The sequence below is a fragment of the Ursus americanus genome, chromosome 22 (assembly GCF_024610735.1).
Source record: "Ursus americanus isolate L20-20 chromosome 22, mUrsAme1.1.p, whole genome shotgun sequence".
In the NCBI taxonomy this organism is placed as follows: domain Eukaryota; kingdom Metazoa; phylum Chordata; class Mammalia; order Carnivora; family Ursidae; genus Ursus; species Ursus americanus.
Window position 1 is genome coordinate 8,146,483 of NC_142148.1, and position 144,179 is coordinate 8,290,661.

Consider the following 144,179-nt stretch of genomic DNA (forward strand, 5'->3'; position numbering starts at 1 on the left):
GCTGAGAAAGAATAAAAACAAATGTCCAGTAAGCACATGACGACGTTTTCAACCTCGTGTTACCAGGGGGAAAGCTTACAAGACGGAATACTGATGAGAGACCATCGTTTTCTACTAAGCAAATACAAAATATTTTTTTTTTCTGCTAATGCCCGATTTTAACCTGTACACAAAGAAACAGTCCTTCTCACACATCGACGTATTCATTCATTCATCCATCCATCTGTGAAAATACAGATTTAAGTAATAGAGACCCAGCCCCTGGCTCACAGGAGGTCATTGAGTTGGAGAGGAATTTGGCCATATGTATATATCTCAGATGCCTTTAAAACATGACTACCCTTTGATCCAACACTTTAACATCTGGGAAATGCTTCTAAGAGAAAAATCCAGAACATGGCTGAATTAATATTGCTGCAAAGATGTTCATCTCTCTGCCGTGTCATGTCATGTGTCAAACACTTCAATGTCCAACACGGCCAGGTGGTTGATTCATCCGGGACGCAGCCACTCAAAGGGACACCTGACCCTATTTTAAATGACGTATTTGGCATTATACAGAATGGTAAACAAACAAGAAGTTGGCTTTAAAACAGTCTTTCAGAATCACTAATATACGTGTGATATTGATATGGAAGAAGAGAAATACTAAAAGAGAAAGTATTTCTCAGTAATAGGATTATAGATCATTATTTCTTTTGGATGTTGCTCCCTGTATACTTAACAGGGAACGTATATTCCTTCTGTAAATGAGGGGGGGAAGGAGCAGTTTTTTAAAGTTTCGATCTTTTTTTCATTTTTTAATTTAAATTCAATTAATTAACATATAACATATTATTAGTTTCAGAGGTAGAGTTCAATGATTCGTCAGTCTTATATAACACCCAGTGCTCATTCCATCAAGTGCCCTCCTTAATGCCCATCACCCAGTTTCCCCATCCCCCCACCTCCCTCCCCTCCAGCAACCCTCAGTTTTTCCCCATGGTGAAGAGTCTCTTATGGTTTGTCTCCCTTTCTGGTTTCGTCTTGTTTTATTTTTTCCTCTCTTCCCCTAGAACTCTTCACACTGTTAAAAATTTTTGAGGACCCCATCATGCTTTTATTCATTCCGGTTAGAGCTATCAATGTTAACCATATTAGAAATTAAAACTAAGAATTTTAAACTATTATTTCATTTTAAAATCATAATAATAAAAAACCCATTCGTGTTAACAAAAATAACATACTGGTGAAAAATAACTATTTTTTCCAATAGTTTCCAACGAAAATATTTGGTTTTCCAATAGTTTCCAACGAAACTATTTGGTTTGTTCCAAAACAACAACAAAAAAGCAAAAGCATGGTATGGTTTTACATTTTTGCAAATCTCTAATTTCTGTCCTCACGGAAGACAGCTGGAGTCTCGTATCTGCTTCTGCATTCAGTCTGTTTCCGTCAGTTGTTTGATTCAAGCACATGAGGAAAATCCAGCCCCGTACAGTTCTGTGTTTGGAAGAGGAGGAAGCATTTTAATAGCCTTTTCAAATAGCCAAGTGTGCCACGATCCTACACTTGACAAGTGATCGCTGATGAAAGTCAGTTGCAGTGTGAAATCTGAAACCTTATCCATGAACTTTTTGTTCTCTCTACACCTGGGAGATGAGAGTGGAAAAGACAGCCTGTCAGTATTATAATGAAGATTGTATGACTTCACGCCCCACCCCGAGGGTCAAGGATGTCCATGGATTCCTAGACCACACTTTGAGAATCACCGTCTAAATCAGACACAAGCAAGTGGGTGGCTCTAGGGAGGTGTCCTAGGACCGCTGGCTTCATTTTGTTGTTGTTTGCATTTTTTAGATGACCTTTTGAATTATTCTATTTTTCCCATGTGCATTTCAATGTAAAAAATCAACTTTCCTAAGGCCGTCAGCATAGACTGATCCCCGGGCAGCAGATTCTGAGATGGGGATTTGCTTGCAGGGAATTCATGCAGGTATGCTGTTGTGAATCACCCCCATAGGGAGAGGAGGAAGCAGGGTGGGCAGCAGGAGGAGGGGGACACTGCGGTATGGTCTCACCGTGCCCTCAATCAGATGGGGAGCTGCAGGCTAAGGCGACCCTTGACAGCTGCCCTGCTGAAGCAGGGTAACCAGGACTTTATATCACCATACCAACAAGTCATTGGAGGCTGACTGCCAGGGGAAGGAGCAAGGTCAGGGGAGAGGGCATGTTCCAGAGAGAGAAAGAACCACCTACAGCCAACCCTTTCAGAAGCTGGGGAATGAGCAGTTGGTCCTGGAGGGGTGGTCGGGGCAGGGCACCTCGGCCACCCAGTTGTCAATGCCAGAGTTGGGATTAGAACACCGTCCCTCTGTTTGCCTCCTGAGCCTCTATAAAGAGACCCTCCGAACACTTGCTTCCTCTAGCGTAGGCTCTATGCATCCACACATTGCCGATGACCATGACACCAGGCTGATCTTAAGTGAACGACTGCAGGAAGAAAGGACGGGGTCTGCCCACCACTCAGTCCCGTGCGAATACAGCTGGCATTGAGGGCTCTGCTCCCCTCGCTGTGAGAATCTCGTCCACCTGCCATATGCAAATGAAAATCAGGCCCCTGTGCAATTTGCTCTGGGCTCTCACGGGGTGTATTCTGGGAAAGTGGAGGACTTTTCCCGAAGATGTGCTCACGTTCACTATGGTTATAAGAATAAGCTAATGCATCAGGAAGGGGGGAGGAAAATGTAGAAACTATGCCTTGAGAAGATCATCTTGAATCTGAAGTGTTAATATTAATCAAGTGAAATATTTGACATAGAAATCCACACCCATCGCTTAAGACCGGGATGGAGGGGGTCACAGCTCCTGGGGTTACAAAGGCCCCTGACACCCACAGAGCCCTGGCAGACACAGTAGCTGCCTGTGTCTCTCTGGCACAGTAACCTTCTCTCTATTCTCGAAGCCTCACATAAAGAAATCTCCAGTCGGCTTCCGTCTTGTAGCTCATGTTTGCTCTAACGTGGAGGAAAAACCAAGGATGTTTACCGACAGGGCTGCTCAGGAATTCCCACCCCCCTTCCTGAAAGCAGGAAGAGAAAACGAAACAGACCCTGCCTGCCCTCGCGTCTGTATCTACCGCCTCTTATTTCATTCACTACAAGAAGGAAAACCTCCCGAGAGTCCACATGATGAGAGAAAATTATTAGCACCTCATCATCCCATATTTCCAGCTCTCTTTGCAGGAGCATTTACAGACGCTTCTGATTTAAAACAGCTTTCGGACCAAAGTCTCTCTGCAGAAGAGCGCATCAGCAAACTTGCGGGATCTGCAATTTTGTTTTATCCTAGGTTCACCGTAAGGAAGACTTGGAACAAGCTCGAAAAACGGCAGAAAAGAAATCGCCCTCCTCTTGCCACCCCCAAGAACACAATTTAACACGGAAACCATTCATTCTCATGATGAAAGGAAAGAACCCAATGCCTGAAAGCGTGGGGGTCTAACAGGGTTTGATTTCCTTGCCAGTTCGTGAAGATTCATGCACTTTCTCGGTGGCGCCTCTGGGCTGTGCTGTCCCTCCCAGGGCTTTGATCTCCCTGTAGGCTCTGAGACATTATTCTTCTCCGAGCCTCTGTTTCCTCCTTACCCAAGTAGATACCCATTGTGTGAGGATTTTAAGGAGCACATTGGATAACGTAGAAGAAAGTGATCTGAAAAATACCCAATGATGGGTGGAGGCAAAAACCCAAAGATGCGTGTTAGATTTTCTGCCTCAGCCAAAGCAGGGTGAGTGTGCAGGACCCTTGGCTCAGTGATCGAAACCATGGCTGAAGCTGGCTCTGCGTGACAGAGAGGCTACACAGAGGAGGAGGGTGTGTTGGCAAGGCTGGCCGGGAGAGGCCCCGGAAAGGCGCTAGAGAGCTTCACATTCAAATTTCCAGGGGACCCTTGGTGACACAGCGACCGACTCCAATCCAGATTCTGGGAAAGCAGTTGATTTCTGACAACTTGGTGAGTTTGTCAATATTTGAAGAGGGGTGGAGATTGTAAAGCAAAAAGATTAAGAGGCAAACCGAGTCAGGAGCTGTTGATGGCGAACACCACCTAACACATGTATGGCTGAGAAAAACTCCTTTCTTAGTGAGTTCCTGCGGTGTGAACACTAGGAATTCAATTCTTCCACCAAAACGTTCGTTCTTCTGAGGACTCACTGCTACCTCCCTCCAGTCAGGGCCCTGAGCTTGGTTGAATGCTCTGTGGTCACCAATTTAAAATTCTGAATAATTTTATCTTTGAACTTGTGTTGGGGAAGTGAAATCTGATGGGACAACCTAGTAGAACAGCCAGACCCGGCACCCTGACGATACCCCATGCTGGCGAGGACATGGAGCCACAGGAACGCTCGCTCGGTGCTGGCGGGAAAGCAAAATGGCGCAGACGCTCTGTAAGCAATTTGGTGACTTCCTACAGAACGAAACACGTTCTGACCACAGGGTCCAGCATTTGTGCTCCTTGGTGTTTGCCCGAAGGAGTTGAAAGTGTATGTCCACACAAACACCTGCACATGGATGTTTAGAGCCTCTTTGTTCACAATTGCCAAAACTGGAGACTAATCAAGAGGTCCTTAGCAGGTGAATACTATTATTATTATATTATTCAGCACTAAGAAGAAACAAGCTATTAAGCCATGAAAAGGCACGGAGGAAACTTAAATGTAGATTACTAAGTGAGAGAAGCCAGTCTGATAAGCCTACATCTTGTATGAGCCCAACTATATGATACTGAAACAGGCAAAAGGATGGGACATTAAAAAGACGTTAACGGGGGGCGCCTGGGTGGCTCAGTCGTTAAGCGTCTGCCTTCGGCTCAGGGCGTGATCCCGGCGTTATGCGATCGAGCCCGCATCAGGCTCCTCTGCTGGGAGCCTGCTTCTTCCTCTCCCACTCCCCCTGCTTGTGTTCCCTCTCTCGCTGGCTGTCTCTATCTCTGTCGAATAAATAAATAAAAAATCTTTAAAAAAAAAAAAGACATTAACGGTTTCCAGGGGTTGGGGGGGGTGCATAGGCAGAGTACAGAGGGTCTTTCGGGCGGTGGCATTATTTTGTAGGATCCAAGAGCAGATCCGTGTCATTGTGTATTTGCCCAATCCCATAAAATGCATAACACCCAGGGTGAACTCTAATATAAACTGCGGACTCCAGGTGACTATGATGTGTCCACGTAGGTTCACCCGTTGTAACAGATGTCCCACTCTGGTGGGGAAAGGTGATAACGGCAGAGGCTGTGCATGGGAGGGGTATGAGTGCTCTGAAAAAAGGGAAAGTCTTTTTAAAGAGCTGACGGTCCCTGCGGCATATCTGTGAGCAGAGAAGACAACATGATACATGCGCCCACTGTCCATTGCCTTCCATTCACACCTAAGCAGAGAATCCTAGAGGACCCACGGAGGGTGGGTGACCAGCCAGCCGCAACGTGAGTACAAGATAAGTATGTTACATCTACAGCTGAGTGTGTAAGGAAGCTGAGAGCCCTGCGAAGTCATGCTCTCTATCCAAATCGGAAATCATTTCCAATGTGCAAAGGAGGCAACACATTCTTGAAAACATGAACAACAAAAGAGCTCTGTCCTATCCTCTCTTCGTCATGTCACCTCCCTGTAACAGCCAATGTGCTGAAAATGTTGTCACAGAAAGGGAGAGATGGGGCCATCCACAGCTTCTTTTCCTTTTAACCCTTCCTTATTCATCAACAGACTGAAGGTGGAGAGTGTTGGTCGAATGTGCGAGTATCCGGAAGTGAACATCCCTGAATATGTTCGCGTGGCATTTACTTTGAGTAAGAATGAAATACATATGTTCGTACAAGCTACGAAATACAAGTTGTGTGACCCCCGAGATTCTGCCTGTGAACGCATAGCATTTAAAACCCGCATTGCATCGTATATGGATGAATGGTAAAATTCACATGAATAATTTAACATTTTAGTTTTCCCTTACTTAGAACAACTTTGAATAGCAAATGAAATACCTAAGAAGTCAAGAGAAAGAGAGAGACTAGGGAAAAAAGGAAAATGCTTTATATATATTTTTTAAAGATTTTATTTATATATCTGAGAGCACAAGCAGGGGGAGCTGCAAGCAGAGGGAGAAGCAGACTCCCCGAGGAGCCGGGATTCCGATGCGGGACTCGATCCCAGGACCCTGAGATCATGACTGGAGCCGAAGGCAGATGTTTCACCGACTGCGCCACCCAGGGGCCCCGGAAAATGCTTTACATTTTAGCACCTCGAACAGTACTTCCCCCCACTCTTAGAACAAGGGACTCCGTGTTTTCCTCTTGTACTGGCTCTGGTTTTTCACAGAGCCAGCCCAGCCTCCACTGCTGCTAAGTTAACATTGATGAGAGGCCACAATATGCCAGACACGCAGCTAAGTGTCCCACCTGGATGATGGTCCTTAATGGCCTGGGTTGCTCATACCCCCAAAGAGTAAAATGCCACCCACATGGGAGATATTGTCACAGCTACTAAGAATGAGCCAGTCCAGACAGGAAGCACTTGTCAAGCACCTGCTCTGAGGCAGGAAGGAGGCCATCTTGTTTGGCAGAATGCCAGGAGTCGGGAGTACAAAGATAAGCACAAAATAACCCAAAGGTGCTCACAGCCGGGGTAGGGGGGCAACAGAGACAGGGGAGCAGAGTGGCTGTCCACCATCACACAGCCTGTCAGTCAGAGTCGCGATCTGAACCCAGGCCTGGAGCCCAAGCCCTTGGGCCTCCGGGCCAGACGGCCTCTGTGCTTATGTTGGCACAAGTGTGTGTGTGTGGCAGATGCTTAATAATCGGTATTACATTCCGGATTTAAAGATATAGCGTGGAGCTAGAATTGAGTTTATTGCCTTCATTGTGGGGGGTCCGATTGTGAATTCACTATCTGTTTAAATAGGATGTTTGTCCCTGAAATGTTGCTTCTGAAAGGGGCTTTCTCTGGCTCTCCCTGTTTCTCTCTCTTAGCAGCCTTGGCTTTGTTTCATGATGAGGACCACACTCTGTAATTCTATGTTTATTTGTAGGACTCTGTGTTCAATTCCAGTGAGCCCAGAGGGGGTGGGGACAGGACCTCTGTTCCTCCCCATTCTAAGCCCAGGGCTATATATGGCCTGATGCTCAGCAAGGATTCATGATGGGCACTTGGGAGAGCACCGTCATGAATAAAGCCACAATAATTAGTAGTTCGCATTTCTCCTGCATGTTTTCTCAGTAACACTGAACAGTATTTGCCATGTTTCTCTTTTTGCATTGGCTGTTAGGAAGCTCAAAGCCACATCTGTGAAGCCATCACAGCAAGCCTGTAAATCCACATGCATATTTATTTCTGATCCTGGATCCATTGATGCACCCCCTCTTATTTTTCTATCTTCTTTTGCTATTTTTAATTGATGCTCCCATCTTGTTATACATATGTCCTTGTAAGACACTTTATTTATTTATTTTAAGATTTTTTAAATTTATTTGACAGAGAGTACAAGCATGGGGAACAACAAGCAGGGGGAGAGGGAGAAGCAGGCTCTGCTGACCAAGGAGCCTGATGTGGGGCTCGATCCCAGGACCCTGGGGTGATAACCTGAGCCAAAGTCAGTCGCTTAACAGACTGAGCCACCAGGTGCCCCTGTGAGACACTTTAATAAATATCCCTGCTGAAATTAAGTAAATTCAGCAGGCTGTCTTGAATTTCTAGCCTGCAGAGAAGAAGAATGCTCTTTCCAATGCCATCTCCGTCTTCAGAGCAATAAACCACCCTTCAATTACTGCTTTCCGGTGTCCAGAGCCCTTTGGGAGCGATGTTTCTGTGGCTGGGGGTGGTGCGGTGGGTGAAATGCTAGTTCCTTCCAATTAGGTGGCTCGGCGGTGGTGGAGGTGGTGTTCTAGAATAAATGGAGGTGAAAGGCAGACGGAACTGCAAAACCTTACAGAACGTGTTTTCCCTGCTCTGCCTATGGTCCCTGGTTACTGGGGAAGGGAATCAGCGACCCAGGTCAACCTGAGCAGATGCAGTGGGTGAGGGGCCCGGCCAGGATGCTTGGAGTGCCAGGGAGGCATTAGTGCGAGAGAAATCAGGTGCTCGGCGTTGATTGGAGAGGTGAGAACAGCCCCAGCATCCAGGAAGAGAACCTGCTTCCACAGGACGATCATTGGAGAGGAGGGCCCCACCCAGACTCATGTTTGCCCTGCTCTGTGTATTCAGCCCGCGGCTCCGGACGAGGAAGCAAAGGGCAGGGAGCCGGGCTCAGTTGACTGCCTAGCACGGGGCAGCACCAGCTGGAGACAAGGCACCCTGAGCAGGAGCAGCTCCAGGCGACTGCAGGGGACCGAAGACACTCCCCGCAGGGGCTCAACAGGTAACGGAGTCCAGATGAGGCTTGTTGATTGCGGCGGGCAGTGAAACATGGAAGCTGGGCATCAGAGGATTGAGTTCCACCCCAGCTCTGCTGCTAATTCACTGTGTGGCCTTGGGTGTGTGTGAGCCTCAGTTTCACCGTCTGTGAAATGGATCCAAAGATAGCTTTACCTAAATGGGTTATAGAAGGATTACGTGACCATGCAGGCCGTGTCAGGTACGAAGCCACAGAAATGGCTCCAATTTGCTTGGAACCATTGAGAGCCGCTTCAAGCCTAAGACTTGGGAATAAAAATCAGCAAATGGAGGGGTATGCTATGTGATTTGGGGACCACTGTCAGGACAAGCGTCCCCCAAAGTGAAGCTGACTTTGAGTCTGTGCCAAGGGGCATGGTCTAAGGCAGTGGACAAGAGGGAGAAGGACTCCTTGTGGGAATCTGGCTCTTTACATTGTCTTATTTAACATTCAGAGCCATCCTTCGAGGTAGGTGCTGGATTCCAATCCCAGCTGTGGGACTCCAGAAGTTGGCATTGCCCTCTGAAACTCCTTCAAGCCTTGGAGCGCCAAGGTGCTTAGAGGGTGGCTGCCCCGGGGCGGGTTGCGTCACCTCCCTGGGCTTCATTTCCTCTTCTGTAAAAGGAGCACAATGGTAGCGTTGAGAGCCAAGCAAACTCTGTGAGGGCTGAGACTAACGCATAGGGACCCCTGTGCACTTACTCAGTGCTAGCTCTTATTTCTATTGTCATCATCATCATCTCTGTTTGACAATTCGGGAAATGGGGCAGGGACAGTGGGGGAACTCCTTCCAGATCTCACAGAGGGGAGCTGAGATCTAATCCAATCGGTATTTGAGTGAAATAAGCAAGACAGACAGGTGTGCAGAATTTAAGAGACACCAAGAAACTCAGTCATCAAGATAAATTATATATATATATATATATATATATATATATATATATATATATATATATATATATTTTTTTTTTTTTTTTAAAGAGAGAGAGTGGGAAGGGTGGGTAGGGGCAGGAGAGAGAGAGAGAGAGCAAATCTTTAACAGGCTGCCCACCCACTGTGGAGCCCAACGCAGGGCTCGATCTCACAACCCCGAGATCATGACCTGAACCGAAATCAAGAGTTGAACTCTTAACCGAATGAGCCACCCAGGTGCCACAAGAAAAATCACATTTTAAAGCAATATTTAAAAATGTAAAATTAATGCCAAAACATCCGCAATGAACAAAATAACAGGTTAAGTAAAGATAGGATCAGTAACAGCATCATTGTGTTTTTTTTAAACTGTTGTGTTAAAATATATTCTTCGTCTCGATGGCTTGAGTTTTCTGGCGCCCCCTTTAAATTTTGCACGGCGGGGGGGGGGGGGGCGAGTGCCTGATTCACCCACGGTCTGTGGCCGCCTGCTGGGACCCCACGGGCTTCAGGCCCAGGGTGTATATGTCCTGCTTTGCCCCCAAATAAGCCAAGAGAGGGGCGTGCTGAAGTCATTTTCTATTTAAGGGGGAGTGAGGGAAACAGCCCGGGTCCCAAGTGATGGAGGATTCTCCCCAAGGTTTCTGAACCCCAGGAACGGTTGGTTGTCATTTTAACCAAGAAGGCACGGGCTTCCGGAGAGCAAGCGGCCCGTCAGGACCCAGGCTGGCTGGTTTCCCACGGTAGCAGACGCTCTCACGGAGGGACTGAGGGACGGAGCAGGCCCGGGGGCGGGGCGGGGGGGAGGGCATCACGTCTCCGCTCCACGCGGGCTCATCTGTCCTGCTGGAGTGACGCATTTGCTGATTGTCGCGCTGTGGGCAGCTCCTCTCACCGCTGCCCAGCACCGGGAATAGTGAAGGATGTGACAGCCTGAGTCAGCGGAGCCGGGTTCGACCCCAGCACTGCCTCTTCAGAGCTTTCTGATCTGGGGGGGACGGGAGTTACTCTTCTTTATGCATTTAATCACCAACGTCCGTTAACAAGAGCAGGACGAGCACGGCACCTGTCTTCATGGAGTTTGCATTCTAGAGGTGAGGGGACTGCGTCACTGAGCCTCAGTTTCTTCATCTGTGTAGTGGGGGACTCATGGGGTGCTGTAAGGAAAAACAGAGACAATGCAAGTAAAGTTCCTGGCCCCAGGGCCAGGACTAGGGTGAAGCAAGCAAGGCACCGAGGGCAAAATCCAGGGGTGGGGGAGGGGACGCTCATTCCCAAGTGCAGATTCTGCCCCCGCCCTAACCTGAGAGGAATGCCTCCTGCATTCTGCACCTGGGGGCCTCTCCCGGCCCTGCCTGGCTCAGAGGAAGCCTTCAGATAATGCTACCTGCTAGACTATTAGCGGAAAGATGCTTGGCACAACACTGAGTAAGTAGCAAGCCCTAAGCCCTCTAGGCACACAACCGTTTATACACACATAACTGAGTGTTCCCACCGCAAGACACCAACTACTGAGCGTTCCTGAAACTCTGGGTGCGATTTGATAAAGGTAGCTCTTTCCCTGGGCCCATACGGTCCATTCTAGGACACAGGGCTTGGGGAGCACGGTGAAGGATGGATTTCAGTCCTCACATGCCCCCTTGTGCAGGAGGCAGCCTGTCCCACCGTACAGGGAGGCCCTCAGAGTGTCCACCGCTCCCAGCACTGCGCTGGGGAACGCAGGGAAACGCCGGGTCATGGGACCAGGCAGAGCAGGTCCGGTCTCTTTACTCATTTTGATCTTGACTTTGGAGTTGGGGGGCAGAGAGCTTGCTCTGCCGGGTGTGCCAGATGGCTATGTTGGCATGGCCCTCAACTGGGTGGTGAGGAGAACCTGCAGTTTGCCTGCATTCCATGGCATTGATCAAAGGTGTTTCTGCTTACTTGGTGACGAATACTGTCACCATCGCACCATTCGGGAACCTCCCCCTTTCCATTTGACCGTCATTCAGCTCCTGGCTGACAAGGCAGCTTCAAAAATGCTTTCTCCAGGGCAGCTTGTCCTGCATTCAGGGTTGAATCCGTTCCCTGGAGGAAGGCTTGTTGTTAACCTCTAACTACAAGGTGCCAACATGAACACCAATCACTGGTGTAAAAGAGGAGGCAGGAGTTCAAGGACAACTTCCAGGGTGGCTGATTCACCCGTGGAGCAGACCACAGAGCTAATGGGATGATAGCATTCATAAGAGAAATAAATCGTATTAGCAACGACTACCGTTTTCTCACCTGAGTATGGACAAGCCCTTGCGCTAAATCTCTGCGCAAAGATCGTTGATGACCCTTCAGTTGCGCATTCCTCAAGTGTGCACTGACTTTAGATCAGACCACATTCCTTGACTGGTTATGATTTTAATGTCTTAGTGCACACACAGATATGCCATATTTTATGTTCTATGATATATCACATTACATAGAAATACTTAATAAAATAAAGGCATAACTAAAATACCCAGAACAGTGGCCCTGGTTGTCACAGAGATCACCTGGAGATCCTGAAAATGTACTGGTGCTCTGGGCCCCACCCTGGAAAATCTGAGGGATCCGGTCCAGCTGGGGCCTGGGCATGGGGATTTAAATCCACCCCCACCCCCGTTTCTCCTGCACCCACTGATTGTGGCCTCAAGGACACAGCTGGAGGTAGAGAAGTAAAAGCACTTCCTATCCGAACGACCCCTTGCAAAGACTGACCCCATGTTCTCAAAATGCTAAGGCCTCAAACATGAGTCCAATTTCAAAAACAAAACGCCCCACCATATGGCGTGGCTGGTGTTTAATGTCAGAATAGGTCATTAAAAACAAAACAACGAACACCATTGGTTCATGAAAGAAAGGGCATCACCTTCAAATTTGTTTTTCTGTTTTTGTTTTCAAAATAAAAGCAGGCTCTTTCAAATGAATACGGCTTTCTTGATGAAAAACTTCTGATCTGATTAATTTTTCTCATTTGTTGGACACTGGAGAAAACCCCATCATGGACAGGAATTATTGTCTGAACCATCTTGAGCCTCAGTTTTGCCATCTGTTAACTGGGGATAAAAGAGGCCTTGCCTCTCAGAGTCCTCGAGCTGGGTTATAGGGAGATCAGCTCATCCTACATCGCCCCGGGGACTTTCCTAGTTTTAGCATGAAAGTCCTGCCGCCCCAAACACCTTCTCTCCCAGGACAGCCCAGACTGACACTCACCGTCATGGGATTCTTCGTATGGGCCTGAATATGAGACTCCCCTGTGCATTTACTAAAAATACAGATCCAGGGCTCCAACCTGACTTTTTGGTGAGAGAATGTTGGAAATCAGAGGTGGTGCAGGATTCCTCAGCTGATTCTCACTATCAGGGAGCTTTGGGGGAAACTGCCTGCAAATCTGCAGGAGAATAATGATAACCGTAATCGTGGCTACTACGGGCATGGCGACCACGTATGCCAGGCTCTCTTCCCTGCACCTTGCATATAGTAACTCATTTAATTCTTGCAACCACAGCTTAAGGTGGGTGCTATTGTCATCCCCATTTTTAAAATTTTTTTAAAAGATTTTATTTATTTACTTATTTGAGAGAGAGAGAGAACATAAGGGGGGCAGAGAGGGAGAAGCAGACTCCTCCCCAACACTAAGCAGGGAGCCTGATGCAACGCGGGGCTCATTCCAGGACCCTGGGATCATGACCTGAGCGAAGGCAGACGCTTGACTGACTGAGCCACCCAGTCACCCCTGTTATTCCCATTTTACAGAAGAGGAAACTGAGGCCCATCAAAGCTTGGTAACTTGTCCAGGATCTCTCACATCCTTATCCTACGTGCTACGTGGCTCTCTACCTAGAATGTTCAGCACTGGGCTGACACATGGCCCGCTCTCCCTACACTTCAGATGTGATTATCATGATTGTTTTATTAGCTGTACTATCTTTAGGGCAGGGGAGGACTTGCCATGCTCGTGGCAACTTTCAACAGAAGGTGTAATTGCTAAATGTGAAACTGTTCCCTTTGACCTCCCCCAAACACTCTGACCTCGCCCTGGAGGCTGACTGTTCATTTCTGCTGATACTGACAACGGCCAATAGGTGGCAGGAACCTTTTGTTTTTGTCCCATGTAAATCCTGCTCTTTACCAAATCTAAGGAAGAGCAGGAACAATGTCACAGCACCTGTGTTATAACTGCTGGTGGGAAGCCATATTATCGGAATCCAGGTTGTCCCTGCAAAAGACAGGCGAATGCAGCGTCCTTCTTTCCGTCCACTTGGCCCTCAATTTGCCAAGAGGCTACTTCCAATGCGCAATTATCAGGAAACCAGAGCCCCAGCTCCATGGGATGAAAAGTTCTCCTGCCTGCTCACATCACACTGCTTGCAGCCCAAAGATTCTTCATGACCTCAAACATTTTTTGAAAGTAGCCCCCTAAATTGGACTGAATCCGAACTACATAAGAACAGCTTGAAAAGTTTGCAAACCCATTGGCAACTCATTTTTAATTTTGTAAAAAGCTGGACTCAGGTAGTGACGTCATCTTCTGCATGCCTATCCTTGTGTGTGGCGTTGGTCAAGGCATTGCGCCTACTAACCTCAGTTTCCTTGTCTGTAAAATTGGAATAACGATACCACTGCATTGCCGATTTGCTGCAAGGAGTCAAAGAGTTTACTCTAAGTAAAGCCCTTTGAATAGTTTCTCAACATGTGGTAATCACTCACCAAATTGTTGTTGTTGTTACTATTTTATCCTCACTGTGGTTGTTAGAGCTGTCATCATTATTTTTATACACAGTGGGTTCAAATCCTGGTCAGTCTAACTACCGCCAACACTTGGTCTCTCAGCTCCCTCAATCCCCTTATTTGCAAACTCGGAATATTAACACTCAGGGTGATCTCCAGCAGCAGTTGATGAACATTCTGGAAAAGGCCAGATAGTAAATATCTTAGGCTTTTTAGACCATCTAGTCTCTGTTTCAACTCTGCAGCTCTGCCTTTGTAGCGTGAAAACAGCCCCATGTTGACAAAACATGAATGAATGGGCGTGGCTGTCTCCCCGTGTAATTTTACTTATCGATACCAAAATTTGGAGTGCATATCATCTTCATGTGTCACAATCTATGATTCTTCTTCTGATTTTTTCCCAACCATTTATAAATGTAAAGCCCGTTCTTAGCACACTGGCCACACTGAAATAGGCAGCGGGCAGATTTGTCCCACAGCTGTTGCTTGCCCACCCAGTCTTGAGGATTCAGTATTACATTCATGATGCCGCGTTTATAGATGGAAGTGATGGTCTATTGTAAGTACGCATGTCATGGATTTTATAAATAGGAAGTCTTGCAAAATAACTAGTGTCCTGTATGTGTCCGCAAGTGCTCAGCTTTATTACCTGGTATGATTAGAAAACATATAAAATCCCCGGATCCTGTTATCTATCAAATTCCCCCAAGAGAGCAGGTGGTGCGATCTATGACCCTTTTTTGGCCTCTGAAATCTCTGATGACTCAGCGTGTCTATTACCAGGGCATGAAACCTCATACCATGGGTCAGAGGCCCGTGGGAATCCTTGGAGATGCATGGGCTGCTTTCTACCAAAAATCAAACTTCCTGGCTTGTATTCTGAAAGCTACCAGAGTTGATGAGCCCGCGGCTCCCCAAACATACATTATTTGTGTGTGTGAAAAAGAAACTTTTAGGTCTCAAGGCTGCCAGTCTCTGGAAGTTCTGAAAGAGCCTTACTTCTGAGACCAGGCATCCTCTGGGTCAAAGCCTCCCTCTGCATTTCCTGGATGTCTCTCCTGGGTGAGTTTTGGGGTCCTAATGCCCTCCTTTTGAAGGGGAGGTAGTAATATGCAGAACATTCCAGTGGTTAGGAGCGCAGGCAGCCTGTTTGAATCTTGCCTCCGCCATCATTACCTGGGTGACCTTTGGAAAGTAATTCAGCCTCAGCGTCCTCATATCTAGAACGGGATGATGACAACATCCGTTTCACAGGGGTGCTGCAGGGTTCGATAAACCGACACAGGGAGTGTGCTTGGGAAACAGCGCAGGCAAGTGCTAAATAATTGTTAACTTTTAGCATTATTATTAAAGCAAGGCTCTCGAGAGGCTTAGTAATGATGTGGGCACACGCCTAGCTCAGCGCCTGCCAGGGGAGGGGGAGTTATCAATGATTATTCCCTCCCTCCCACCAATAACGAATAATTGGCACCTGGTAAATGCAAACACCTTGGTGAGAACAGAAGATACAATGGCAGGTAAAGACAGTCCCTGGCCTCATGATGCTTACAGTGTATTGGGGAAGGCACACAGAAGCTAAGTTCTGTTTTTTTTTTTTTAAAGATTTTATTTATTTATTCGACAGAGATAGAGACAGCCAGCGAGAGAGGGAACACAAGCAGGGGGAGTGGGAGAGGAAGAAGCAGGCTCATAGCAGAGGAGCCTGATGTGGGGCTCGATCCCATAACGCCGGGATCACGCCCTGAGCCGAAGGCAGATGCTTAACCGCTGTGCCACCCAGGCGCCCTGAAGCTAGGTTCTGTTTTGCCCTCCCGGTCTGGATCCATTGTTACTTCCTTCCAGAACCACCCTATCTGACACTGCTGCCTCTTGCCCCCCTCGACTGGCTCCTGTTATATTACCAATTTACTTTTGTTCATTGGGTTAAACCCTAGGTGTTTGGGTTTAACAAGCACTTAGATATCCCTTATACCGAGCCCCACGTTGTTCTTACCACGTAACAAGCATTAATCATTGAGTCCTCGTAGCAGGCCTGTGAGGTACAGAGAGCGTAATTAACTCACACAAGGACACACAGCAAAGAGAAGCAGAGAGAAAGTTCAAGGCCAGGTGGTCTTGCTTGGGCTCTGTGCTCTTAACCACTGTACCATGCTGTCTTGAACTATCAGAAATGGCCTGGCTGACGGACTTACTGTCTTGTTTATTATCTACCCACCAGACTTTAGCTCTGTGAGAACGCACAGCCACAACCCTCGTGCCTCGAACAGCGTAAGGTACAGACTTGGTACTCAGTATGTATTTGTTGAATCAGTGAATGAATGAAAACACAGCCAAATAAATATATAATTACAAGTAGCACTAAGTGCTATGAAAAACAAAAACAACCAAAAAAGAAAAAGAAAAAAGCCAGTGCTATGAGGGTTTTTAACAAGGGATCTCTAATTTTGACAATCAAAGAATACTTAAAATTATAAGTACTATTTTAATTATCCTCATTCTAAAATCTCCTTGATACCATAGCTGTGTTTGGCTAAAAGGGAAGAAAATGTTATCTATACTGAATATGCTTTTCACGATGATAACTATTTCCTCCCAGCAGTTGAAAATTGGGATTGCATTTGACTCAAATTCTGCTGAATATGAGTCCCGAATCTTTTCTCATCCTCCAAAATAAATATTAGCAATTGACCTAACTTGGGCTCATGGTAATACACCCACAGTAACTTAGTTCCCTGCCCTTCACTTCATAGGTGGGAATAAGACTTTTGTTTGTCTTGGGTTTTAATTTCTCTTTCTCTTTTTTTCTCCATTGCAGGAACGATGGGTAACGAAATGAGTGTCCCAGAAAGAGTTGAAGACCAAGAGAATGAATCGGAGACAGACGCTAAGAAGGTAGTAGAGTTAGGGTCACTGGGTCATTAATGACTAGTAGCTAGATTTGGGGGTGACAGCAGAGGCCTCTTCGGTGCCCATCACGCAGACAGTATTGATGATGTGCTGCTGTTCCCGTGGGTTCTTCAGTTGTAGTCAAACTTCCAGAACCCATCCAGGAGTTTGTTAAAGATGCAGGCTCTAAGGCCCCACGGAAGACTTACTGAATCCAAAATTATAAGGCTGGGAGTCTGTGCAACCTGTGTCTTTAAGGACCTCCAAGGTGCATGTTAGGGGGCCAGTTTGGTACCTATCACCAGGTGGTTCTCAGCTGGGTGATTTTGCCTGCCCCCCCATTAGGGGACAGGTGGCAGTGTTTGGAGACATTTTTGACTGTCACAGCTCAGGGCTACTGCTCTAGTGGGTAGACCAGAGACGCTGCTAAGCAGTGCATAGGACAGCCCCCACAACAGAGAACGACCTGGCCCCAAACGTCAGTGGCGCTGAGGATGGGAAACCCAGAATCAGGTCAGTAACTCACAGCCTCGGCTACACATTGGGATCACCTGGCCGGAGTCGCACCCTAGACCAAATAAATCCGAACCCTTGCCTCGGAGTGAGGGCAGGCATCCGCATTTTCAGTGCAGCCAAGGTGGGGAAGTTACTAGTATAGGGACGCCTCCTCTAGGAGACTGAGGCCAGGGGCACCCCACCACTGCTCCTTAGATCTTTCACGACCAAGCGGCAGAAAGCCTACATGGCTACCTTCCAGGGCTTCTGAAATCGAGTCCATTTAAGACTTGGAGCCCAGTGGACATGAAAAGCCCTGTAGGAGGTTTACAACCCCCTATGAACTAATATTGGTCATATCATTAGAGAAGTCCTGCTCAGGATGGAAGGCTGGATTTGAAGAAATGGGCTGAAAAACTCCAGGGCCTGCGGAGTGGGTATCAAGCCTGACTGTTGAGTACACCTTCTGGGAAGCTTTGCAGACAGACTCCCGCTGCCTGGCCCCACCTGACAGCAACCGAAACGCAACATCTGGGTGGGGGTTCAGGCATCAGGAGTCCCTCAAGCCCCCAAGTGACTCCTAGGCTGGGAGCCTCTGGCTCCCAGGGGCTCGGCAGTGACAAAAGGGAAGGAAGAACGTGGGCGGGGACCCTCGTGGGGCAGGAGACCAAAGATCCATTTGCAGATGGCGGGCTCTGGCCGACAGGAACCATCCAGATGTTCCCAGTCTGGTTTGTCATCAGGAGTTGGAAAACACTGTTAATGTTATCTCCTGCTTTTTAAATATTGGCAACTGATTCCCAAAGACTTTAAAACAAAAACTCTGTGAGCCAAAGATATCAAATTGGCATACCCAGGATGGCCCCAAGGGATGCCGGTCGTGAGCTCAGGGCCAAATGGTCACACAGGTTAGATGTTTCCTTGTTGTGATTTCTTGGGAGGGTTAATGATAGATTCAAGAACGCAGGCTTATTTTAAACACTTTAGACATTATAAAAACCTAAAGAAAGGAAAAGCCTTCTGTGTTCCCCCAGAAGGTTCCCATCTTTAGGAACTGCCATTCAGACTGGAGTTTTCTCTCTGGGCCCTTCCTTATTCACACATATTACACTACCGATGGTATTTGCAAAATATAATACCATGTGCAGAGTACTTAGCACATAATCAATACCCAATTAGTGTCAACTATTTGTGGCATAACTTAGACGGTCTCATTACTAACAATAGCATTATGTAACATACATTCTCTCTTGGAACATTTTTCCTGCTGTGTGAGAAACAAGTTTTTTAAATTTCTGCAGCAAATGACAAGAATAAAAACAATCAGGGCAGTGGCCTAAAATTGGAGAAAAGGTTCCAACAGTGAGGATGGAGGGAGAGGGTGTGGAGCAGAAGGAGAGCAACAGCGAACTTCCTGTGTTTGACAAGTGTGTTGACGAAGGGCCGGGCTGGGGACGTTGCTGTGTGTGCAGGATGGTGGCATGAGGTGAACCTCACGGGGTTCAGGGATCAGCGTGTCAGAGCCTCGTTTCCCACTGATGAGACGAGTGGCCCTGTTGGTTCGGTGTCTCCTGTGTATGATGGGGTCCATCCCGCCTGTGTTTGTGGGGCTCACTGAGATGAAGGGGTTACTTGGTTTCCTGAGGCACGATGGGAAGCTGGGTAGTTTCCAGAAACACAGACTTTAAGTTTAATTTGGTGATGCACCTTGTGGCCCTGAGGTTCTTCCTTGAGTTCTGATTTTCCCCAAGCACCTGACTACCAATGCCCCGTGTTCTGTTGCAGGTGGCATCTGAGAGTGAGTGTGGTCAAAACGGGATGCCGGTGATCATATCGACCCGTGACATCACATACTATGATGAAGGTCAGTGTCACACCGAGGAGGTGGGCTGCTCCTCGGTGGGGGTGGGGAAGGTCCGCGAATCTTGCATCTTGCTTATGGTGAAAAGAAAATGCAAGGCTTGAAGCCACAGGCTCACTTTGAAAACGTTAGTGTTAGTGTCCTGGGGCGACCTGGACAGTGTCACAAACAGGGTGGCTTACACAACAGAAACGTGTTGTCTCACAGTGCCTGAGGCCACAAGTCTTTTCTTTTGATTGTGTTCGGTTGTATTAAAAAGTAAAACCACAGACACAAAAATGAAGGTACAGATCATGAGGCATTGCGGAAGTGGGTAGGTAGGAGAGAAGAGGAACCCAGTGATGGTGACGGGTAGTCCCTGCTAGGGGATGGTCCTCGTCACCACGGATAATCCTCCGTACCACGGCATGACCACATTAGCAGCATTGGCGCCTTCTGGGCACTGCGAGGGGAGTCTGTTCTCTGCCTCTGTCTGCGCTCCTAGGAGCCTCCGGCGTTCCGTGGCTTCCAGATGCTGTCCTCTCTACGCACGTCTGTCTGTGTGCCCACATGTCCCCTTTTATAAGGACACAGTCACATTGGATTGGTGTCCACCCTAATTGACCTCATCTTAACGTGGTCACTTGCAAAGACTCTGTTTCCAAATGAAGTCACAGGCACCGGGGGATACAGTTCAGCTCTGAGCAGCACCCATTCCTTCCGAGTACGTGTCACCGCTGGAAGAGGCCGAGGACCTCCAGCAGATGAGACAAAAGCAAAGGGTGAGAACACTGAGAGGTTGGCATTTGGAGTCGGACAGACTGAGGCTAAGTCCCAGCTCTGCGGGGCGCCTGCATGGCTCAGTCGGTTCAGCTCAGTCTGCTTCAGCTTCGGTCATGATCCCAGGGTCCTAGGATCGAGCCCCGCATGGGGCTCCCTGCTCAGAGGGAGCCTGCTTCTCCCTCTCCTTCTGCCTGCCACTCCCCCTGCTTGTGCTCGCTCTCTGTCAAATAAATAAATAAATAGAATCTTAAAAAAAAGAAAAAGGAAAAAAGTCCGTGTTCTGCAACGGACCAGCTGTGTGATCTGGACAAGGCATTTCACTTTCTAAACGTCAGCTTTCTCATCTGTCCTGTGAGGGTAAGACACCTCCATCACACAATTCCCGAGAGGAGGAAAGGAGCCTGTCCATGAAGCATTTACATATTACCCAGCACTTAGGAACGCCACAGAAACTGGTACAGTAGACAAGGCAACAGAATATTCCCTACACATAGGCCAGTTTTAAAATGGGACGATATACTTATCTATTTTATTTTGTCCTGCAGTAGAAGACTATAAATTAAGTGCATAAAAGTGGCTGGGTCGTACTTTGCAGAGAATATGTATCAACTTAAGAAGACAAAGTGCTTAAGGGTAAGAACTCTGGAATCAAACTGCTGGCTTGGCCACGCATCAGCTGTGTGACCTTAAGCAAGTTACTTATGCTCTCTGAACCTCAGTCTCATTGTCTGTAAAGTGGAATAACAGTAGTACCTACAACATAAGCGTCGGATTTCATAAAGCACCTATTCCAGTGCCTGCCACACAGCAAGTGCTCTATGTATTAGCTGTCGTTATTATTTTATGGTCATGGTTGCTGTAAGTTTCTGGGCTTCCATTCCTTCTTCTGAGCAATGAGGAAATAAGTCCTATTATTGGTTCCAGAGGTTTTAGAATGTCCTCGTGTTAGGGGAAAACTCTTCTCTTTATAGTCTAGTACTCACACCACGTCTGACACCAAATGTGTGGGGTTTCCATACCAAACAATTCTGTGATGTTTCTGGGTGTCTTCCATCTCAATGCAGTTCCTACTCTGTCGACCTAAAGTTCACATCAGCCCTTGCAGGCTGAAGCCTCAGTCCCTCAAGACTGCCTCCCACTTTCAGTTTCAGGGTGCTCAGATTACCCGCACAAATCAGAGATTCCCATGAGCCCCTGCTCAGGTTCAGCCCTTTGCTAGAATGGCTCCCAGACCTCAGGAGAACCCTTGACTTACTAGATGGCCAGTTTATTATAAAAGGATACAACTGGGCAACAGCTGGTTGGAAGGGAGGCGTCGGGCAAGGTAGGAGGGCTCCTGGGGGTGATGGAGCTTCGGTGCCCTGGCTGGGCACACCACCCTCCCCGCACCCCCATGTCCTCACAGTCCAGCTCTCTGAACCCTGGACTTCAGGGATTTTTGTGCGTGCCCTATTACACAGGCACGATTGATGAAGTCATTGGCCGTTGGTGATGGAACTCAATATCCAGCCACGTTCCCTTCCCCAGAGGTGGGGGATGGGGCTGAAAGTTCCAACCCTCTAATCACAAGGCTGGTTCCCCTGGCAACCAGGGCCCCCATCCTTAGGGGCTTTCCAAAGTCACCTCATTAACATAAACTCAGAGGTAGTTAAAAGGGGCTGGCTTGTTATGAATAACAAAAGACGTCTTCATGCCTCTTATCATTTATATGATAAGTTTTAGGCAGTCTGTGCCAGGAATGGGGATGAAGACCAAATAGGTATTTCTTATTCTATACCACAATATCAGTCCTGAGGAGTTCATTAAAAGCTTAGATGGCAGATCCCCTCCTATGGCCTCTATCTACAACAAGCTAAGGTTGGGAGCTTTCTAGAGGATTCTGATGCACAGTCAGGATTGGCAATCACTGGAGGAGAAAAGGCCCCAAGTTTCTTCCTCCCTTTAAACCCTGTGCGTCAAACTTATACTTCGATGTACACAAAATGGATTGTATTTACAGCAGCAGACTTTGATGAGAATGGGGGAAAAGCTGGCCATTGAGATGCACAGGCTTTGAAATGAGAATCATACCACTTATGTAATTTATAAACTGTAGATATTTGTTCTCAAGAAATTGAGAGGCATTGAGAATATAATACGCCCTACAGAAATCACTTTGTCTATCATAATTACATGATCCTTCCCCTATTTGTAGGGCAAGGAGTATGTAGGAAGAACAGAAGAACATAGTATTGGGAATTGAGAAAGACCCCCCCATTCTCCCTCCCACGGTCCTTTCTCCCTCCCTTTCTACTTCTTTCCCTCCTTTCCTCCCCAACATTTATTTTATATATATATATGGCATTCCTAAAAAGAGGAAAACAGGTTACAGAAACACAGAACAACAATCTGGAATAGCGTGTTGCTGTGTGAATACCTACACATGACAAGGGAAACAGAATCGCATTTTGGTGAGTCATGGGTTGGTTGCATTTATCTCTCGTTCCCCGCAGCCTTGCTTTCAAATTATCCGGCACCCGCTGGAGAATCTGTAAAGAGTTTAGATTAATCCTCTGAGGTCAGAATTCTGCCCATCATTCATTGACAACTTGAGCCCCGTGCAACTCGCTTTGGAGTGATTATCCCATTTAATGAGGAAGGCAGCCTATTATCACCCTCTTGCTGTTTTCCCCAGGTTATTAACGAAGTTATAATTTTCAATGCAGTTTTTAAGGGGGTATGAAAGTAGGATTCTGGGGGCCTTGTTTGATCCTTTTGATAGAATTCTCTGACCATATCTTTTGAGGCACATCTGTATTCATCTCTGGTGGGGGGTATACATACACATATGCACATAGGGAAAAGTCACCCGAGAAATAGATAAATGGGATTCTGGGTGACTGTGTTCCTTCTTTTTATCTATATTTTCCCCACTACGATCCAACAGTTCATCACCCTGCAGGAACATTTCATTTCCTGGGAGGGCTTATTAAAAAGCAGGGGTGGCAGGGACTGGTCAGACAGGGTAGGAAGCCAGGATGCTGGATTTGAACCGTGGCTTTGCGGTGTGAGCTTGGACAAGTTTCTGGACCTCTGTCCTTTCATTTGTGAAATGGGAACGATATTCCTGGTAGAACCAAGCTTCTAAGATCACCGTGAGGCTGAAAGGCGTTGATACATGTGAAGTACTTAGAAGAGTGCCTGGCAGGTTTGGTAAGCACATGGGGAAAGTAACTTGTGCTGGGTTGGATTTAATTTGACGCTCGTAAAGGCTGTCGTTGTAGTTTGACATTCACTGGATTATCTCTAGCATCACTTTTATATCTGGCTGGGCCCAATGTACTCTCAAGGGTCCTTCTAAGGGGGAAGCAGGGGGAGATGAGAGGGATAGAAGCCGATGTCACAGAGAGAGAGAGATTAGAAGATTCTGCAGTGTTGGCCCTGACAGGAAGGAGGGACCATGAGCCAAGGAATGTGGGGGCCTTTCGAAGCTCTAAAGATCAAGGGAGCAGATGTTCCCCTAGGGCTTCCAGAAGCTGACCGTTTTTGACTTCTGACCTTCAGAACTGTAAGATAATATGTCTGTGTTATTGGAAGGCACCAAAATTGGAGCGGTTTGTTACAGCAGCAATAGAACACTAATGGGAGCTCACTCACACTTTGGATTGGCACACGCACGAGCCCTGGGCTTAGGTCCCGGCTCTGCCACCCCCTAGCTGTGGAACCGTGGCAAGGAATTTGTATTCTCAGAGAGTCATCTGTAAAATGGGAACAATAATAGTAATATTAACTTTGTAGGGAGGTATAAGAATAGTGGCTGGCACAGGGTAAGTGGGTTGAAACACAGGAGACAAGAAAAACTAGAAGCAGACTCCATTGTCATGCGTGTCCTTTAGTCCTGGCTTTCCCTGTCGTGTCATCTGACGAGCTGAGATTTTCCCACCTGTGTATGTATGCCTAGAACCTCACTGATCTTTGGAGAAATAAAAATGCCTCATTTTTCTCCTTCTTCGACTCCTTCCTATTACATTTATTACATTAGTTCCCGCTCTAAAAACAAAAACAAAAACAAAAACCTGTTCAGTCCTCAGTGCTACTGGATAGCAGAGACTAATGCACGATTTATCTGGCAGAACACATCATTTTTCAGAAACAGGAGACTGTCTCTGTTTTACCTGGATATGAAGTTTCTAAAATATTACACCTTCCCTTTCTATTCCTGGTCAATTGTCCCCAAAAAGAAGAATTGCCTCACTTTGCTTAAAAAAATAAATAAGTGAAATCATTTTATGGGACTGGAAAGTCATACTTCAGCCAAGTGTCGCTGCCCATGGGATAACATAGTGAGACTAGAAGCATTTGCCAATAGTGATGCTTGGACTAAGTGTAACGGGAGCCCTAAGGCCAAAAATCAGAGCTACCCGAGATGTGAAACCGTGGGACCAACATCACCACGTGCTCACGTGATGGTCCTCTTGGCGATCCACGAGCAGGAAGAAAAGGCCAAGATCGCGCACCATTCCCCAGCCCCCTTCTATTAGGACAGAAAGGGAGCTCTTTCCCAGAAGACACTGCGTGCAAGTAGGCATCCTCTTAATCTCATTGGCCAGAACTAGGTCACGTGGCCACGCCAGTGCCTGCTAGGATGTCAACCACCTCCGGGCAGCAAGCGGAGAACACGAGGCTGGCGTGGATGGGCTGCTGGATGGGCCGTCAGCGGTGCCTGCCAGCGTTGATCTCGCAGAATTACAGCTTGGCGACCAGAAGTAGCACACAGGCCTTTACTCAGGCCTTTCAAAAGACGTTAAGGGCATCGAGCTCATTTCCCAAACATTCCTTTCCTCTCTCCTCCCGTAACCTTGCTGTGTATCATCTCCCTCAATAAGCTCTTTATCCTCAGCTCTGCCCGTGAAACCCTGCCCTGCACCCCATCCCTTCCTCCTTCCCCTGCGCTGCAAGGCCTCGCCTCTCAGTATACAGCAGCGACTTCGGAAAACTGGTTCTCCCAGGTGGCCGAGCGCCCCTTGCCCTTCTGCCCCCTTGGAAGTATGCCTTGAGAAGTCTAAGCCTTAGTGCTTTTTCTCACCGAAAACTCTAGGGGGGGATTTCTGTTGGGTAAAATTATCCTATTACACTATTATGGTGGACAGTCTCCAGATACACACACCCCTCCTTCCTCTCCCCAAACCCTCCAAAATAATCCACGTTTTCCTCTTGCGGTCTTCTCCCGTTGAATCTGGGCTGGCCCGCATAACCAATAACCCAGAGTGGAAGGGATGACACAGGAATTCCAAGGCTAAGCTTTAAGAAGCTCTGTAGCCTCTGCCTTTGTCTCTTGCAGGACCAGCTTTGGGGTAAACTAGCCACCCGGTCAGTCCAAGTGCCCTCTGGGACTGCGCTGCTGGGAGGGAGCCCACGCTGGTCCCACCAAGAGCCCAGGTGGCAAGAAAGAGAGAAATGCCCAGCTAGTCCCCACATGTCCAGCCAGCCCAGCCCAGGACAAATCCCTGGACTACACACACATTCAGCGGGTACAGGCTTTAATTCATTGTTTTTCGACAGCTACAATATATTTTAAGGTGTAGATATGCTATTCATTCAGCCATTACCCCAATGGTGGGCATTCATTTTTTTGTTTTTCTCTCTCTCCACTCCAAACAATGTTGCAGTGACTACCCTTGCACAAATTTTTGATCCTTTGCGTTTTAGATCGTTTCTTCCAGAGGGAGGCTGTACAAAGTATGGCCGCAGGGAGTGCTTTTGGACAAACCCCTTGAATCTGCGGCCTCGCTTCACCTGTTTGCAGCTGTGTGAGCTTAAACAAGAGACTTCACTTCTCCACCTCATGGTGTTAGGAACAGAAAATAAGATAATGCTTGCATATCCCTTCACTTGGTGCCTGAGACAGTGGAGGATGGCCATTACAACGATCTCGATTCCGGAAAATAGTGGTGCCTGATTTTTAATCCACATTAAAATCACTGGGAGGATTTTTTTTAAATCCCATTACCAGGCCCCACCAAGAATCAGTAAATCAGAAGTTCTGGAGGATAGGGCCCAGGTGTCAATCGTTTTTCAAGTTTCCCTGGGCATTAGTATTTTGAAAGCTGCTCATATTCAGCCACGGTTGGAAACCATTTGGAATGCACTCGCAGAGAAAATTCCTTATTCCCATTTTTTTTCAAAAATAAAACATTGGCATTTCTGTTTTAAATTTGTCCAAGACTTTTTTGTCCCTACCGTGGCTGACACCCTGGACACAGCATTCTGTTCCAGGGTTATTACAGTCGGATTTCATTAACTTCCACGCGGCTGCGGCCGAGTCACACGCAACGTGTTCTTTGCCTCTCTGGACCAACAGGAAGCCCGGATGGCATATTCTGCTGTGAACATGGAGACCTCGACAGGGTTTCAGTAGCATGAGCAACATTAACCTGTCCCTCTCTTGAAGGGTAGGCCAAGAGAGCCAGAAAGGGACCGAAAGGAAGCATGACAAACAGCAAAAAGAGAAGCAGGATCGTCATGGGGCAGCTGCACGTTATTTCATTTCTCTCCCCTCGGGTGCCTTTTAACCAGATTGTGAAACGCCATCAATGCTTCCACCACAGTTCTAATCCTAGAGTGGACTTTTCTAAATACCTTCTCTTCATATCCTTCTGCCACACTGGGTAGAATTTGCCAACACTTGTCACTGAACAAAAATTAAAAAATATAATAAATCAGTGATACCAAGGACATGGTAAGCTGCCCTAAACATTTCTGGAAGTTTAACAATTAAAGCAGCAGATTAGTGGGTAAGATCTGCTACGTGCAGAGCAGACCTCAAAGACCACATGTTTCTAAGCACAAGAGATGGGAGATACAAGCAGAGTCTGGCTCCAGCTGTAGGAACAAAAGCTGTGATGGAGAGTTGATTCTCAGAGGGCTGCCCAGACCAGCAGCAGCCATCACCTCGAACTGGTCAGACCAGCAGATTTCAGGGCACTAGTCCCTGTCTCCTGAGTCAGAAATGCTGGCGGCGGGGTCCCGCCACCCACTCCCACTGCTTTCCAGCAGGCTGTGACATTCCCTCAGGCAGGAGGCCCTCTGCATCTGGGACCTGGCGTGGGGCTCTGGGACATATGGAGCGGACAGGGGCCTGGAAGCACCCCCTCGCCTAGAGAGCTCGACTCAGCCCCAGGCGTGGCTGCTCTGCAGAAATGCCCCAGCAGATAATAAGATATTACAGTGAAAACCCCACTTGAGGATTTTCAGATGACATTTCCCAATTCAAAAACAAATCTAAACATTGTGCTGGATGAACCCCATGCTGGCCATATCAGCAGCTCTCATAGTTGGCAACTTCTGATAACACAAAGTTGTTCTCCCTACTTTTCATCTCTCAACAAAAGTACCTTCAAAAAAAAAAAAAATCATCATCATTACCATTAGGTGATCCCGGCTTGAAGCGACTAGACATTGAAATCCTACAGCTAATTAATTCTTGACTTGTGGACCCACCAGGCCTCCTGCCCTTGATAACATGCTCCTGTGTATGTTGTCACCAGGGAGGGGCCGCGTGGGCAGGAGGTCCCTAGCGGCTGTGTCCCCTCCATTCATGAGTCCTTTTTAAAATGACCTCTGAGGGGTACATCAACTCCAGGTGACTTAAAAAGTGGGAGTTTCTGAGTTTCCTGAGCAGAGGGTCAGACTCTGGAATATGAAGATCCCCCCCGAGGTCATGCCACTCACTCTAGGATGCAAGGCCCGCTTGGCCTGGTGAAGCCTCCATCAGAGCCGTGGGCTCATTAGTCACAGAGCCCACTGTCGCTGCTGGGCCAGCCCCAGGCTAAGCGGAAATAGGCCACATGTTCCTCCGGTCAGCCTTAAATTCCATTCTAGACCTCTCCTTTTCCCCTCTTTTTTCTCTTCATTATTTCTACATGTTTAAGTGACATGGGCTGGCGTGGGCCTCAGCATCCATGTAAACATTTCCAACAGTGTGCATAATAAGGTAAGACAGGAAGAACATCCCCAACCCTGAGTCCATCCGCTTCCCATTTTTCCTCTTAGAGGCAAGTATTCTTTACGTTTCTTAGGGCCAGAGGTGTTCCAGCTGAGCATATTTTAAAATCTGCTACTCTGCCTCTCAACACCACTTTTTAAAAACGACAGAGAACGTTCGATACATACAGTTGGACATGGCTTTTTTCACTTACTAGGCGTCTTGGTGAATGTTAATGTGTGTGGAGGATTTCACTGTATGAGCACGTGATCATTTATTTCACCAGGCCCCTATTGATGAGCGGTTAGGTTGTTTCTCGTCTTTTGTCATGAGGACAGGGGCTAGTGTGCGTCTGTTCTGTGTCTTTGTGCCTCAGTGCAATTACCTTTATAGGGTAATATTGTACGAGTAGAAATTAGAGTTCACAGTGTTTGTGAATTTTTGACTTTTGGTATATATTACTAAATTACCCTCCAAAGAGATTGACAAAATACACCGCCACCAATGATACACAGGGCCGTTCTTTCTCTTATTCTCTCCCCGTTAGGTTACTAAATATCTCCTTTTTCATCAGTTTGATAGGTAGAAAGCTAAGTCTCCTAATTTTGCTCGTATTTAACTGTTCATGAAGGTAAGCATCCTTTCATATGCTTAAAAGCCAGCTGTGCGTCTTTCCTCTCAACTGTGGGCTCACATTTGGTGTTTCTTTCCCCACCCCACTCCCTACTGTTTGATGTTTGTTTATACCACGTCTTCCTTTTCCAAAGTGGGGTGGAATTCAAATACCACAAACTTCATCCTTTTTACAGTATGCAGCTCAGTGCTTTTGAGTGTATTTATAAGGTAGCCCAAACCATCCCCACTATCTAATTCCAGAACGTTCTCATCACCCCAACCAAAGACTCCGAACCCAGGAGTAGGCTTTCCCTGTAGCCCCTCCCCCCAGCCCTCTGGCAACCACTAATCTGCTATCTGTCTCTGTGGATGTGCCTCTTCTGGACGTTTCGTGTACTTAGAATCATGCGATATGTGGAATTTGATACCCGGATTCTCTCACTTTGCGTCATGTTTTCAGGTTCACCCGTGTCGTAGTGTGTCGCGATGCTTCACTCGTTTCCATGGCTGGATACTATTCCACCGTCTGGAGAGGCCAAGTCTTGTGTGTCCATTCATCAGTTGGCTGATTGACGTTTGGACTGCTTCCACTTCTTCTTCAGCTACTGTGAATAGGGCTGCTGTGAACACGTGTATCCACGTTCTCACGTGGACATACGTTTTCATTCTCTTGGCTGTGTACCTAGGAGTGGAATTACTGGGTCATACCGTAACTCTATGTTTGACTTCCAGAAGAGCTACTAAACTGCTTTCCAGGGCAACTGCACCATTTTACCTTCCCGCCGGCCACATACGAGGGTTCTGATAGCACCACATCCTTGTCAACATGGGTGATGATCTGTCTTTCTGATCATGGCCATCCTAGTGGGTGTGAAGTGGTACCGTGTTGTGGTTTTGGTTGCCTTTTCCTAATGACCAAGGATGTCGAGCATCTTTTCATGTGCTCGCTGATCATTCATATATCGACTCTGGAGGATATAATGTCTTCTTGATTTGGTTGCTTCTCCCCGTCCTTCTCCCCTGAGCCTCTTGTCTCATCATGCTTTCTGACTGGCTACTCCTGGTCCCCAGAGTCCCAAGCTAATAATTGTCACCCTTTAGCAGTGTTCTGTGGAGCATGAGTTCCACCTACCCCACCCTCCATGTCCAAGGCTAATCCTTGGTGTTCTAATTCTTGGAGGCACTGAGAGAAAAAGATGTGACCTTCCCTGGTATGTTTTTACCATTTAAGATGTCCTTTATGTTGTATATCTGGTCAATGTTCTTGCTGCTTCCCATCCCTGCCACCCTTGGGAGTGGGAGGAAGACACTTGATCACATTGCTGCTGAAAATGTGCATCACTAGAGCCCTTTCTGGGAGAGAGATCTGGCAGTGTCTCTTTCCAAAAATTAAATGCGCATTGATTTGGGTGCAGCAGCTCCACATCGGTGCCTCTATTCCATAGAAATAAAGCACTAGCTTAGGCTTTTTGAACACAGAAGTTTATCCCAGCATTGTTTGTAATAGAAATGGAAATAATTACTTGGAAACTACCAGAAGGGTCATTGATTAGGGCAATGGCTTAAATATTTTTGGTATATGCATACTAAGGAATATTATGCCATTATTAAAAAAAATAAGATAGGGGTACCTGGGTGGCTCAGCTGGTTAAGTATCTGACTCCTGATCTCAGCTCAGGTCTTGATCTCAGGGTCATGAGTTCAAACCCCACATTGGGCTTCATGTGTGGCATGGAGCCTACTTAAAAAAATAAGATAGATTTGGTCATATTGACTGAGAGGAGTAACTGTGATTGTCAGTTCATTCAGGAGGCTTTAACAAAAATACCACAGACTGGGGGGCTTAAACAACAACCATTCATTTCTCACAATTCTGTAGGTTGGGGAGTCCAAGATCAAGGTGCTGGCAGGTTTGTTGTCTAGTAAAACCTTCTTCTGGTTCATAGATGGTCACCTTTTCACTGTGTCCTCAAGCAGTGGAAGGGGCAAGGGAGCTCTCTACAAGTTTATGTTGGGGCCTCTTTTATAAGCGCACTGAATTCCATTCATGTTGGCTCCACCCTCAGGACCTCATCTCCTCCCAAAGGCTCCACCTCCTAATACCAGCATAGGGGGTTAGGGTTTCCACCCATGAATTTTGTAGGGTCATGAACATTTGATCTGTAACAACGATATATAAAAGCAATCAAAAATTATGTCTAATCTGATCCAATTTTTATAAAGACCAAGAGCAAACACAACCGCTGTGTACATGTATCTGGAATGCATATATGTATTTGTATACATTTGTATACTTGCGTGGACAAACCTCGACAAGCCATGCTGGGTCGCAGATATTAGTTACATTGCCATGAGGGTGGAGGGTTGAGACAGAAAAAGAAAAGAGTTAAGGAATCAATTGTTTTGGGTAGTAAACTCATGTTAAATGTGTATTATAATCAAATTGAGAAAAAAACCCAAAAAACAAAATCAAACATTGAATGTGTCTTTGAGTGACAATATTGGCTCCCATTGGAACAATGATGGCTCAGCACTTGAATTATCTTTGCACGTTCCAGACTTTGCAGCACATGAATGATAGGAGATCTGTGAGCAGAAAGGAGAGTGGAAATGGTGAGCTTTGCTAGTATAGTCTTGCCCCACAGAGATGGGCAGATCACTGCTGACTTTTGAGAGAGCACAGGGTGACCAGTTACCTTTTGCCCACATAATGTTGGAACCCAGCATTAAAACCCAGCGTTTACATCACTAGATGCTCAGACATGTTGTATCAAGCTGATAGTCAAGAACCTTCAGCTCTAAGAGGCCCCCTAGCTCATTCCTTTCTTTTATTTATGCTGGAATGTCTTGGCCAAGACATCGTGGCTTTTTCATATTGAGATGAAAAGCATGAAATCTGATCATTCTGTGAAATTTTCAAATTTAACATCTTCCTCCAAGCTATAAGTATCTGCCACATGAATCCTTATTTCAAGACCTATAAAACAACAAATGCATTTGCACAACACAGAAAGCCACAGTTGTTTGATGTGTCATTTGACTCCTGCAGCAGGACTGCAGAAGGGTCTTTTTTGTAAAACTTTTGAGGTCTTCATCAGTTTTCCCAAGGGCCTACCGTAATCCTTTGATATTCAAATATAATTCTCTTTTGAAGAGCTTAGTGGGTCATCACCTAGTTTCCCTTCTACCTTCCTGTCTTCTTCGGTGAACTCTTTCAACTCTGCCAGATTCTCACCCGGCAAGAGCCACGTGCGTGATCTTAGCAGTACTTCCCATGACTCAGCGAACTGCATCTTCTGCAAGGTTCGCAAGTTCCCTTTGCAAATCGTGGGCATTATATTTCCACCTTGCTTGTCCTTTCTCCGGATGGATCGGGATATTGGCATATAGGACGGTGTTGCACAGGAAGGGATGTCCGAGTGGGAAGTAACTTGTGGACACTTCGTTTGTAAATGAAATTGTGATGAGGGCCTCTGCTTCCCTCTTTAACCCTAAGAACTAGGAGGATTTAGATAATGGATTCTTAGAAGAAAGAACGCCACATCTGCCATCACCGGTTATTACAAGGTTTGCTACTCTTGCCATTGTTATCGTCAGCCTCCTTGGGTGCTTGTCATGCCCTGGGCTCTGCACTCCTGCCTTACTCTTCCCCTGACTTAGTCCTGTTCTGTGCCAAGCACTGTTGAAGGGATTAGGGACACAGCTGTAATCAAGACAGACCAGGTCTCTCTCTCCTTGGGCTTACTTTCTAGTGGCGAAGAAGCAAAATGAATGAATGAGATCATTTCAGAGACCAAGGAATGTGCTGCAGAATCCAAAGAGGGAATGGGGGTGAGTGGGAGGGTGACTTTAGAGAGGGTGGTTAGGGGCCTGACCTGAGGCCTGAATGATAACCAGGTGGCCATGGAAAGATCGGAGGGGAAGCATTCCTAGGCGGAAAGAACAGCTAGTGCAGAGGGCTTCAGGTGGGAACGAGGCTGGTGTGTGGGGAGGAGGGACACGGGCTGAGCTGAGTTTCTAGCAGGTGTTGCCCATGGGAGACTTCGGGCTTGATTTTAATTGGGGTGAAGCCCTCTTTGGATAATTTTATGTAGATGAATGACATGATCTAATTTTTATTTAAAACAAAACAAAATCACACAGCAATGTCTCCCAGATGTAAGAAAACGTGGTTGTTGTTTTTTTCCCTTGTGCATAGTGTTTTCTTGAAAATCCACTAATTCCATTAACCCAACTTCATCTGCTTTGTTCTCTCCCTCTCTTCTGTTCTTGCTTCTGCTACATGTCAAGGGTTTGAGCTTTGGAATCAGGCAAACATGGGTTCGAATCCTGACTCCACCACTTAAGAGCAGGATGATGGTTGAAAGGTGACCTTACTTCTCAGAGCCTCCATTTTCCTATCTGTAAAATGGGAGTGATGATAGTACCTAACGTATACATTTGCTGTAACACATAAATAAAATGCTTCTTGCTTGTTACAGGCAGCATTTACCATAACGCCTGGCACATGGGAAACAGTCAATGCATGAACAGTTGTACAGAGTGAAAATATGAACTTTGCCACATGAAAAAAAAAAAAAACCCAAAAGATAATCCTCCTCAGAATTTCTGAATATTGTAATAGAGACTTTGTGTGTGTGTGTATGTGTTTCAAATAGTCAGTAGAACTCTGAGGAAGCAGCTTGTTTTGACTGAGAATACTTGATACTTAGAGAGTGGGAAGCATTCCTGAAGTTTCTCTGGCCCAGGTTCTTAGATTTTTGAAGATAAATTAATCCATATCACTACTATTCTTAAAAGTCTTCCCAGAGCACTCAAGTTTGTAGGCTAAACCTTTGGAGTATTTTTTTCCTTATGACCTCTGTTTGGAAATATAAAATAGTAATGGTATAATAATATATGAATAGAAAAAGACCCTAATTTTTCTCAAGGACTCACCACACGCCCACAAGCAGTAAGCATCTTATAGGAAGCAATTTCATCTTCATAATGACCCTTTGAAGATGGCACTGTTATTTTCTTGCCCATTTTATAAGAAAATTGAGACATAGAGTTATAAAGTAATTCAGCCAGATCCCAGACAGATCTTCCTCGATTTAGAATGGGGCTACCTCCTGATAAATCCATTGTATGTTGAAGATGTATTTACAGGCGCCTGGGTGGCTCAGTTGGTTAAGCATCTGCCTTCGGCTCAGGTCATGATCCCAGGGTCCTGGGATAGAGTCCCGAGTTGGGCTCCCTCCTCAGCGGGGAGTCTGCTTCTCCCTCTCCCTCTGCCCCTCCCCCTGCTCATGCTCTCTCTCCTTGTCAAATAAATAAAATCTTAAAAAAAAAAAAAGAAAGAATATGATTTACTATACCTAGCCTACCAAGCATCATAACTTAGCCTAGCCTACCTTAAACGTGCTCAGAGCACTTCCATTCGCCTACAGTTGGGCACCATCTCACACAAAGCCTATTTGGTAACAAAGTGTTGACTATGGCACGTACATGAAATGTACTGAATATTGCTCTGAAAGGGAGGGACAGAATGGCTGTAAGGGTACAGGTGGTTGTCAGTGGACCGCTTGTCGACCCTCAGGACCCCATGGCTGACTGGGAGCTGTCACTACCGAGCCTCACGAGAGAGGGTCGCCCCCATATCACTAGCCCAGGGAAAGATCCCAATACAGAATTCCAAGTGCAGTTTCTGCTGAATGAGTATCACTTTTGCACGGTTGTAAAGCCGAAAAACACAAGTCCCCGCACTGTAAGTCAAGGACCATCTGTATTTCATATTTGAGAGTCAAACCGAGGTCCTCTGCTTCACCATCGAAGTTCTTAACAGTGACACCAACATGCCACTGGAAATAAGTTCTCAATCCCATGTCTGCCTCAGATGACGTTCTTTTAAAAAGCCACACACATAACGCAAAATATATTTTCTGCACGAAGAAGATCAAAATTTTCAAGTCTTTTAGATATTTGGGAGCTGTCATTTGCATTCTTACTTGATTCCTTTTTATCTCCCTTAAACTCTTACACATTTTTTTCATGGAAAGTAAAATCTCTTTGGTATGTCATCTGTTTGTCTGCTTTATGAGAAAGGTTTTTATTGAAACCAGATTCAAGATGAACTTGTCTCAAGATTGTTCATAGGAATTGAAAGCTTGGTTCCCATCGTCCTGAAGGAACTTTTTAATTCTTTCCATAATAATGTGAGGAAGGCATGTAAACAATATTCATCTTTGCAAGAGTATAAAACTTGTAACTCCAGTGGATTTTCTTCCTATTCATTCAGATTGGATGTGTGTGAGTGTGTGTGTGTGTGTGCACGTGTGTCTGTGTGCACGCACATTTAAATCGATGTGTTAGGACATATTTCATTTCTAATGTTTATCAAAGATCTCAAAAGTTATAATCTCTGTCCTGAAGTGGATTTTTTCTCTTCACTTTTATTGCGAAGACAAAGGGTTGGTGGCTTTTCTATCCAACTCCTTGTAACTTCCTTCCTTCTGTTTCATTCTCTTTACCCTCCTTCCTCCTATACTAACTTCCTCCTGGACAGACTTGAAAAGCCTGGAGACAATTTCCCGAGAGGAGGATTGTTTGCTATTACTTGACATGTGAAATGGGTACTGGCCAATTCCATGAAATTCTCTCCAAGTCCCTGAGTATGTACTTAATTTAAACTGGCATAAATGAAAAAAAAAAAAGATCTAAAGATCTGTTGGGCACATAATGGTAAAATTCAACTTCTGGTATAGCTGGACACAGGTATTCAAATTCTATCACTGGGCATTTGCTCCCTGAATCTTTTGGCTCTGCTTTCATCTGAGTTTGTTCTCAGGCAGGCACTTGTGAATGTGATGGCCAAGGCCAACACTTACAGATGTACCCCCACTGGTTTGCCAACCCAAGCATAAGGAGTGTAACTCTGCTCTAATGGGTTCGGCAAAAGCCACAGGATTAGTCTAGCTTAGATCATGTGCCCACGTAAGAGGTAAGCATTTTAGTAAAGGAACTGGACGCTCTGGGTGTTGGACTTGGGTATGCACTCACTCAAGTTTGGGGGACAGACCTTCATTATCATGGAATGTCCCATCTAGGAAGTCCTAGTTCTTACAAGTTTCAAAAATACTCTCCCCATTCTCTAATATCAAGAGCTAAAGTTTGCATCTGCTGTAATTTCCAAATGCAGGGCTAGTCTAGATACCTGGATGAAAAGAACTTATCTTTTTAAAGCAATATATTGGCACTTTTAAAAAAGTCTGTCTAGGGACTGCGTCAAACTAAAAAGCTTCTGCACAGCAAAGGAAACCATCAGCACAATGAAGAAGCAACCCACTGAATAGAAGAAAATATTTGTAAATCATTTATTCAATAAGGGGTTAATATTCAAAATGTGTAAAGAACTCAATAGCAAAAAAAAAAAAAAAATCTGGCTTAAAAATGGACAGAGAGGAGCTCCTGGGTGGCACAGCGGTTAAGCGTCTGCCTTTGGCTCAGGGCGTGATCCCGGCGTTCCGGGATCGAGTCCCACATCAGGCTCCTCCGCTGGGAGCCTGCTTCTTCCTCTCCCACTCCCCCTGCTTGTGTTCCCTCTCTCGCTGGCTGTCTCTCTCTCTGTCAAGTAAATAAATAAAATCTTTAAAAAAAATGGACAGAGAATCTAAAGAGATAGACGTTTTCCAAGGAAGACATACGGATGGCCAACAGGCACATGGAAAGGTGTTCAACATCACTAATTATTAGGGAAATTCAAATAAAAACCACACTAAAATATCACCTCACACCTGTCAGAATGGCTACTATTAAAAAAAAACAACAACAAATCCAACAAGAAATAACAACTGTTGGTGAGAATGTGAAGAAAGGGCAAAGGGGAAGACCATATATATATATATATATATATATATATATATATATATATATACATATATATATATAGTAATAGTGGAATACTACTTGGCCATAAGAAAGAAGAAAATCTTGCCATTTGCAAAAATGTCAATGGACCTTGAAGATATTATGCTAAGTGAAGTAAGTCAGACAGAGAGAGACAAATGCCATGTGATTTCACGTATATGTGGAATGTAAAAAACAAAACAAATGAACAAACAACAAGACTTGGAGATACAGAGAACAGAGTGGTGGTTATCAGAGGAGTCAAGAGGGTTGGAAGGGGGTTCAGTAGGGTGAAGGGGGTCAATTGCAGGGTGACAGATGGTAACCAGACTTCCTGGGGTGATCACTTCTTAGTGTATACCGGTATCGAATTATTACTACATTGTACACCTGCAACTAATATAATGATATATGCCAATTTTACCTCAATTTTTAAAAAGTCTGCCCTTGGGAAGATATTTTTTTCAAAGACTTTTTCTCTGAGTGTAACACTCTTGTTTTCCACTAGCTCTTTTGGTTCCCGGCTGGAGAGTATGGAAGAGAGGAAAATTGAAAGAGATTGGCGGATGCTCTTGGCATTTTGAAAAGCCCTTCCTTGTTTTGAATCTCAGTCTCTGCCTTTTTGTCAACTGTTTCCTCTTCTCCTGGCATGGACCGTCCCCACGATTCATTTATATTCACTGTGATGCGTCAGCTGCCTGCCTGGCTTACTTGGCGCCCTGACACGTCCATCTATCACTCCTTATTCCCGCTCTCCCTCCAGCCTTCTCTCCCGAGTACAGTGTTTACCACGATTATGAATTCCTAGAGCACAGGGGAAGGGCGAAGAAGAGCTAGAGGGCATACCCAGTGCTCCTACAGGGTGACTTCCTTGGGATCTGAGATTGCGAGGAACCCCTAGTGCTTGTCACTGGCCTCTGGACCGTCTCTTCTGTGCTCCTCGGTGATGACCATTCTACACAGGGATCCGGCTCTCCTTTCGCTCTCTCCTTTTTTGTTTGTTCCTGACTCTAGACACTGAGAGATACCAGAGTTTGGCAAAAACAATTGCTAATTAAAGTGTCTACCTGTGTGTGTGTGTGTGTGTGTGTGTGTGTGAGACACATATTAACGAGCCATATGAGCAGACCAAAAGAGTCTCCCCTTTCTCTTTTTGTCCTTTTTTCTGTCTTCCTGCAAATGTATTTTAAAAGTGACTGGCTATGGGGCAGCTGGGTGGCTCAGTCGGTGAAGCATCTGCCTTCGGCTCAGGTCATGATCCTGGGGTCCTGGGATCGAGCCCCATGTCGGGCTCCCTACTCAGCAGGAAGTCTGCTTCTCTCTCTCCCTCTGCCCTTCCCCACCTCTCGTGCTCTCTCTCTCTCTCAAATAAATAAATTAATAAAATCTTTAAAAAATAAAAATAAAAAAATAAAAGTGGCTGGCTACAGCTGTATAAAGCAAAACACAATGCTGGCAAAGGTGTGGGAGAATCCTTCAGGCTAATCGTAGTATCTGTCAATTCTTAAGCATCTACTACAGGAAAGCAGTGCCACAGTCTTTGCATACGTTTTCTCCCTTCCACATCACAGCAATCCCGCAAGGGAGCTATTAGCATCCCCATCTTACCTACAGGAAGTTCAAGGATTTTTTGTGACTGGACCAAGGTCACACAGTTTATCAGCAGAGAATCTTGATGTTTAACTTGCATTCCAAAATCCGTGGTCTGTCCTTTTTTCCTGAATATTGCGCTGCTTCGTAAAAGGCGCCTAGGAAAGGAAAGCGGGTCAATGAGACCCATGCAGAGGTCAAAGCAGAAACAGCTGGATGCTGGAAGCACGCCCCTCCCCGGAGGAGGAGGCAGAGCCCGCGTCCACGCGCAGGCCTGACGCTAACCTAGGCCTCTGATTCCATGCCGGCCGGAGGTCCAATTTGCCATCCTGTGTGGACGCTTGCCCCTCCAGCCTTCAACAGGGAAACTTTCCGAGTACTAGCTTTTAAAATCTTCCACGAGCCTAGGCTAACATAGGCGTGATGGTAAGACAGCATAGACGTCGGAGTCAGCTCTCTGTCCGTACCCAGACCCCGCGACTTAGCAGCTCACCGGGCAGCTGTGGGCGCGTGGATCGACTCCTGGGGCAGCCACTTTGCTCACTTGTGGAAATGCTAACAGCTTACACACATCAGGCACCGTTCTGTCTGCTTGAAACAGATCAACTCATGTAATCTGCATCACAAAATGAGGAGGTAAGTTTGACCATTTGCCTCATTTTGCCAGAAAATGGAGGCACAGGAAGGTTAAGTAACTCCGATTCAAAGAGACAATTTAGCTCAGTGGTTCTCCTATGTGGGTGATTTTTGCGCCCCCCCCCCCGGCCACCCCAAGGGACCTAGGGCAATGTCCAGAGGCACTTTGGATTGTCACAACGGGGCAGGGGAGGGGGTGCGTGCTGACATCTACCGGGCTGAGGCCAGGGACGATACTAACCACCCATAGCAGAGACTGCTCCGGCCCCAAATGCCCATCGTCCCGAGCTGGAGAAACCTGTTCCAGCTCCAGAGCCCAAGCCCCTACCGGCCGCGCCTCCCCGATGAAATCATGACACTTTGCTTCTCCCGGGATTCCTCTAAAGCGGCCACCGGAGAAGTAACGCCAGTGTCACTAGTGGGGCGCCGGGGATGCGCCTTCCGCCAGCCAGCTCTCTTCCCCCTCGCGAGCCACCCCCATCCCTCTCTCCCGAGGAGTTCTAGATCACCCAGTTCTGCTGTGCAGAGGGAGCGGACAACAACAGAGCCCCCACTTCACGCTGGCCTCTGTGTATAAAACGTCTGGAGTCCATTATCCGTCCTTGAATTTCCTCACCGCGCCGAACAACCGCTATTTATGTTTGTGTTTACAGTCGACTTGGGCATAAGCGTCAAGGAGGATAATGTGGCCACTTTTCCCCCCAAGACAATGGAGATCGGCGCTGTTGCAGATGCCAACGGAAAGAATCTTGGGAGAGAGGCCAAACCCGAGGCACCAGCTGCTAAATCTCGTTTTTTCTTGACACTCTCTCGGCCTGTACCAGGACGTACTGGAGACCAAGCCACGGATTCATGCACTGGATCAGTGAAGCTTGATGTCAGCTCCAAGAACGCTCTACCGAACAAAGACCCAAGTGAGAGCGGGGCACTTCCGGTGGCAGCTGCGCCGGGGCACGACCCGCATAAAACCCCAGGCCAGGGCCCGGCCGGGGACGGAGGCTTCTCTGCCACTTGGGGACCAGCGCCTGTCTCACCTGAGTCAGGAGGAGCAGCCCCCTCCAAGCCCAAGGACTCCAGCTTTTTGGACAAACTCTTCAAACTGGACAAGGGACGGGAAAAGGCACCTGTCGACAGCCACCAGGAAGCCAAGGGCGCAGAGCGTCAAGACCAGGCCCAGGAAGTTTCCGGATTGTCCAGGCCCTCCGAGGATGTCCCTGCAGAGAGGGTAAGTGCTGCATGAGGGCAATCCATTTTGTGAACACCAGCTTGGGGGGGCTGGGGGGAGGGGGGCTCCGATGGGCAGGACGATGGCACCTACTTCGCTCTTAGTCACCAAGGGGCCCTGACAAGGTATCAAGCCGTCGACCCCTCTAGAACAAATAACACATTGTAGTAGAGTGTCCCCCATGTTTCTGTGGGTGGAAACATCTGTTTGAAGAGCAAGAACAGCTGTGACACATCTGTTTTATGTAAAAGAAGAGAGGAGGTGAGTTACATACAGATGAATTCGTCCTTCCATTTATCAAAGGTAGAGGAAGACAGGTTGCATTTATGATCAATGGATTCTGGGGGGAAAGGCATTAGCGGAATAAAAATGGCCCCTAAAAGACTTCACGACCCTGTCTGGTCTCAGTGAGTTGTTTCCCATTCAGTGTGTTTATAGGCTTTTGTTGGAATACATTTCGTTTCTTCCTTTTAACAGCCTGGATTGATCTTTAACTATCTTTTGCACCACAGTGTGGGTTTAAATAAAGAGCTTTTACAGTTCTGGGCAGACTCTTTTATGTACTAATTATTTTCCAACAAGCTGGAGTAATATCTTTGTAAAAACCAGATATTTTTTCAGGAGGTATCCGGAATCAGCTTTTTTTTTCCCCCTGCACAAAGAAAGGCAGGTTCTTTTGATCTTAAAAACAGCCTCGGCTTTTTATCTTGAGAGAGTTTGTTTGTATTTGGGCTGAGAAAGGAACTCCTTGAATGAAAAAGGAAATAAAAGTTGATACAGTGTATTTTAAGGTACTTGGTTTTTTTGGTTTTTTTTTTAGTCATTGGACTTTTAAATAACAGTGTTTTTCAAAATTTGGGAATGCAGTCAGTAGTTGAGGTTAGAAGCAGGAAAAAATGAGATGGGCTCAGTTTTTCATTACAAGGTTCTATATCATGGCTGTCAATGTAGTTGCCTTAATAACAACTAACTGCGTGCCTTGTTGCAAATAACACTGGCTGTCATTCATTAAGCACTTACAGTATACCAGGCTCTGTTCTAAACACTGTACATATATTCTTCTCCTTAAGGAAAATGAGTATCACGTCAGTCTGTGGTTTCAATGCACCCAGGATGGTGTCAAGAATGTATTTTAAATGTTAGGCACCAGCTAAACATTCTGGTCAGTTACAATTGGGGAAGGATAATCAGGGTCATGTGTTCAGGCTCTTACTATCAGCATTCTTGCTGGTTCTGTACATTTCTTTTTCTTTTTTTTTTTTAAAGATTTTATTTATTTATTCGACAGAGATAGAGACAGCCAGTGAGAGAGGGAACACAAGCAGGGGGAGTGGGAGAGGAAGAAGCAGGCTCATAGCGGAGGAGCCTGATGTGGGGCTCGATCCCAGAGCGCCAGGATCACGCCCTGAGCCGAAGGCAGACGCTTAACCGCTGTGCCACCCAGGCGCCCCCTGGTTCTGTACATTTCTATTCCAAGAACTGATTTTCAGATTTTCTTTCAAAAGTTTAAAAAATTGTCCTTCAAATGCCCCCTTCCCCAAATGCACCAGTTCAGGGCCAGCTGAACAGCTTTATGTATAATTCAAAGTAGGTCTTCAAATGCATCCAGGCATCACATCTTTACTGAGTGTGACACTGCCAGGTACAGGTGAGACAAGGCTACAGGGGTGGCTGGGACAGAGCCCTTGTCCTCAGGGACTTTGTGGTCCTACAAGAGAAGAGGTACAAACCCCCTGAGATTCTTGTGCGAGGTGCCAAGTGCTCTCCTTGGGGAGGCTCAGTCTGCAGAAGATACTCAGACAAAGAGATTTGGCCTCACTGGCTCAGGGAACATTCCATCAAATGTATAAGCCTGGAGCTGGAAAGTCACTTGTCTTGGGGCTAGAAACTGGTCATCAATATTCATGAATATGTGAGAAATGATTTACTGCTTGACTCTGAGCAGAAACTCTTGAGTTCTCATTATTGGTCGTGGCTCCTACGGCCATTCGGAGGTTATGACTTTGTGAATAGTCATGTGTTCCATTCACTTGGGCATCCAAAGCCAACCCATTGCCCGAGTCAGGAAAAGATGGAGTTATGTATGGGAAGAGGATGAAGGACTGAGCTTTGCCCATCTTGGGACAGGTATCTAGTGACTTCTCCGAATCCCCCACCTTAATTAAGAAAACCAGTTTAGCATTTGATACCTGACCCTTGGACATGTTAACCATAAAAGCCCAAAGCAATCAATCCACTCCTATTCTAAGAAAAGTGCAGGACACTTCAGAGTTGTACTTTATCAACCCAGCTTTTTTAAATTAAAGACGCTTAGGACCAGTACCTGAATTTGAGTGGAATAAGTTCCAAAATGAGATTTGATTCAGAAGATGGGGGCTTATGTTGGGAGCATGGCAGGTATCTGATAGAGTCAAGCCCGTGGGTGATATTTTAAAGTTACAGGGACCTCTCAGAAGACCCCCAAGTTATAACTTATCCTCCTTTTAGGAAAAGTGAATTCACTCCCTTAGATTCACAATGAAGTTTGCATTTGTCTTTGTTACACTACAAATGGCCATGTTTTTATCGGTAGTATCACTGGAATCTGAATATTGCGTATCCTCTCTGCACTATTTGCATATAAAACATGGAAAAGCCAGGAGATAGCCATTTATGTCTCCTTCAGTCTGTGAACTTGTGGATATTCAAATACATATGTCTGCAAAGGTTTTAAACAAAAACAGCCTTCTGATTATTAAGGTTTCTCATCCGATCCCTGGCTGCATCGTCCATATCAGACAGGGGAGAGGGAGAAATCAATTGTTCCAAGAGTGTAATGAGAGAATCCAGCCATCAGAAAGTAACACGAATAAAACTTCTCAATCAATGGCTTTCTTGGTGGGAGTACCGCATTAGGCATAAATGGCCGTCAATGTATTGATTCAGAATTCTTAGCATAGATTATGCGCCGGGCTCAGCCATGTCAGCTGTCCCTCCCCTCCCACCCACACAAACCTTTTGCCCCAGTCTCACTGCATGCTTCTTCCTGGATTGGAATTCCGACCACAAACCTGCAGAGCTGTGAATTGGGAGAAAGATGCCACCATTTCATTCTGGGAGAAGCACACAAATCTTCTGTGTTTTCAGAACGACAATCTTATTTTTGTGCCTCATAAAACTACATTCAGAGCATAGCATAATTAAAACAAGGCCAGAATTCAGGAACAAATCAAGCATTTACTACATAGGCCAAAGAAAAGATAAATTATATGCCTGAAAAGTTTCACTGAGCTGTGATTCACACAAACCAACGTGTTGGCAGGGATGGGATTTTTTTTTTTTTTTAATTTTTGTAGTCCCTCAACAATTGGACCGGCGCTATAAGATATGCACTTAAGAGATTCGTTGCAAAAAGAAAAGAAAAGAGGTCACATAATGAAAATTTGATCTTTATCAGTTAAAAAAAACAAACACCACATGTCTGTTGTCAACCAGTCATTCCAGAAGTGTCTTGGAGTTGGGGGGAGGGGGAGGGGCTTAACGTCTTACCAAACCCAAATTCAGGAAATTCAGACAAGAATATGCCTTTCTTTAAAAGTTTAACTAAATTCTCCAGGTGTTATTTAAACACCAACCTTGGCAAAACATTCAAAAGATAAATCACGGTCTAGACCTTCAAAGATCCTATAATCTAGTAAGAGACGTAATTTTTTAAAGGGAAGTTGTGAGAAGTGACACCAAACCTCAAATTCATTCCGGCTACAGATATTAAGAAAAATACTCCGTGGTTTTGCTTCGTCGTGTTCCTTTCTCTTTTGCATGTACTCCATTCAGGTTTTTATCCTCCATAAAAACTGTTCTTGCTGAAGTGGCCATGATGTCACACCTTCCCCCGCCCTCACCGTGGCAGCCAAACCCCGGATGTCTCAGTCCTGTCTAAGTCCTATGGCCTTACCAGTCACATCAGACACCGTTCCTCACCTGGTTCACACACACACACACACACACACACACACACACACACACACCCGCTGCCCACGGTCCCTTGATCTCCTTTGCTGGATCTTATCCTCCAAGCCTTAGAGTTCCCCAGTCTTCAATTCCTAGACAGCTTCTCTGACTACACTTACTTCCGTAGAGCCTCCCCCAGTTCCAAGGGTGTAATATACAGCCGTCTGCTGACGAGCCCCAAATTCATGTCGGTAGCCTAGACCCACCCCTGAAGTCGAGCCTTAAGTATCCAGCTGCCTCTTGACATGGGTACTTGAATTTCGACGTCTCCATTCGAAGGTTCGCCTAACCTCGACATGTGCAAAACTGAACTCCTCTCCCACACCTAACAACAAGCAACAGCATGCCTACCTGTGTCATCCAAGGTTCCTCATCTCACTTAATGGCAACTCCAGCCTGCCACTGCTATTTAGCGGTAGGAATGGGATTAAAGAACCAAGATTTCCAGAGTCCTGCATGGTATAAAGTAGGGAATTAAAACATAAGCACTGGAGTCAAGTAGCTTAAGGTTTCAACTCCACCTCTGTTGCCTACTGGCTGTGTGACCTTGGACAAGTGACTAAACCTCTCTGAGCCTTGGTTTCTTCCTCTGTGACATGGGGATATCAATACCGCCCAGCACATTTTCCCGTTACTCACACTTATGAAAATTAAAGGAGATAAGCCATGTAGAAAACTTAGTACCGAGACATTGCATTTTGAGAAAAAGAAAATCCAGCTATTATTAGTATCATGGTTTTCCCCACTATTAATCAACATTTTCATCTTTTTACTCTGCCCTTCCATAGTTCTCAACCAAAGCTCACCAAGATAGCACAGTTGAATCTAATTTGAAAGCTACGTCGTCAAAGGTAGAAGTCCTGATTTGGGTTAAAGGAAAAAAAAATGGTGCAAGAGTTATAAAATTATTTGAGAAACAATAAAAGTTTAGTGCCTTTGCCTACAAGCCACAGTTTCTTAGTCTGATATTCAAGGGGCTCCACCAGCTTTCCTCTGTGTTTCCAAATGTATTTGCCACTATCCCCTTAAACGTACCCAGTCAGAATATCCCCCATGTGACCTGCGTAGATGCCACCTGCTTCCCCACATTTTCTCCTCCTGTCTCTCTCTCTTTACCAAAAATTCACTTCACCATCAAGTGCCAAGTTCTCCATTAGGTTGACCAGATGTCCCCGCTCCTGGGTGGTTTCTGGCAACATGAATCCTCCAGTATTTGTTTTTTATGCTATACGTTAAGTCAAATTCAGTAACAAAATTGCTTTGAAGGAAGCGTCTTATCGAAACATCAAAACTTAAGTGGGAATTCCTATATCTTTACCATTTTGCAGAGGAAGAAATCCAAGCTTTAGGGAAACCAAGTCACCAACTCCAAGCTACAGAGCTAAAGAGAATTGCCCATCTCCCAAGCCCATACTTTTCATGCTCAACATTATGTCTTTACGAAATTGGTGAGATTTGTGCGATGGGGTTGTGACTAGGCGAAATTAAGTATTTGAGGAAATTTCTATTTAATTTTTTTAAATGTGAGGATATGCAACATTGGAAATGACAAGTTAAAATATAAAAAGTTTAAAAATCGCCTAATTCCCATGTTAGAGTGCCAAGTGAATTTTAAGCTGTGTTTTTATTTTGTTTTGTCTACCTTACGGCCTCAAGTCCATGCGAGTCCAACAGGTAAAGAGAACTATCCACCCAGAAGACTTTGTCAATACAGAGGAAAAATCTGTTCTAAATTATGCAAATTATGGAGTAAGCAAGGTTTTTAGCTATGATACTGTAATTTTTATAAACTGTAGGGATTTAGCGCTAAGAAACGTTTGATCTGAACTGTTTCAGCAGCAGAGGTGATGTGCAAGTGTTACGAGCTTGAGCGATCCGGAGCTGAGTTCAGATTCTACCACTTACTAGCTGTGTGGTCAAGTCAAAAAATAATAATTGCCTCACTTTTAGTAATTCATTATTCATTGGCTGCGTCATAGCCTTTTGCATATTTTATCTGCTTTGATTCTTATAACAACACAAGAAGGTAGGTATTTTTATTGCCATTTAACATTTGAGGAAGCTAGAGCTCAGAGAAGTTAAGTTACTTGCCCAAGACCACACAGCTAAGTTAGTGGCAGAACCATAATCAAGATCTAACCATTGCCAAAACCTGCGACACTCAGTCATTTCAAAAACCGTGTGTTTTCATCCAGAAAAGAAAGCTACTGCCTGCCTGAGGGGGTGTTGTAAGGATAGAGGATGATACAGGCAGTCAGTAGTAATGATGCAAAATAAAACAGTCTATTTTCTAAGTTCTCAGAAAGTGAGAAACACAGAATTAAAAACTAGATCAAATGGTCTTCCTACACAATGGAGTTTGGGTAGTCTATCACTTAGGGTGCTTTTGGCTGCAAGTAAAAAAAACAAAAAACAAAAAACCACCCAATCGCTAGTGGCATAGTTAACGAGGAGAATGTTTTATTTCTTGAGCATAGTGAGAATTCTAGAGGTAGGGGGTTTACGTTGGTTCCACATCTTCATACTCCAGGGCTAGTCAGTCTTCAAGGCCTGCCATGGCTTGGTTCACGGGTTTGGCCAGTCTTCAAGGCCTGCCATGGCTTGGTTCACGGGTTTGGCCACTTGTGGTTTCCAGATGGCTGCTGGAGTTCCAAGTAGGTACATCCATGGTCATAGTGTCCTTTCAAGGGGAAGAGGAGTTTCCTAAGAGTTACCCATTGTAAACTCAGTCACATATCTGTGTCAGGGTCCAAGGACAGCTTGTCAAGTTTCTTTAGGAGAGAGCAGACTCGGCTAACAAAGATGATATGCCATGGATAGAAACCAGATATATTTTTTTTTCTTTTTTTTTTTTTAAGATTTTATTTATTTATTTGACAGAGATAGAGACAGCCAGCGAGAGAGGGAACACAAGCAGGGGGAGTGGGAGAGGAAGAAGCAGGCTCATAGCAGAGGAGCCTGATGTGGGGCTCGATCCCAGAACGCCGGGATCACGCCCCGAGCCGAAGGCAGACGCTTAACTGCTGTGCCACCCAGGCGCCCCAGATATATATATTTTTTCTATCCAAGTTTATATCAGGAAATCATGGCCCTATAGAAGCTGCTTCAGTATCCCCTGCTCCCATGGTAACTTACCTGAGGTTACTCATTGCACAACTGTCTCATTTGACTGGGAGCCAGTAAGAAACATTTTACATCTTGACCTGATAGACATGCATACGAATGCAACAAAGAATTCACAGAATAGCGCTGTCTTCACAGCACGGAACACACCCTAGTATTTTGTATTCTTTTCTATCCTATTGTGTTTGATGTTTGTAATGCTGGTTTCGACCCACTAAATGGTTTTCCAAGCTACTAATGGTCACAACATGAGGTTCGAAAAAATTTCTTCTACCATAATCACCGCTCTCGTGTTTGGAGATGGTGATCTTGAGGGATGTGGCTGTGTCTTATGCAACTAGGCATTCCCAGTGCCTGGTACACTGCCTGGCATGCAGTGATGTTTGTTAGATGAACCTGACAAAAATAAAGATGATAGACATCACGTTGCAACTTTGCAAAGATCTTGGAATATATTCTTGCGATCTCATTATCAGCTCTGCCTAACACAACTTTAAACAGAAAATGACTTCAAAATATATGCATGATATAGATGCCTTCACTGAGATAAACTATGTCGAATCATACGTCTGTATCATTTATTTGGTATTTTTTAAAAAAGATTTTATTTGTTTCTTTAGAAAGATACATAGAGAGAGAGAGAGAGCGTGCAGGGGCGGGGTGTGGAGCAGAGGGAGAGGGACAAGCAGACTCGTCACCAAGCACAGAGCTCGATGCAGGGCTCCATCTCGGGACCCCAAGATCATGACGTGGGCTGAAACCAAGAGTCAGATGATGAACTTACTGAGCCCCCAGGTGCCCCTTGGTATTTTTCATTCAGTCTTTAACATGTAACGGTGTTAATCGTCATGGTTGAATATCAAGTGATGGTGTTTCGCAATGAATATGCAAAATAAATTTTGAGTTAACTTTCCCTTTGGTGCTATCCAGTCTGATTCACTTCCTGTAAGGTTGTAATAACAGCCCTAATTTATTGAGCATTTACTGACTCACAGAGAGGTGAAATAACTTGCGTGAGGTCCTATGGCTAGAAAGCAAGCGATCTGGAATTTATCACCAGAGCCCCTGTGCCTATCAGTTCAAAAAAGAGGGAATATTTGAAACCTTTTGAAACATCGAAAGTTTTTAAAAAATTTCTGAAGTTAATACTTTGGGATATTAGCTAATTCTGTGAAATATCAGTCCAATGAGATCCACCTCGAAACAGGGCTCGCCATCGAAGAGTTTTAGAAAATACAACTTGCCTTATCCTCTCTCCTAAAGATTCACGATGGACATCAGCCTTCTTAAGGCCTGAGAAGTCCTGCAGCAAACAGACTGTTTCACTTTAACTGAGCATTTCTCAAACTTAATTACCCATAAAACTACTAGCCGTCTAACCAGTTGGGCATAGCTTCTGAAGGACTGTTCTTGGAAATGCTGAGTTAGGCGTGTAGACCAAAGTTGGAAAATGGCCTCTTGCAGGATGCAACAAACCACAGACAGATTTTATTTGAACTTGACAGTGTTTTAATATTTTAATTGACGGATACTATTTTTAAATGGTCAAAGTTGACAATATTTTAAAATTATGAAATCCCAATACAGTTCCAGGTATCAGATGTTTCTGGAAAGTGGAAAGTTTCATCCTATATTCCCAGACAGGATGCAAGTTGTGGCTGCCCCTCGGGATGGGGCATTCACTCTCCAGCTCGTCCAGTCCCCACCCCTCCCTTGCTCCCAAGAGTGTGGCAAGGGAGTTGTCCTTTGCTACACCACTTACATTATTACTTTTTTGTGGTAGGGTTGAGAGTAAAGCAAAATATCTCCATCACAGACCACGTTACTTCCTTCCTAGCACTTATCACAATTTGAAGCTACTTGGGTGACCATCTGGTTAATAAACTGTACATCCAGCCTGAAAGCCAATCTATTGGCAGGTGTTGAACAATAAATAAGAAGCTTGAATGTGCTCATGTATTCATTCAACAAACATCTAAGTACTTTCTTTGTGCCAGGAACGATTTTAGGGTGGATAGAATGATGTACCTCACGAAAGGTTTCCTTCCAATGAAGAGAGCAACAGTAAATAAGGAAATAAACAGGGGTGCCTGGGTGGCTCAGTCGGTTAAGCATCTGACTCTTGGTTTTGGCTCAGGTCCTGATCTCAGGGTCATGAGATGGAGCCCCGCATTGGGGGGGGGGGCACAGAGTCTGCTTGAGATTCTCCCTCTCCCTCTACCCCTTTCCCCACTCTCTCTCCAAAATAAATAAATAAACTAATTAAGTCTTTAAAAAAAAAAGAAAATGAAAATGAACAAATAAACAAATAAATAAAAAGGGCTATGAATGAAATCAACAGAAAGATAGAAAGTAGAGTGGAGAGGTAGCAGATAATTAAGTGGGTAAGGAGCAGGGCCAAGGAGTTCCGTCTAATCTAAAAATTCAGGGAAAAGGATGGGACTTTTTTTTTTCTTTTTGTGCACGAAGCCAAACCATTCTTAGAAGGTCTGCAGTCTAATTTTGGCAGCATGCAAAACAGTTTTCTCGCTACTGAGAAGTGTTTGTTAAACAGATGACAAACATATTCCAGGCTGTGGGTCATTAGTTTTTATATTTCGAAGTACTTTAAAAAGTAAACTGGATATTTTCGCTCTAATAAACGTGAAATGCCTCGATCACTCTGCAGCTTGCACGTATTGGAATGGAAGAATCTCCCACAAATCCCTTTTGCCTGACGGGACTTGCCCCGGGAACCAGTCTCCACCCACTCTTTGCCCACAGCAACTGTGTTTTTCCATTTCATATCATACACAGTGGACTTCCAGGGGGTACTGCAAAACAATGACTGCTGCAAAAATGCAACAAAACAAAGGGGCAAGAAAGCACATTTCATTGCTTAATTCTCTACCCACATTTCACTTGCCATTGGAAATCAAGTTGACAAAATCACTTACCTCAAGTAGAGGAGTTCTGAGAGAGAAAATGGAAAAGTCTTATTCACAGGAAGCAAGTGTGAATTGCTTTCTTTGATAGATTTCTTCCCCCCTCCAACTCTGACCACAATGAACAACTGCTTTATTTAATCTTATAAATACAATATCTCTGCATCAGTCAACACCATGGATTAATGAGGCTCGATCACGTAGAGGTGCTGTGTTAGGCTTTTGCTGCCGAGCTACGAGATGAGTTCTTAATACCCTGAGGTTAGGTCTGCAGAGTATTAAAGCAGGTGATCTTACGATTTACAATAAAGAGCATCAAGCTGGATAGCTGGTCCAGCCGAGCCTGTTTCAATTAGAATAAGCAGATGAAACGAACAATACTGCCTCTCTTCCAAAAAGAGGAGGGAAAATGGGTAAGTAGAACGTTTGTAGATGTGTTTCATGCAGCTTAGATTCCCCTCTTAGGAAACACGCCAGAAGACAAAGAAAATTGGCTTTTGCATTTCAGTATTTGTAGGTTATTATTTTTTTTTAGATTATTTATTTACTTATTCGACAGAGATAGAGACAGCCAGCGAGAGAGGGAACACAAGCAGGGGGAGTGGGAGAGGAAGAAGCAGGCTCAGAGCAGAGGAGCCTGATGTGGGGCTCGATCCCATAACGCCGGGATCACGCCCTGAGCCGAAGGCAGACGCTTAACAACTGCGCCACTCAGGCACCTCTGTAGGTTATTTTTATTATCCTCTGAAGTCTTTGTTAATTTCTTAATTAGGAAGCTTGTTTCAACCATGACACATTGGCAGTCTCAAACAGCGTGCTTTTTCAATGAGCAATTTGACCTCTAGGAATTTATTGAGAAAATGGGCAAAATTTCATCCACAAAGCCTTTTTTTTTTTTTTTCTAATTCCAGCAATGTCTAGAGAAAAGCTGGGAAGATTAAAATGGTCCAGTAAGGGAGCTGTTCTGATGATTATGGGACACCCTCACCCCGGACCTCATAAGCCAGCATGACACAGACATGGGATGAGTGACCTGTGAAGACAGTGTTAAAAGTGAGAAGAGCAGGGTTCAAAACAGAAAGGATCCTTGTAGGGTAAAAATCCTATCTGCCCACTTACCCACCCATATGCATCCTTTTGGAACCCAGAGAGGGGTGTGGAATGAAAAATTACAGATTGTTGATAGCAGTCGTTTTCAGTAATGGAATACTGGGTGCAGTTTACATTTCTCCTCTTTGCTCATCCATATTTTCTCCTTTTTATAAACGGAGTGAGCACAGGGTACTTACTGCCTGGCTGAGTTGAAAAACGGACTACAATCTAGGTAATGTCCGGATCCTTCCAGCAGAGTGCGCTGTAAGGCTTGAGGCATCAGGCTGCTAGTAACAGTTTCCGCAAGAAGTTATTTTTTCTTGACGGTAATTCCGGAACTATGCAATTCAGAGCTAGGGTGGCAAATCCTTGTTCAGAAATAACACTGGCTTTTTAAATACACTGTAACTCGTGTGTAGTAATCTCCAGTAGGAGATGAGAAAGAGGAATTTGGTTGTGGATGGGCAGTCTTTGAAGCCTTTCATAACTGGCATTTCTTAGGCGCTATGTTCTTTCCCTATTTTTGCCATGGGCTTGAATGATGCGAATGACTTTTTATCAGCTGATGTGAATTTGGGCAGGAAGAGTGGGGAAAATAAAAATTAGCTACAGTGATAAACTCTCCTTAGGTGGTGTTGAGCTTCGTGGGAAAACAAAGTGAATATAGTATATGTAATGTAGGAAACATATATATATATATTATATTTATTTATATATTTATGTATTTATATTATATTTATATTTATTAAATATATATTTATATTTATTAAATATATATTTATATATAATATATATTATGTACTATATATATATATATATATATATATATATATATATATGAAATTTTTGAAGTTCCCCCAGAACATTTTTAATAGACTTTGGTTTTGGAGTTCCTTCCTGCTTGTTTGTTAATTTGCTTTCTCTTCTGGGCAAATGGGAAGATAAATTCTATCTTCAAGAATTAACCAAATTCCATTTTTCTCCCTCGATCTGACACTGGCTCCGTGCAGGTGACGGTACTCTCCGAGGAAGACAGTCTGGAGATCATTGCTGCTAGCACGTGATGCCATCCAAGTGGGAGAGGAAACAGAGCTTTCCCTTTTATCCCAGGCAGCATGTGGCTCAAATTTCTAACAGATGGAAAGGAACAGAGTAATGGGTTTCTGTACCATTCAATGTTCTTTGGACAAATTTTCTCGTGTTAAACTGTACGCTAGGCACTGATTCTTGGTACAACGATTCAAACTGAAACCAGGGGCTCCCCATCAGTGAAGAAACCTAGATGGGGGAGACATTGATCACTAATAGCTCCAGACAAGGCTTTCATGGCTTATGTTTTCACTTTGACAGTGTAGACGTTGCTTCAAGAGGCCGAAATCCAGTTGACAATTCACAGTTGAAGGAAGGTGCCGGAAGTTCCATATGGGTTTTATTATAGACAATCAAATTATGATAAGGCGGCATTATTTTTCAACATGACAAATTGTTATCACTTAACTAGTGTCCCTGTCTGTTTGCCCTTTGAAGCCAAGAGCAAAGGGAGAAAATAGGCTTCTTCCATCCAGATGAAAAACAAGCTGACACCGTGAACACCTGCTTGTATCAAAGAAGTTTCCAGATATTTCCTGGGGAGCATTTTTGCTTCAGTCTAAAGTTACTGTTTGCTGAGAATGATCTGGAGGCCTGATGAGAATAGCAAAGACATATTTGTACTTAGGAACAAAGATCCTTCTACAAATAACTCAATGTGTAAGGCATCATCTTTCCAACTGTGTTTAGTTTTGCCCTCTGGGTGTTTTTTAAAATTTGGAATTAGTCACCTACATTTTGTTTTAATTTTGATTTTTAGATGTAATTCCTGGCTCAAAATAAGAAATTCTAAAAATGGTCTACCTGTCTACCAATGCCACCCCAATAGATAATTACTGTTTGCATTTTTAAGTGTATCCTTCCAAGATTTCTTTGCACATACACAAGCAAATGCAAGCATAAAATTTTATTCCTTTTTTTTTTAACACAGAAGGTAATATAATATACTGTTCTTTTTTTTTTTTTAAGATTTTATTTATTTATTTGGCAGAGAGAGAGACAGACAGCGAGAGAGGGAACACAGGCAGGGGGAGTGGGAGAGGAAGAAGCAGCCTCCTAGCAGAGAAGCCTGATGTGGGGCCCGATCCCAGGACCCCGGGATCACGCCCTGAGCCGAAGGCAGACGCTTAACGACTGCGCCACCCAAGCGCCCCAATATACACTGTTCTATTCCATGCTTCTTTTTTTTTTCGGGCAACACTATTTCAATATCTGTACAACTTCCTTGTTTCTAACGCTTGCGTAGTATACCGTTGTGTGGATGTGCCATGATCTAGTTCACCGGAACCCTAACAATGACATTGGGCTGGTTCCCCAACATTTGCTAGTGCCCCCACTGCAGCAAATAACCTCCTGCATTTGGTTTTTCACACGTGTGTGACTTGAGGTTTAGATCAACTCTTAGAAGGGGAATTGCTAGAGAAAAGATTTTTCTTCTTAAAAATTTTGGTAGATAATGCCAAACTGCCCTCAATTGGGACTAAACTAATTCGCATTCCACTCAGCAGTGAACGAGAGTGCCTGCTTCTCAAACCAGCCTCCCAACGGAGTGTTTCCAAACATTTGGATTTTTATTTTTTTCTCTCGATCTTTCCTTTTATGGGGTCTGGCTTTTGAGACACAGTTGCAGAAGTCTTGTCAATCCAAAATTATAAAATATAAATATTTTTCCCGTGTTTTCTTCTAGTATTTTTATCCACTTGGATTTTGTCCTTGTGTAGGGCCGAGGTGGGACACCAAGTTAATTTGTGTTCAGATGACCATCCTGTCGTCCCTGTATCTTTGATCAAACAGCTCTTCACTTCGGTTAGATCTGAGGTGTCCTCTCTATTGTACACCCCATTCCCGTATGTCTCTGGATAAAACATGTTGCATAGCAGGGGAGAGGAATAGAGACAAGAGAAATTAAAATAGGAAACCTTTTGGTAGAAAGATGATATTTGAGCAAACACCTGAAGGAAGGGAGTTGGTGGAAGCAGAACAGCATGGAGCGCACCTGCTTTTTGCCTCTGAAATAATTTGGGCCTGGAGTCAAATTCCAGATCTACTCTATGACCATATGCAAGTTATATATTCTTTTCATGCATCAATTTATTCATCAGTAAAGAAAAAACTGCGTATAGTACTTACTTCATGAAATCCTTGTAAGAATTACATGAGTCCTTTTTAACTAGTTTAACAGAGCCTGACCCATAAAGGTTGGTCATTATTATTATTATTAGGGCGCCTGGGTGGCTCAGTCAGTTAAGCGTCTGCCTTCAGCTCAGGTCATGATCCCAGAGTCCCTGAATCGAGGCCCACATCAGGCTCCCTGCTCAGCGGGGTCTGTTTCTCCCTCTGCCCCTTCCCCTGCTCATGCTCTCTCTCTCTCTCACTCTATCTTTCAAATACATAAAATCTCTAAAAAAATTACTATCTTCATTGACTTTTTTTCTCATTATACATTCCTCAAAGAATTCATGGCTGCAAAATATTCCATCGCATGGAATGTGTTCATTCCTACTTGTAGAAATGTAGGTTAAGGCAGCCTAGAGGTCAACCTCACACGTGAAGACCACATGCTAATTTATTGGCCTATTCCAGAACCGTTGGACTTTTTATTTCTTCTTCATTCTTACCTTTCCAGAACTACCCTAGAATGCTTTTTAAAAAAATTTAATCTTGAAATTATTGTAGATTCACATGCATTGTAAGAGAGAATACAAAGAAATACCTTTATCCAGGGTCCCTCAATGGGAACATCTTGCAAAACTATGATACAACATCACAGTCAGGATATTGACATTGATACGGTCCCATGGAGAACATTTCCACCTCCTGCTGCCCCCTTCTAGATACATCCACTTCCCTCCCACATGCACCCTCTTTCTGAACTTCTGGCAACCACTCATCTGTCCTCCATTTCAGTAGTTAGGTCCTTTCAACAATGGCATATAAATGGAGTCATACAACATGTACATCTTTGAATAGGCTTCTTTCCTCCAGCAGAATTTTCTGGAGGCTCATCAAGGTCATTGAATCTATCAATGCATATTGTTCCTTTCCTTCCTTCTTTATTGCTGAATACTCTTCCGTGCTACCGAGAGACCACGTTTCGTTTAGCCATTCATCTGTTGAAACACATTCGGTTGTTTCCGTTTGGGGCTGTTACTAACGGAGTTGCTATAAACCTCCATGTGTAGGTTTTAATGTGAATATGTGTCTTCATTTCACTGGTGAAAAAAAGCCCAGGAATGCAATTGCTGGGTTGTATTGTGGTTCTGTATTTAGTTTGTCAAGAAACTGGCAAACGCTTTTCCACTCAGGCTGTGCCGTTGTACCTGCCCACCAGCAAGCAGTGTGTGAGCGATCTCGTGTTTCTGCCTCCTTGCCGGCGTTTTTTTGGTCCGTGGCTCGTGGTATTTGCAGGTAGCTGGCTCCTCCATTTCCAAGTCTAGGATCTATGAGGCAAAAAGAAACCCCAGGGCTCTCCCCCTGTGTGGTTCCTCCATTCCCTAGCTGGTCTGTCTTCTCCTCTCCACCTGGCAGAGAGAAACCAGGGACTTCCCATTGTGTTACTGGGAGGATAAGGAAATGTTCCTATTCTCCACCTTTCTGGAAGCAGAAGTCATGTTCGCTCTAAAAGCCAGTCTAAGAGAAAACAGTTCAAGGAAAGGGGTCAAGTTCAAGCCAAAGATTTCAATGTGAAAGGCCATGAAGCTCTCACGGGGGGGGGGGGGATCCCCAGGCAGACCCGCCACCTCCTTGCACTGAGCAGGAGGGGTTTACCCTCAGCCCCTGTCTAAGACTCGAGACCCTGCTGCACCTGGGAAATCAGGGAGGCAGAGGTCAGCATCTCCAGAGATGTCAGGAGAAAATGCCACGATGCAGAGGAGAGAGTTGGAGGACTCCTCTGTTCCTAGAGTCCTGTCCAACCGTGCCTCCTCCGTTCAGAGTGCTTTATGCTGGGTTAAGAGGTACTAATGTTATCCGCCTTCCTCGGAGGATAGCCATTGTGGCAGATTTTCCCCAACGCCCACCTAGACCCACGGGGACCACCTGATCTTCTGCCAATTCATCCCCCCTTCAGTTGACTCCACCGTGTCCCATTTTATTTCCAGGAAGTTCGATAATTGTTCCCTGTGTGTCTAGACTGGGATCACAGAAAAGAATCATTGCCTCTTACTCCCTGCAGGAAATGCCCATCTGGGAACTGGCAATGACCTAGAATCAGGCCCTTCCACTCGCTGTGAGGAACACTGGGAGCCCGTGGGCTGTGGGACCAGAGGGGCTCAGAGCAGCTGACCCAGCCTGGACGTCAGGGGCCTTCCGGAATAGATGCCTCCCCCGCCCCCACATCCCCCTTCTTGGAGGACTTCACCCAGCGTCTAATTCACCCTCTGTTCCCTCATCTCCTTCCTTTTGTTTCTCTTGCAATCTTCACTGCTTGAGGCATAAGTTACATTTATTGGTTCGTCTGCATTTTTGTTTGGTTTTGCTTTGCACCCCTGCTAGAATGTCAGCTGAGGACAGGGCCGTGTGCTTCTCGTTCGCTGCTATGCGCCCAGTCACTGCGTCCGTGTGGCGCTCCTGGTAGACACCTGATAAATAGCTTCTTTCCTAATTCTTATGCTATCATAGCCAGATCTCAAACCTTGCAGGGATTCAAAAGTCCAGTCCAATTTAAAAACTTCAGTCTTGGGCCGCCTGGGTGGCTCAGTTGGTTAAGTGTCTGCCTTCGGCTGCAGTCATGATCCCGGGGTCCTGGGATCGAGTCCTGCACTGGGCTCCCTGCTCAGCGGGGAGTCTGCTTCTCCCTCTGCCTGCTGCTCCCCCCCGCCCCAGCTTGTGCTTTCTCTCTCCCCGACAAATAAATAAATAAAATCTTTTAAAAAATTGAAAAAAATATAAACTTCCATCTCATATCCATTTTAACATTCATTCCAGTTTTTTCTGGAATCAAGCTCTGATGTGACCTTGGAGTTACCATCTGGAAGGGGTAGGACTTACTCTTACTTCTCCACTGCCGTCAGGTGTGTGTGTTCAGGGAGGAGGGATTGAGAGAAAAGAGCTCTAGTCTTTTTGCCTTTTGATGCCATTGTCCTCTTTTGACTCATTGCATTTTTTGTATTGTAGGCAAACACGGACATCTCACTCTGGGGTAGAGGTGGGGCCTTCTCTGCCTTGAAGTTCCCTGAGGGAACTCTCTACTCTCTGCTGCTATTGGGTCTCGTTGCCCTGTACCCCACCCTCATGGTGAGGGACAGCAAGGCTGCTCCAGCCCAGAACCTTCCACAGCACCTTCTCCTTAAGCACTTCCCCAGTCCGGCTCAGGGTGGCATTTCCCTAACCACCATGATGTCATACCCCCTCCACCTTCGATGAACTGAATAACCTCACCCCAAACCTTCCCCAGGCCTATTCCCTCCTCATCGCTACATTTGTTATGCTCTTTTCTCTGGCTAAAATCCCTCCCTCACCTCTACCCGTCTTCCTGTGACAGGCTCCATGGCCAAGGGCAAACAGGGCTTCAACCTCGGGCCTTCCCCTCCCTCAACTCCAGTTGTTCTCAGCCCCGGGGCACATTGCAATTCCCTGGGATTCTGCAGACCTCCAGAAATTCTCATTTAATTGGCCCGAGTGGGGTCTGGGCAGGGGCATTGGCTTCAACACAGCCCAGGCGGTTCTAATATGCTGTCCAACTAAGCATCCGTGGCGGTTCTAATATGCCGTCCAACTAAGCATCCGTGGGCCAGAGGGGTTCACTTGTCTTTTTATCAGAGGACTGTCCTCTCTCCTAGTCTTTGTCCATGACAAGGCTGGCAGCCACAGGAAGGTCTTGTGGAATAGCTAGCGTTCACTGAATGCTTACCAGGCCCTTGTCCTGGGTCCTGTGAGTGGACTCCCCCATTTACTTCCCCCATGACTGTAAGAGGCAGGTGTTACTCATTATCCTCCTATAGATAAGCACACCAGTGCACGGATGTTCGGGAACATGCCCCGGACTGCACAGGTGTGGGTGCTGGAGCAGGGAGTGGAGTCCGGGCCGCTGGCCCCGGAGCGTGGGCTGACACCCTGTGGTCTCTCTGCAGTTTGGGCCCTAGTCCAAGTTCCCCGCATAGCGACTGAATGCAGATGAGACAATGAGTGAATGGAAGTAACTTTGTCCTAGGCCACACCGTAAGTCAGACCCAGCGGGGCATTTCTCTATTAGCTTTACTCCTTGTAACACTTTCATAACAGCTCATCTTCCAAAACACCTGTTTGATTATTTCTGTAATATTTGTTTATTTCAAATTTTATTTCAAATGTTCTTTGTACTCGGCTTCACCTAAGCAAAAATATCCACAGTACCAAAGGTTTAATGCTAGGAATATTTTTCGAAAGCACACTGAAACAGTAACTTTGTGCGAGTGCGAGCACCTGTGGGTATACCAGCACTCATCGGCTAGAAACAGAATTTTCAGCCATCCTTCTGTCTTAACAATGTGGATCTGAAATATACCTTGGATAAAAAAAAAAGAAAGTTCAACTCATATTAGAACCTGTTTTTAATTTTTTTTTAAGATTTTATTTATTTTTTGACAGAGAGAGAGAGAGCACAAACTGAGGGAGGGGCAGAGGGAGAGGGAGAAGCTGACTCCCCGCTGAGCAGGGAGCCGGATGCGGGACTCCATCCCAGGACCCAGAGATCATGACCTGAGCCCAAAGCAGACACTTCACCGACTGAGCCACCCAGGCGCCCCTAGAAACCTGTTTTTTAAAAGAGCGTCTCTTCCAACACAGAACAGTTTTTGTCTGGAATTAGCTGGAAAACCTAACAGGTTTGTTACCGCTGTGGCTTTTAGCTGCTTTTAGTTTTACAAATTTCCAGATCTTTATGGGGCATTTCACAAGAAGCACCTCTCCATTTAGAAAGAGTGCTGGGGCTGAGGGAACCCTGTGGGATGCATGCGTTATTATTACCTTTTCAAATATTCATCAAAATGTGTTTTTGTATTTTTATAGCCCTTCCACAAAAGCCCCATTTTTAATGCAGACTATTCTGGTCTGGCCTCTGGCATTCGGCGAGTCTTGTGTACATAACCCATGTGCCAAGTGAGCGCCGAGGAGAGCAGGGGTATAGAAACTCAGAGAAGGGAATACATGGGTGCTGTGGACGGCAGGACCCAGAAAGACGTCAGTGGAGAATGGATGCGTTTGAAGTAACCTGGCTTAGCCCAGGGTCATGGGCGTAGAGCTGGGGAAAGGAGTACAGGTTTGGAATGCTTCCTACCCTCCTGCATGAGTTAGGGGAGAAAATCAGTCCCTATATCACATCCCTTGCACCAATAAGCTCCCAGATCCCCAAAACGGAGTTGTTATTTTAAAACATCATACTTCTAGGGACACCTGGGCGGCTCAGTCAGTTGAGCATCCGACTCTTGATTTCGGCTCAGGTCACGATCTCGGAGTGGTGAGTTCGAGCCCCACACTGGGCTCTGCGCTCAGCAGGGAGTCTGCTTGAAATTCTCTGCTCATGCTCTCTCTCTCTCTCTTTAAAGTGGGTCAATAAATCTTTAAAAAAACAGTCAGTTACTTTTAAAAAGTTGATATGATCCACGCTGTGGGGATTGTGGGAAGTCAAATGGAGGCATCTCTGGGGATAATGTACAGATCATTAGACCAGGTGACCATAAAGTTGGGGAATATTGGCATCATGCACAACCTCTTTGTAGAATTGGGAGAAAAGGGGTTTTGTTTGGGAGGCAACGTGCACTGCTATGTTTGTTACCCTCTGGCTCCAAACAATGTCCCTCCGACTGGCTGCAAATGCTGAATAGCTTAGAAAGCAGAGGAGGGGAAGGAAGAGTGAGCGACTCTGATAAGCTCCTGATTGTTCTGCACACCCGTGGGCAGAAGAAGTATGGCTGGAATTAGGGGGCAAGGGAGAAAGGGGTGCGAAGCAAAAGCTATTACTGTGAGAGTCCACATTCAACCAGTGGCGATGGTGAAAACTCTGTTTTACACCTAGGACATAGCGGACAGCAAGGGGAAGGAAGGACAAGAGATCCCCACTGAGAGTTGCTCTGTTCCTGGGGACCCAGAAGAACTGGAGACTGCAAAGGAGGACCCTGAGACCACGAATACAACCGAGAATAATAATTCCATCATGAGCTTCTTTAAAACTCTGGTGAGTGGTTGCCGCCCCTTCTTTCCTTGGTCCTATTGCTCAAAAGTTGTGTTAATTCTGCGAATAATATGTGCTTGTCATTGTATTCGATGGGAGATCATGATGGAGCAGCTGGAACATTGGAGAACAGGGATGAGATGTGCTTTGCAAGGGAATTGGGTCACATCAAACTTTCAGTGAGGGAGTCCCCAGAGCCGGGAACTGTGGTACAAACAGCAGGTGCCCAAACTGGGTGACATGAGCTGGGTTGGATTGCAACTCTCCTGCAGCCCCATGTCTTATGGTCATTGATCATACACATAATCGGAAAAAAGCCCCTTGAGTTGTTGACCTATCAAAGCAGTTTTGCCATTCAGATAGCAAATAAAACTGTAGAAATCACTTCCTATCTTGTTCCATCGACATCTACCATGTTAACGACAAAGAGGCAGGGACCCATGTCCTCTAATACTTGCTTGTCTCTGGCTCCTCATGGCAGCCCCAGCCTGGCCCACGCCAGACCTGCGAGAGGGCTGAATGAATGAATGAATCAATGAATGCATAATCAAACGGCCAGCTCCAAGTGTGTTTGGGTTCATTCCAAAGCCTAAGACTAGCCTCAAAAGGTAAAAACAAGTCAACAGAATAGGCCACAAACACCAAACGGGTGTGCATTTGTTTGCATTAGTGGTAGAAGTGATGGAAAGTCTGTGGCCTTCCAGAAGACGATATTGAATGTGGTCAAGCTCTTCGTGAATGTATAAGGTTCTGATGCATTTCAGTATAAAACATTAATTTTTTTAAACTCTTTTATACCTAGAAATTATCCAAAAGTCCTTGGCTTTCTACTGAACTTGGTAGAATGCTTCTGTACTGAAAAGGACTTCTCATTACTTTCTTTACCTGCGGAGTGAAGTCCATCACCCACCCCCCCAAAACAATGTCTCTATGAAATCAAATCACCCTAAAGGGCTAGCTATGATTTTTAATATTTGGTTTTCTTAAACTTTTAAGGTTTCACCTAGCAAAGCTGAAACAAAAAAAGATCTGGAAGACACGGTAGGTAGTTTGAAATATGTTCATGTTTGGGTTTGTGTATGGGATTGGATTTCGATTTGTATCTGCTGCTTTGTTTCTTGAATTGTGTGTGTGTGTGTACTTATATACATGTGATATATAATATATATAATGTGTATAAATATTATATAATATATAAATATATATTACAAATATTATATATAATTATATTATATATATATTTAGCCATTTAATAGTGCTGTTAGATTGTCTTTAAAGTGTTTTAATGAAAATTTTAGTGGAAAGCTTGAAATATTTGCTAACTCTGGATAATTAATGTCACAGTCACCAATTTCTTATATAAAATAAGAACAGAATACTAATAACCATATATCATGTTAGTCTTTTTAATTGTGTGTGGAGAGACCCAGGGGATATGGGAATATAGTACAAATTGGCCACTGGAAATGAGAAAGAGGTGAGATGCAATTTAAAGTGGACGTAAACCGCTCTGTTTTTGGTTTTTAAAAAATATGTTCCTTGTTTTTTATGTAATTTAGAAAAAAATAAATCTCCACCATGAAGGCAATAGTTCGGTGAAATGAAATAGTCACCATTGGACACTTGCCAAGGGAAGACATGGTTAGAGTTAGGATGCCCTAGAGAGCCTAAATTTTTTCACTGTCATCCTAGAGATCCAACCAATTCCCCTCAAAATAAATTTTATTTGGAACAACTACTTTCTAGAGATGTTTTCCTTTACACTTGACAGAACTGATTATCCCTAATGGAACACATGGTTTAACTTTCACGGGAATCGTGAGGAAAGTTTAACTTGGTGACGGATAAGTGTCTTGCGTCCTTCTTTTGATAACTGAGAGTGCTTTGAAAGACCCTGGGACCCAATAAATGGCTTGGCCAGCCCGAAACATCTGTTACCAATATTTGAAGGGGCCAGGTTGGGAAAAGGATCCTAGAATTTATCTCAAGACCTGAGTTTGAGCTCCAGCCTGCTATGTGGTAGCTGTGTGATGGGATCCCAAGCTATCTGAATCCAAATCCCAACATCTGTAAAACTGGAACAATAAAAATTCTGTCTCCCCACCCCAGCCTTGAAGGAAGGTGTGACAATGCCTGGTAAACCGTGGAACTCTATTCAAATGTAGGTGATCGTTGTTTCCATAATCACTGCAAGATGTATTGAATGCTATGATGACATTTGTAGTGTATCAATTGTTTCTTCTAGAATGTTCTTCTTCCATTAGAAAATAATATTTACCTGAGGTATCTACATGCGTTTTCCTATAAAATTAGTCCTTTGCTATAAGGCAGCTCGGGTCAAGTTCAATGAATAGTTGGATCCAAATGTTTCTCTTTCGATTCTGTGTCTTGCATTGTTGAAAGTCACACAGTCAGCACAATAGGCTATAAATAGTGGGGTATGTGGGTGTGTTGTGTGGCTTCCCAAGTGACCTGATGCGCCCATTCTCTTCAGCTGCTCATACACCAGGACTCTTCCCCTCCAGAATGTGGCCCCAACTGCACGTACCTAGTTGATAAAATCTCGCTAGCCTGCCCAGAGAGGTCAGGGTCATTGCTAATGGAGCTGAGTCTCCGGAGACGGTTTTGTGAATGTAGGTTGTCTATGACACAAACCGACCTCTTTCCACAAACCTGTGTTTTTAACATCCTTTCTACCAAAGTTCTTGGATTCTTGCTTTTGAAACATCTACACTGTTTTTCCATCTTCCCATTTGGCCCGGACAATTCTGAGACTCCACGCGCCGTGCAAAATCCCCCGCCATTTGTGACTTGAGTGGACAATTCTGAATGGTTGTCACTGGGCTGTTGCAGTTCCAGTCTCCCCTGACTTTGGCTCAGTGGACTGGCGCACAGTAGACACTTCTCTTGCCTGGGAGATCTGCCCATCTAGAAGTCAGTTGAAATTTTTGCAAATGATACCGCTTCCCTGAAGTTTCTAATCCTGAATAAAAGATGGGTTGGAGAAAGAAAGCCACTCAAGGCAGTGCTTGTCTTGACTCCAGGATGTAAAAATAAACTGTTCGTTTTCATGTATCTTTTCCTTTCCCATGTGACAAGAATATTTAGACCTTTAAAACTATGTTATCTTTTTTTTTCATCTAAATATTTTGCATCATATAGACAGAGCTTAAATATCCTGTCATTGTCTTTAGCAAATGGATTTAGGTTAATCTGGGTCATTTAAATAGGTCGCCCTGTTGAAAATCAACAGGTACTTGAAATGGTCTGGGAATCTACTGGGTAGCAAATTGTCTTTGAGAGTTTAAAAAAGATGAACGTTCACATGATGGGAACGTTGTGGTTGGGGGATGGGGGTAATATACCAGCAGTTAATCGTCAAAGTGTGTCAATGCACTTAAAAACGACAGGCCGAAAAAAAAAAACAAGGATTTTGTTTAAAAACAAAGTTCTAAGCTGTGACTGCTGTTGCCCGAAAGGCATCCAAAGCAGAAAGTGTCTGTGATGGCCAAGCTGGACGGAAGACCTGTGAGAACCAAGCTAAAGGCACCAAGAAAAAGCACCTGCATAGCCCCAGGCTAGGATTCGCATTTAGAAAATTCTTTAGGCATAAGGTCTGTATCTTGTTAAATTAGAAAGGAAAAAAAAAGAAGAAGAGGAACCCTGGTCTTCACCATGTGTAACGTGGCTGTCCTGGGTCCCCTCAGCTCTCCTGCAGGGAAGACAGCCTTGTGTGGCTGGGATCCTGAAAGGGAATTAAAAATGACGTGAATCAAATTTCAATGATTCTTCTAAGTCTCTGTAATTATACAGAAGCATCTGACCAGTTTCTTCCTAGTGTGGACCAGGGTTCTGAAATTATCCTTCTAACTCAGTGTTGCCCAAATGTCGAAGTGTGCATACCATTTTCATCGTTTTTGTCAGATATAGTATTAGCTGGTTGATCTTTTTACATGAAAAAGGGCTCATTTCCTATTTAAAGGTATCTTTAAAGAAAACTTCATATTACATGATACGTGGAAATATCGAGTCATTTTTCATAAAGAGGTAACCATGAATATGGCTAATAAAATTGCATTCTAGCTACCTTGTTTGTGTCAATCAAAGGCCTTTCTAGCTTTATTAAAATACAATTTGCCAGCAATAGAAAAATGTTAAAGATGTACCAGCACCAGACGAAGCACCCCCCCAACGATGTTCTTAGAAAGATTAGAAGAGAGTTGGGGGGGAGAAAAAAGTATTTTCTCCATTTTCATGTTTTTTTAATGTTTTATCTCTGCATGACCTAAAATTACCTGGATGCCACCAATGGTATGCTTCCTACGCTTTGGGAAATACTCTTCTAACCTCAAGAAAATAATTTCATCTTTCTGTGGTCTGTTCCATCCCTTCTCAGTCTTAACTAAGCTCATACTAAACCCAGATCAAAGCCCAAGCACAAGAAAACAATGAATGAAGCCAGAGCAATTTCTAGCTCCATGTCCTTGGGAAGGGAGGACAGCACAGAAGTCACTTGTGGAGATTTCACTCTTTGAATGTCTAAGAAGACACCAGTGTTTGTCTGAAACCAGCAGTTAAGATCCCTGAATTGGGCCAGCATGCTTGGACATTTGTTTAAAATATCAGCCATTCTCCACTAAGTTGAATGCATTTATGAAAAAAAAACTTGCCCAGCTGGATGTTATAGCCCCAGGATTGTGTATGCAAATAAAATCTCCATAGAAAGATCTCCTGGCTGAATCTGTATTTGCATAAGCAAACTGTGTTATGAAGCCACCCTTTAATTTCCATACAGGCTTATTTTGTTTTGGAAAGACGGAGGGGGTGGAGGGATAGAGATTGCAGTGGGGGAGGGTTGGAGATGAAAAAGGGGTGCTACTGTGCGTGGGAGACCATTTGGTAACTGCTAGTGAAATGTGTCATAGACCTCGCGCAGAGAAATCCCCCTCAATTCCCACTTGTGGCTTCTGAGAGTCAGGGGCCTTGAAAGTTTACAAAGTGTATGACTTTCCCCTCTTCTAGCTGCATTTCAGGCAGCATTCATTCCATCCACAGCTAAGTTTCATGCCTCCAGAATCTCTTTCCTCCACAAAAAGGGGACCACCCACGTTCCATAATCCTAAAGTCTCCCGCAGATCACTGGCCTCCCATCCTGCCACTGAGTTGCATTTGGGGCGAAGATAGGATTCAGAGGAAATACTAGGAAGAAGAAGAAGCCCCCTTCTCTGGACTTTAAGGAGATAATTCCCAAATGTTCTCGGTTCTCGTTTATGCTGCAGTTCGGTGGGGCTTCTTGGCTTTTACCTCTTTTTTCTTCATTTATGATTCTGTCATCCAAAAAGATAGGAAAATAGGGCCACTAACACGGACCAGACAGACTGTTGCCTGGTTAGAGAAGGTGTGCCGCTCATCCTCAATTTCGTTGTAACCTAGGACAGAAAAGAGGAAAGTCAAGCAAATTCAGGGATAAAAATGTCATCATCCAGTTTTGCAACTCAAGAGAAAAAAATGCAATGGTGACCGATTGGGATCAACTCCTAGATTCTTGTCTCTGTATCTCAATTTCTCTTACTATAAAAAGAATTTTGTTAAAAAAAATTTTTTTTCTTATGTAAAAAAGTGGGGGAGTCCTAAAATTAATAAGTGAAATAAGCTTATTGTTCTAACTAGCGTGTCAGCTTTCCTTTGCTGAACTGGGATCTTTTTCTCTTGGCTCAATCACAGGCTATGCTTCAGAATCAAACTTTCTCACATGTTCTTCAAACACTGAACATGAAACGTGCACGCAAGGCCAGGCATTGTTTTAGAATTTTTATTTATTTATTTTTTTGCCATGTCCAAAAATGCTCGTCTCCCCACTCAGGTTTTCCCGATGCCCACCCTCTCTGCAGGGCAGCTAAAATATTAGTAGCCGGTCATGTAATTCCTAAGCTCTGCCCCATATTCATTGTTTTCTACTTCTCAGTGTAATGTTTACATCTAACTAACCCCTCCCCTCTCCCACACCCAAATGTGAAACAAGTGAACACTTGTGAAGGAAGAAGGTAAGGTCATCTGATATGCAATCTCCAAATCTAATATGTTAGAATTTCATGGGTAGGGTTGCCAGATAAAATATAGACACTCGGTTAAATTCAAATTTCAGATAAACAGTAAATAATTTTTTAGTATAAATCTGTCCCAGGCAATTCTAGGGATATACATTCTTATGCTTCAAAATTATTCTTCATTGGTCTAAAATTCACATTAATAGGGTATCTTATATTCTTATTACTGAGAGTATTGGCTAACTCTGACAACCCTATCCATGAGATTGACTCCAAAATCACGGAGTTTTTGTAATCGCTTCCAGAATGCAGACAGAGTATTAATACTCAGTTGATGCTGGCAGAACACCATCTGGGCACTTTTTTGGGAGGTGAAGAGGTGGATGGGCTGGGAGGAAAGACTGTGGGTAGTCTGTGGCTCCACAGCCCACTGAGGAGGGGGAGGGTGGGTAGAAACATAACATGGCAGGATCCTCTGTAGGCATTTCTCTCTGGTCCTTTCTATGCAATTGTTTTGTTATTTATTTAATGCCCATTTCATGGCAGATACTGGGCCTTATGGGAGCTACGGATGTTATGACATCCAAGGCAATGGCTCTTACTCTCCAAGCTCATGGTCTGGGCAGGGAGATGCGTATTCAACAAATAATGACACAAACATATTACAGTTAAATTATTCTATGTATAATGGAGTTATCTCCTTGTAATGTTTTTCAAGAGTCTCTGGCTATTTTCTCAGGGCAAAGAGAAGAGGATTGCCCATTTCCCAATGAAACTGATGAATGTGGATGTGTTTCTCAGCCTTTTTGTCATTATCCCCTTCCCAATGTGAAGCTTTTTTAGATATTTTCTCCCTGGATGGGTACAATAGCACAGGGAGTGGGGAGACCTTGGCTTGCTGGAGGGGGTGGAGTATAAAGCAGGAGGTAAGAGCTTGGGTTTGGGTATCAGATTCCCTAGATTTCAGTGTCAACTCTGTCCCCTTATTAGTGTAGTCGTGGGAAAGTTATTTAATCACCTGGGACCGAAATTTCCCTCTCTGTAAAATGAACATAATAATCAGTTCCTTCCTCACAGAACTCTTGTCAAAACATTCACTTGTTTAGAACAGTGCCTGGCACTGGTATCTTTGTGATGATTAAATCAAAGTGAAAAGTTGGAAATGATGTCCCTTATGTTTATTTTAACCTCCTTTAATTTCACATCTGGATTAGTAAAATAGTGCACGTTTATAATCTAAGCAAACACGCATGTATTGGCGGTGTACGCTCAAACTGTTTTTACTGATGGGAACATCATCAAAACGATTTGAAGACCGATGGCCTTGATATAAACAAACGTTCTCCCAGGAAAGTGCCTCTTACCAGCACCCTGATTCCTAATGACTTACATGAACATGATATGTTCTTTTGCAAAAGGAAACTATCTTGACTTTTTCCAAAATTTTAACACCAATGCACATTCACAATGAATCTTTGCAAGCACAGAAAACTATAACAAAGAAAATTAACACGTGTAACCCCAGCCTATGCTTATTAAAAAAGAGATCTTTCACTTTTAAAATCCTGGAATCGTTCTCATTTTTTTTTTTTTAACTCTGTAGGGTGCTGAAAAGTCGCCTGCCACTTCATCTGACGTCAAGTCCGACAAAGCGAACTTTATATCCCAGGAGACCGGAGGGGCAGCCAAGAACCCTACATCCACCGACACTGCAAAGGAAGCTGCCAAGGAAAAGGGGGGACCCACCTCTCTGCCTCTGAGCAAACTGTTCTGGAAGAAGGTAAGCCCTATTTTCAAGATTTGCAGAGTGGTTGTGGCTAGGGCGGCTGGAGAAATTATTTCAATTGGGCTAATCCGTGTACTCACCAAGTACAGAGTTTATTTTTCTTCCCCAAAATGACTCAACTAGTCATTGAGTTGAAGATTTGTCATTTACTCCTGGGAAGAATGAAGCGCCTATGGTGTTAGGAGCGTGTGTTTCATGGGAAAGAAAAGGTAATAAACAAGTAGATTTTTTCATTCTTGGAGTTACTCTGGTTCATGACAGACAGTTGTGGTATTTCGTGATTTCATTTTCTTTCCAAACTGGCTTAGTACTCTGGCTTCCTCCTGGATTCCTCTGAGCACCGTCCCCGCCAGCAAGCTGAACCACCTCTGGGCTCCCTCTCTCTTTCGCCAGCAAGATATAATCAGTCATTATGAACCATTAAGGCTCCCTCTCCTTTTGGAAAACCAAGGTGTCCACCATTCACCACCAGGGCGAGCCACACTGCGCTCTGTGATAGGAGCATTCAAAACATTGTCTAATTTTTTTCCCTCTAGAATGGCGGTGGTGCACAAGGGAGTGCGGTGGGTGGGGCTGAGTCAGTCGCGAGCTAGTCCTTGATCATCATTGCTGAGCATACCCCAGCTGCCACACATGTTTAGAGCTCTTGCCTCTTTTAAACGTGGCCAAAAGATGAGCAAGACATTGTGGGTGAGAGAGTTGAATATAATTCATAGAGCTGAAAAAAAATTGAATTAGTACTTTCATCAAAACCTCCGTGCCACTTAGCACGCAGCGCAAGACTGGTGATAAATACAGATGCCCCTACGGTGTTCGTTTAATTCTTTGGTCCAGAATCCAGCTGGATTTCTGGAACTCTTTTCTGTTGGCTTTCTGTTGTACAGAAATCTTCCTTCTGGGCTCTGCCCAGAACACAGACTCAAGTACTTAACCAAAACTTTGGGTGATGTCATTTGGCATTCTGTTCTAATCCTCCTTCCTTCCCAACCACCAATTACTTATTTTTAAAAACCTTTTATCAGCAATATAACGTAGGAAAATTTCCCAAGTGAATCACATGTGCATATTGGTGGCGAGGCAGATGACTTAGCCAACCCATATTCAAACGTCATTTATTTTAAAAATTACATTTATTTAAATTGCATTAGAAAAAATGAGCTAGCACATTAAACTCAAGATTTAATATATATTTTGCCAAAGGTGAGACTATCTATATTCAGTTTAAAAAGTAATCCACTTAAAAGGAAAGTGTCACATAATGGATGGTATTGATCTTAAGTACATAATCATAAATTTGGATCCTCTAAAGAGGGACACTGCTATGGAATTGATGTGCAATAGATTTATTGGAGGAAAACACCGTGAAGGATAAAGGGGAGGGGACAAGAGTAGGTAGAGAGAGGCGTCAGGCCACATGAGGGTCTGACACGGCAGAAGGGAGAGAGGGAAAGAAGGAGGAGAAGGTTGGAAAAGCCACAGATTAAAGGTGGTGCTGAGCCAATGGCGAATCCCAGAGCAGAGCTCGCCCACGGGGAGTTCCGTGTGGAGCAAGAACGGCCCAGTACCCTGCTGTGCTCAGTCATTGCCTGGCAGCAGGCAGCAAGAGCGTGGTCTCAGCATTAACTCTAGCGGATGCCGAGGAAGTGCGGGTCAGGGGCTGTCCTTCCAGCAGGGAAATCTGAGCAGCACACGCCGTAGCCACCACAGATGGTACACAAAACGTGGCCAAAACCATATAGGAGGCTGACAAATGACTCAAGTTTGAGCAACACTTACGAAAGGGTTAAAAGTTTGGCATCGGACAGATGAGACTCGATGAACTGCCTCAGTTTTCTAATTTGTAAAATGTAAATAATCACAGTACCTCATCATAGAAATGAAGACTCGATGACATCATGCCTACAAAACCCTTGACACCGGGCCTAGCACAAAAGTGGCCAATGAATGGTCCTTCCGACCTATGTCATTTATGTCCTGTGTGCTTGGGAGCATGGACACACTAACCAGGCCCACTTCTTCGTTTCTCCACGCCCAACAGTTAGGGAAGCTTCTAAGCTACTAAGCCTCAAATACTCCATCTGCCCTTATCTTTGGCATATATTGGTCTCTAAGGCGTATATTGGTTCCTCTTTGAAATTCAAGCTATTTCCATTGAGAAAAAAAGACAAGACCACTTGATGTTCTTCCCCCAATGGTCAGATTTCATAGAGTTCAGTCTCACTGGTTTTTTTTTTTTTCCTTTTTCACCATTATCTGGCTTTATTTCCTTAGCAGATTATAAAAATAATAAAGAGAAGCAAAAACCCAAATCACCCATAAATCTTTCTTTTCCTTCTTCCACCCGATCAGAAAGAACCGCTCTCTATGGAAGTAGATAGGGATGATTCACACAAGCGAATACTCTTCACAGGAGTATTTTCAGTCTCCTTTGTGCTGAGGTTTTTTTTTTTTTTTTTTTTTTTGGTTTTCTGTTGTTGTTGTTGTTTTGGGTTTTGGTGCCAAATGCTTTGTGCTAAGGTGTTGAAAAGATAGCAAAGAGATTGCTGTCCTTTTGTAGCTTACATTCTCAAGGGGGGACTTATGTGCTTGTCGAAAACAAAATGAAAACCTTCGTTTTCTTTAAATTAGATAAGCTTTGGTGATAAACTCACTGTTGTAAAAATTTTGAAAAACAAAGAGAAATGCCTGAAAATTTTGATCTTTCCACTAACCCAAGTTCTTTTTCTTCTCCTCATTTAACTGGGAAGCTTTTAAACAAACTGACCTTGAACTGTATACATCTACAATATGAACATCAGAAATAAAAATTTCCCCCTAACAAGCTGTGGTTATGAAATTAGAAGTTATTTTTATCTATACTCTTGATTGCTGAAGTTGTTCTTATTATAAAACAAAAATAACACGAATATCCTTTGAGAAAATTAATTTCAAATGATGGTGTGTATTTGTCCCAAAAATGCTTAAAATCCAGTTACCTGGACTCTACCTATGTCCCTTATTGTTGTGGGTTCTTTGGGGTACCATTTGCTCTATGACCTCACAACAGTTACTCACCCTGTTTGAGTTTCTTTTTCTTCATCTGTTGAAGGAAAGGGTTGGAATAGACGATCTTGAAAAATTCTGTTACGCAGCAAGTCTTGCATAACAGACAGAATCAGAAAGATTGGACCGCATAGCCTTGGACAAATTGCTGGCCCCCTCAAAGACTCTGTTTTCTTTTGTGTAAATAGGGACACATTTCTCCCACCGCGTTGTTACGCCAATCCACTAACTGTACCCAGAGAGATCCTCAGACATAGTAAGTGCTCAACGAACAGTTTCATCCTTTTTTCAGGAACCAACAGTTGCTGGGTCTGATTAAATATCCATGTGTGGCGTCAGGTGCCAACAGCACCCAAGGCACAAAACGAGTCTAAGACTCAATTATATCACTATCGAAACACCTGAAGTCCATTTGGAGGAACAAGGTGGATACACAGGCCTACACGTGCAAGTGTATAGGCGTGCGTGTGCGTGTGCGTGCGCACAATTTGTAAACGATACATTTGGAATATCTTCAAAATAGCATTTTCCTGCTTTCCTTTGGACGACAGAAATGACGCCGTGGAAAAGAACAGGCTCCCTGAAGCCAGAGAGACACATCATCCAATCTCAGCTCCGACAGCTACTGGCTGTTTGGACGGGAGCAGGTCACTTAAACCCTGCATGCCTTGCTTTCCTCAGCTCTGGAAGCAGGCAGTGACACCCACCTTTCGTGATTATTGGGAGGACGGAGTGGGAAAATGAATGCAAAGTGACGGGCCCCGTTTCCAAACCAAGGATGTTGCAATCCAGTGTTCGTGTGTGGGGTGCAGGTTAGAGATGCTATGGGTGTTTAGAAAAGGTAGCAGTCGGGGTAGGTCCAAAAAGACTAAGAGAACTTTAAAAATCCTCTGAATCATCTGAGTTACTTGTTTCAAGTCCAGATTCCTGTATTTGATCCCAGAATCCCTGGGAATCCTGGTTAAGAAAGTCTGGCATATGGCCGGACCATTCTGGAAGCACTTGAAAGGTGGGCTGAAATGTCTAGGCTTGAGGAAAGGTCTTAGGGCCACTATGAAAGCCATGAACTCAGAACAGCTGTCACATGATCTAAATGGTGCTTCCGGAAGACCCGCTAGCAACGGGATATCTGTTGGCTTAAGTGCTACCATGTGACAATATTTTAAAGAAACATTCTTTTTTGAATGTGCTCTTCAAAGGACAGGAACCCTTGCTACGCAAGTTTATAGTGATGCATTTCAGGGGCTGTGTTTAGGTCCTTATTCTCAGCAATATAAATGCCCAAACAGGATCCTTCAGTTTCAAACTGGGTTTGTTGTTGTTATCGTGAATGAGGCCGGACAGTTTGTAGGCTCAGCAGAGAACAGCCAGATGTCCCGTGCGTCGACGAAGATCAGAAGTTTCTGGATTCGAGATCTCAATGGGAATCCCGCCCTCTGTGTGTTTCCTGATTAGCCCCACACCGGATTAGGTTCTTCTGACTGGAGAGCTTGAGAACCCAATAAACACCTTTCGGTCTGCAGATGTGGGACTTGAACTTGAAAATCCTCTCTGGTCTACTTTGAAGTGAGCTGTTCCATCCACTGTGCAAGTGTTGTTCTCGTCTCCGAGATTTCCCTCCCGGACATATTTCCACTGTGGAAGAATCAAGTCGTCTGCTCTCCATCTGAGAGCTGATCTATCACACGGGATTCGCCAGGAGTGGAGAAGAGCGGACTGCAATCTTGTGCCCCTGGTTCCTCTGCTTGTCGGCTTTCTACAAGGTGGGAGACATAGGAGAAAAGGAAGAAGCTGCCCGAGGCCTTCATTTGTCATCGTGTGTTGAGCATGGAAAGCACGCTGGGTGCTGGTACACATGACATGTGAGATCCAGGCTGGGCTCGAAGAACGGGTTCAACGGAAATACTATTGATGAATGGTCCGAGCTGAAAATCTCATCTAGAGAGAAAGCAAACCTGGTCGTGGAGAGAGAAGCTCACACAGTTACTAAAAAATGTGTTTCTGACCCTTGAAATCATCACGGCAGGGGGAAAACTTGGCTCTTAGAACCGTTTCCACCACTTCTAGCTGTACCACCTTGAACGAGCGACTTCACCTCCCTGTATCTCCATTTCTTGCTGTGTAAATGAGGGTCCCCATCCTTACAGCTCGCCGCCGCCTTGCAATGTCTACGCAGGTATACAACCCATTTGCACAATGCAGAAGACGTATTTATGAATGTTGATTCCTTTCTCCCCTCCTACTGCATGTTTTAAAGGTAAAAATAAACACAGGACTTGGAACAGAATGAATGTGAGGAAGAGCTCCTAGCCTGGAATCCAGAAGAGATGGTCTATGAACACCCTAAAATTATTTACAAAATATTTTGTTTGTGTTTATTTTTCTGGGGAGAGAGTCCAGATCTGTCAAGCGAGTTGAGTCTCAAAGAGGTCTGTAAACACCACCACCCCTTGCCAAATTTAAGAACAAACGCAAAGATGATCTCCAAAGTTGAAGCTTAGCAAACTGATGTGATGATGGTGGCATGGACCTTTGATAGCGTTGGGCCAACTCCTCTCCTAATTTGAGGCAGGACTGTGAATGCCAGGATTACTGTAGGGAGGCACAGTGTTTGAAGTTGGGTGTGTTGGACCCCAGCCCTCTGGGCCTCCAGAGGAGGGTTTTAACTGAACTGAACTTTGGAGTGATGACATTGGCCCATATGGAGGCTGATGTAGGGAGGAGCTTCAGACGCCAGCCACTGCGCTGTGGTCGGGATAAGGCTGAAGGCCCCACTCCTGACATCAGTGTCTATTTGCTCTATGAGTACCATGGCGTGGATTTTTCTGGACTTTCTGCCAGAATTTTCCTGAGCAGCTCATTTGTTTTTACCTAACAGTGACTGTGCCCTGCATGATCGATCCTTTTCTCTCTTCTCATCAACAACCAGAAAATGGTAAGGCAAACGCGTCGCTGACCCACAGCCCAGGCTATGGTTTGTGTTTTCTGTAGCAACCCCTTCTCCTCACGCCATTCATGTCCTGGCTGCATCTGGGTGTTCATTTTCCCTTCGTTGCACGTTAAAAATACAGAACTATTTGTATTATCTTGCCGTACTGCTTACTTTCGTGTAAGCCTCCTTCAAGTCCGTTTCGGACCAGGCATGCGTAAGAAATTCGATGTCCAAGAATGGCACTGGAGGGCTGCGAGCCCAGCTAACTCTGTTGTTTGGGTAACATTCTGACTCTTACTTTTGTTTTTATCTCCCCTTTAGTCAGTTAAAGAGGATTCAGTCCCCGCAGGGGCAGAGGCGAATGTAAGTCACTCATTAAATGGCAGAACCATTCCATGCTCATCTTCTGCATGCTGGACCATTCATTGGGCCTTTCAGCTCCGGGGTCCCGCATTCTTGCATACTCCAATGTCTCCCATCTGCTGTAGACTCTTTCACCCTTTCACGGGATTAGGGACCAATGGGGAATAACGCTGGGCGAAGATTTGTAACGCCTATTGAACCAATGCAAACTACACACGAAATCAGAGCAAATGTTTTTACGATTTGTTATCATTTGGGGGCTGAAAGAGTCTAGCAAACATAAGAACATCCTCACACATCCTTAAGGGGCAATAATGTTGCACGCTGGGCTCCTCTATCTTGATCGCACTATCACCTCTATTTCCATGGCAACCCAGATTCTCTACTAACTGTGGGTGGTACCCAGGACAGGTGGTGGCACTGAGCATGAGAGCGTCTTGCTGCTCTCGATGCTGAGACTGTTGGTCTTGGGCAGGAGAGCTGACTTCTTGGATCTATGCCTGAGAGACGTAGGTTGGGCCTCACTGTCCACACTTTCAGTGTGTTCACATCTGAAGGGGATGGTACACAGAGGCACCTCAAAAATGTAGTTTTCCAAACCATCTTCCAGGGAGATGAATAAATTGTCCTCGTGAGTCAGCAGCTTTCTGCTCTGAAAGAAGTGCAGTCTTTGGAAGATTTTGTAAGTGGGGATAAGTGAGTTCACAGCTCCTTAAGAGAGAAACTGATCATGATAACTTTGCCAAAGCAAAATATGTTTGGCTCTTTCTAGGTGTCTCCTGTTTGCTAGCTTTGGATAGGGCTTGTGTTTTCGTTTTTATTTAATTGCTGGCATTGAACTGATGTAGAGAATCCAAGTACGTTCCAGAAATGTTGCCTGTGATGTGGGATGAAAATTAGAATGGCTATGTTATAATTCTTGTTAGGGGAAAGATCTTTCAGATCTGCTTTTTTGTTGTTGCAAGTGTTTTCTTTTCTTTCCCTCCCTTCTCCCTCCCTCTCTCCCTCCTTTCTTTCTTCCTTTCTTTCTCTCTTTCTCTCCCTTTCCTTCCTTTTACTCTTTCCTTCCTTCCTTCCTTCTTTCCTTCCTTCCTTCCTTCCTTCCTTCCTTCCTTCCTTCCTCCCTCTCTTTCTTTCTTTCTTCTTTCTTCCCTCCCCCTCTCTTTTGGCCCAAACTTAGTAGCTCAGAATAGCTAAGATCTCTCATAATTCCAGAAAATTCTCATGAATTTACCAGATCTTTTCTGCAGTCAAGGCCTCTATTTCACCAACATGTGAGGAGGAGCTCTGTGAGTCTTTTTTCCCCTGAACTTTAAATTTAAATGTTGCAGGTTAGGTCTGAAGCATCAGTTAGCTTGGAGGTTCTGAGTTTTTTTGAAGAGAAACTTGTTTTTGGATGTTTGTGTGCAGTCGCCTGTCTGAGGAACCCCTTGCAACTCAGATGCTAAAATGTGGAGTTGACCTTTGACAGACAAAGGTCAACAAAGGTCAACAAAGTACGTATAGTACTCTAAACCTCCAAGCCGGACCATTAGGTGTGATTAATCATATCGTAAGAGTCCCTTAACTCGCAACTTCTGGCTCAAATATGGTTGGGTTTATTTATTTGTTTGTTATTTTTTTTTAAAGATTTTATTTATTTATGTGACAGAGAGACAGCCAGTGAGAGAGGGAACACAAGCAGGGGGAGTGGGAAAGGAAGAAGCAGGCTCCCAGCGGAGGAGCCCGATGTGGGACTCGATCCCGGAACACCGGGATCACGCCCTAAGCCGAAGGCAGACGCTTAATGACTGCGCTACCCAGGCGCCCCTATTTATTTGTTTTTTAAAGATTTTATTTATTTATTTGACAGAGAGAGACAGCCAGAGAGAGAGGGAGCACAAGCAGGGGGAGTAGGAGAGGAAGAATCAGGCTCCCAGCGGAGGAGCCTGATGCGGGGCTCGACCCCAGAACGCTGGGATCACGCCCTGAGCCGAAGGCAGATGCTTAACGACTGAGGCACCCAGGCGCCCCAATTCATTTTTTAATTTCTCTACCACCAGTTTCTATAACCGGTCTATCAACCAATGCAAAGCATAAGACAGAGCGATTTCCACATTTCTCAAAGTTTTTCATGAGAAAAATAAGGCTTTTGAAACCCACAGAAGTTTAGTGCTTTTCCTAGAATGCGCTTCTGGTCCTACCAGAAATAAAATCTACTGCAGAAACTACTGAATCATTCTGCTGTAATCTGAAAACATTTTGGCCATTGCTTAATTAAGTTAATGTTCTAACTCATGGGGGGAAAAAATCTCTCCTTCCCAGTGACCTGTAGGGTGAAGGACAGAGTTACTTCTGTTGTTTACCTCTCTTAGTAAGTAACCTCACAGTTGAAGTGAAAGGAAACTCAACCCAACCTAGATTTGTTTTTAAAAAAGAAATTTATTGGCACTCCTCACTGGGAAGCACTGGTTTTAAATCAATCTTGATGCAGGACTTCTCTGTGGCTCAGCCTTGCTGGCCTGGCTACATTTCTTCTCATATCCCATCACACAGTCCAGAGGAAAGGAGAGATTGGCCAGTGGAAACCCTGCAGGCCCTGGAGTCTATTCTCTTTCACGGACTTACGTGAGTTCTCAGGCTCTATGTATGAGTCAGCTCTTGCCAGGCTGTGTTGCCGTAACATCCAAGGCCCACACTGCCGTGGCTTTGAACAGCAATGATTCTTTTTGTCCTCACCCGTGCTACATGGCAGCCATAGGTTGGCTGTGGCTGATCCCAATGGCTTCCTCCTGCTGAGATCTAGACTGAGAAAAACATCCCCTTGAACAAGGACGTGCAGTTGTCTCAACAAGAGAGAAGACAGTACCAGGGGTGAGCCATGAGAAGGCTCCGAGAGCTTCCACTCCATCTTGCTTTACGGTGTGTCTGCTCATGTTACATTCGCCAAAGCAAGTCACCCAGCAGTGGGTACAGATGTACGATCCCCTTATAGGAAGCCGGAGTGAAAAGGGAAAGTAGTACATTCTGCCACATACGCCCATCCCTGAACTCCTCTGGTCGAGGAGCTAGACCTTGGCTAGGATTGGCTTCGATTGGCGCGAGCAACTGCCTCCTGGTCAAGTAGGCTTTAACGTTCAGGAGGGTTGTCCCCCCAAATAAAACTGAGGTTCCATGAAGAGAATGAAGGCAAATAGTGACTAGATTGAAAAAATAAAATCTTTCCCAGGTCTTTGTGATCAAATAATCATGTTCTAAATCAAATCAAGCAGCATCTTTAAAAGCTTGTAAAGTAAAAACTGTTAACATCACTATTGTGTGTTTTGGGTGAAGTGTCAGGGGAGAAAATCTACTTTGCTGTAAATCTGGTTCCAAAACTCACAGTTCTAGTGAAAGCTGTATAATCCAAATTCCCAGAGTAAATATGGTATAATATTTGAGGCAAAAAAAGGGAAAACTTTTGCTGTAATGTATTGTCTGTGTTACACATACTGGCCATCTTCGCACGAAGTCTAATATCCCCTCCTGAAATCAAGCAAGGGGGATTTGATTCTAACGTGTAGCGCAAATCTGATTTTCATTATATCCCTCGTACCCGAAATTAAAATGTGCAGATGCAGTTATATACTCTAAATAGGGATTGACTTCTTCCAAAATCCTGCCCTGGAAGGATATCAGAAAACTATCCAAATAAAAATCAAATTCTATGTCTGTATATGCAAATCAGCTCCTAACTCAGCTTAAATCCTTCTGGATTTCCACACCGGACATCAGTGGATTTTCCTTGGCTGCTGAAAGCCAACTTCTTGGCCTGACTTCAAAGTTAATGGGAGTCTCTAGACGTCCCCCCAGCACCAGGCTTTTTTTCCCCCCTACTGAAATAGTTGTGTTTTGAAGAATGGATTCTGGCCTAGGATTTATGAGTTGACACCATTCAAATTTTTAAAGGCCCCGCAAGAAAACCATTGGCAATCAAAAAGTTGATCATTTGATTATATAATTTTCCCTCCAGGCTCCTGCATACAAAAAAGGAACTTGCTGCTTCGATGACAGAATAATTCTGAACCAAGATTCAATGAGTCAGTCTCTGATCATTACCTCTCTAAGGGCTATTTCCCATTTCTCCACCCTTCTCCCCTTGATCTTTGGCAAGTTGGCAACTACCACACCCCCAAAGTATTTGATCATGATTAGTCTAAAGCAATTATCCCATTTTTTTCAACAATGATTTGGGAGTAAGGATGTGACCGTTTCTAGCCAGTGAAATGTATGCTGAGGTAGGAAATCAAAATACAGAAGTTCATTTGGAGCAAACGTTTTGCTATGGCCTTCCTCCCTTTTTTGAGACATTAGGTTACAGATGTGATGCCTGGAACTGTGGCAGCTATTTTATATCCATGAGGTAACAAATAAAAGGATGAAAACTCCCCATGCCAAGGATGGCAGAGCCAAAGGATAAAAGGAGCCTGGGTTCTTAAAGACATTGTGGAGCCATTGAACCAATCCTAGAACTCTCTACTCGCAAACTTGTTGTTCTATGTCGTTACTAGGAAAGTCACTGTTAGGTATTCAGTTACCGGTTCGCAACTCTATCCTCATTGAAATGGCTACTTACATGTGCTATGACTTTGGCCAAGTCATTCAGTCATTCAGATTCTTCATCTCTAGGCCAGGGATAATATTACTTACTCTGAGCTCTTTAATAATTCAATAACTATTCACTGAGGTAATATATCAAAAATACCTTGCACGATGTCAGCCATAGTAAGAGGTAGTTATTAATATTATCTCTAAAAAGTGGGCATGTGCATGGTGGGTGATTCCTCATAATTCAGGCCCATGGAATAAACAGCTCTCATAAAAGCACAAGTAACCGCTAGTATTAATTGAGTGCTTGTCATGTGTCAGGCACTGTTCTAAGACCTTTATGTGCCCTGCCTGATTTAATTTTGCAAACAACTTTCTGCTGTGTATACTGTCACGGTTGAGAATTGAGAAAACCCAGGTACAGAGATATTGAGTAGGAACCTTGGTCTAGAGCCTCTGTAAGGGGAGGAGTCGAGACTTAGAGCCAGGCAGGCTAGCTCCGTAGGCGGCTCTCGCGAGCACTACATCAGCCTGCCTGCGTTTCAGGCTTACCCCCGGATTCTTGGGGCCGCAGCTGCTTTTTCAGAAATGCAGTTGAACTGAATCAGGCCCCGGTGTAGAAATCCATGACCATGTCTGGCCACCAATCCCAGTGCGTCACCTGGCTTCAGTCTCAGCCTGGTTTCCCAAGATGGGCCTGGGTCAGAGCCTGGCAGCCCACGGTAGGAGTAGCCTTCTCACAAACACTTGTGGTCCAGCGTTTTCCTTCTTTAGATGGGACAATCTGACTTGTTCACCATAACTCCTACCACTCCTTTGTGTCTTGTGGTCAATCCCTGCCGATCTTACCTGCCTTGCCTCCTTCAGACTTTTGAGTGGATGACTCCCCAACCTAGAGGTTTGTCTACAGAGGAAAGATGCTAGAAGTCATGTCAATATGTTATAAAGTGGAAGGTGGGGAGAGACGGCTGTGACGTAGTTGCCATATTTTGGGGTGTTCCCTCATGCTGATTTGTTAATGGGCACCTTTCTGCTTCGGTTGACAATACAGAAATCAAGGGTCCTTCTCAATGTGGATCGTCGGGGTCATGTGCAAACCAGTGGTATAGTCTGCATGAAGGAAAGGAAAATGATTTCTCCACAGGCATGCAGGTGTTTTGGGAAACACCTATGTTCCCTTCCTCCCCACACCCTGACAACAAGAACAAGATTCAGAGGAAGCTGGGGGGTCCGGCACCAGCAAAGACAAATGCAGAGACCCCTTTGGCTCTAGAGTGCCTTCCTTTGAGACAGGGGATGACAAACCCATTGTGGGAGGGGCCAAATATTTCAGACTGAACAGGCCACATGTAGTCTCTGTTGCCTGTCTTTCATCTTTTAAAAACATTTTACAGCCCTTTAAAAAAAATGTGAAATCCATTCTTAGCTCGGGGCCGTGCTAAAACAGTCTCGGATAGATTTGGTAGCCGCTTGCCAGCCCCTGCCTGAGGAAACAAAGAAATTATGGAGCCCTCTCCGGGCCAATTAAATCCGTGGCAGGGATCAATGCAAAACAGAAACTGTTCCAGATGCGACTGGAACACTGCATAAAGGGAGTGAGGCAATGCCAAAGAGCAGAATTTGGAATCAGAGTGCAGGTGAATCGAACCTTCCATCCAAACCCCCCCATTGCTGGCCATCCCTTCTGCCCGACGGAACTTCAAGGGGCACTGAGCTCGCTGGGTACCTTGCTGGGGGCCATCAGGAACCTCATCATGGTGGTTTTCTTGTCAAGTTCCATTTCCTTCTGAAAGCAGGAACTTTGGTTAAGAAACAAAGGCAAATGACCGGCCCCAGGGTGGGGACGGAAGTAAGGGAAGGAGGAGGTCCAGTCTGTTAAATCCGGTGCAGACTTACACTATATTTTCCGCAAAGAGGACGGGTCTTCCCAGGTGCGTGGGATCTTCGGGTGTGCAATGGAAGGTGTCATGCTCACCGTCTCTCAGGCTGGACCTTTAAGGAAATGATGACTCCTGGTTTTTATACAGGCCAGGTGTAAGTCTCCTTGATGGCAGAGCAAAGAGGTGGGCCTCCTGCAGCAGAAGGGGTAGTGAGCCTGCTGTGAGCGGGAGTCCCCAGGAAGGGCCTCCTATCTAAGCCTTGTACCTCGTGGAGCAAGGTTTTTGCCACTCCCGAGTCTGCGTATATGGCATTTTTTCAGAAATTGGCTGTTTGAAAGCACACTATATGACCTGAGCCTCCCTTCTCGAAGATGTGCCTGTGTAGAAATGATCCCTGGGTCCGACCTGTAGCACGCGCACAAAGGGCCACCAGGAACCCCCCCCCCCCTTTATAAAGCCTGTTTTGGGGAATGTTTTTTTTTTTTTTTCCCACCGTCTTATGACCTGGTAAAATAATCCAGGTGGTGTGTGAATCACCAGTAGAGGTTGTAAAGTCCGAGGAAGTAGAATCAGCCTTGCAAACAGTGGATCTCAACGAAGAAGGAATTGCCACACCTGAACCCTCAGAAATAAGACTCAAACGAGAAGAACGCAAACCACCGAGAACCTCCCTGATGGCGTTTCTCAGACAAATGGTAAGCCACCTGCTTCCAGTACAGCAAAGCCGAAATGCCCAGATCGGCTTCTGAGAGCGAAGGACCCATCTCAGGTGGGGTGAGCCGTAACTGTAGGTGGCGTAAAGGGGATACACATGGGATCTGTCGTGTGCAGGGAGACAATTGCCTTTCCTCCTTCTGACTCAATCATAGAGCAAGTCTCAGTTTATTGCGAATGCTCCTTAATCTTTCCTTAACTCCTGCTAACTCCCTTTTTAACAAAGAAAGAGCTGGCCTTGGGTCCTGAGGTTTGGCGACCAGCAGCATCCATGCAGAAGTTAATATTGTTGTTCGCTTTCAATTTAACTTATGTTTAGAGTTTCCTTCTGTGTATGGCAAATGATATTGTTTTTCTCATGATGGTAATGGTATGCTGTTTCCTTTGAAAATACATGTATTTACATAAAGAACATAAGGCATTGTTTAAAGGATGAGGTAAGAAATAGGCCAAGTGATATACGGATGTTGGAAAAATTCTGAAAGTGATGTGTGAGTGACACAAATTTGGACAAAGCCGATTTATAAATAATTCCAATTATAAAGTGACAACATAATTTTCCAATAGTGAACGTGTATAACCCAGTTGGTGAATTTGCCATGCTGTTAGCTTGCATAAAAGGGAAAGAATGTGGGCAGATGTTTTTTGGTGTCTCTGAAGTGTCATGTACATTAAATAGCAAAGCATCCAAGAACTTAAATAATATAATGCAACAAAACCCAACTTGGTTGGAAGACAAAAAGCAAAAGCCCATGTAAAAGGTCATTGGTTTAATTCTCTTTTAATGAAAAACAAGAATTTCATTATAGTGTACCATTATTTTCAGGAGTATTTGGGAGTTTAATCCTCTGAGAAAGCAACCCTCTGGTTTCACAGGCTCCGCCTGTTAAGGAATTCTTTCTAGTCCACAAAGCAACATAACATAACACAAGCCGCTTGCCAGTGGGAGCTGAGGCATATTAGAAATGACTCTGTTAGAAATTGTCAATAGGAGTCATTTTCTTTTATCATTGGACTCTCAGGGCGTAGGAAGCGTCGAGTTAGTAGTAAGCAGCCTGTGTGGCCGGGGTCCCATCTATATTCCTGGCCATTTACTCTGCAATTTGGCACTGAAAATGGGGCTCAAGATCTGAAAGTTTTCAACCAACTTTTACACAATGTCAGGAAAGAAAAGAACATTTGGCCTTTTTCTGGCAACCCATCTACATTACAAATGGCATCCCCAAATAGCTCATTCCAACTTTCCCATTTCTGGGTGGAGTTGGGAGATATCCCTCCTCCCCTGAATAGCAAATAGTATGACTTTCTCTTCCAAATAACCAACCTGAGACTTCTTCACTCAAAGACAAGAGAATGCAAGACCCTCCAAATAAAGCATGGAAGATGTCTAAACCACCCCCTACATCCATTCAAATCAAATCCTTGAATTCTTTTTTTTTTTTTAAAGATTTTATTTATTTATTTGACAGAGGGAGACAGCCAGCGAGAGAGGGAACACAGCAGGGGAGTGGGAGAGGAAGAAGCAGGCTCATAGTAGAGGAGCCTGATGTGGGGCTCGATCCCAGAACGCCAGGATCACGCCCTGAGCCGAAGGCAGGCGCTTAACCACTGTGCCACCCAGGCGCCCCCAAATCCTTGAATTCTAATGAGGTCGGACATTACTTAAATTCACCCTCCAGAGCTATCCTTTAGAGGTTTCTGGGGATATTTTCTAGCAATAGAAACTGGGTACCTCTGAGCTGTTAGGGAAACAAGTTGGAAACGAAAGAGTCCTTTATAATTGATTCTCCCTAGGATAGGGGTGGAGATAGAAGAGGACACATTTTCCCAGAACAATCGTAGCATCAGGTCCTATAATGTCCATTGTTCTTATTATCTATCATCCACAGGAAGGGTTACGCCTGGGAGCTTGAACATTATTCCTCTCTATTAATGCTGAAACTCCAAAGCTTCTATGATTTGGGGGATTTTCCCTAGAAATTGCAGAAATCCTAGTGATTCTTGTCTTGCAGTCTGTTTTGTTTTCATTATAACAATATATTGCCATCGTGAATAATTCAAATACACAGAAGACATGGGTTTTCCAGCTCACCACGATCCCACGACTCCCATTGTCATACCCAGCTCACTCACTGATGTCGCTGGGCCTATCTCTGTGGGCATTTGGTGTCACATCCCTGATACCGTGCCACCTCCGTCTTTATATCAACTTCATTGAATCACATCATCTGGATTTATCATACTCGGGTTAACCATTGTTCTCTTGATGGACATTGGATTTGTTTCCAACTTGTTGCACTTCATTTGGTCATTTATTCAACAAATAATTATCGAGTACCCACTGTATTCCAGACATTGGGGTACAACAGTAAGTTGTATCTGTCCTCATCGAGAATAAAGCCCAATGAGGAAAACATGTTTGTTTTTAACTCTAGGCCATATGCAGTGAGCACACACCACGTGTCTCATGCACATAATCTCAGGTCGTTCACTAACTAATCCGGTGAACATCCTTGCACACCTACTTTTATGCACATGTGCTAATATCCCCACAGCGTACACTCCTGGGGGGTGGCTTCAACAATTGTTTTCAGCTTTGAGCTAATATTTCATGACTTCCAAACTAATTTAAAGTCCGGATTTATGCAGGAGAAAACCAAACCAAACCAAACCCTGCTCTCGGGGCTTGAAAATTGAGACAACATCTGACTCATCACCGAGCTTTTCATTTTTCATTTTTTGAGCCAAATAAGTGAACATTTCAAACTGATTTTAGATATTGTTAGCAAAATATAGTTCTTTTTAAAATAATTGATTTAATAGAAGAGGGAACTCAATTGTAAATGTGTCACCCTTGTTTTGTAATCAATGTCTCCATTTATCAGATCATGGATTTTCTACCTCCTCTACTTGGCCTCCATTAAATTTCTCTCAGAAGACATATTTTGCTGTCCCACGGCAATGTGACTCATGGTTGCATATTTTGAAAAAATAAATAAATGCATTGCCCAGTTTATTTCTAAAGAGATCCTTTTCTTTCCAGAAACTAACCTCTCCTAAAAATAGAAATGGAAAGAGTATCATTTTTCAAATAATCCCATTTCAGGAAAAACAAGTATATTTCAGGTAAAGATAAATAGAGTCCCCCAAGTCCTCGTACTGCATCCAACACAGGTCAAGCTACAACTTCACAAAAATCCTATGGGCTCCTACAGATTTTCAAAATAATTGCGAGGAGTAGCTAAGACATCTGTCACGCCCTAAATAGAAAAAGATTCTTATATGTATTAATTCAAGTGTATGTCAAGAAATTGGATATTTGAAGCACCAGTATATTTTTATAGAGTGAGTGGGTGGAGATCTCTATTCATGTGCCCGCAAACCAGGTAGGCAGATGAAACCATACGGTGGTAGATAGAAATATAGAGATATAAATTTATCATCTGTCAATATTAATAACACCCTGTACTTGAAAAGTGCTTTCTTCTCCGAGCCATTGTCACCTACTGTTTCATTTAATCCTCCTCCTGTCTCTTTCTTTAGACCATTTGTTTTGTAAGAAGCTCTTTGTTGGAATCATGGTCTCAGGCATAGAGAAGGAGTGTGAGCTTTAATATCGAGCAAATATAAGACCCGAATGAGGATAGAGCCAGGAAGTCATGGTCTTCCGTTGCTTACATTCGATCTATAAATCTAATAAAACCTGTTGAAATTTACCATCTGGAGGGAAAAGAAGGGTGCTTTGTAACGGTGATTGTAAGACAAAAAAACAAAAACAGGAGTCTTCCAGCTTAAGTTCTTGATCTCCCTTTCTGCCCCACGTACCATCTATGAATATAGAGTTGCCCTTCATGAGAGGGTTTCTGAAAGTAGCATTTCTTTGGGTAATTCCTGTCTCCACAGAAGCTTGCGTTCCTTTCTACCCTTAAAGGGGATTCTGTGGTCACTTGGCGCTCTCAGGTAATAATTACAGTAATGATGATAATAGCTACTGTTTACATATCATGTGCCAGTGGCCCGGCCAGCGCATTAGCTCATTGATTAGCCTAAAAACCCCATGCAACACATTCCTGCCCCACCGTGCAGAGAAGGGCAGGAAGACTCGGCGTGTTTAAGTGATGCCGTCAAGGTCACAGAACTGGTAGATGGCGGCACCAGACCTCAAACTCGGGTGTTTGTTGATTCTAACGCTCACCCCTGTACTTAGATGGAACTGGGGCTTTCTGGGCTCCTGGCGGCTGATTTTTTTTGAGAGTACATGGAGGTGAACAACCAGAGCTCCATTTTTGTGATTCTCCTAGTAGTGTTCTCTGTGCTTACCTGGAATCACCTGAAATGACAAGGCAAGAGAGAGGAGAATTAATACATGACTTACATAAAGCTCGGGTGCGCGTTTTCTGAATATATTTGTCACTAAACTGAGATTTGCCTTGACTGTGTAATTTTGTCTGATTGCCCAGTTCTGTTTCAAGTGAGTATCTTGGTAAAATACAAAGGTTGGACGCATAGCCTTTGTTGATTCTGGAAATTTCTAGCAGGTCCAGTTCCTTGGATTTGTTACAATAAGGCTGACCTAGTAAACAATCCCTCATTATCAATTAAAATATTTTCCCAATTCTTTTAAATTGCAACTTCAGTTGGATTAGATCTCCATCAAAAACACACTTGCACTCCTTTCAAAGAAATGTGAACCGCCCACCAAACATTTCCACTAGAACTTTGAATAGCTAAGCGATACATGTTGCAGAGGGTTCAAATGCTCCTCCGAGTATCCAGCTCTCAGAATGTGTGACACCATGAAAGAAATAAAAATGACTTTATTAATATGCAAAGCTTGGATGTCACAACCAGATTCCATCCCAACACCACAGGCTGGATGCCCGAGACGCTTCACCTTTACCTCTCATGAATAAAAATAAACCCCTGGAAGAAAGTTGCTCAGTGTTGAACTAGAAAATCTCTGAAATTACTTGGTAGCCTCCAAACTGTTCTTTGAAGTATTAGATAGTCCCTGAAAAAAATGTGGGGTTCTAACTCTAGTTTTTAGACAATGGAGAAAATGAGCTTCTACGGTCATGGTCCTTCGAATACAGAGCCCAACATGAACTATTTGAATTGGTCTCTGGAAGAGGATTCAGCAAAGAGGAAAGAATGATAGAAAGAAAACAATGAGAGGAAGGGAGGGAGGGACTTGTAAGACCCTTAGTCTAAACTCAGCACGCAGTCACCTTTGCATATATATGGCTTTCTATGCCTCAAAATGAATAACAGAGGAAAATCATAGAAAAGCTTGAGATAGTCTCTTTTTTAAAGAGGAAGGAGTTGAACTTCTTTGCAATAATCTCCCTGACAGCCGGAGGGACCGTTGTCAGGATCTTAACCTCGATCCACTGTTGCCAAGGAAGACTTTTGATTCAATCTAAATTCTCCCCCAAGGGCTAGCAAAGAAAGGGAGGGGAAGAAAGCAGATTTAAACCCTAAACTGGCGGAGGACCTAACAGATAATCAAATTGAAACCACTAACGGGAAGTTAAAAATCTCTCTCTCTCTCTCTCTCTCTCTCTCTCTCTCTCTCGGGCAGGAAGGTGGCACCAGGGGAGGGGCTGTGCATGCCTCCTAATCTCCATTCAGATTTTGCTTAAAAAACCAACGTTGTTTGTTTGGCTGGTTTTGCCATTCAGCATTCCCCAAAGGCCAGCTAATGAGGCTGTGACACCATATTCTAAAGGACACTGGGAAATGTGTTTGGGTAGGAAGGGCTCTTAAGGGCAGCCTGAATTCTGGAGGCCAGGGAAATCCCAAAATGGCAAAACCTTTGGATGCAATGAGAAGGCGGACCGAGCTGGTTACAGGGAGAGAAATAGTAACCAAGAGAGTCAATCTCTTTTTCTAAATGTTCTCCAGCAAGACTGGCCCTTGTAGAACAATGCAGAAGACCCAGGGGAAGAAAAAACCACTCTTCATCTAAATGGATCTAGTGTGTGTGAAGAGGACCCAGAGATCCTTATTTGCCTCTGGGCTGAACACCTGGGTGAAGCCCATGACAGTGATGTTCCTAAGAAAAGCACATGGAACTTCCAGACGCCAGGGGTTCAGGCAGGAGAAAGATTCCTTCCATTCCTAACCAATCAAGAAGCATGTATCAAGGTTCTACCCTATGCCAGGCTCTGTAAAGGTTGGTTTAGAGGCAGGAAAAGACCTAGAAATTGCCATACTGTGTCAAACCATTGACAGTCCTAGTCAAGACTTCTGAATCTTAGCAGCACCAAGTAGTATTTAAAGACGAGCGTGGTCGACCTCTGGGGATGGGCATGTTCCACAAACCTCCCTATTTGAGATTTATCAACCTCCATCTTATCCAAGCCCTTATTATCTTTCCTAATTAGGGGACTTCATAGTAGGTGCTCAATGAAACGTGTGTAATTGAACGGTGCCTCCCTACCTTGGAGGAACGGTACGGGGAGGCGGTTAAGAGGATGGAATATGGAGTCATTGCCTGGTGTCAGATCCTGACTCCCTCACCTGCTGGTTCCATGACCCACGCTGGTTTCTCTGAGCTTCCATTTTCTTGCCTGTAAAATGAGGCAAATAAAATTATTCCTCTATCTTAAGGTTCTGCATGAGGAATAAATGAACTAGTGAGGGTTATTATCTCATTTAGCACCCTGCCTAACCTTTAGTAAGCACTTCACTAAAAGTTAGCTTTCATGAATAATAATTTTCATTATCTTTACTAATATGAGTACCATACGTCAGATTACAGAGACATATAATATTAATCAATCAAAAAATTATTTGAGTGCCTTTGATGTTGTTAACTGTTCTTGATGCAGGTGTTACAGGTTCTTGCCACCTGCTGGCAGAACAGCTGAGATCGTAGCAGTGGGAGTTGAAGTCTTCCTGTTTGCCCCACATTGCTTACCCCCTGTTTCCTACACCCCCTGCCTCCAGCAGGGGAGGAGGAGACGATAAGCAGTGACCAAATATATGGGCATTAAACCTGAGAAGAACTGGGCAATTCATTACCAGAGTTCTTAGGTGCTTTATCAAGCGTCAGGCCCAGAGCATTACGGAATCCACAGCTGAGACTCTGGGCCCCAGTATGGGTCTGCATTTGTCTATGCCGATTAGCTTGAAGAAGTGATGTTCAGACTCCAGTGTGCTTCAGAATCACCTGGAGGGCTTGTTGCTCACCGCCTCCCCCCGCCCCCACTCCGTGGTTCTCAAGAATTGGTATTTCTAACAAACTCCCAAGGGATGCTGAGGCTGTGGCCCTGGGATCACGGTTTGAGAACCCCTCACTGAGCCTGTGCTTTCAGGAGCCAAAGCTGTGATCCAGCCTTATCACTGATGCCACGGGCCACAGAGCCACTAAAAATGAAAAATGGGATATTCAATAAACCCCATCTGTCTGCGAGGGGAAACCCACAGGGAAATATCTACCACTTAAATGTTACCAACAGAAGGCTACCAACGGTTCACTTGTTCACTCACGCAACGCGTCCCACTGCCTCCTGGTTCCAACATCAACATTTGGTCATCATTTCTTTACCCCAGAATTACCTAATCACAGGGTTTAAGACTTCCATTGTTGTTGTTATTTGGGGAAGCCAACACTTGAATATAATTGGCCTCTGGTTACAAGCCACATGGAAATTGTGTATCTTATGAGTAATACATTTCTAGCTGGTCCTCCATTTGTCTTGACCCTGAATCTCAACCATGAATGACTGAGGTCATGCATTTCAGAACTCCCCTTGCATTCCCCATGTTGCTGTGCTCCTGGTAGCTGAAAGGTCATTGTCTGTTTGTTATTTTAGTCAGTGAAAGGGGATGGAGGGATCACCCACTCAGAAGAAATAAATGGGAAAGACTCCAGCTATCAAGTAAGTGACCCGTCAACTCTGTTCGGTGGTGGGTTTAGCTTGCATGTTCTCACTTCTTTCCAGCTTCGTTGCCAATGCAATTCTCAGCCGCAGACAACTCATTTACCATCTCTAGGTTAAGCACCTGCTGTATACCAGGCACTATCTCGGGGTCTGCGGATACATGCATGAACAAGCTAGAATTTCTCGGCTATTTCATTTAACTCATGCTTTTCCCTCTTCCCTTCCTATCCTTCAAGTCTTGGCCTAAATGTCACCTCCTCAAAGAGATGTTCTATTTCCGCCCATCATCATTGCATCTTGTTCTCTTACTTCATAGAATTTATCATACATTGTAATAAGTCCTTTGTCTATTAGTTGCGTCTCCTCTACCCCTTCCTTTCTGTGTCTGGAGCATCTGTGGGGCAAGCGAGGAGCCTCTTTTATTTTTCTATCACATTGCATAGTGCCTGGCATAGAGTAGGAGCTCTTTCTTGGGAAAAAAAAAAAATTGGGTGAAAGACATGGGCTTACATGTTTTTTTTCCATGATTTTCTCCATTCTAGAAGAAACATAACTATGACATTTTTATAACTACATGTATCTTTTTTTTTTAAATGGGATCATCTCATGTTCGACACCCTATTTTGTAACCAGCGCCTTAACTAACTTAAAAACATACCTCCACAAAAATGTCCCCAAATATTCTACTGATGTTTGCGATACAGAGAACTGGTTAAGAACATGATTTGCAGGCTCAGACCACCTGCGTTCGAATCCTGGCTCTGCTACTTTTTAGCTGTGTGACTAAAAACAACTTACCAAATCTCTCCGTGCCTCAGTTTCCTCATCTCTACAATGGAGCTAGGAAAAGTACTGCCTCGTGGCATTGTCATACTTAGATGAGTCTACCCGTGTAAACAGTCCTAGTACTGGGGACTCAATAAGTGTTAGTTGCTATGTGAAGCCGTGTGGGCTACTGTACAAACTACCACCGGCTCAAAGGTTTAACAACAGACATTTGTTTTCTCACGGTTTTGGAGACTGGAAAATCCAAGATCAGGATGGTAGCATGGTTCCTGGCAAGGAGAGCTCTCTTCCTGGCTTTCCAACAGCTGCTGTCTGCTATGTCCTCATATGGCAGCTCTTAGAAGGACGCTAATCCTATTGGATGAGGGCCCCATTCTTCTGACGTCAATTAAACTTAATTACTTTCTTACTCCAGCTACGCTCACACTGGGGGTTAAGGCTTCAACATATGAAGCCATAGCTGTTGCTATCATTTTGTTACTATGACTCCTGTGCCACTGATAGGAAATTACCCCCTAGTGTATTGTTCATATCCCACACACACAAATGGACAGCAATGACTATAAATAATTTATTATATTTCTATTTCCATAATAGTTGGATTAGCCCATATATTTCACCAGGGAATATATTGCTTTTTGCTACATTCAAATTATTTTTGTTTTTCATTTTCAACTTATGACTATGCCTGCCCCCAAACTCATTCTCTAGACCACTTCAGAACCAAAAATCCTGAAGTTGACTACCATAGAAATATGATAAATTTACTTTATTCAATATGAAATATTTAAATATAATTGTACATTTTGTCTAGGATCTGGATGTGAAACAGTTAGGCCAATCATTTTAGCGATTGTAAAACCTAAGTGAAGTCAGTGCAAATCTGAGTAAGCTAGAAACCTCATTCTATGTACACTCACCTAGGAGTGCTCTGAGAATCCATCAGAGGTCCCTGGATCCAGACTTGAGGAGACGGATGTGTAATCTTGGAGACATGATAAATGCCTAGTTGAATTTTGGGGGTGGGAAGAGACATTCTCTGCTCCTTTCCAAGTTGCCCTCTCAGGGTTATGAGAGTCTTGGTTGATGATTCCAGGAGAAGAAGCCGCAGGCACCTCCTGGTCTGGGTATGCTTCCAAGGTCTGAATCAAATGGGGTGTCCCCATGACCTTGTCCTCCAACTTCCTGCCAGCACTGCTGGGTTCTAGGGGAGGGAGGACATACCCAGATGATTTGGATGAGAGTAACTTTTGTTATAAATTCTGAGAGAGTCAAATCCCAAGTAAAGATTTTAAATCATATGCATTTAATGACAAACCATTCATCACAGAGTTTAGATTCTTAGCTTACTCTGAATATAAGGAACCAACATCTGTTATTTTCAGAAGTTACTTTCTAAGCCATTAAGAAGAACATTTAAGCCTAATAGCATGGTGTAACCCTGCGGTAAATGGAGCTGATCCATTGAAAGCTCCCCTCCTGGAAAAAAAAAAAAAAAATCAATGTCCTGTGAAAGTTATTGATGTGTGGGCACGTCTCCCTCCCCACCTCACAGTGATTTGCTGAGGGAAACAGTGTAGAAACATCTGGAGGGCGAGTTGCCGGCCATTCATTCAACCCATTTTGGTGGAGACTTACTATGTGTCAGACGAGGTGCTGGGAATAAAGCCATGGAAGACAGAAGAGTTTTGTTCTCTGGAGCTCCCCTTCCAGCAGAGGGAGGCGGGCAGAGCGCTCTCAAATGAGCCAAGAAATCCCCAAGATTAAGGCAAACATAAAGAAAACACAGCAGTGTTTTGTCAGAGAGGGGTCGGCCTTCTTCAGACCATCTAAACAGGGACTGCGTCTCCAAGGAGGCGACGTCTGAGCTGAGACATGACAGCAAAGAAGCAGCCATCCTGTCAAACCCTACGAACAGCAAACATGAAGCCCCTCTTTGAGAATAGCTTGTTCAAGGAAGAAGAGGAGGCCATGTGCCTGGAGCACAAGGAACAGAGGGGAGAGGGATCGGAGACAAGGCTGGAGAGGCACATCTGGAGACTGAACAAGGATTTCCTGAGTCCTTCATCTGTATCTGGCTCTCGGATCCACGCAGAAAGAATGTGTCAGAGAGAATCTCGGTGGGCAATGTTGGGTCAGGATGACAGACGCTTCCCAGTTTGCCCGGGGCTTTGTGGTTTTAAAATTAAGTTGCATGTCCCGGAACCCCCTCTCTCCCAGACAAAATGAGAAGACTGGTCCCCGGATGTTTGGCCTTTCCCATGGGCCAGACACCATGTGACACAGGCTTTCCGTGACGGGCTACTGTAATCCTTAGACCACCGGGAGGTAGGATTTCTTTTGTTACTCCCACACGGATGAGGAAGCTGAGAGAGCCAGTGATTTATTCCAGGTCGTACAGCGAGGAGTCAGCACCACATCCTGTTTGTTGTCGTTGTCGTTGTCGTTTTGATGACAAACACTAAGCCCTTAGCCAATAACTGGGTCTTATCATCTTCTATGCAACAAAAACAGTCAACAGGGTGTTCAAATGGTCTGTGGTCTTTCTGAAGAGCCTCGTGGTGGGAGTTTCTGTCTCAGCCTACGGGGGTGTCCGCTCTCGGCTCTCTGTTGCAGCTGGGCATCTGTATCTTACTTCGCATTTGCTGCAATTTTGGCAGCCGGGGTCCGACGGAAATACTCAGAGTCACTGGTGGCAGGACAGCTTTTTGGGGTGACTCCGTGTTCGATGCTTCCTTTCTCCAAGGAAACTCTGCCCTCGGGAGCCTTTTCGGACCAGGGAATCTTCTGTCTTCTTGCTTATTTCTAAGGGGTATATCGATACTGATGAGAAATGACGGTTCTCGGCTTACTGCTTTCTCCGTCAAACTGCAACTTTGTCCAAGAACTTTTTCACTCAGGAACAATCGATCACTTTTACCAATCAGAAGTTGTAAACATATATTCGGCAGGTCAAATGTGGCCCATGGGGGTCCTGGTGTTGTGGCTGTTTTCAAGTTTCTATGCGGAAGATAGAAGACTTGGCAGCCCTGGGGCTAGGATCCTACATAGTGTCTTGGCTGGGTCTGAGAAGCTGTTGCCCCTTTGGACACGGCACGTGACAATTCACCAAGATCCTCCCCGCCACTCCAATTTACTCCCCAAAGTCAAAGCCAGCATTGCTTGAACTAGTGTTTTTCTTACACTAGAGAAATATTTCTTATGTTGCTTTCCCAACTGGGGATATAAGATCTCTAGGTGATTATTCTTACCCCTAGCCTCTGTCATGTTTTTCTATCATCTGTCTGGCCCCTGTATTAATTTCAGTTCAAGTAAATTATGGGGAGAAGGCTTTTACTTTACAGATATTTTGTTATCTGTCATTTACCTAGAATTTTCTTGAATTTTGGATTTTACAGCTTCATCCTTCCAAACTACAGGAACCAAGTAGGACGGCAAAAATTTCTCTTCAGCATGAAAGATGTACATTCAAAACCTAAAATAAAACATTTATCTTCTCTCACCACTGTTTTATAAACGAAAGAACAGTTTCACGCCAGAAATGAAGGTAGACATAACCATGAAGAAAACATTAGGCATCCCCTAGAAAAGAATCACATGTGGTTTTAAGTGGGAGAAACCCTCTCAAACCTGGCTTAAGCACAAAAGGAACAGCTTCAGGAACAGCTAGATCCAGGGGCATATGTGATGGCATCAGCACCTGGATTCTTTCTCCCTCTCTGTCTCTTCATCTCTCAGCTCTGCTTTTCTCTCTACTGCTTTCTTTTCAAGAAGACTTTTCCTGGAAATGGTGTGGGCTCTGAAACTCCAGGCTATCTTCACAGTTTCAAATCCAATGGAGGGTGGACAGACCTCTCTCTTGGTTGATTTAGTAAGGTTCTGAGATTAGCTCAGTTTTTATCCGTGTTCAGCCATCCTGAACCAATCCCAGCAGCCCGATCACGTCCAAGGCTCTGATTGGCCAGCCTGAGTCAAGTGCCTTTGTCCAGGGGTGGAATTCATTTGTCTGAACCACAGTGAAAGGAGAGAGAAGGGTGGTTCTCCAAGAAAAACCCAAGTTCTCGTCCCAGAAGAAGGAGAGAAGAATGCTAGCTAGGAAAGCATAAATAAATTGATTATTAGATAAACAAATAAATGTCTCCTACCGGGACCTTGAACCATCATAAGTATTTGCACCTTTTTCTTATTTTTTTTCATTTCACCCAGGACTCATGAGAACGTAGACCCCATCCAATATTTCAACACCTTTGTTTTGACATACGTATTCCCCTGCTATCGAGTGTTGTCTTACAGCGCCTAAACATGCATTTTGTTTGAACTTGCCGTAGACGGCGGACTCAGCGGAGAAGGCCATCGCATCCCCTGAGCCGGAGCAGGCGGGAGCAGGCCAGAAGGGCAAAGAGGGCTCCTCCAAGGACAAGAAGGTGGCGGCCGAGGGGAACAAGCTGAAGAACAACAAGCAGGAAGCCAAAGAACCCGTCCAGTGCGTGGAACCGGCCGCGGGGCAGGTGACCTCGCTGCAGAATGGGGACAAGTCCCAAAAGAGACAGGAGAAACGGCGGCAGTCTCTCGGGGGCTTCTTTAAGGGCCTGGTAGGTGGATTGTTCCTATCTTCTTTCTAGGCTCTTGGGCCAGGAGTGTGGTTCCCGCCTTCAAGGCGGGACTGGCCTAGACCTTTGTCAAAGACATATGGATGGAGCACCTGCTGTATGCCAGGTGCTGGGCTAGGCCTGGAGAGCAGAGCAGGCAGAGGCATCACCATTCGGGGGGACACTCAGGTGCAGATGAATGGGGGCAGGGATACTGAGCCTGCAAAGAGCAGGGGGGCAGAAGGCAGGACGGAGGGAGCCTGAGTGCGAGGATGTGGCCCCGCCCTGGGTTGAAAGGAGTATCAGGGAAGGCTTCCCCAGGGAGATGACCTCTAAGGTGGGGCCTCTAATTAGCCTGTGGAGGAGGAGGCAAGGGGAGGCCTGAAGGCCCAGCGTGTTCCAGGCAATGGAGAGAGTGAAATTCAGCCTGGCGGGAAGAGAGCGTGGGAGCACAGAGGCAAGGCTGGCTAGGACAGCTGATGATAAAGAGCATCAGTGTTCGTCTGTGGCCAAAGGGAGCCTTGAAGTGTTTAAATCAGGAAACTGCTCTGAACCTGACCTTGGGTGGTGGGTATACAGAGGTGACTAAAAATTAGCTCCTTCTTTGCAGAGAGGTCTAGTCCACAGTGAGCGGAGACCAGACACTCAAGAGTTAGTTAACGTCTGGGTTATTTGTGTGTGTGTATTTGGTTCTCTCTCTCCTCCCTAGCCTGGTAGCTTTAGGAGAGCAGTGCCTGCGCTGTCACGGGCGGACGTGCTGTCCTCCCCAGCACGGTGGCTAGAGCACAGCAGACACTCAAGAAGGGTTTGCTGAATGAAGGAAGGAATGCATGGGGTGACATATGGCACTAGTAAATGTTGTCTTCTATTTGGGATAATATAAATCCTGGCCCATGAGCAGAGTCTGAAGGTCATTAATCGAGAGATAAGCAAGGTGGTCAAGCAGCCACTAGGAGTAGACACAGGTGATGTCATACCAGGACCCATGGGGATGTGGCTGGAGCCCAGAGGGTGGGACAAGGAAATCACACTGACAGTAGCCGTGGGTCTGGAGTTAACTGGCGTTAACCTGAACATCCGAATATCTGTAGGTGTTGGTGACCTCTGATCGATGGAGGTGGGGGAGCATGACGGTTCCCCTGGACCCAAGTTTGGTCTCTAAACAGCATCTCCGGGAACCTGTTAGAAATACAGAATCTCAGGCCCCATGTTTATTTTATGGATGAATGCCATGGTATTTCCCTCTGGCCTGTGTGTCTGAGTGTGGGTACAGAACTTCAGTGTGAGGTAGGGCTAGAAGTCACGGTTGGAGGCTGTTTGGAAATGGGAGGCCCTGGTACAGAGCCTCTCTCCTCCTCCCAAGCCTCTGGTGTAAAGCCCTCTCCGGTTTTTAAGAGGTGGTGAAGACCAGAGACTGACCATCAAAGCGGGGCGGGCGGGGGGGGGGGGGGCTAAAAGACTGATCATGCTTTGAGTGGTTTTGCTGGAAAATTTGTCTCCATTCTCTGCTCCAGTTCCTTGGAGAGGAGAAAAACCCTTATCACACTTTTCTAGACATTTCCAAACTGACCGTGCATTTTTTTCTGCCCAAAGTTCTGGTGGAACCGTTCCCTGCCAAGCCACAGTGCCTGGGGTGGCATACTGCGTGGGGAGGGTGCTGTTCTGGAAAGATTCTGAGCTCACGGGCCCGGTCAGTTCCTTACTTTCTTGGTGGTTTCTGGTGGTTTTCTGGGGTTTATTTTATTTATTTTCTTTTATTTTTTGGTCAGAGGCTCATGGAGTGTTCTCTGCATGTCTCCTACCCATGAAATCCCTGGATCTAACGGGATGGAGCTCATCCAGTAGTCCTGAACGTTTGATTTTATATGCAGGGGACATTTGGCAATGTGCAGAGACCCTTTTGGTGGTCACCACTGGGAGTAGGCGCTCCTGAGACATTGCGGGTAGAGACCAGGGATGTTGCTAAATGACCCAGAGTGCACAGAACAGCCACGGGGCTGGAGTTAACCCTTCAGGTTGTGATAAAGATGGGGCAGGTATATGAAACAAACTGCCCTAAGCCAATTGATCGTTCCTGATTGTCCCGGTCCCTGAATATCTGTGGGGGAGCCCAAAGTGTCAGAGTGGGGCCAGAGCTGAGAAGTCTAGAAATGACCAAAGAGCACATAGGACAGTGGAAAGAACAGAGCAGTGCCGAGGAGCCTGTGCCGTGAAGTTGGGCAGCTTCATTGGGGTCCTAGACCTACCACTTTCTAGCTGTGTGACCTTGGGTTAGTCACTTAACCCCTCTGAGCCTTGGGTTTCCCCGTGCAAAGCTGAGGTGATAATGACAGCAACCTTCTAGGGTTCCTGTGGAATAAAATGAATGTATGCCCTGCGGGGTCCAGCACCTGATAGGAAGCAGGAGTTCCGTAGGGGACGCTATCATTTCCCCGGCAAATACTCTGGGACCTTGTGTGTGGACCGGAGCCTCACCCCCAGCAAATTTAGAACATCGGCCCACATGGCTCTCACCTTAAACCCACCATGGGACTCCTTCCCCTACAATTCATTCTCCCTCCGTCCGCATGCCGCCTCCCTCTCTCCTTGCCCAAGACCATCTGCCCTAGTCAGTTCCCAAATTCATCACCCACCGATCCCGGCTTGATCTTTACCCTCCGGGTGAGGTCCTCTCTGCTCAGCTCCTTCCTGCCCTCTCTTCCAACCTGCTGCCTGGATTCTAACAGGAAACAGCCCCCTTGGCATTTCATGGAGCGTCTGAAAAGAAGTGGAAGGAAGCCTTTAGAACTCATCAAGTTTCGCTGTTTGCAAGCATTTGGCTTTTGAGCAGAGGGACTCAGTTGACAAAGAAACTGTTAGAAACTTTGTGTGTGTGTGTGCACGTGCGTGTGTGTACACACATAAATGTGTCTATAGAAGCATATCTATTTGATCAACATGGAGCTCCGATTGGAGACGGAGTAGGTTCCCGCCCCCTCTTGCCCAAGAATCACCCACTTGATGGCACCCTCATCTCTCCCACCGTCCTGGGTCCCTGACTCCTTCATGTAGTGCTAGGATTCCGTGCAGGCCGACGTGCAGTTTTTACAGAGGAATCAACAGAGATTGGAAAGAAGATAGGGCCTATTCTTAATTCCCCTGGAGTCCCCTACCTGTCCTCTTCGGCCCTCTCCACTGGGCACAGGCTGAACCGAGGCTGGGGACAATTAGCTTGGTTACCCCACCCAGCTCTTGGGAAGAGTGACAGGGCCCAGGCTGGAGCCTGGAAAGCAGGTGATCTACAGGGGGGCCTGTCCATCGCTACATTAGCTGGTCCCGACTTACCTTAGAGCCTGTTTTCACATCTGTAAAACTGGGTTAATAATCACTGCCCGCCTCACTGGGCTGGTGAGAGGACCAGAGGAGGGTGGGTTTGGTTTGGCTGGTTGTACGCCGTGAAGTGCAGTCCTGAGACAGCAGGCAGGACAAGGGTGGTGTGAATGCCTCTGATCCCCAAAGTCCACGCCTCATGGGGCCAGAGGGGGAACTCGCTTTACCTTGGAGCAACTCTCTGAGATAAGTTGTGTCTCCCCCATTGGAAAGATGAAGAAACTGAGTCGAAAGGTTGAAGTAATTCCTCCAAGACGTCACAAGGCTAGAAAGTGATAGAATGGGGCATTGCACTCCAGCATCTGGTCGGAGACCATTCTTTTATCCACCACACATGCAAGGGGTATATTTATGTAGCACAAGTCCTGGCACGGAGAAAGTGCGAAACACATGGCAGTCATTGCTCTTGATATTTCAGACTTTCATTGGGGTGCAACTTCTTTATATTTTTCTCCAGGGACCAAAGCGGATGTTGGACGCCCAAGTGCAAACAGACCCTGTATCCATCGGACCAGTTGGCAAATCCAAGTAAACAAATCACTACAGTTCCCACCAAGTTGTCCTGCCAGCAAGATGTCTTCTCCCTACTCCATTTCCTCCCCGAGCCCACTCCATGTACATAGTTTTCTTCTAATGGCCATCAAATGAAATTCTGCCTACAAATTAAGCCTGAGCTGTTGTATATTGAGGTGTATTATTTACGTCTCTGATCCAATCTTTTCCGGTAAACAGCTGTCAAGATGGTTTAGCAGGTGAACCAGTCAGGTCCGAGGACTTGATGGTGGCCAGGCAGGGGGTGGCGGGGGTGGAGGAATGCATTCTGGGTAAGTTATGAAAAATGGCAGTGGCAAGTAAGTTGCAGAAGAATGCTTGCCGGAAGGAATTAAGCTTTGTAGGAAATACGTGCTCATGCTCTAAGCTCGGAGAGGAGAGACAAAAATGCCTTTAAGTTACACCGCGAGGAGGGACAACATGGGCTCCGTGGCGGGGAGGTCGCCAATTTCCTGCAATGGAATGTGTGGGGAATGAAAAGGGAATGAACAAGGGTTGCTTTTCGAATAGGGTCCTTGAAAGTTATTGATGAGAAGGGAAAAGATTGACCGCAGAGGGTTTGAAATGATTTGGGAAAACAATTGCTTTCTGAAGCTCAGGGAGGGCAAGGATCACAACTTTAAAAAAAAAAAAAAAAAAAAAAAAAAAAGCAGAACAAATAAAGTTGCAAATTTACTTTGCAACACAAGGGGGCACTGAGGTCTCCATTTTAATCCTGCATCCTGTAGCCCTAACAAAGATTTGGTCTCTGCAATTTTACATTATTAATGCTTCTCAGATGGCGGAGGGGCTTGCTTCATCTGTTCTGTCTGACACTTATCTCAAGTCTGTCTGTAATTTCCTAATGTTCTCAGGATGTTTTCTGATAAAACCCTCCCCATAACCCCAGTTAATAAAAAATTTTGGAAGATGATTCAAATACCCGAGGTTTTTTTAATATATGTACAGAGGAGTAAATAGGACCATGAGTCTATTAAAATGTAATTCAAAGTAGCATAACTGACTGATATCATGTATACTGTATCTCTTTTTCTGATTTAATAAAAAAAATACATTTACATCTAAAGCATCTTTTAATTTTCAATTTTAAAGCAGGTCTCTTGTACTCTCTGAGACATCTATCCTCCACCGTATAAAATCAGTCTTCTTCCTCCATCTTACCTTCCCTCCCAGATGCTCCTAGATTTCCTTGTATATCGGCACATGCACATACAAATGTGTGTACACATATATTTGCATATACACACATGCACTTATATAAAAGTACTGTTTTAGCCCAGGCTGCCTAGAGCAGAGCCTGAGACAGGGGTTCAGGAGCATGTGATACGCCAGGGAGGACTTCCGGTGTAAAGAGGAAGTGAACAACAGGGCAGGGAGGGAGCTGAGCAAGGATTGGTCTCCGCTAGAGTTGAATTTCATCCTGATCCTCTAGGAGGCGCTGGAGCATGAATTGCACCTTTCAGTTGGTTCTACCTTGAGCCAAGGGAGGCCGGCCTTTGTACCCTTGTTGATGAGTCCCAGCCCACTCTGGGATGTGGTGGGACAGGCAAGGCGCTCCCACTGAGCTGGGAAGCTGGGATCCCTTAGTGGCTAGAGAATGTGTGCCTGCTCAATGTCCACTATAGATATGCACATGATATGCAGATAGGTGTTTATACCCGTGTGGGAACACGTCCATACAGATAAACACACGTTACTTGCAGAAATGGAGAAATGTACGTAGACATTCATACTTATATATTACACACAAGAATAAATGCATGCACGCAGTCATATTCACACACATACAAACAGATCCGCACATACACGCTGGCTTGTAAAAATCCATCACACAATGATCCGAAGTAAACATTGAATATACTCTTCTTACAATCTGCACATTAGGTAAATAAAACCATGGCTTTGGCAAAAGAAAAAAAAAAGCATTTGGAAAATGTGTTCAGGAAAAAGATGGTATCCCTAAAAAACCAGATGTGGGGGGCCCGTTGCTGCAGGGGCCTGCTGGCTCCCAGCTTGGACGGCCGAATGCTAGGTTCCCAGGAAAGATCAGAGGTCCTTTTCTCGCAGCTGGCTTAGCTTCTTCAGACCTGCTGCTCCAACTTGGAGATCAGTGTCCGTGGCTCACCCAGTCAAGAACGACCTCGTGCCACTTCAGGTCTGAATGCTTAACTTGGCACAAATCGGGAAAAAGTCCTTTGGGGAAGCCCTTAACTGGCAGGGTGACTTTCCTCCACCAACACCATCAGAGAACAGGGGCTGATTCAAGGAAACCATGCAGCTGCTTATTCCTTTGTCCCTGAACACCAGGGGGGTCGCCTTGTGTGACCTTTGGTGAGCTCTGGGCCATACTAGTCCATTGAGAAAGGTGACAGTTTCATTTGCAAGTTTCACCTCACTGGGCACAGGGGCTTTTGGCCCTGATGAGAAATGCCTCCAGGCAGGACTGAGTCACTAAATGCAGAAGGAGCCCTCCCATCCCCCACCTCCCCCCAAAAAAATATTTAAAAATTTTTTTCGATGACGTTCTTTGCTGAGAACCTCTCTGCACAGCCAACACTTTCTGTAACGGTTTCATATTGCCCTGGCCAAAAAAAGAGCGAGCTTTTAAATGAAATTGCTGGGGTTTGTTTTTGTTGTTGTTGTCTAAAGGCAAGAAAACTTGAGCCACAGCAGACGCAGAAAATGACTTCTTTGGGGGATTAGAAAGGTAGTTGTAGCCCCAGAACCACGATAAAACCCCATCTTTAAGTTTTGAGGATTTGTTGTCTGTCTGATTTTGTTTTGTTTTTGAGCTGGGGACTCATTCCTGATGCGTTTACAGTCAATACTAATTTCCATGCCTCCTGCTGAACTCCTGTAAAAAAAAAAAAAAAGAAAAAGAAAAAGAGCAGAAACTCCCCCAAGTTAGCTCTGGAAGGCTCTTGAGTCTCAAAAGCCTTGAGGGACTGAAGTTCCTCCAACTATGGAGCCCAGAAATGCCGCTTGGACGGCACAGCCTTGCAGCTGAAAGGGAACTATGGCTCGTGGGAGGGGCCGAGGGGCCTCGTTAAAAATTCACAAACTCATATATCCATTTACTTTTTATTTTTAGGTGCACAGGGAAGTGTGTCTTCTCCGGAGTCAAGAAGAAGTGGCCCTTCCAAGAATTGAGCTTTTGAGCTGAACCAGCCACCCCTGGGGGAAAAAACAAAAACAAAAACAAAAAACTCTGCTTTCCAGTTCCAGCGGACGGTGACTTTTTGACTGATATCCATAAAAGAATTCATTCAAAAGCGCCCTTGTTCTTAGCAGCCCGTGAGGTCCCTGGTGAATTCATCATCTAGGGAAGGGGAGGCATAACTCAAGAAATGCCCAAAAGGGAGGGAAAAGAGAAAGAAAGTTAAGTTCTTTGGGTTTTGTTGCATCCCCCTGCTTCTTAAGCAAATTATCTGGGATTTCAACACGCGCGCGCACACACACACACACTGGAGCTGGACTGCCCTTATTTGCTTGCAAACCGTCCAGATGCAATGGGGCCCCATTAAGTTAGACTCCAAGAGCCTGGAATCTGTGTCCTGCTGGCTCCTTCACGCAGTGCCTGCTCCCGGAAGAAAGCTGATTGCCACAACCCAGGGCCTGACAAACGCCATTTCTTATGTCAAACACTCCCACGTGGATCTTAGCCCCTAAATAAGAAAATCAGCTAGCCTTCCTGCTTTAAAGAAAATTTTGGAAAGGAAACGGTTTCAGTGATCCACTCATCCAAGTTGCAGACAGAGGGCACGTGCTTTGCAGAATGGTCTGGAAGGTAAGGGTGGGTTTTAACCATCTTCCCAATGTCCCTTTTCAAAGCCTTCTTAAAAGGCTGTTGGCACGGCGAGTTGGAATTAGGCTCCTCTTCAGTCTAGATCTTCCTCCCTCGATCGGTGAACACACAGTGTCCCTGGCCCACTGGAAATTATGGGCTCCGTTAGGGAGAAAAGAAATTACTTACCGAGCAGCAAATTCTGTACATTTGTAATTCAGATCTTAGCGCTGGCCTGAAAGCCGGTTGGGATCCAGCCCTTTGCATAAATTGGTGTTCTGGAGAGCTTAACCCTTGCAGCTCTGTTTCCTTTCCCCAGAAAGCTACTCATTTTAGCCTCTCCATCCCCTGGCCCCTTTAACGTGCGGAGCGGACAGAGTGTCCCGTGAGATTTCACAGAAGTAAGGGTAACACTAATAATGCCTCACATTCTCATATGTTGCAATTTATAGAACGCTTTCTGAATACATCATCTAATTGAAAGCTGTATACCTCTAACTGAACTTAATTGCCACCTTTGTTATATTTTATTATGAGGGCACTGGCATGCACCTGTATGCCTTTTTTTTCTCTCTCTTCAAAGGAGAGCATCTTGACAAAATGGCCCCCAGCTGCATTTCTGGCAATGGTTGCCATAGAAGGAGCTCATTGCTTACGTGATTGACTCTCTCTGAAGGATGTTTTTGTTGAAATCTGGCCACATGGGGGAGTTCTAGGACCTAGGGTGCTACCATCTCCAAGCCAAGCCCTTTTCCCTCCCTTCCTAACTAGGAGGTTGGGCCAAAAGGGCTCTTAAGAATGTGTTTGTTGATTAACTTCTAGGAAGCAGTCAAGTTTACTGAAGAGCACTAGAACGAGAGGGGGCCAAGCTGGGCAAGTCAACTGCTTTCCATGATTCCCAGTTCACCAGACCAAGACAAAGTTGGTTTGCTCTTCCATTCTTATCAGCTCAGTCTTAGAAGAAGGTTAAGGAAGGAGAGTGTGATTGTGAACCATTTAGGTTGGTGTCCCTGCAAAACATATAAGTTCCTCTCACCAGCTCTTCATGTTCCACGACACAGCCTTACCTCCCCTGTCTCTGCGCCCAACTAGTGGGCAAGTGACTTAACCTTTCAGCTTCCTCCCTAAACAATGGGACAGTAATGGTGCCTACTTTGTGGAGCCGGTGGCCTGTGCATCATAAGCACTTAGTAAAGAAGAGCTATTACGTCATAGGGAACTTCCAGCACCAAGGCAGAAAACTCCTACTCAAATTGGCTAGTGATAATCGTAATAACTGTAAGGAGATTTATCATATCATTTAACAGATGTTACAGCACAGCCTGGCTCTGAGTCTCTGGCCTCTGCTCTGCCATGTTCCATGGGCTGACTTCACCCCAAGACCAGTGCCAATTGATGGCTACCGTCCCAGACAAGGGGATTATGGGATTACCATAATCAGTTTTGATTGATCATTCTGGCAAAATCGATTATTTAGAGGCAACTACAATGATGTAATAAACAGTAAGGCAATTACTGATGTCAGTATCTTTAAAGTTAGTGGTTCCTCAGACCAACCGTGCCCCGACAATTCCAACTGATGGGGCACATACATTTATGATGCCCTGCCCTCCAAAACAGGGCCATTGGACTGCGAGCTCACCAACGTCAGGGACTTTCTTGTCTACTCCGTCGTCAATGTCTAGCACAATGCCTGGACACAGTAGATTCTCAACAAATATTGGCTGAATGGTGGTCTTAATAGATACTCTATGGCCACATCCCTTGAGGAGGGGGTTGCCTTATGCTCTAGTATGAGTTTATTTTAGCACCAAGTGTTCAATCACTTTAATTAGACATCCACCCTCCCCAGCTGCCTAGCTTAGCGGTTCTCAGAGTGTGGTCCCATAACAATCAGCAACGGCATCACCTGAGAACTAATTAGACATGCAAATTCTTAAGCCCTACTCCAGACCCACTGGATCAAAAACTCAGGGTGGAGGCCAGCAGTGTGTTTTAGCAAGCCCTCCAGGTGGCTCTGAGCAGAGAAGTTTGAAAAACACTGCTATGGGTAGAGCTACCACCCCACTGACCATCAATGAAAGCACTGAAGTTGCGTAGCTAACACTGGACTTACTACACGCCAGCCATTGGGTGCCACACAGATTACCTTGCTTACCACCCATTTTACAGATGAGGAAAATGAGGTTCAGAGAGGAGAAGCAATGTTGTCCAGGGACACACATGTCAGAGCCAAGGCTGAAACCCAACCTAAGCTCTTAATGGCATGTATTCGTGTCTGTGGGAAAGACAGGCAGGCAAGAGGACGATGATAATATAACGTATGATAAGTAAACGTAGGGTGTTGTGGAACTCAGAGGAAGACACTGACACGAGACTGCAGGGGATGGAGGTTGGCCATTTGAGGTCGTGACAGTTGAGCTAACTCACAAAGAATGAGTAAGAGTTGGCCCAAGGGGTTCCAGGCAGAATAGGAAGTGCAAAAGCCCAGGGTCTACAGAGAGAATGGCAAGTTGTTCAGTGTGGCCAGAGGGAGGCCATGGGGAGGACAGAAAGGATGGCGGAAGCTGGAGAGGAGGCACAGACCAGATCATCAAGGGCCTGAAGCAAGGAGCCCATAGTAAAAAGGTCGAACTTCTCCTGAAAAATAGGAAAAAAAGATCTGAACTGAAGGGTGGCAGAGTCCGATCTGTATTTTGCTTGCAGGTGGGATCTAACACAAACTCAACTCAACTAATACTCATTGAGTGAGCTGACCTATCTAGTAGGTATTACAAAGTCTAATCATTTCCTTCTTAAGCCTCTTCTAAAAGCCTAAGAAATACCCACTTAGATAAAACCTCTAAATGGCGTTGGTTCCTACAAGAATGATTAAATGCTCATTTCCAAGTGTCATAAATGTGGGTTTGAAATTTGGCCCCCGATCCACCCAGATGATCTACACCTATGACCCAAGGCTGGGAGATCGTGAGCAAGTTATTTCACAGATGAAAGCCTTAATTTATTCCTCTCTAGAATGGGACTAATAATGGTACTCGGAAAGTTGCTGAGAAGAGTAAACGAGACAATGCATGTATAGCTTGTAAAGATAATGCCTGGCAAGTAGTAAGTGCTCAGTGAGCATTATTGATGAGGAGACAGACATCTGCCCAAGGTAGATATGTCTTCACTTTCATGGGCTCAAAGACCACCCAATCTTTAGGATTAAACTGCATGACAAGCCCTCACCATTCTGGTAACCAGTTGACTGGCTGGCTCATCCAAGAAAAAAGAAAAGGAGGAGGAGAGAAGAAAAAGAAAAAGGTTGATTTTCCCTGATGTCCATCTCATTCTAAAGTAAAGCAGAATTTCTGGGGAGTGGACTCGAGTATGCCTTTGGTTTTCCTTGGTTGTATTTTAAAATATTGGCCAGTTTGCCATGGGAGCAGATGCTGTGGATGCCCCATCTCGTTTCTCTTCAGCCCGCTTCAGAGTTCACCTGCAGCACTGATCACTCCCCACCTCAAAGATCCCTCCACTATTGCCTTTTCTTCTTGGCGGCTTCCTCCAGGGGCTGCGGGAACTCGCTCAGCGCACACGCAGGGCATTCTGAAAATGCCTAAAATTTTACGCCCCTAGGGACAACCTTCAACCAAGGAGGGATTGGAGATGGCAGATAAATATCTCAGCTTCCCCATCCCTCAGTGGGACAGTTTGGAGGTGTCTTCTAAATGCTCCCACAAGGTCCCTGGCAAAACTGAATCCTAACGGCCCACAGTAGTAACATACTCATGAACACACTCTCCCTCATTTGTGCTTCCTGGGATCACTTCCCAAATAAACTACCTGCATCCAAGTTCTTCTCGTCTCAGGGTCTGTGTCTAAGGCACAAACATCTATATCTCACTTAGGGTCCTGGTGCCAGGTAGTTTAATTCAGAGGCCATTCAGAGGTGCTGGAAGAGGTGAAAAAGCAACTGCAAAGTGAGGACACCACCCAAGAGATTAGGCACAGAAGGAAACTGCTATACCAGCGGGGCCAGGCAGACAAGAGGAAGAGGTCATGTTACCAGAGCCAGGGAAGCTGGACACTCTGCGGGAAGTGGAGCACCACATGGCGGGGGGGGGGGGGGGGCTGCCCGAGGGTAGCTGGGTCTAGCGGGGGTGCTATCGGGAAGCACTGCCTTTCTGCTGAGACGTGAGCATAGGAAAAATAGCTTGGTGGCCGTGCCTCCCGCTGTCTGAGCCTGACCAGAAGCCAGTGGCCATGGAACCTGGGAAATGAAATTTGAAGGGAAACACGGAAAGAGGGACTAAGAACCAAAGGGCAAATGCCCAGCACAACCTAAAGCCCGACTTAGAGAGGAAAACGAACATCAGAAAGCAACATTGATTAGGGCCCTGGATCTAACCAAATGAACATGTATATTATGGTCCCAGTGACATCAAGTCACTTAACTTCTTCAACTTCGCTTTGATATCCATAAAATGGAGTTGACAATGGAATCCACCACATGGGGGCGCTAGGTGGATTTCATGAAATAGTCCCCGTAAAGCAGTCAGCACCCTGCCTGGCACATGAGTGCCTAATAAATGCTCATGCTTACTGGAACATTTTGAGATTCAACTGCTCTTTGAGTATCTGGCAGCCCATTAAAATTCCTGCTCAAACTTGTTTCTTCCCCTCTTTACCACTCAAAGTCTCAACTTCAATGTCTAGAATCTGCCTCTAGTCTCTGTTTCGTTGCCTTAAAAAAAAAATCTTTCCACTTCCACTGAAGTTCTGCCAGGGCTGAAGGAGGAACAGCTCTCTCCTCCCCTCTTGGCTCCCAACCCTCTCCCCGCAACCCCCACCCCCTCCCTATCTTTGCTGGCCAGTTGTTCACAAGGAGCTTAGCAGTTTTGAGGATACAAAAACAGGAAATTATGCACCAGTCCTGACTAAGGCTAAAAACTTATGTGCAAACCCTTCATCATACAGATTTCTTCAGCTCTCAAAAACTAGGGCCTTGAAAAATCAGGTCCCTGGCCAAGATCTTTGGATTTGCTTAATCATTTCCTTTGCAAATGTATAACTTCTTTAGCCATGAAGAAGAAATGGTGAGAAAGAGGGAGGTGGGAGTTGAAATATTTTAAGTCAACCACAAGACAGGACAGGAAATTCTGGAATGGGGGGGTGGTAATGTTTCTTTAATCCCTCGGTGCCAAAGCAGACTAAGACAGCAAGTTGGGGGAAGTGACCTTTCTAGGAGATTCTTTTACTGTTGACTCGGACCCAGAGTGAGATGTCATAGCCCTCTTCATTCAGTGCTGAATAGAGAACATTAGAGCAGAGAAAACTCTGAGATGCATCCCCTGTGACCCTTTATTTGACTCAGGCAGCAAACAGTTACTGAGTGCCTACTCTGCCCCTTAGAGAGGACTAAGATGGGCTCCCAAACAGGCAAAACAACATCCCGACTTGCTCAACGACAGTTGAAAGTTAACATACCTATTGGAGGCTGCCTACCAGAGAATCTGAAGTGAGTGACACCCAAATTCAGTTGTTAAACTCTCTGAACAACAATACAAGTGGCTTCTTTGTGCTTCCTTCTTGCTTTTGGAACTTTCCCCAGCAAATCAGAGCTGTGTACTTTACTAATCCTTAAGGTAGGTCATCGTCTTTAGCAGTGATTTTTATCTGAAATGGGAGACCAACCCATTAACGTTAACCCAGCAAATAGAATGGAATAGGATGAAATGGAATGGCAAGAAGTGGAATGGAATAGATTAGGATAGAATAGAATAGAATAGAATAGAATAGAATAGAATAGAATAGAATAGAATAGAATGGAATGGAATGGAATAGAATGGAATATTTCATGATGTATTACAAGTAATGTGGGTAATATTGATTAGTGAAAGATTAGTTTTGATTGTGAACATGTGCATATAGATTCATGATGTATTTCTTACTATGGTTTATAATCAGAAAAGTTTAGAAGTCTCTGGTCTTTAGTGTAGTTTAGTGGTTAAAAGCGTGGGCTCTGGAGTCTGCTGGCATGGGTTCAAATCTTAGTAGTGTACTAGCTGCCTGAGGTTAGATGTGTCGATTAAACTCTCTCAATCTCAGATACTTCAGGAGAGTACAACATAATAAAGAGAAAGACAAAATGTAATATTGGATATTACAGTCTCTCAGGTTCTGGGGCCATTTATTTTCAGAAAGTGCCATTTTGTCCTCTATATCTTTCCTTTGCTCTCAGACTGCTGCTGATCTTCTGGGGTCCACTCCTTTTAAGTAAGTCCACTCCTCTTAAGTACTCCTTCTATCTTAACCTCTCTCTCTCTCTCTGATCACCTCTCATTCCCTCAACCTCCAGCTGCTATCTCCAACATCATCTAGGGAAAACCATAGCCATTTAATATGTAAAACTTCTCTCTGGAAAAATGTCCAGATAGCTAGTTGCAGACCACCTCACCTACTAGAAAAACTACAAAAGCTAGACAAAAAAATTAGTACGAGGCATCCTAAAACGGAGGCACAGCGCTCCACTTCCCTGGGAAAAAGTAAGGAGACTGGCAGTTGAGTTTTCAGCAGAACTGATGGAAGCCAAAAGATAAAACCCTTTAAAAAGAAAAAATTAAGGGGCGCCTGGGTAGCGCAGTCGTTAAAGCGTCTGCCTTTGGCTCAGGGCGTGATCCCGGCGTTCTGGGATCGAGTCCCACATCGGGCTCCTCTGCTGGGAGCCTGCTTCTTCCTCTCTCACTCCCCTGCTGTGTTCCCTCTCTCGCTGGCTGTCTCTCTGTCACATAAATAAATAAAATCTTTAAAAAAAAAAAAAGAAAAGAAAAAATTAAGAGCTGAAAGAAGAGAACTACCAACCTTTAATTCTACACCCGGTAAAAATATCCAGCAAAATTTAAGATGAAATAAATATATTTTCAGGCAAACAAAAACTGAGTGAATGCACTACCAGCAGGCTTTAACTAAAAGAAAGAGAAAGGAAGTCCTTTAGGAAAAAAGAAAATAATCTCAGAAGGAAGACTAAGATTTTAGGAAAGAATGAAGAGTAGCAGCGGAAGAAATGTGTCGGTAAATCTAAATGAATATTGACTGCATTAAAAGATAATAATCATGTCTTGCGGGGTTTAAAATATATGTAGAATTAAAATTTACAGCAGCAGTAATGCAAAGGTAAGTAAGAGGAAAAGGGAATTTAACAGGTCCTAAGTTCCTTGCATTGCTAAAGACGTGTTAAAAGCACTAATTTTATTAGACTCCAATAAGACAAGGATCATCCTTGTAATCTGTAAGATAACAACAAAAGAAAACATGGAAATAACAAGCTAATAGAGAGGAGAATGACCTAAAAAAGTTGTCATTAATGTAAAAGTTCCTAATAAAGAAAATGGAACTCACAACAGATGGAACTCATTGAAACAGCTAGAAATGTATTAGTATTATGCTAGTAATGTGTTAATAATGACAAATGTAAATGGACTAAATGCTCAAATGAAAAGAGATTGTCATACTAAATGAAAAAAACCAACTATTTTCTGCTTGCAAGAAATAAGCCTTAAATATGAGCATACAGACAGGATGAAAATAAAGGCTGGGAAAACATACTGTATGTATACAGTGATCAAAAGAAAGCTGATTAGTTACTATGAGATGAAGTCGATTTTAAGGTAAGGAGCAACATAATAGATAAAGAGAGTGAATTTTATAACAAAAAGGGTCAGTGCCACTGAAAGATTGAACAATCCTAAGTCTAGAAACACTTGCTCATGTAGCTTCGATATGTATAAGGCAGAAAGCACCAGATCTAAAAGGAGAAATGGAGAAATCCACAATCATAGTGGTGGGCTTTAACATTCCTCTGTCCGTAACTAATGAACAAAGCAACAAAAACAAATTAGTAGGAATAAAAAAAATTTGACCAGTACTATTTAACACACTTAACCTAACTGACATTTACAGAACAAAGCAACTGATAACTGCTGAATATATATTCTTTTTCAAGTGTGCATGGAACATTTACCCAATTGACAGGTGCGGGCCTGTAGAGTAGGTCTCAGATTTAGAAAGTGGGTGGCAGGGGCAGGGTTTGCTGCTGGATTGGATATGAGGATGACAACGAGAGGAGTCAAGGCTGATGATGAAGTGCCCAGTGCTCTAAAATCCAGAGTGACTGATTCATGCTGCACAGTTAGCATTTTGGAAAGATAAGGGGGTGTGTGTGTGTGTGTGTGTGTGTTCAACAGTCATAAGATAGTCAGGAGTATTTACATGAGTGAGTCAACCTGGGAGTGAACCTGTGTCCAACTGAACATGAAGCATTATTCAAATTTGGTTTCTGGAATATTCCCAGGGTGAAGTTATTTCCTGTTTTTATCACTGTCTTCTCAGTTTAAGTGTTTGCTTCTTTTAGGAACTGGGTTGGCATCATCTGTTTCAGTTTGGAATGGTAAGTGCACAGAAAAAACTCCATAAAAATCCCACAGGGTTGACAGACACTTCTGAGAAATGAAGTGGACAACCCAATTCCTGGCCTCTTTTATCAGAGAGGGATTGGTTTATTCATCTGCTGACTGAGTATCAGCTGTGAGTCTGGATCTGGGAAAAAGATAAACAAGAAAAGCAAGGAACGCTCCAGTATAGTCGAGGAGGCATTCACTCCAAAAGCCAAGGATCAAGGATATACTTTGGGAAATGCCCCCACATAATTGCATTATGTACCCTCCTGTGACATGTTTGAAGTAGCAGTTAAGAACATTCTGGAACTCAGTTCTCCTCTGCACTAGCTCCAAGACCCTGGGCTGGATATGAAACATTGTGTCTCAGTTTCTTCACTGTAAAGTGGGAGTGATGTTATTGATAATACCATCACTGCAGAGGTAAATCAAATACTATTCAGAGCCTGCTCAGAGCAGTGCTTGGGATTAAGTTCACAAAATTAGCATTTGCAACATTTATCATTCCACTGTTTCAAATATTTCTTTCCTTTTTTTAAAAATTATGAAACCACATTTTTAAAAAAACGTTAGGGAAGAATTATGGTGGAAGAGTCTGTCATAATCCCATCTCCCTGGCTCAATCATGGTAGCTTCAAACATTTTTTTATATTGATTATGTCATTGTTTTGAAAGTGCCTGGCTTCTAGCAGGTGATCGATACATGCATAGTGATTGCCTGACCGTCCAATTCAATGCCAACTACTTTGTTTCATGCTTTGCATACCTAATTCAGTATACAAGATGATGATTATAATTATATCATATATATTCTTTTATGTTTTTTCATAAGCTGTAGATCATAATCTTTATGGCTCCTGGAAATCTCATCATGTCAATGTCAAGGGCTGGATAAGCCGTTTCTCTTTTGCTGTCCTGTTTGTATGGAGAATTACTACAGACCACACTCCAGATACCACAGGAGTGAACAGCTCTCTATATAGCATTTTGCCTTTTTTGGTAAAATGTCTTAAGAGAATCATAGAATACCAAGCTGAATGTTTCAAACTCAACCTTTAAGTTAGCTGAGAAAGGAGCCCCCAATGATGAAACCAAAATGGGATTCCTTCCATAAGTTTAGGTAGTAATAAAATGAATTCCATGAGATGATGAAATCTTGTGGTGACCCTATTTCCATTTTGAAGCATTGCTTTTCACTCTCTCCACAAAAAAAAAAGAAAGAAAGAAAGAAAGAAAGAAAGAAAGAAAGAAAGAAAGAAAGAAAGAAAGAAATGGTTTTAAAACCCACAGCTCCGCCAGCACAGATCAATAGAAGATATGAGTATTTTGATGTATTCTCGACCAATAGTTACAAACTCACCCTTCATGGATATACGTCAGGAAAAATCTCATCAGACCTCTGGTTAATTCAAAGGTTGGCTTTAAGAAGCGGCAGAGACAGATTTTCAGCTAGGCACACATTTCCAACATCTGATGGTATGTTGGGTGATAAATGTCTCCCTCCTCGTGCTGGGGAAGCAGGGGAGGGAAGGTGAATCACAACCGTCGATTTAAGCAAGAGGCACTTACCTCATAAGGCAGAGACAGGCACTGGGGTGCCCCTCTCAGAGCAATGATGGGTGACTGCAAGCCTGGCGGTCCTCCATGGGGTCTCTGGAGCCAGGCAGCCACGGGCATGAAAAGCAGCTTTGCTACCTTGTCTGGTACGTAAGTTAGTAACTGACCAAGGCAGGGCTCAGGCCCAAGTCCCAGGCCCCAACCCCTGGCTCCACGCATAACACTACTCTCTCTCCAGATTGGTTCTTCTTTTATTTTGGTTGATCCCAAAGTTCACTGGAAATGGGAGGAATGAATGTGGAGAGCCATGTAGAGGGCCATGGCTATGGCTTCTTGATAGAAGACGTCCGCTTCCATCAGCATGGTTGCTGGAGAGGAGGTGAGAAATGGCTGTTTTCAGGACTTCTTTGAAGAAAACATGACAGGATAGTATCATCTCTGTGACTTCCAGGCACACACCTGAAAGGAGATGTAAGCACACTTCCCCGAAGGTAATGGTGCTCCACAAATTTGCTCATTGGCTCCAAATGGATACCAGCCCGGAATTTGGAGGCTTTGTTTTCACAGAACCACTTGAGGATTCGAAAGAGTATCTTTCTCCCCAAACTGGCCTTTTTGGACTCCATCCCCTGATTATGGCTATAAGGTAGCGTGAGAAGAAAATAAAATCAGATAACCCTGAGAATAAAACCACTGAGTCAGCGATCGCTACACGGTCGCTCCGTGTTCCAGGGCACCTTCAAAGGAACCCAGTGAGGTGGGGAATCTTCATCCCCTTCCTCTACAGGAGAAAACTGAAGTACAAAGAAGTGACAGAATTTGCCGGAAGCCACAGAGCGGTTCAGTAAGAGCAGGGATTCCATAGGGGTGTGTCTGATTTGCAGAGTTTACAGGCTTCATCATGAGATCCCGCTGCTTCCCGCCATGTTGGGGGAAAGGAGGAGGCTCCGCGTGAGGGAGAGGAGCGGCCTTTCTTCTCTCTGCACGTCACAGAACTGGTTCAGGGTCAGCCCTCGGTTGCCAGCTCACATCCAGCCCACTGAGTTCTGTGTTTCGTCTTTGAGGGTTAAGAACACACAACAGGCTTTTGGTTGGGAATGGGGAGGAGTTGACATTTGTCGCCCAGCATTGGGGAAGTTGATCATTTTCGGTCCTCTCACACTATGTGGAAGCCTCACATTTGACATTTGGGTAAAAGGGGAAAAAAGTCTCCAAAAGGCTGCTTGGGGCCTGCTTGCCTGATTCCTTGCCAAACAGGAATCCTTCCTTGGCTCTCTTCCCTCATAAATGATTTTCAAACTACAGTTTTAAAAACAGTTCCTTTGGGAAATTAGGAAAGCAATCGTGTTTCAGGGAGAAAACTGTCCCATCCAGAGAAATGCACGAAAAGTAAAATCACCAACGTCTCTATCACCTAGGGAAGAGCACTGTTGGCAATTGAATGCTTTCCTTCCTTTTTCCTAATGCCTATATCCTTAGTTTTGTAGGTGCAACTTGACTCAACTGCGAAGAAAGTTTTGTGATATGCATTTTTTTTTAAGATTTTATTTATTTGTCAGAGAGAGAGAGAGCAGAAGCAGGGGGAGCAGGAGAGGGAGAGGAAGAAGCGGACTTCCTGCTGCACAGAGAGCCCGATGTGGAGTTCGATCCCAGGACCCTGGGATCATGACCTGAGCCGAAGGCATATGCTTAACTGACTGAGCCACCCAGGAGCCCCTCTACTATAGGCTTTAGGTGGCATTGTGCAGCCGGCATGCCTCTTCTGTTTCTTTCCCACCTCTCCCTCCCTATGCATCCTCGTCCTCCCAGTCTATGTTTTCTAAATCCCCTTCCCAGTGTTCTCTGCGCTGCCCTGAAATGTGCTTGTGGCCTGGAATGTGTCACTTCTTGCTCTCCCTGAGTGACCTCATATGTTCTTGCAACTTGCACAGCTCGCTCCCTCAGGGGTCACAGACTCAAATACTTAGAGGAGCCAGGCGGGTAAATAAATATGGGGGAGTCCAGGCAGTTCCCCCCGCCAGCACCGGCCCCAGTCTACATTGGAATCTACATTGAATATTCTCAGACTTTTTTTTCAAGGGGAGTTAGAAATCTAGATTTGCATTTAAATGCTCTTATTTTTTAAGAGTTGGAAATTAGTATAAAAGAAATGTTAAGCCCGTGTGGCCCACAAAACATACCTGTGTGGCACATTCTGCTGCCAGGAGGCCAGACTGCAACTTCTGCCTCAAACAAATTCACTGTGTTCCTCAAATCCCCCCTTTCCTGTCTGGGGCCTGTCCCTTACCCACTCAGTCACTAAATGCTCTGATGCTGCCTGAGAAATTGTTCCAGAATTTAGCCTACCCCTCTGTCCTCACTTCCACTGCCATAATTCCAACATTCGCCAAATCGCATCCTGGCTGGGACTAGAACATCCTATCTGGCTCTCCTGCCTTCAGCTGATTCCTCCCTGCCCCTGCCTTTGCACTACCCTCCTCTACATTCTAGAACATTCTCACCATGGTTAGTGGAGAGAATGGAGGAGGAAAAGGAGAGGGAAGTATCCATGTCTCTTCTCTGCTCAGACAACCCTACTGGGGCCATAGTGCCCATAAAGTGGAGTTGCTTACCTCGGCCACATTTGGTCCACACTTGCCCCAGCATTATGAAATGTGACCCGGCATTATCAGATTTGATTTCATATAAGTATTCAGATACTGAGCTTTTCCTGAAAGATCTGACTGGCTGGCAGTGCTGGGTCTGCCGTCTCCCACGGAAGCAAATGTCTGGAGCCCAGTAGTGACTGTCACCGTAGGGACAGCTGTGCTCCCTTCCCCATTTCCCCCGGCCAGCCTCATGCACCCATACTGCAAGGCCCTGAAAGAATTTGCAACCCCCGAGCCACAGGCTAACATGCAGCTGTTCATGGGCACATCAGACCCCACGCATCTGGCCCTTCTGCCCACCCCCAACCTCACCTCTCAGCCCTACCCTTAGCCCCTTTTTATTTTTCTCCACCACTCATAATGGCTGACTCACAAAGAAATTGTTTCAGACCTGAACCTAACCACCACTCAATGGCGTGACTGCTTTAGTTACTTAAATCAAGATAGACACACTCTGTTCAGAGAGAGCTTCCCTTTGGCTCAATAAATCTCTCTTCAAATCACTAATGAAGTTGAACTTGCCCTAGACAGTGTGTTTCAGGTTTAAGAAACTCCTACTGAAGCTCTTTATAGTTCTCAGGAGTATCCTCACTCAGCCTCGGATCCTAATAGAGGGAGACTGAGCTACTGATGGACGAAGTCGCGCCTAATCCATTTACCTCCCAGGAGAACGGTGTTGACGGTCATGCAGTAAGAAAGCTGCTTGCCCTCACGGAGAGCACACACGCACGCGCACACACACACACACACACACACACACACACACACCTGAACTAACTCGCTTCCTTTCTTGATACACATATTTAATAATATGCATGGTCATTATTTTGCTACCTGGTAATTAGTTAGAAATAAAGATCTTTCATAAAGACTGTTGAGTTAAGATTATTTTTGCAAAACCAGATTAAAAAACTTTTTTTTTTTAATTTGTTCATTTTGTTTTAAGATTCTTTGAAGTGGTCAAGCCTACCCCACATGCGTTCTCCCTTTTTTGTTACCAACAGAATATAGACTTTAATGGGGGTGGTCGGAGGAGGGCTTTACAAACTACATTTCCCAGCCTTTTTTATGCCTAGACTTGGCTGTTTAACATGGCTCTGGCCCATGAAATGCCATAAGCCATCACGTGGACTTCCCAAAAAACTCCTTAAAGGCAGGGGGGAGGTGAAGGGTGGGAGGCGAAGACTCAGGTGATCTCTTTTCTGCTACCTGAAAAGCCATGTGACCATGAGAAAAAGACCAAAGAGTTTGGCCTTAAAATCCATACCACACCAACACCAGCAGCCACTTACCTCTGGCTGTCGTACCGAATGGGAAAAATAAATCCTATTTAAGCTGCTGGTATTAGTTTTACTCTTACAGACAGGTAAACTATATCCTATTCAAAGCTATTTTGAATAGGTTGGGGGGGGTCAATTTCTCCCACTGGCTAACCCACCAAAAATCATGGGAAGGGTCCAATTCAGAGATAACTGTAAATAATATTAACTTACCCATAGTACCTCGAAACTTTTAATGTGCTTTTACCATTTTCGGTCTTTTGGCCCAGATACAATACAACATGAAATTTATCAACTGTGCATATAATAAACAGTGATTGCGGAGAACAGAACCATCTGAAAAATTTAAACCCAAATGTAGATTTCCACTTTGGCTGAAAGCAAGATGTTGCTTTCAGTGGTGGGAGGCCCTCAATTTCCCACTTCACTCTGTGTGACTCAACTTGAACGCGCTTCCATTGACATTCTGGATTTTTCTGTAATCTCCTTTCTTTAATAAATTCAAGATAGCGCCACAAGTCGCAAACAGCTTATAATAGCATTACTGTTTCCGGGCGAAAGCAGGGGTGCAGCCCTGGCCAGTAGCTATGTCTGTGGATATCTGAATAATTGCTTCAATTCCCCACTTGTTTCTGAGTGAGTGTAGGCCTGACCTCCGGGCATGGCTGCACATTACTCAGTCAAACCGAGAGTTTCAACGCTAAATGTGACAGTGCGTGCTATATCTGTTTTCTCTCTGGCAGATTATTCAAATACCATCGAGCTGAAGTCAAGTTGTCCCAGAGCCCGTTGAATCTTTGCCCCAACGGTCCGTGTAGGAGCCCTTCCTTGAAGAGCTTCCTCTGCTATACTGTAATCCTTTTCTCAGTGAATGTGTGATGATTGGATGTTTTCAGCCTGATTCTTTTCTCCTACCTCATGTCCCCTGGAGACCCCGCTGCCCCCTTATAAAAGCCATGTGTATCTTATCTTTTCCAGTGCAGTTGCTAAAACCAGAAAGCAGGCTGGAAAACATTTCCCCAAACTGTACTGTTTTTCATCATTTCTTTCTGACACCTCCAGATAACTTGTTAGCATATTGTCTTTCTCTATTCAGCATAGCCCCACTGGGTGTTTGGGGACTGAATGACATCACCCAGGCATTTATAATTAGAAACAAAAATGCCTCTTTCCAAATCTATAGCACCAGGAGACAACTGGAGAGATTTCAAAAGTTGCCGGTGAAACCCCAAATGAAAGAGGTCTTTTCTAACCAGGCAGACACTCTGCTGGCTTTCAAGACACTACTGGGAAAACACTGGAAGCAAGTGGCAAATAATCTTTCCAACTGTTGATCCCAAGGCCACATGCCAAGGGGACACTCAAGACCTGGGGTTAACTTTGGAAATTTGACAGGAAAATTGTCACTGGGCTCTTGGCTCTCCCCAGAGAAGCTGTATTTCTTGAAGCTCCTGGAAGACGCCAAGAAATGGTCTGAATTTTCACCACCGTGGAGACGGAGCTCAGTGACTTTTGATGACTGAGTTTTTATTTGTCCAACAAATTCTTATTGACTCAACTTGAATGCACTCCCGTGGACATTCTGGATTTTTCTGTAATTTTTTTTTTCCTTCATACATTCAAGACAGCTCCACGAATCACAAATGATTGCATTACTGAGTTTTAATTTATTCAAGAAATCCTTACTGAGGGCCTCTCTCAGCGAATCCTGTGCCTTGAGGACCTTCTCTGCTGTCATCCAGGGTCTTTGCCTAGGAATAATATGACCAGACCTCCTACCATCCAACATCCTAAGCACCAGACCCATGCCACTATTTATTTATTTTTTTTTTTAAGATTTTATTTATTTATTCGACAGAGATAGAGACAGCCAGCGAGAGAGGGAACACAGCAGGGGGAGTGGGAGAGGAAGAAGCAGGCTCCCAGCGGAGGAGCCTGATGTGGGGCTCGATCCCATAACGCCGGGATCACGCCCTGAGCCGAAGGCAGACGCTCAACCGCTGTGCCACCCAGGCGCCCCCATGCCACTATTTAAACTTAAATTCAGATTAGCAAAAATTAAAAGAAGCTGCAAATTCATCTCTTGCACTGGCCACGTCTCTGATTCTCAATAGCCACCTGTGGCTAGTGGCTACCGTATCAAACAGCAGAGATCTAGGACACTTTTGTCATTGTGGAAAGTTCTTTTCGGACAGTGCTGGACTGATCCTTTGACTTACCGTGAACGCTCCTGGATTATACATATCGACCTGGCGTCAGCGTTAATAGCAGCCTGTTTCACACCCACAGTGTCCTGGTTGGGAAGGGAAAGTGAACAACGACAACAAACTTGGCCACCGTGCTTGCCAGGATTTCTCTGAGACCCAGAACCCTGTGTCTTGATGGAAAAGTTGGCAGTGTCAGCAATCCCCCTGCCTTTTCATCGTGATTCTCTCCCACCTGTCAAATCCACCAGTGTTAGTAATGGGGGAAAACGCAGAAGAAATGGTCAGTTCTCTTCAAGTCAGTGATTTACTTGTAAGCAGTTTCAGCTTCGTTTCTGATTTCGCTTGCCTGAAGGAGCTCGGGCTGGCCCCTGAGCCCTGAAGGAGGCCCATGGGTCCCCGGAAGGAGACAAGACCTCCGAAGGCTTTTGCCTCCGAGCCCGCTCAGCTCCGTCCCGTGCGCCCCTGCCTGCCTCGCCCAGCAGAGGGCGCCGGAGCTCAATGTTCTGGGTGAAGACTATTTACGCAATCATTAGGGATTTTTTTTTTTTTCTTCCAGTGATACTTTTTTTGTGAGCAGCATTCCGAGGTGCCAGCTAATATAGGTCACCTTAAGGATAAGTGGTCAAAACTGGGAGATAAGAGCCGTTCGGGCGGGCAGCCAGCTCGTTAGGGATCCACATGCTCCCGGACAGTCGGCTGGGGACGCAGCCTCTGCCAGTGTCAACACGGCAGACACCATTTTGCAGAACTCTCCAGAAGGGGGGTCTAAACTATGCCAGATACGATCTGTGCCGCCCAGCGGGTCAGGCCTACACTGCTGGAGGGCCGCCCCCGGAGAAGCACCCCTATCATGGCCTTGCTCTTTGCGGGGCTCTGGACCCTGCTTTGCATCTCAAACACCTGCCAGGCAACAAAATGGTGGTGACTGCAAAGGGGTGTCTGCAGGGACCGAGGTGGGCTTCCCTACAGCTGGCTCAGCTGCCCCTCTCCTCGCCATCAGTCAGCATCCCAATGCCCGTCTGTCTCTCCCTTTCTCTCTCTTTCTCAGTGTTTCCTTCTCGTTCTCTTTCTCTCTCTCTCTCCTCCCCCTCCCCCTCCTCTCTCTGGTCCCCCTCCTCTTCCTCCTCCTCCCCCTCCTGCTGCCACAGCCCCTGCCCCTGCAGAAGAGGGCTGAAGTCCCGGTTGATGCGATTCCTGTTCTTGGCTCCTCAGCGCGGCTAATTCATTACGGCGCATAATTTGTGATTTGTTTGTATGTTTCCGAGGGGTGAGGCGCTGAGGGTTATTTCCTTTGCCTGTTTTGGTGCCCTGAGCGTTATTTATGAGATCCGAAAGCTCGTTTCTAAATGAGCATTCATGTCTCTTCTTAAGATTTTCAAGAAACTTTGTGAAGGGAGGTCTAAATGGCAAACACCTAGTATGACTCCACTGCGCCTTTTGGAAAAAAGACAAGCACGTGCAGATGTCTCAGCTCCAGTAGCTGGGTGGCGGCCGGGGGGCGGGGGTTGTCTGGGGCACCTTCGTTTTCCGTTTCTGTAAGAACCGCACTCTCTTTAAGGAATGAATAAGATAAGGCACGTAGAAGGCTTCACGAAGCACATGGCGTGGGTTCCGTGAACACCAGCTATGACTGTTTTCTCATTTCTTTGCCACGAGCTCCCTCCAGGAGGCCTGGAGCTCATCTTCTGCACACCAGGGCTTGCTGGAGGGAGCTTTGTATTCCTTGAACCAAGGACTCCTGTGGGAGAGGTTTGACCCCGCCTCACCTGTGACTTCCTGTCTGTGACTTTTGTAAGACGTTGTTTCGTGACTCAGTTTCTCTCTGAATGAAACACGCGAGCTTTCCCTACCACCCTTTCTGAGACTGTTGATAAAACACACTCAAGATGCCTTCATGGAGCCCTTGTGACGAGCCAAGGACAGGGGGAAACACCTGGCGACCACCCCCCACACACCACCACGCGTCCTGGGGTGCCTAGGCACCGCCAGTGTGTGCCTAATACCAACCGTCTCCTTTCTCTCCCCAAAGTGTCCTGGTGGATGATAAATAAGGTCGCTCTACAGAAAATGTAACAGACCTGAGCAAGTTCAAAGTCGGGGGCAGGGGGCAAAGATCCATAGATGCTATAGATGATAGATAGATGGATGCATGGACGGATGGACGGATGGATGGATGGACACAGTTAGAAAGACAAGATTAGGCGAGTCTCCACTTCTTCATTTGGAAAACAGGGGTCGTGGAGTTGCCCCTGCTTCCGGGGCTGCTCAGCTGACTAGGTGACAGGTGTGTTGGCCATGCTGGGTGGGCAAGCCAGCAGGGGGGTTCTCCACGGGTGACTAGTCGCACCGTTGAGGCACTAGCAAAGAAGGGCTTCACCTCCCCAAGAAAGAAAGAGAGCATCTCAAAAGAAAATAACTTCATCGTGGCATACAACGTGGTGTGTCATTTCAAAAACCGTAATTCCATTTTATGGTTTCATACTTTTTCCTTTTGAACATCATTGCAGCTGGGGAGAGGACCCCATCGGGACATTAGGGACTCTCAGATGGCTTTGCAAACTGCTAGGGCTTGAGCTGCCATCAGCTGTTAGATTACGTGTCACCCTGATGTGTTAGCTCCACAGCAGGCCCGGTGGGGGAGGGCTAGGACGGAGGGTATACGCCATGCGACAGGGACAACGATGATGGAGCATGGGCTTCTGCCTAAACTGGGGGATGGGACAGGGAGAGGGGAGACAAAGCACAGAAAGTGGCCTTACCAGTAAGGGCCCAAACCTGTTGCCTATGTCCTGCTCACGCATGACCCAAACAGAGCAGATGGGGCAGTGGCCAAAGGAGGCAGTTTTCATTTGAGAAACCCGTATCTCCTGCTCCAGCAACTTCCCAAATGTTTTCTTGAATTTTACACACTCTTCTAAAAATGGCATCAACCATCACCCATTGCATAGGACCGTGGCAGGCTATGTAGTTGGATCCTGAGGCAACACTGTGGAGCCAGCCCCACTGTGGGAGCCATCCCACCCCTGTCCCACAGAGGAGGAAGCTGGAGCCCAGGGAGACAGCAACTGTGACATCCCATAGTCCCAGGCCAGAGAACCAGGGTTTGATCTCTCCTTCTATAAGGCTTTCCTGCCTCTGATAACTTTCAATCTCAGGTTCAAGCTACCGGGTCTTTATAGCTGAGATTTGTCTTACCTGCTTCTTCAACCTCAAACTGACTTAAGCAAAACAGGAGTTTGTTGGCTCATATAACTTAAAGAGTTAGGACTGATAGCTTCAGGCACAGTTTGATCCAGGCTGGGTGTCTGAGCCATGTATTCTCTGGGGTGGTCTCTTTTCTTGCTTCTATGTTGGCTTCACTCTTGGGTAGGTTCTCTTTCTGTAGCAGTCCCTGGTGATGTCACATTTACAATCTCTCACTTTTACGCACCAGCAGACCTAAAACACTTCCTTGTCGATAATTCCAGCAAAAGTCTCGGCTCAAGCAGACCAGCTTGGACCATTCGTGAATTGATCCGATTTGCCAAACCTAGAAATCAATGGACATTCCTGAACTCAGGATTCAGGGTCAGCCCCCAAAACCACATAGCTATAAGTGGGGGTGGTAGTTAGCCCAAGGAAAGCCAGGGAGCTTTTCACTTCTAGAAGAGAAAATGGATGCTGTGAGCGCCAGCTCCGTGATGCCCATGACATAGGTAAGTGCTCAATCTACTTTAGCTATTGAAGGGAGCACTTAACCAAAAGTTAAAGACTGGGGATCACCGAAGCTCTGGAATCAGACCTTTAAGCTGGTAGTTCTTCACCTTGATAGGATACTGAAAATCCCTACAGAGCTTTAAAAATTCTTCTATTCCTGTGCCCCACCCTGAGAGATTCTGATTCATTCCATCTGGGGCGGGGTCGGAGCAGCAGTGGGTGGTAAATACACCCAGGAGAATTTAATGAACTGCCGGGGCTGAAAAACCACCCCTTTAAGCTAATGCGTATGTTCGACTGGTACCCACAAATGTCCTAACCATAGCACCAAATCCTTTAAGGCCTAAAGAATTAAGAAGTAATAATTATATGTGAAGCCTGAATTCAGAATTTAAAAATCTCTCCAAATTATTTCTCCCAAGGCTTCATGTGCTAACACAGAACTTTGTTGGTCAGCTAAAAAAAAAAAAAAAAATTGCAAAGCTGAGGTGTGTGCGTGCAAGCGTGCATATGTGTGTGCGTGTGTGTGCATGCGTGTGCTTATCCCCGTGATTATACAAAACCTTGCTTTGGGTGGTTAAATCAGCAACACAGATGACTCAGGAACTTAACTGATGCTGAGTCATAAGCCTCCTGGTTTTTTTTTTTAACTTTCTTCTTCCCTCCCACTCCATGCCCCTCACAAACACTGGATAAAAGGCTGGGGGTATTTAACACCCCCATTGACAGACGGACAGACATTGTTTGCCTCTGGAGATGATAAACTAAGAAGCAGACGACACCCTCTATGCCCCACATTGCAGCTAAGAACGCATAGCCTGGACCTAATCACGAGGCACCATTAGACAAACACAGAATGGGGAACATTGTATTGTAATGGGGCAAGGGACAGAGGAGGGGCTCCTTCTTCAGAAATGCTCTTATCACAGAAGACACAGACAAGCTGTGGTAATGTTCCAGGTTAAAGAAGACTAAAAATAAAATAAAATAAAATAAATTTCACTGCAAATCCTGCCTCTGGACTGTACCTATGCTAGAGGGGAGAATGCCATTGAAAATCGCAGAAGGTTAACAGATGAAATTGGAATATGGATGATAAATTAGATCAAAGATCAATTACACATCAGAATAAATGTGTGAGGTTAACTGTCCTGGGGTGAGAGACGGTCTCCATTCTTAGCAAACAGGAACTTGGGGTATTTGGGAGTCGAGGACCATGATGTATGTAACAACCTCAGTGGTTCAGGGAAAAAAAAAAAAAAAAACTCTGTGTGTGTGTGTGTGTGTGTGTGGAGCTGGAGGGGGAGACAGCACCCAGACAATCAAGGAAATGGGGTAAAATATTAACAGACGAATCTGATGAAGGGTAAGCAAGTATTCTTCATATTATCTTATATTGCAATTTTTTGGGTAAATTTGAATAAAAAATGTTTCAAAAGCTGGGGACAGAGAGAGACTGCTCACAGTAAACAGGAACCGAATGTGGAAATATACTTCATGACTCATCAAGATTAAGAATTCGAAACACACACACACACACACGCACACACGCACACACACACACACACGCATGCGCGCACACACACACACATGCCACATATCAAAATTCACTCTCATTCTAATAAAATGAAGAGTTCCTGTCCGCACCCGAGACAATTCAACAGTCAAACTGTGAAGTCCGTCTACCCTTGAACATTTCACAAATTCTCCCAGATTAGGGGCTTTCCAGGAAGCCTCCAGATGGCACGGCCACACCCCAGCGGGTTCGCAGGACTGAAGCAATTCACGAGATACAGGCCACCGAGTCACAGTGAAGCACACGACCTTTCCCAAACAGCCATCGGTCTTGTCACTGCCCTCCGTGAAGTTTCCCACTGGTGTCCAGTGCCCCTTAGAACAGAATGGAAACTTTTACCCTGCGGGCATTGGGTCTCTGTGTATCTGTTGGACTTCATCGCAAAGACTCACTCAAATTAGCCTGCTTTCTGGTTCTTGGACGTGCCAAGCCCTTTCAAGGCCTTTGAACCTGGTCTTCTCTCTCCTGAAAGCTCTGGTCCTGCGCTTCCCATAACTGCCTTCACCTCCTCGTTTAAACCTCAACTCAACTGTCATCCAGCGCATTCCATTTATTGCATTCATAGAACAATTAGAACAAAATCCAACATTACATGGAATTTTTTTTTTTAACTTAGATTGTTTCTTTCATACCCCACCCCACTCTGGTTGGGCTCTGGGCACTTCTTTACCCTTCTGCCCCGAGACGCATGTGTGGTGTGGCTTCAACTCTTGCTGCTTTGGGTTTATGTTCACCTCTTGTCCTCAGAGAGCCCCCCGCCCCGTTCCCCTCCTTCCTTTGCTTTATTTTTGTTCATCGTATTTGTTACTGTCTGATCACACACACACACACACACACGATGCATTTGACTAATATATACATGTATGCATATAAGAATTTGACAAGTGAAATATATATATTTATGATGATCATTCTTACACCCCCACCCTCAACCCCCAATAGATTGTAAACTCCATGAGAGCGAGGAATGTATATATTTTTATCACCACTGTGCCCCAGCACCTTAAGCCAAGCCTGGCACATAATAAATGCTCTAGAAATATTTCTTGAATGAGTCAGTGAACAAATGAGCAGGACTGGTAGATAGTTGGCGCTCCATAAGTGAATGTGGGGGGGGGGAGTGCAAGACTTCAGGTACCAGAGCTCAAGACTTTCTACAGAGCTATAGTAATCAAGACAGTGTGTTAATTGCTATAAGGATCAATATATAGATCAATGGAACATCCAGGAACATACCCACACAAATACGATCCTTATAGTTGATTTTATAAACAGGTGCCACATTAACTTAATGGGAAATGGTAGTCTTTTCCAGAAATGATCTAGAACAATTGGATATCCATATGCAAAAATACTGAATCTTGGCACTTTCCTCAAGGTATACCTAAAATATTAATTTGAAATGGACTATAGAGCTAACTGACCTAGAGGAGAGAGATAACCCTATAAAACTCCCAGAGGAACACAGGTGAAAAATCTTTGGGTTAGGCAAATATTTCTTAAGATACAAGATCATCCGTATAAAAGAAAAAAGTGAATAAACTAGTTCTCATAAAATTAAAAACTTTTGATTTTCAAAAGACACTATTAAGAAAATGAACAAGCAAGTCCAAAATGGGGGAAATATTTGCAAAGCATATGATGAAAGATGCTGTCCAGAATATATAAAGAACTCCTTATAACAAATAAGAACATAAACAATTTTTTTAAATGGGCAAAATATTTAAATAGACCACTTCACAAAAGAAGATCTAAGAATATCAAATAAGGACACGCACAGGCGAGCCATTAGGGAAATGCCCAATAAGACCACCATGAGATATTACCACATACCCACCAGAACGGCTAAAATTTTAAAAATTGGTAATACCAGCTGTTGGCGAGGACGTGGAGCAATTGGCACCTTTGTACATGCTGGTGGGAGCGCAGAATGGTGCAGCCACTCTGTGAAACAATTTAGTGTCTCTTACCCAGTGAAACACGTGGCACACGACCCAGCAATCGCACTCAGAGGCGTTACCCAAGAGAATAAAAACATACGTCTACACGAAAACTTGTGTTCAATCATTCATGGCAGCTGTATTCATAAAAGCCAAAAACTAGAAGTAACCCGAATGTTTATCAGCTGGTAAACGAATAAACAAATTGTGGGCCATCCCTAGGACGGAATATCACTCAGCAGTATAAGGGAAGGAATTACTAATACGCTCAAGAATGATAGAGACAGAAAGCAAATCAGTACGTGTCATGGTTTTAGTAATGGTTGTGGGGCTGTCCGTATTTGTCAGAATTCAAAACAAGACAACATTCGTCGGTTGTGTTGTATGTAAATTACCCCTCTCTAAAATACATTGCACGTTGGATGACACAGACGTACTTTTGTCGAAGATGGTATTTCTTCTCCTTCTACCCCCAAGAGTGCCCGTCTCAGCAGTGTTGCCTGTCGATGCTGACATTCCTGTTCAGCGGCTGGGTCACCATAACCTCTTCTGGTGTTGCCGGGGGACAAATAATGATGACTAACCTTCATGCCTTGGCTTGATGTCTTATCTCAGCCTCCTCCTCCATCAAATGGGATCATTACAGTGCCTGCCTCCTGGGCTTGTCTGGAGGAGGTGAGAGGAAGTAACACAAAGGAAGCCCGACTGGGTTGGTGCTCAGTTACTAGGAGCAAGAACTGGGCTAATGATAGGTGAGACATGTAGCAATGCGGCCGGTTCTGTGCTGAGCCTTTTGGAGACATCATTTCATTTCACTCCAAGGGGAGGACTTCTAACTCTCCCGCTTCTGGATGAGGAGGCTAGGGATCACACTGGTGGCGGGACGGAAGGTCACACAGCTGGTAAATGGTTCGAGTCGGGATTCAGATCTAGACCCGCCTGCTGGCACTTCTGAGCATTGGTGTTCTCTCCTTCCTCTCCTCTCCCTTCTCCTATTCTTGATTCCCCAGGGAGTCCGTTCCTGTTTCCACTGGGCGCTTCAGCCGTCCTTCTGCCCCTGAGCCCTCCAACCCAGCTCTCTACACATCCTTTTTCAGTGCTGGAGAGGCCTTTCCTGACCGCTCTCTCTCCCCTTTCATTGCTCTGTTGTCTTCAGGGCATTCTCCCTGGCATTGTACAGGTGTCATTTTCGCTGATTATCAACACACACACACACACACACACACACACACACACACACACACACTCTTCCCACCTCCCTATCCCCATCCATCACCCCAACCCCATGTAGTATGTGAGCTCCCTTTAAGCAGGGATTTCAATCTGGGGGGAGTAGTTTTTGCTTTTTTCCCCACCCCACCTCCCACTATATTGCTAAGATCTAGACTGTTCACATGGAACTGTATAATCATGAAATTTTAGAAGGAACATGCAAAGTCATCATCCAACACTTGCATTTTTATAGATGGGGAAATCCAGAGAGGCTAAGTGACTTCCCCAAGGTCACACAGCTGGTTCCGGCAAAGCCACGGAGCAGGCATTGAATTCCTTTGGGTCCCTGTCAAGTAATGGTTCTGCTACTGTACCATGCCCTTCGCAGGTCGAAGAAGGTAGGAGACATGAGACACAACTTAATCCTCTTTCAAAATTAATTTTAATGTCATGCAGTGGGACTGGCAGTGAGGGGTCCGGGGACATTTGGCCCAAGCCTCGTGTTGACCTTCTGATGCCATCTCTAAGAAGACTGCAGGCCTTAGGGGAAGCAGCCCCAGCCATAGATCATGCTGCCTTAGTTCATTTGAAGGTAATACGCCTTATAAATCTTAGAATCCTATATAAGGCCCGATATCATTACAGGGACCGGTAATTTGTGGTGTGTTTCAGGTCTTATTTCATTCAATGTAAATGCTGAAAAAAATTCCATCCTTTTTGGTAAACCTTGTCTTGGCAATTCGTTTTTATTTCTTGAGATGCCGGAAACCTCATCGATGAGGCACGACCTGGGCCTCTCCCAGCTTCTGCACAGTCCTGGGCTCTGTCCCAGTTTAGTGTCCCCATTCTTCGAGATAGAGCCCCATCCTACTCACTCCCTGGGGGCACGCAGCTCTCTGGAAGACCGAGAGAGGAAGCCAGTCTGGTCAGGCACAAGCTCTAACAGGAGGAAAGAGTTATGCAACGAGCTTACAAAATTTTCCTTTTGCCTCTCTAGGCAGCTCAGCCCTGTCCCTGGTTGCACGCTGTTCTGGGGATGACTTGGCATGAAGCATTATCTCTATGAGAAAAACAAGTCAGAGGCTTATGCCCCTGATGGCGAAATCCCCGCTCACTCAGTGGGCAGCCATGGGAAATGGGTACCTGGTTGTACCCAAGCCACGGGACTCCGGGGCAACAGCCCACATGCCGGAACATTACATGGAGGCTCATTACGGACAGATGTCTGGGAGTAGGCGCTTGTCATAAACTTAACATGTAAGCCGGTAGCCATCTCAAAGGCAAGGGGAAAGAACTATTAGCCAACCAGTGACTCAGAGGGTGAGTTTACACTTCTGTATAAAAACTAATTATCGAAGAAATGCTTTGAACTCATCACAGATACAACACTTGATAGCATTGACTGATCCCAAGTTAGGTCATAAATGCCTCTTCAATAGCAATTAGAATGGGCTTTTTGTATCCCGTTGGAGAAATCGTCAGCCATTGAAGCAGACCAATTCCTTAACATCAAAGTCTAACCTTGAGCATAGACTAGCGTAAGCACTTGATTCTTGGATCAGTGGATTTTCTCTCTTGCAAAGTCTGGTCATCAACCAGGATGAGTTCACATCGGAAGAAGGATGATGTCATAGCCAAGATTAGCTGAGTGGCAACTGACAGCAACATAACTCCACCTGGTTTAAGAATTACAAGGGAAATTATGATCTTATGTAACTGAAGCATCCATGTTTGCTGCTGACTTCAGGCACAGCTGGATCCAGCATGTAAATGCAGTTAGCAGGAGCATGTCATTCTCCATTTCTTGGCTTTCTTGTCCTTTACGTTGGCATATTTTCAGGTGCACTCTCTCCTTGTGACTACAGCAAAGGAATCATCTGTAGCTTCAGGCTGAGATGATTTTCATGGATTATGAGTCCAAAGGAAACACATATACACACACACACACACACACACACACACACACAGAGTTTTTCCCAATAGTCCTAACAAAAGTCCCCGGTAAGAATGCCATTAACTATCCTTGGGGTTCATACCCACCCAGAATATATTCTATGTGTGTACTCAATTCTGTCATTTTATGTGTACTCAGTGATTTCAGTAGTATTCAGCTCTTACAAACCAGGCTGCCATGACAATTCTTCTCCACGTTTCCCGAGGCATTCATGTCAGGTTACTCTGGAATACGGAGATGACTATTCCTTTGAATACCAGATGTAATAGTTGGCTTACATTTAGGTACCATGGTCTGGGGAAAAAAAATGAATTTGCAAACCGTGGTTCCAGACTAAGGAGCAAGAGGGCTCTCCCTCCCTAAGGAAGGAGCAGGCGTGTCGTCCCAGCTCAAGCTCCTCGGAGAACTGGCAAGCACCATTGCCAGCTTCACCAAGGTGACTGTTTTTCTCTCTCTCTCTCTTCTGTTACTACCCCTGGCCAAGCTTGGGACTGCAGAGTTGGGAGTCATGTAAATTCAATGTGCATAATGATGCACTGGTGAGAAAAAAGTGGGAGGAGAGGCAAAAAAGAGAAAAGTCTTGAGCGAGTTCCAAAGTCGTCATCCCCCCCCACCCCCCCACCCCCCCCCCCCCCCCCGTCACTGGGCCTCATTTGGTGGAAAGAGTAAATCCACATTCTGAGCACTCCCCGCCCCCCAGCCTGTGGGAGGGGAACCCTCCCTGAGTTGAGTGGAGAGTGTCGACCTATAGAGACCTCAGCCAGGAACAGTGAGTCAAAATGACCTTTACACTCTGCCCCCTTTCTTCCTTTAGAAGGAAATCTTCCCTGACATGCGTGCTCCATCTTCATAAATCATAGGCCAGGAGTTCACGCCTCGAGAAAATCTTAACACTAATACGACCCGCGATAACAAAATTTTCTTGGAACCTAAAAAAAAAAAAAAAGTTTATTTATGGCTTCCCATTTTGATTCCTGCCCCCCTTTCCTCTTGGCCTCAAATGAATTTTTTTTGTAAGTGATATCAAATACAACTTTTAAAAAACAGAGAGTGAAACATTTCTCAAGATCCTGCCCAGTCCTTTTTTTTTTTTTTTAAGTCTACAAGAGTCCAAGTAGCATTTCAGAGTTAGAATATTCATCCAAACCAAACCCCACACCTCTTCATCCTGAGTCAGACACAGGCTGGACACCTGCCCTCATTCTAGTTATGGGCTTTCTGACCCAACTCGAGACATGGGATTAAAAATTGCTATGGAATTTGCACTCACAGACATTCATCCTGACTCAGCCACTCTGAACTCTGTTCTGCCACAAGGACCTGGGCATTTCCTCCTCTCATTTCCCCAGAATCTGCCCCGGAGTGTCCAGGGAAAGGTTGTCACGAACAGACCTGCAATAAAAGTAATTGAATAAATGGAGAGCGTGTCTATTTCTGGAATTAGATTTTTGTGATAGTAGAGAAATCAAATGGGATAAGGGGCAGGGAGAAGTTGGGTGAATCCAATATGACCGTGTCACCTACTTAAATTTCACTCCTCTGGGACTCATCGTTACTAACAATGGCCCTTTTAACTTTGGGACGCGGAATGACTAACCTTTTTCTAGCCTGTCAGTGAGAACTACCACCATAGACTGGTAAGTATTTCCGTACAAAATCCACTTGGAAAGGATATTGTTTCAAGCCTGGACAAAGCTCATATTGTCGTGTTCCAGTTCCAGTGATTTTAGGCAAGGAAGGGGGATTTCCACTGCTCCCTGTAATCAGTCGTGAGCCCTCTGCTCTGAGTAACCACTTCCTTGTAATCTGTCAGAGCCCAAGATATTTAAAAGGGGAAAGAAAAAAAATCCCCTGATATTATGCATAAAATTCCTAGCCAAGCAAGCCACTGTGAGAACACATCAATGAGCTCATGCAGGAGCAAAGATGTGACCTCATTCAGTGGAGGGAATGCCAAAGAGTTGATTCTAAAAGGAAGGAATGAAATGGGTCAATCCAAGTTCTCAGGTAAGATACAGAACTAGCAGCCGTTCAATGTCAATGTTAATGGTGATAATAGGTCTCATTTACAGCAAACCTGACACATGCCAGGTACGAGTTCACCCGAACCGTTACTGCACTGGTCTTATTTGCAAGGTTATAGTGTTAAAGGGTTGTGAGGTTTTTGGTTTTTTTTTTTTTTTAGAAACAGTTACTGTATTTTAAATAGAGGGGGCAACAGATATGGCAAAAATCCAAAGTAATACGATTGAGAGGCGGTACACCAGACCATACTGCGTCTCAAAAAACAAACAAAAAACCAGACACAAGAACGAAACAAACAAACAAAACACACCACCACAACAAAGTGGAAAACAAAAACAAGTTACCACGTATTAAACATTAATTAGGTGCCAGGCACTGTATACGTATTTTATAAACATTAACGCTAATCCTCACAGAAACCCTGTGCATTAGGAAATACTGTCATTCCCACTTTATAGATGAGGAAACTGAAAGCTTCGTGAGCTAAGTAACTGGCTCAGGGTCACATGGCTCAAGTGGCAGAGCTGGACTTGGACCCCACTCCCTCTAGAGGCCAAAACCCCAGGCAGGTGTTCACTGGGACGTCAGGGCCACCGTGCCAAGCACAATGTTGGATCATCTGTCTGATGCCACTCACTCCTCCGGGCGAAGGAAATGCCACAGGTCACTGGGAAAGAAGCCATTTCCTGTGCTTGCAGAATGAGAACATCACCGTCAAGGTCCTCACCATTCCTGGGCTCAGCCTCTAAGCGAAACAATTTATGTCTGGAGTGACAGAGGAGGACTTAGTCACCCTGGCTCTGCCCTTCTCTTTCTATAAGCCGGCGATGTTTCATGGGTGGTTTAGAGCGTGACCGCCAAACACATAGACTTTTACATAACCTGATTTCCTCACCCTTCGTGAGGACAGCTCACAGCCAGTAGCCAACTGTCCAGAGTGTGAAAGGCCAGCCCCTTAGCCTCCAGGTGAGCCTAAGGCTGTGATGTCGTATATATTCCGGGGTTCCCTGTGGGGAAGGCTGAAGCTGGACTCCACTTGAGAAAAATCTCTACGTGGCTTCTCCCCTGCCCTGTCCTGCTTCCCCCACTCCCTATCTCCTGGCTGCTTTCCCTGCCTAAACCATGGGCGCCCAGTCCTCATCCCCACTCCTGCTCTTAGAGACCTTACTAGACAGTCACCCACGAGGTGTCAAGGCATAGGCACTGGAACCCTGCAAAGGCAAATCACCCACCATGTGCATGGGTGACAGAGACATGTATTAAATAAGATGAACTGGGGCTCCTGGGTGGCTCAGTCGGTGAGGCTTCTGCCTTCAGCTCAGATCATGATCCCAGGGTCCTGGGATGGAGTCCCCTCATCGGGCTCCCTGCTTAGCAGGGAATCTACTTCTCCCTCTGCCTCTGCCGGCCGCTCCCCCTGCTTGTGCTCTCTCTCTCTGACAGATAAATAAATAAAATCTAAAAAAATAAAAATAAAAATTAAAATTAAATAAATAAATAAATCAGATGAACTTCAGGAGACCACGCTTTTGGAGGAAACATTTCCACAAACTTAAATGCCATGGAATGAAGACCTTAACAAAATTCTTTTTTCTTCCCCTGCTCTTATTACAATACTTCTGTGTGCGTAGGCCTACGTTAAACATTACTCAGGCATTGTTCTATTGTATTCTGAGAACAAACCCATAACGTAGATACTCCAATTAACGCCTTTTTAGAGTCAGGAAAAGTGATGTTCAAAAAAGTCAATTCACTTCCCTGGGGCCACACTGCTTATGGGGGTAGAAACAGCATTTGAACCCACATCTCCTTATTTTTTTTTTTTACACTGCTTCTTTCCCATGCCTCTAGATCAGGGGTCAGCAAGCCACACGCTCTGAGCGCTGTCTGTTTTTGTAAATAAAGTTTTATTGAAACACAGCCGTGCACTTTATTTATACATCCCGAGTGACTGCTTTCGGCCAACAAAGGCAGAGTTCAGCAGTTCACACAGAGCCTGCAGGACGACACAGCAGGAAACATTGACAATCCCTTTCTTTACAGAAAAAAAAAAAAAAAAAGATGAGCTTTTTGTTGGGGCTGGTGTTCAGACTCAGATAAAATGTGAATTCTCTTCCCTTCAAATCAAGGTTCTCCACTCCACTTCGATTTATAGCAGACACCGTGTGCAGGAAGGAAGAATCGTACCATTCCTCTAAGTTCTCATGCAACACCCTCCGGAGAACAAAATCCCGTTATCTGATTGGCCTGCATTCCCTCGCTGGTTTACCTTCTAACTCTTGTAAAGGAATTCTATCATTTCCTTGACAGATTATTCCTATTGAGAATCACGGGGAAGTTTCCTCTTGAGATTTCACACTGGAATTCTCATTGTTCAAGTAGATCCCGTTACCTTGTGAACCTCTGCGCCTCACCAGAAGTTCCTTTCCTCCTCTTTTAGAACTCAAGCCTTAGAATCTAATGGAATGATCAGAGATGCAGATGAAAGGACGGCCATCACGGTTCTTTTTTAAATAATAGAAAAAATGGGGAAAAAAATCCATCTTAATATCAAGGAATGGCTAAAAAAATCTTACGTCTTTTTGAAGGAATGTATTATGGGCAGAAAAATCATGTTTGTGAAGAATTTTTGATAATATTGTACAATGTTTATGAAGCAATGTTAAGTAAAAAACTATATACTAAATAATACCAAATTTTTAAAACACATATATCTGTCTGTGTGTATATATATTACATATATTTTATAAATGCAGAGTAAACATTAATTTTTTATTGTTTTCTTTATTGCTATATGCCCAGTACCTAAACCAGGGTTTCTCAATCATGGCCCTATTGACATTAGGATCATTCTCCGTTGTGGGGTGGTCCTGTACATGGTGGGGTGCATAGCAGCACCCCTGACTTCTCCTCACTAGAAGCCGGTGGTTCGCCTCCCCTCCAACACCCACCCACCAGTCATGACAACCAAAATGTCTCCAGATATTGCCACATGTCCCTTGGGTGACAAAATCACCTCTGATTGAGAACCATTAGCCAGGAACATCTAATAGGTGTTTGATAATATTGCTGAATAATTCCATGAATTAGAAAAGATCTGTGGAGGGGTGCCTGGGTGGTTCAGTTGGTTAAACGTCCAACTCTTGATTTTGGCTCATGTCATGATCTCGAGGTCTTGAGATCCAGCTCTGGGTCAGGCTCTGCGTTCAGCGGGGAGTCTCTTTCTCTCTCTCTCCCTTTCCCTCTGCAACTCCCCCCATGTTCTCTCTCTCTAAATATTTTTTTAAAAAGAAAAGATACATGGAAATTTCAGTAGTCATCTCTTATAAATATGAGTATTTTTAGTACTTCACTGTGTTTTTCTAAATTTTCTACATAACATGTGCAGGTCCCATTCACAATCCCTCACCGGTAATTCCAAAATCCACAACGCTTATTTGATGGTAAATCTGGACTCCTCTGAGTGTATGTGAGGGCTCTTAAGGATCTCGGGTGAATATTCATACATTTCTCTGAAGAAGTATTAAACTGTTAATTTGATATTCAGTATACATAAAACACTTCTAAAATCTGAAAAAAATCTGGCTTGCAAAATGCATCTGGCCCTTGGGTTTTGAGACATAGGATTGTGGGCCTGGGTTACTTTCACAATCTGCAAACAAACAGAAACATATGAAAACCATCACAATACCCCTCTACTCAACTGAATGAAATGGATTAAGGAGGTATTCTTAAGTAAACCCTCACCCAAAAAATTCTCTCCAAAAAGTAAATTATGGGGAGGAAAAGTTATGGGTAGTTGTAGAAATCTTAATTTTACAGATGAGAAAACAGATTCTCGCAAGTTTTTATACCGAAGCTCCCACGGCAGGAGCACGCTGGCGCGGGACGTAGGTCTCAGGTCGGTGTGACTGCAGTTCTCCCCCCTGAGCACCACACACTACTGCTTTCTTGTTTCCAGACTCGTGGCACAGTCCTGGCAAAGAGTGGGCATCGGTGCTGCATCGAAGATGTCGGTTAGAGGGCTGAAAGAATGAGCACCTTGCAGGCATGAGGTTAATTTCAGAGAAGGCCACGGTCATCTGCATGTCATCTTAAACAGGAAATAAAGCAAGGTGTGGCTTGCCAGGGGCTAGATAAGACCTGGGGCCGACTGATAAATGTTCAGTTGCAGCGTGGAAACTGTCACAGGTGATGACATAAACCGCCGTGCCATCTGTACGATGCCTTTATCAGTTGTGTGGACGCGGGCTCTGCCACCAGACCTGCTGGGTTCCAATCCAGGCTCACCATTTACTAATTGCAAGTTAATTCAAGGTTCTGTGCCTCGACGTTCTCATTTGTAAAACGGGATCTGTCATAAGACCTCCATCGCAAGTCAGCTATGAAGACGAGATGAATTAATACAGAAAGAGTATTTAGAAGGGGGTCTGGTCTATGCAAAGTGCCCATTAAATATCCTCCCTTCCTTTTCCCCGGTACATCTTCTTAAGCATTCTCTACTTCGATTGCTCTCAGTCGCTGTGGGTGGAGGCTAGCCCAGAGAGGCAGTAGCGTGCCCAGTCAAGGGTTTGTCCTCAGGTGGGCTCACACTCACACTCCTGCTCTTCCAGGTAGCAGCCGTGTGACTGGGCAAAGTCACTTCCCCTCTCTGTGACTTGGTTTCTTCACAGACACAACCTCCGTACCAATATGTCATTATGGGAACTTTGTGGGAACTGAATGAGCTGCTGGGGGTACCCTGCTGGGCTCAGGCATTTCTCAATAATGGTGACTACTCATATTAACATCCCATCTCCACCGTAAGAAACTGAGAAGCAGAAAGCTTAGGCATCAACCATCTAAAGGTGTGGAATCTTCCATTCTTTCTAAGAAAATGGTGTCTCCCAAAATATGTTATGCCAACCACAGGAGGGGTACAGAATAACATGAAGAGGTGTATGGACAAATTATGTATTACTTGTAATAGTCAATGTAGTCATTTTCAGTTTCTTTCGATCCCTGGCAAGCAAATCAGTCTTCTGTTAATACAGTGACATACAGTTTCCGTTTTATATAAATGTAGTTAAACATAAGTAGCGGATCGCTTTAAAGAAGAATATGAAGTGAGTACTAGACAAGGCGGGGCCAGATATGGCGCAAATGGCAAAGTTCATATGTGGACAGCTGTGTGGGAGACGTGCTGCCCGAGACCACATCTGGTGACTAAAATAGCCCAGCAGGACGGTCGAGGGCCTCTTCAAGGACTGCAGGCAGTGATGGGCTGTGATTCACCCTGCGTTCTTTATTAGTGAGCCCTTCCTTTCTCTGAGTACACGCTGACCTAGTCCTTCATGAATTTCCTAACGATGTATTAGAACCATGTTATCTACTGTCTCAGGATCCCGTTTGGAGTCCTTCCTAATTTCCCATTTTATGTCATTAACTGGGGGGTGTATGTGTGCGCATGTGTGTGTGAGAGAGAGAGAGAGAGAGATCCTTGTGAACAAGGGTCATACTTTCCCCACTCGCACTACTTGCTTCAGTGATGGACACACAGGAGTGGCTCAGTCATGAGAGTTTACCGTGTGCTGTGTGCCTGCGTGATTGTTCAGTGCTCCCAACAGCTTGGCAGGTAGATATAATTCCATGCCCATTTTTACCAATGGGAAAGAATTTGAGGCTTATAGAGGTGATGTGGGCCCCCATTTAGAAGAAGCTAAACTGCAAGTTGAACCCAGGTAGCCTGAATGTCAAGCCTAGATCCGACTATTACACCACACTGTAGCCACTTTAAAAGATGCCTTGGATGCATGGATGGATGCATGGATGGATGGATGGATGGATGGATGGATGGATGGATGGATGCATGGATGGATGGATGCATGGATGGATGGATGGATGGATGCATGGATGGATGGATGGATGGATGGATGGATGGATGGATGCATGGATGGATGGATGCATGCATGGATGGATGGATGCATGGATGGATGGATGCATGGATGGATGGATGCATGGATGGATGGATGCATGGATGGATGGATGCATGGATGGATGCATGGATGGATGGATGCATGGATGGATGGATGGATGCATGGATGGATGGATGCATGGATGGATGGATGGATGGATGCATGGATGGATGCATGGATGGATGGATGCATGGATGGATGCATGGATGGATGGATGCATGGATGGATGGATGGATGGATGCATGGATGGATGCATGGATGGATGGATGCATGGATGGATGGATGGATGGATGGATGCATGCATGGATGGATGGATGGATGGATGGATGGATGGATGGATGCATGGATGGATGGATGCATGGATGGATGGATGCATGCATGGATGGATGGATGCATGGATGGATGGATGCATGGATGGATGGATGGATGGATGGATGGATGGATGCATGGATGGATGGATGGATGCATGGATGGGTGGATGCATGGATGGGTGGATGCATGGATGGATGCATGGATGGATGGATGCATGGATGCATGGATGGATGGATGCATGGATGGATGCATGGATGGATGGATGCATGGATGGATGCATGGATGGATGGATGCATGGATGGATGGATGGATGGATGGATGGATGGAAAGATAGGAGAGGCATAAAGGGGCAACAACTATCTTGCCACCTATAGAAGTTCCGTGGTTGGGGTTCTCTTATGGGTTCAGCATTGGACAGATATTATCTTTAATCCTCATATAAAATCTCTGCTTGGAAAAAAAATGACTTGGAGACGTAGTAGGGGTTTGCTCTTAAGACATTTGCTATTTAGACCAAAGACTCTAAAGTCAGACAAACTAGGGCTCCAACCTTGGATCTGCCATCAAAAGCTGAGCAATCTTGGGCTGGTTACTGCCTAGGTCTCAGTTTCCCCATCTATAGTGGGGTTAATGATATCTACTCCATCACAGTCCTAGAAGGATCAAATGAGACCCCGTGTCCCCTGTGCCTGTTTTATGGCATTTTCTCCATGTGCGTCAGCACCATTATTGTGTTGCTGTTCTTGCTATCATTATCCATACACCTTGTCAATCTCAGAACCAAATGTCAGTCCAGGTCCATTTTAAGAGGGTGAGAAGGTTGTGAATTAATGTTGGGCTAGAACATAAGGGATTGTGGATGCAGAATAATGTCTCCCTTGAGGAGGTCACTCTCCTAACCTGAGAGCCTGGGCATCGGTGACACTGAATGGCAAGGGGAATTGAGGTTGAGGATAGAACTAAGCTTGCTTGTTAAAGCAGGGAGATGACTCTGGATTATCTGGGTTGGCTCAATGTCATCATAAGGGGTCTTTAGAAGGGGGAGAGGGGGGCCAGGAGAGCAAGTGGGGGAACTGTGACTGTAGAAGAAAGGCACAAGGAGCTCCAAGGTTGCCGGCTTGGAAGATGGGGAAGGGGCCACGAGCCAAAGAACGTAGGCAGCCTCCAAACTGGAAAAGCCCAGGCAATGGATTCTCCCTAGAACCTCCAAAAGGTTCACAGCCCTGTCGACACCTTGATGTGGCCTATGTTGGGCACAGAATAAAACCAGAGACACCTCTGCCTCTGTTTCTCCACCTCTCCCTCTGGTGGGAACCTGTGTGCTCACAGGGGGTCTACGCAGCCTGCTGGCTGGAGCGGGCTTCCAGCTGGTCAGACAGACGAGTGGTGGGTCCGAACCTCCAGCAGCTTCCACGGAGAGGAGATGGAAGCCATTCTCCACTGAGGGGAGGGTGCTGTCACTTTGTGCAGCCAGGAAACGTCTTTCTAGACTCCAAGTTTCAGGGCTCAGAGGACGAGTGATTGCTGTTATTTCCTTCAGGGGAGAGCTCTGGTTAAAACAGGAAATGAGTCGTCGGGCCATTTGCAGCCCACAGACACCAGGGAACCATGGTTTCTCCTTTTCCTTTGCCAACAGACTGGGCTCGTGGAGGGCAGGCAAGGCTGACACTCAGAACCTACCCATCTATGAAGGGTCTTTTCCCACCTTTCAAAGTCAACGGTTCCTCTTGCATTATTTAAATATCAGCATCATCTACACACAATACAATGATCTTCAGTGTTTAGTTCTAAGTTTTGGCAATAAGCCACACCCCTGTAATTACCATCCACCCCAAAGAAAGTATGGAATAGTTTCATTATCCCAGAAAGCTCCCCCCACCCCGCTGTGTTCTAGGCAATACCAAGCACCCCCTAGCCCCCCACCCCCACCCTCAAGGTAGCTACTGATCTACTTCCAGTCGTGATGGAGTAGACTCATCTTTTTCTGGGATGCCATCTAGATGACAGCACGCAGCATGTGCTCTTGTGGGTCTGCTTTCTTCCACTTTGCATAATTCTGAGGTCCATCCACGTGGGGTCTGTCCGTAGTTCATTTCGTTTTATTACTGAGTAGTATTTCACCGTATGGATTTACCTAACTTTAAAAAATCTTTGTTGTTGTTAATGCCATTTGGGTTGTTTCCAGTTTGTGGCTGTTATGAATAAAGGTGCTGTATACATTCATGTGTAAGTCTTTGTAAGGACATTTGCTTTCATTTCTCCCGCGTAATACCTGGAGTAGAATTCTCCCCTTCGGGAATTACAGAACTGAACCATGGTAAAGATTTGGGTTGCTCCCCGCTGTACCAACATTGATGGTCTTTCTTCTCTTTCTTTTTGTCTATTCTAATGTGTGTGAAATTGTTTTGTTGTGGTTTAAATTGCATTTCCCTAATGCAATGTTTGACTAATGATGTCAAACACCTTTTCATGTACTCACGGGCCATTCCTACATCTTTTGTGAACTGAGTCTTTTGCCCATTTTTTCAAAAGTGTGTGTTCATGCTTTTTAAATTTTTTAAAAGATTTTATTTATATATTTGTCAGAGAGAGAGAGAGCACAAGGAAGGGGAGCAACAGGCAGAGGGAGAAGCAGGCTCCCCACAGAGCAAGGAGCGTGATGCGGGACTTGATCCCAGGACCCTGGGATCATGACCTGAGCTGAAGGCAGACGCTTAGCCAACTGAGCCACCCAGGCACCCCTGTGTTTATGTTTTTATTATATGTGGGGTTCTTTGTATATTCTGCATACTTCTTTATCACATCTATGGATGGCAAAATTTTTTCCTAATCTGTGGCTTGTCCATTTCTTAATAATATCTTTGGATGAGCAGAACTTCAAACTGTGAATGTTGTCCAGTTTACTTATTTGATGCTTAGTACTTTTTGTGTCCGAAGAAATCTTTGTCTAACGTAGTTTACAAAGATGTCCTTCTATGTTTTCTAAGATTTCTAGTTCCAGCTTTTACATTCAGAGATCTGATCCATCTCAGATTTATTTTTGTGTCTGGAGTTATTGTGGAAGAATGGACCGATAGCTTCCATGGCCAGTGCTGTAGAGACAGCAGGGTGAGTGTCTCTAAGCTCAGGGTCTAGTGCAGGATTTGGCCAATCTTTTCTTTACATAGACACAGGCCAGATAGTGAATATTTTCAGCTTTACAGGCCATGTGGTTCCTGATGCAACTTCTCAACTTTGCCTTTATGGTGCAAAAGCAGCCATAGACAATACACAAACACGAGGGCATGGCTGAGGGCCAACGGAAGTATTCACGCATGGTGAAACTTGAATTTCATATAATTTTTACCTTTCACCAAATAGTGTTCTTTTGATTTCTTAAACCAGTTAAAAATGTAAAAAAAATCATTTTTAGCTTGTGGGCGATACAAAAACAAACAGCAGCCGGATCTGACCCACTGCCTCAAGCCATAGTTTGCCAAGTCCCGGGCCATTCAGCAAGGCAAACATTCAACAGATGGAAGGACACGCTGTGATAACAGCATGGAAGTAAAGATCCGTGTTCTGTGGGAGTGTGAATGAGAGGCAGTGGATAATCTACTTTGGATGAGATCAAAAGGAATTAGAGCTAAACCACAATGAAATACCACTTCACACCCATTAGGATGGCTATTATTAAAAAAAAGAAAGCAAAGAGAAAAGGAAATAACAAGTGCTGGTGAAGATGTTGAGAAATTGAAATGTCTGTGCATTGCTGATGGGGATGTGAAATGGGGCAGCCGCCATGGAAAACGGTAGAAAGTTAAACACAGAATTAACACATGATTCAGCAATTCCTCTTCTAGGTATCGACCCCAGGAATTGAAAACAGGGACTCAAACAGATGCTGGTACACAAATGCTGGCAGTAGCACTATTCGCAAGAGCCCAAAGGGGGACGCAAACCAAATGTCCGTCAACAGATGAATAGCCATACAATGGAATATTATCCAGGCATAACAAGGGGGGAAAATGAAATTTGATTCATGCTACCATGTGGACGAACCTTGAAAACATTATGCTACGTGAAATAGGCCAGATACAAAAGGACAAATATTGTATGATTCCACTTACATGAAATAGCTGGAATGGGCAAATTCATAGAGACGGTATGATAGAGGTTACCAGAGGCTCGGAGGAGGAAGGAATGGGGAATTATCTAACGGGTACAGGTGTTTGGGATGATAAAGTTTTGGAAACAACTGATAGTTCCAATGCACAACATTGAAACTATACTGAATGCCACTGGATTGCACACTTAATAATGGTTAAAAGGGTAAAATTTTATGTTATATATATTTTACCAAAATTAAAATATATTTTTAAAAACTCAAAAAGGAATTTTAACTAAAGGTCTTACTATGAGTCTGTCGGGCATCACATACTAATTCATTTAATCTTTATAACATCATGAGGTAGGTCCTGGTATTATCATTATACCCATTTTATAGATGAGAAAACCGAGACACTAAGTTGCCCCCAAATCACCTTGCTAGCGAATTGCAGAACCAGGATTGAAACCCCAGCAGTCCGGCTGCAGGGTCTATGCTTTGAATTACCATGCTACACATGCCTCAGGGACCAGTGAGTCTCAACCTTGGCTGAGCACTGGAGTTTTCTGGGGAGCACGTTTGAATCCCCAGGTCTAGGCAGCACTGGAACCTCTGAGGGTTGGACAAGGCATCGGTAGCCCTAAAAGTGACCCAGCTGCTTCTCTTGGGAGACGACACTGCAGCCTGAATGCCAGGAGTCGGCTGGTGGGGGAGGGGCAGAAGGCACATTCCAGGCCATATATTTTACTAGTAGGTATTTTTATTGAACCACATTGGTCTTCTTCCTCTGTAAGGACAATGACAATACATCCTCATAGGAATAACAGCTCATATTTATTGAGCAATGACTCCCCCAAGCATGAGACTAAATGCTTCTCATACGTCATCTCCATTCATGTTCATGATAATCATAGGAAGTAAGCCCATCAGTCCCATTTTGTAGATGAGGCAAAATGAAGGCCTGAGGCCTAACGAAGTTAGTTGCTTGCCCAAGGCCACACTAAGTGGAAGTATGTGGTGCTAAGTGGCAGTGAGGGAGTGCCCAGACCCCTGTCGTCCACGCTTGGTGCTCCAGGCTCCTTCCCAGAAGCTTTCGAAGGGTGTCCCAGACAGAAACGATGAGAAAGGACATGACCTACCCACTTGTGGCTGGTCTTGGTTCATTTTCTGCACAAATCCACCTGTGGCCAGTCCCCTCTGTCATTCCTGCCTCTTAGTAGATGCAGACCCTTGGTGTTCCTTCTAACACCACCATCACCTGGAGAGAGCTCCGAGAACGAGGCTTGGGAATGCCTCTGCGGACTCTCACTCTGGGGTGAAGAGGAAGCCTGAGGCCAGGAGAATCGTGTTGGAGAAATGCAAGGTATTATCAGCTGGAATCCAACACGTGGATTAACAAGTCCCTGAGACTAGGGAGAACGTGTGTGTGTGTGTGTGTGTGTGTGTGTGTGTGTGTGTGTGTGTGTCTAGGTCTGGATCATGTGGGTTATGTCTACCACCAAGAGCAGACCCGAATGGGAAGAGGGAACACCCCAGGGGAGCACAACACAGAGGAGTCCCATGACGTTTCCTCCAATCCTGAAAGCCCGAGACCGTGTTTTGCTTATTCGTCACTCTGACTCTAGAACGATGTCCGGCAGACAGGGCTGTTGCCCATTAAAATTTGTGGAGCAAATGGATACATGCAGAGGGGTCAGGGGTGACTCTCTGCGGGAGCAGCACTTGAACCAAGATCCCTGGCAGAACTTGTTAATAGATGAAGGGAAGAAGGAAGGCATGTTCCAAGAGGAAGGAAGAGAAAAATTCCTGTTCCGAGTTCAAATTAAGTTTTTCTTTTTTTTTTTTTTAAAGATTTTATTTATTTATTTGACAGAGACAGCCAGCGAGAGAGGGAGCACAGCAGGGGGAGTGGGAGAGGAAGAAGCAGGCTCCCAGCGGAGGAGCCCGATATGGGACTCGATCCCGGAACGCCGGGATCACGCCCTGAGCCGAAGGCAGATGCTTAACGACTGCGCTACCCAGGCGCCCCTCAAATTAAGTTTTTCTATTACTCTTTGTCACCTTTAACTGATAAGGAAACTGAGATTCAGAGAAGTTTCATGATTTTGTCAATTGTCATGCAGCTAGAAAGTTCCAGAACCTGGATTTGAACTTGGGCCTCAAGACTTCTCTTCCAGGACTCTTTCTACTGCACATGAGCAAACAGATGACCCAGAGGAAGAGAGAGGTCTATACTTCACTGCAGCACAAGGACCCTAACCATCACCGCCAATGACAAAAATCACAAGAAGAACAGCATTGGATAAACGTTATGAAGAGCCTGCTATGTGCCAGATAGGAGTCTGTATATTCGAAATGCATTATCGCAAGAGATCTTCACCAACAAACCTATGGAATGGAATCTATGGTCATCCTTATTTTATAGTTGCAGAAACAATGTCCAGAAGCATGAGCGAGCTTTAGTTTACACAGCTACTAAGAGGCAGAGCAGAAGTTCGACCTCAGGAGTATTGGACTCCACGGTGGGGCCACCGTTCCCTTGGCCTGGCAGTCAGTTTTGTCCCGGCATCAGGCAATTGGACTTTGGCTGTCATCGCATCAATGATAATAGTAATTATGGCCTCTTGGGGGCTTTTAACATGTCTATTTTAAGAGAACTTTCACAGT

General features: G+C 45.0%; 1 protein-coding gene across 8 annotated transcripts; it reads left to right on the forward strand.

The window, feature by feature from the left end:
- Positions 1–8,135: 8,135 nt before the first annotated feature.
- On the forward strand, positions 8,136–99,758 carry BCAS1 (brain enriched myelin associated protein 1). Of its 8 annotated transcripts, XM_045808444.2 has the most exons (13): positions 8,137–8,376; positions 16,859–16,935; positions 19,210–19,288; positions 39,392–39,963; positions 60,175–60,333; positions 61,327–61,371; positions 63,810–63,944; positions 67,981–68,157; positions 74,459–74,500; positions 81,468–81,641; positions 89,481–89,546; positions 94,664–94,927; positions 98,751–99,758. In XM_045808444.2, exons 2-13 carry the CDS (start codon positions 16,864–16,866, stop codon positions 98,823–98,825), a joined length of 1,860 nt encoding a protein of 619 aa, XP_045664400.2. In that variant the 5' UTR covers positions 8,137–8,376; positions 16,859–16,863; the 3' UTR covers positions 98,826–99,758. The 8 variants fall into 8 exon arrangements, with proteins under 8 accessions (XP_087709608.1, XP_087709609.1, XP_045664400.2 ...); XM_087853480.1 differs by lacking the exon at positions 81,468–81,641; XM_087853479.1 differs by lacking the exon at positions 63,810–63,944.
- Positions 99,759–144,179: the final 44,421 nt, after the last annotated feature.

What these genes read in the sequence shown, in the direction of transcription:
- BCAS1 (XM_045808444.2), top strand. Translation starts at nt 16,864, where the DNA reads ATGGGTAACGAAATGAGTGTCCCAGAAAGAGTTGAAGACCAAGAGAAT. An exon ending in AAAAAGATCTGGAAGACACG is followed by an intron (nt 61,372 to 63,809) that starts GTAGGTAGTTTG and finishes GTTGCCCGAAAG; the next exon opens with GCATCCAAAGCAGAAAGTGT. An exon ending in GAAAATTCTTTAGGCATAAG is followed by an intron (nt 63,945 to 67,980) that starts GTCTGTATCTTG and finishes TTAACTCTGTAG; the next exon opens with GGTGCTGAAAAGTCGCCTGC.